The following is a 137,483-nucleotide window of genomic DNA, read 5'->3' as shown; positions in this document are numbered from 1 at the left end:
AAAACAATGGGGCAAATAGGGTAATCAGTTATTGATATTAAATGAGTTGAAAAAGGTAATATTAAGATATTCAATGCATTGAATTCTCTTTCATTAAATCCAACATTTAAGTTATTAACTTGCATTTACCTTCATTGAATCATATATTTAAGACATTTTTGTTTCTTTTCGTCATTAAATTCTATTAATTAATATTATACATAAATAAATTAATAATTTCAATAACATAAAAACTTATACTTTTAAAATATACTTAAAAAATAGTGTTTTCATCTAAGTGGTGGTAAGAAATTAAACCATTTAGAGTTAAATGGGCCAATCCATGTTTCTACAATTAAATAATAAAATTCAAAAATAGATAAAATGTAGAAATTAAAAAAAATGGGAACACTTTTATCATAATATATTCAACATTTTAAACAATAATAAGTATGATAAATAAGAAATGTTTTAATTAATGATGGAAATAGAATATAAAATTTAAAACCAATTGAAAATAAAACTATTTTTTGTATTCTCTCTCATTAAATCTCATATTTAAGGTATATCCTCTCATTAAATCATATATTTAAGATTTCATCATTAAATTTTATTAATTAAACCCGCAATATTAATTTTAATAGTATAAAAATAAATATTTTGAAAAGTAATTTGACCATTTTCTTCCCTCTTGGCAGGGGATAAGCAATTTAACCATTTGGGTCAATGGGTTAACTAATAATGTCATAATTAAATAATAAATTAAAAATAAATAAAATATCAAAATACAAAAAAAGAAAAAAAGAATTGGGTATATCTCTAATATTATATATTCATTATACTAAACAAAAATAATTATTATATATAAGAAGTAATTTTATTAATGATGAAAATGGAATGTCAAATCTAAAATCAACACAGAAGAAATGATGCCATAATCAAATAAGAAAATATTTTTAAAAAATACAAAGAAACACAAAAAATAAATAAAAAATTAGAAAAAATGGGGCACTTTTTTGTTGTTATATATTTATAAAAAATAAAAATATTGGATATATTTCTAATATTATACATTCATTATATTGACAAAAAATAAGTATTATACATAAGAAATAATTTTATCAATGATGGAAATGTAATACAAAATTTAATGTTGACCAAGAAATCAAACTATTTTTCTTTTTAGGTGGTAGGTTAGTGGTTTGGGTCAAATGGATTAATCAATGATATAATAGTTAAATAATAAATCTTTAAAAATAAAAAAAGGTGCAAGTAATCAAAAGAATTAATTATTGTCATACAAAAATTAAGTGAGATAAGTAAAAATTAGTTATCTTTGGATGTTAAGTTAAACTTTGACAGCAGTTTTATAGGTAATCCAAGCACCTCTGGAATTGGGGGTGTTTTTAGAAATGGGGGAGGAAATGTCCTGGCCCTTTATTCTGGCCCAATAGGACTAGGGGACTCTCTTAGAGCAGAAGTTTTGGCACTCCTACAAGGGCTCAAGTTGGCTAAATAGTTGTGTTTTCAGCAGTTGGAAGTGGAGGGAGATTCGAAATTGGTAATAGGTTAGATGCAAACAAGCAACTTAGGCGCCTGATCCCTTAGACAACTTGTAAGGGAGATTATGCAACTAACAAGGGAGCTTGAAGTCAGGTTTAAATGGAGTAGGAGATTAGCTAGTGCAATGGTTGATACTTTAGCAAAGCAATGAGTTAGTAGGTAGAACCTTTTTTGGGCCTGTTTGTAATATGTGGAGGGGTCACCTTGTTTTCTGAAAGTGACAATTGTACTAAGTTTCTTAAAGAATTAAAGAAAGTTACTGTTTCCAATAAAAAAAAATGTAGATGAAATATATAATTTACAATTGATTTGAAAGCAAAGCTATTTTCTTATTTAGATGGTGGGTCAATGATTCAACTTTTCAAAAATACTCATGATGCCATAGTTGAATAAAAAATGTTTAAAAAAAGATAAAACATAAAGAATGAAAAAGTATAGAATTTTGTTAAAAACTTTTGAGAACATTGCTAATGTTCTATATTCATCATATTAAATAAAAATATTTGTTAAAATAAAAATTCATGTTGCCACAATGAATTAATAAAATTCAAAAATAGATAAAATGAAAAGAATATAAAAATTAAAGAAAAAATTGACAACATTTTTAACATCATATATTTGACATATTAAACAATAATAAGTATTATAAATAAGAAATGTTTTTATTAATATTGGAAATGGAATGTAAAATTTAAAACCAATTGGAAATAAAACTATTTTCCTATATATTTCCTCATTAAATCTTATATTTAAGATATATTTTTTTATCATTAAATTCTACTAATTAAATCCACAACATTAATTTTAATAGTATAAAAATAAATATTTTGAAAAATAATTTAAAAAAAATCTTCCCTCCTAGTAGTGGGTAAGCAATTCAACCATTTGGGGTCAAATGGGTTAATAAATAATGACATAATTAAATAATAAAAAATTAAAATAAATAAAATATTTAATACAAAAAATAATAAGAATTGGACATATCTCTAATATTGTATATTCATTATACTAAACAAAAACAATTATGAAAACGTAAGAAGTATTTTTATTAATGATAAAAATGGAATGCCAAATTTACAATCAACCAAGAGATGAAATGATATCATAATCAAATAATAAAATTTTTAAAAATAGAAAATACAAAGAAATCACAAAATATAGAGAAAATTTTGGGCACAAATCTTTTGTTATATTTTTATAAAAAATAAAATATTGGATGCATCTCTAATATTATGCATTCAGTATACTAAACAAAAATAAGTAGTTTTTGGTAAAATAACAAAAATAAGTATTAAACATAAGAAATAATTTTATCAATAATGGAAATGTTACAAAATTTAATATAATCCTAGAAATCAAACCTTTTCTTTTTTGGGTGGTGGATTAGTGGTCTGGGTCAAATGAATCAATCGATGATATGATAGTTAAATAATAGATCTTTAAAAATATAAAAAAGTACAAGTAATCAAAAGAATATATAAAAAATTATATATTAATTATATCAAACACAAATTAAGTGTGATAAGTAAAAATTATTTATATAATGTAGATGAAATATATAATTTATAATTGATCCGAAAGCAATGCCATTTTCTTATTTAGATGGTGGATCAATGATCCAACTTTTTAAGGAAAATCATGATGTTATAATTGAATAATAAATATTTAAAAAAAGATAGAACACAAAAAATGAAAAAGTACAAAAGTTTGTCAAAACATTTGAGACTATTTCTAATGTTATATATTCATCATATTAAATAAAATAATTGTTAAGATAAAAATTATTTGTATTTATGACAACTGGAATACAATATTTAATAATAATATTGTTTGTATTATTTGTATTTATGACAACTGGAATACAATATTCATCATATTAAATAAAATCCATGTGCAATGCATGCACACATTACTACAAGGATTTAAATTTATTTTTAATTATATTGTTACTTTTACTAATTTTCAATTTTTATTTGTAAAATTCAAATAATTAATATGAAGAAAAATATCTCATATGCAATACACGTGTTTAATTACTAGTAACATAAGATGTAGGAATGCATGTTATTTGTCACCTAAAACCTGTTAGAATTGACTAATTCAGACTTCACAGTAGTTTTGAGTTGTAGCCCATAAAAATGCAGTTTCAACTTTCAACAATTGAAACTCTTTCGGGTGTTGCAAGGATAGAGGTGATAATGGGCCGATATAAAATTCAAGTTATACAAATGATCACCCCTATGCAAAGATATGAATATAATAGATCTGGACATCAGCAACATGTTGCTGGTGCAATTTGCCAATAGACTAAATGCAACCATGAATAAGCAGTGTCAAGAGGTTCCAATCAGTGGGTCCACTTCCGCATCTTAATGAGTCCCACTGTTTTCAGCAAATTGCAGGTGCAAGAGCTTGCAACCCATGAAAAAGCAATTTGATGAGGTTCCCATCAGTGGGTCCACTACCTCATCTTAATGGGTCCCACTTTTTCAGCAGTTTGAAGGTGCAACATCTTGCCTGCTGAATTTCTTCATTGTCATTAAAATGTAATACTGTATCATTTTAGAAATCGAAAGTTAAGCTTGGATGAATCGCTACGGAAAAGAAAATTCTTTTCGTTTTGCTTTGAAGGCAGTTTATTTTCATCATTTTCTTAGCTACAACTACTGTGTAAAAATTACATCAATTGGATGAAAAAAAAAAAAAAAAACTCCATGTTCCAACAATTTGCTTACGCCTTAATCATTCATGCTCTCATGGGACCAAAAGTACAAGGTCAGCTAATAGTTTGCCACCCGCCCAGGGGTGGCAAATGGATTGGGTTGGGTTATGTAAGGGTTAAATAATACTAATCCGTTTATATTTAATTCATCAATCATTGTTAAAGGGTCATAACTCACCTCAACCCTGATTCACCTATATTGATTCACTCGGTTCATTCATATTGACCCTTAACCTCTTAGGTGCGCAAATGGATTATATCATGACCCGATCTAATTCGAGATCCGATCCTATTTGGTCGAATTCGGATCACCCCTGGTCGGATCTTTAGATCGAATCATATTATGTAATAGAAATCAGATCGAATTCAGATCACCCTATCCGATTCGAAAGATCTGATACGATATATATTATATATTTATAAATATAAATATATAATACATACATATGTTATTTATTTATAAATATATTTTTTATATTATGTTTTTATAAATTTGTTATATTATTTATTTTTTATCAAAACATGTATATATATGATGAAAATAATTAAAAAATACTTGTATTTTTTGTTTTTACTTTATTTAAAATAGTATATTTTAATTTCTTTTAATAATTTATTAATTTTTAAAGAAAACAAGTCAGGTCGGATCAGATCCGAATATCCGACTTATTGATAGAATTCGAATTCAAATTGAGTCCTATCAGATCCAATCGGATCCAAAATGAACAGTGTTGGATCAGATATGAATATACCCTAATTCGAATCCGATATGATTCGTTTACATCCCTAACCACCCTCACCCATACTGACCCACCTACCCTCACCTATAAATACAAAAATGGGTTGGGATGGCCCGTATATCCGAAATAATAATTTTTACGAGAAACATCTCTCTCAAGGTTGTCACATGGCATAAACAAGTCCAGTCGACCCATATACCCGAAAATAACAAATTTTTGAGAGGAACATCTCTCAAGACTGCCATGTGGTAGAAATGGGTAGGGGCAACCTATATACCCAAAAATAACAATTTTTGAGAGAATAATCTCTCTTAAGGATGCCATGTGAAAGAACAAGGGCAGGTCGACCCATATACTCAGAAAAAAAAAAAAAAAACATTTCTGAGAAAATCATCCCTCTTAAGACTACCATGTGACAAAAACGGGTTGGGTTGACCCGTATATCCGAAAAACAGTGTTGAGAGAATCATCTCTCTCAAGACTACCATGTGACAAAAATGGGTCAGGTCAACCCATATACTCGAAAATGCAAAAATTGTAGATAAATGTAGAAAATAGAAAAAAATTTACAGAAATTCAGAAAAATACAGAAATTTACGAAGAATACAAAAAATACCAAAAAATTATAGAAAATACGGAACTTTTGCAATAAAATGCAAAAAATACCAGAAAATTGCATGAAATGCATGAAAACACTAGAAAAAATGCATAATTTATGCAGAAAAGCACCAAAAATTATAGAAAATGTAGAAAAATACCAGAAATTTTTAGAAAATGTAGAAAATACCAAAAAATGCAGAAAAATACCAAAAATTTACAGAAAATGTAGAAAACAACAGAAAAATTATAGAATATGCACAATATTTATAAAAGTGCTTTCATAAAAGTACTTATGTAAAAATGCTTTTATGCTTTCATAAAGTACTTTTATAAAATTTTTTTTTTGTAAAAGTGCTTTCGTAAAAGTACTTTTATAAAAGTGCTTTCGTGTAAAAGTACTTCCGTAAAAGTACTTTTATAAAAATGTTTTCGTGTAAAAGTACTTTTATAAAAGTATTTTTCATAAAATTACTTTATAAAATTGCTTTTGTAAAAGTGCTTTCGTGTAAAAATTGCATGTGAACATGAAATTTAATAAAATTTATTTTATTTCACCTTTAATCACAAAATGAAATGTGGCATGGTGGTTTCGAATTGTAATGAGATGTGGAGTGTGGACGCACTAAGAGGCCTGAATTTGAGTCACTTTAACTATTGTTTTATAGAGATTTGGTGAGTATATATAGACGTTTGATTTTGACCCAACCCATCCTGACCTTAATGGGTACCCCCAACCTAACCCACTCAACCACTCAAACCCTTTTTCATTGACTCTAATAGATGGGTTCCAAGGTGGATTGATTGGGTGAATCAAATGGATTGGATGAAGATTGTCAGCCCTAATCTTAAAATGTTACATAATTGTAGTAAATGGGTAAACGAAAAAAAAGAGGCACTCTCATCTAAGGCAATCCAACAACTAGAAGCATTAGCCATTAATTTAAACCATCCATGTACCAGTTAACTTTGGATCGTAATGGCTGCTAAGCTTTGCTTTAGCACAAATCATTCAGGAAGAGTATGATCAAATCAAAGTTATCAAACCCATTATGCTTACTTTTCTTCAATAAAAATCCACAAATAAAGAGAGTAAAGACCGCTTCAATTCATTAATTTATTAATCTCATTTGCTTATGAGAAATGCTAGCCTGCCCTGAATGCCTTAGACCAGATTTGATGTTTAAAGCATTTCATATCAAATTCTAGAAATTTTTGTATTCTAATCCTTATAACCATATTGACAATTGTAATTGTTGGGGTCATGGCTCAGCTGGCCTTGAGAGACACGTGGCCGCTCAGCCATCGCCCAGCTACATTGGCATAGCCAGGCCATGTCAACATATCTCGGCCACGTCGACATAGCTTGGCCACGACGGGTCGGCTTGGCTGAGCTATGTTATTGTCGTGGTCCCCCCCGTCTCATCCCTCCAGCCACGTCAGCTATACATCCCACGGATAAGCTCAACCGTGGATAAGGGGGTGGGAAGACAACTTCACCGAGGAGTAGGACTCTACCCAGTAACCTCGGCGGAGAGCTCCATCCCGATCTCCCCGGAACCCTAATCTAACCAGGAGACGAAACCCCGACTATAAAAAGGTGCTCCGTGCTCAAGGTAAGGGATCCCAACTTCTAGCACCCATACTGTTACTTTGCTCGGACCAGCACCCTCATTACTCGGCCCGACCATTCACCGCCCTCTCACTAACTTGAGCACCGGAGTGTCTACCCGAGGACAACTCCTCGGGCCTCTGACTTCTCTTGATCGCAGGTTACATAGCGCGGCGCCATCCTTGTAAGCTCGGCACCGCCCAATCCGCAAGGATTATTTAATTGTTCTCCTCAATTTGTACACCACCTCGGATTGAGCTGCATCAGATTGATGCCGTCTATGGGAATGCACAAGAAGCCTTCCTGAAAAAAAAAAATCCTTTACTGCGTAGCCTCAAAATTGATCAAGATGCCTAAAAACTAGTCCAAACGATCAGCAAGCCGTTCCCCGCCTCGAGAGAACCAACATCACAGCTCCTCGCATTAGGAAACCTCGCAACCTTTGGTTGTAGTGGACCCAGCGCAGTTTCGAGCTATGCAAGAGAAGGTCGACAAGATTTTCGAGTTCATGCAGGCGCTGGGGTCCGTCGTGCCGCCCAACCTGGCCGTCCCCCCTCACGCTCTGATGCGCATGAAGGATGATCATCGGACCGAGGACCCCAAAGTATGTCGCTCGGATGTGAGGGAAGCGTGGTCCGAGCGAGAGAGGCAAGACATGACCCAAAGGCCCGCCTCTATTGCCCGCTCCCACGAGCAGGATCACCACAGCCAGACACGCCAGTCAACTTGGATCCCCGCCAGAGAGAGGCTCGGCAAGAGGATGCCGCCCTTCGTGATTTCTGTTCCCGAGTCAAGCTCAGTGAAGGGCTGCCCAATGCGACCTAAGAAGGAGAAGGTCACCCACACTATGGCCCCGGACGACAGAGACACCGAGATCAAAGAGCTTTAGCAACGTTTAGAAGAACTGGAACGCATTCAAACCCATAAGAGCGTGACGCCCGCCGTGGACCAGCCAGCATGGGCTGCCGCGCATACCGTCAAAGAGCCGCCCTTCGTCCAGGACATCATGGATGAGATGCCCCCCATTGGATGGCGAGCCCCACAATTTGACAAATACGACGGGAACATCAACCCTTTTGACCTTGTCGTGGCACTCAAGCTTAGATGATGTTGCACGACGCATCGGAAGGACTGATGTGCAAAGCCCTTGTACCCACCCTGTAAGGTCTATCCTTGACGTAGTAATCTCTGCCGTCGCGCTCCATAACGTCATGGGACCTGCTGGAGACCCAGTTTTTGACGCAATTCACCGCTAGCCAGAAGCATTGGAAAACTTCGGTCAGCCTCATGCAAATCTGACAAAGAAAGGTGGAGACCTTTAGAGATTACCTGGCAAGGTTCAACAAGGAGGCACTCCAGGTTAGGGACTTAAACCAATAAGTCGTAGTTACAGCCATACAGCACGGGCTCCGCCCTTCCCCGTTCAACTTCTCCATCTCCAAAAATCCTCCTCGAATGCTAGCCGCGCTAATGAGCCACGCGCAGAAGTATATCAACGTTGAAGAGGCTCAGGTGCAGCTCAGAGACGAAGATGAGAAGCTCGACAAGAAGAGGAGAGACACCGACGAACGGAAGTCTGAGAGGTCGAACAAAGATCACAAGAGACAGGATCGCTGACCAGACCATAGACCTCAGACCCCTCCACCGACCTACCAGAATTTCATGCTGCTCAATATTCTGCGATCTAAAATTCTATTGCAAATCCGTAACCACAACTACATTAGGTGGCCCGAGAAGATGAAGACGCAAAGTAACAAGAGGAACCGAGACAAATACTGCGAGTTCCACAAGAACCACAACCATGACACGGAGAACTGTTTCAACTTGCGCAACCATATTGAAGATCTGATCAAGCGTGGTTACCTCAGTGGCTTCATCGACAGAAGTGAGAAGCCAATCCAAGAAGAGCGGAGAACGGATGAAGATCGACAACCGCCGCCCGAGGCCCCCTAGCCGGCGTTATCCATGTCATATCAGGAGGAACCGCCACCAGAGGGGAGAGCAGCTTGGGTTTGAAGAAATATGCTCGGTTGTGCGAGATCGACAACCGGGGTTACAGGAAGAAGTGCGGCCTATCTATCACCTTCACCGACGACGACCTCCGAGTGGTCCAGGCACCGCACGACAACGCCTTGGTCATCATGGCCGAGGTGGCTAACTTCGAGTTGCGGCGGATCCTAGTTGACACAGGGACCTCTGTCGACGTGTTGTTCTAAGATGCATTTGAAAAGCTCGGCATCAACAGAGAGCAGCTCACGCCGGTCAACACTCCCTTAGTGGGATTCTCGGGAGAGCCCCTCCTGCCCACTGGGAGAATAACTCTTCCCCTCTTGATCAGAGATGGCAACGTCACTACGACGACCATGGTAGACTTCATCGTGGTGCATTGCCCCTCCTCTTACAACGTGATCCTTGGCAAGCCGATCCTCAATGCCCTGTATGCCGCAGTCTCAACATACCACCTCGCCATGAAATTTCCAACCAAGTACGGCATAGGTGTGGCACGCGGAGACCAGAGAACAACGCGACACTCCTATCAGCTCTCCTGCCAAGGACCACGTCCAACCTCCAAGACACTGATGGCGGAGGCCTATGAATTACACGACGAGGTAAAGGCACAACACGGCCAACCCGTAGAAGACCTCATCCAGGTCCCCATCTCCGAAGAAGGTCCCGAAAAGACAGTCCAAGTTGGCTCCCTACTAGATGACCACCTCCGAGAAGAACTTGTGCAACTACTGAGGAACAACGCCGACTCATTCGCTTGGTCAACAACGAACATGCATGGAATTGACCCTGAATTTATCACACATCGGCTAAACGTCTACCCACGCTACCGACTTGTGAAGCAGAAAAAGAGAAGCTTCGCCACAGAGCGGTGGCAAGTGATCGCCAACAAAGTATGAAACTGCTCGACGCCGGCTTTATTCGGGAAGTCAAGTACCATGACTAGCTGGCCAACGTATTAATGGTGAAGAAGGCCAACGGGAAGTGGAGGATCTGCATCGACTTCACCGACCTAAATAAGGCCTGCCCCAAAGACAGCTTCCCCCTACCAAAGATCGACCAATTCGTCAACGCAATGGTGGGGAGCTACTGAGCTTCATGGATGCCTTCTCAGGTTACAACCAAATCCGGATGCACCCGGATGACTATGAGCGAACAGCTTTTATCACCGACCGCGACCTGTACTGATACAGAGTAATGCCCTTCAGCCTCAAGAACGTCGATGCCACTTATCAGCGGCTAGTGAACGAGGTATTCAAAGAACAACTCGGCCGAAATGTAGAAGTGTATGTCGATGATATACTCGTAAAGAGCAAGAAAGTCAAGCATCACTTGGTTGACCTTCGCGAAGTCTTCGACACCCTCAGAAAAATACAAGATGAAGCTAAACCCAACCAAGTGTGCTTTTGGGGTCAAATCTGACAAGTTCCTAGGGTTCATGGTGACACAAAGAGGGAACGAAGCGAACCTAAAGAAGATAAAGGCCATCCTTTACATGCCATCTCCCCGGACCCATAAAGAGGTGCAACGACTCACCGGAAGAATAGCCACCCTCAGCAGATTTATGTCCAAATCCACGGACCAGTGTCTCCCTTTCTTCAAAGCCCTTAAGTGGCCAAAAGATTTCTGCTGGACCAAAGAATGTGAGTAGTCTTTCTAGGTGTTGAAGCAGTACCTAAGCTTGCTGCCCCTCCTGACCAAGCCAAACCCAGGGGACGAGCTATTGCTCTACCTCTCAACTGGAGATGAAATAGTCAGCTCGGTGCTGATTAAGGAAGAAGACCGGGTACAGAGGTCGATCTACTACACCAGCAAAGTCCTCAGCGGCACAGAAACCCGGTACTCCAATCTAGAGAAGTTTGCCTTAGCTCTCGTCACAGCCGCTAGAAAGCTCCGACCATAGGAACTGATTTCTTACCGGCCAACCCCTTAAGTAGATACTACAAAGGCCGGAAGTATCAAGCCGCCTAGTCAAGTGGAGCGTGGAACTAAGTGAAGCAGGACGGGAGGGCTACTTTTGGCCGACGATGAAGCAGGACGCCACCCAATTAGTTTGAAAGTGCAATAGTTGTCAAAAGAACTCCAATCTCCATCAATAGCCTACGGCCCCTTGAAGCCAATCACCAGCCCGTGGTCGTTCGCCCAGTGGGGAATGGACATCCTCGGCCCCTTTCCCACCGCGGTTACATAGAAGAATTTCCATCTTGTAGCAGTAGGCTACTTCATGAAGTGGGAGGAAGTCGAAGCCTTTGCACGCATCACCGCCCATAATGCCCAGAACTTCTTATGGCAGGGTATTGCCTACCGCTTCGGCATCCCTCACATGCTCATCACAAACAATGGGACACAGTTCACCAACAAGAAGTTTAAAGCCCTTTGTGCCAACCTAAGGATCGATCATCGGACCACCGCAGTACACTGACCCCAAAGTAACAGGCAAACCGAGGTAACCAACTGAACCCTACTACATGGCCTGAAAAGCCACCTACATCAAGCCAAGGGAAGGTGGGTTGAAGAGCTGTCGAGCATACTCTAGGCATATAGAACGACCCCGCGGACTGCCACCGGAGAGACCCCTTTTACCTTGACTTACGGGGCCAAGGCCATAGTCTCCGTGAAGATAGGTTCCCTAACTATCCGGACCAAGCTATTCAATAAGGGGTAGAATGACGAAGATCTACGCACGGAGTTGGACCTAATAGAAGAAACCTATGACCGGGCACATGTAAGAATTGTCACACAACAACAAAGGATGGGAACGCACTACAACTCCAAAGTCAGAAGACGCGAATTCAAGACAGGCAACTTCGTCCTAAGCAGAGTCATAGTCCCCACACCCGGAGAAGGAAAGCTCTAACCAAATTGGGAAGGGCCATACAGAATCACCAGGGTCCTCAGACCGAGTACTTATAGACTCGAAGGCCGACCGATACCGAGGAGTTGGAACTCGGAAAATATCGGGATGTACTACTAAGATCTACAAGCAATAAAAGTTTCCTTTCGTTTAAGCTACATCTCCGACCTCCAGGCACATACACGCTCACTGCACACACTACACATGCATAGGCCAAGCTGCACTACCAACCAAGTTGGCTCTGCTAATCCTAGAACGGCCGAGCCCATAACGCCCAGCTCGGCAGCGTATCGCTGACCACGACTGAGCCTAAACGTGGAGAAAGAACGCCCCTGCCCACCGAGGCCTGAGGGCGGTCATGGAACTCCACACAACCATCGGCTTAACGGCTGGGCTAGCTGGGAAACGGCTAGCCCTAGAAGGGCCCCAAAGGCTCCCGAGACCAGAAACTAAGCATCCCATGGCTTTGAGCTCACGAACCGAAAGATCTCGATCGACAGAAGGTCGAGGACGCCGAGGCATAGCCCAACTCGGCACGCGATAGCCTAGCTGGCCATGCCTCAGCCAGCAAAAGAAATGCACAAGTATAAAGAACGCGCAACAACAGCGAGACACACATACATGGTCAGCAAAAATAACTTATATTCAAATTTGAAGTGGTCTGCTACATCGTTTAAGGCTCAGCATACCGAACCGATACAAAAAAAAAGAAGGGAGTGAACCCAACACAAAGAAAAAGCACAACTTGGAAGAGACAGCCGCTCAATCCTTGGAGACAGAGCCAACAGCCCCTTCAACAGCGTCAACCTCGTCCCCGACCCCTTCGTCAGCATCCTCGGCGGAACTTGGGGCAGTGTCTGGATCACAAGCCCTCCAGCCCTGCGACAGCTCGATCATCTCTGGGTAGTGGCAAAGGACCCTTCGGCGGAAAAACCTCGAAGGAGGCCTCGACAGCCTCTTGCCTCAGCCCCTCTCGCTCTGCCTTAAGTTTGGCGATCTCTTGCTTCAACCCTCGGACAATGCTGGCTTACTCAGCCAGCTGCGCCTTCAGCTCAACCACCTTCCTCTCTAGTGTGGCCGACCGCTCCCCGGTAGCCTGAAGCTCAGCCAGCTGGGCCTTTTGTCGCAAATACTTGGAGTGTTCTCGCTCGCACATTGATCGAAGGTCCCAAAGGCGATCGACCAACGTAATTTCCGCACAAGCATTTTGCAGAAGAGAATGATGAGTATACGCCCAAAAAAAAGAAAAAATAAAACACAAGGGATAAGAAAGAAAGGAACTCACCTGGGCAGAAAACCGCAGAAGCGCGCACTCTAAGGCTCCGCTGCCGACCCCGACCTACGCCTAAGCCATCAACATAGTCATAATCCCTCGCAGCAACTGCTCGGGAACCCCAGGCGTCTCCAAGTCATCGTCAACACGAACCAACCACCACGGCATGTGCAGGCTCGAGCTGTTGCCGCCCATTTCTGTCCCCGATGCACCCGTAGGACGACGAACCCCTTCAAGGTCAACCACGACAACATCGTCCTCCTCGGCCTCCTGTTGTCGAACTCTCTTTTTTCGACGAGCCACCTTATCCGCAGATCATGGCTAGCCCGTTGCCTCGGGCCGAGCCTCCGGTTGTGTACTAGCTCGCCCCTACCTCTACCGAAGTGCCCTCATCCGACGAACAATCTCTTCTTCGCTGGTCATCCTTATACCTGCAACACAGAATGCCCGAAATAAGTAGAAAGCAAACAAGGGAACAGTGACTCAGCAAACAAACAGTAAAAGAAACAGACCGGCCACCCTCTCCATCAACCCGGCGAGCATCAGCATCTCCGAACAAGTGTACGCGATAACATCTATCTCATGGATCAGGCTCAATGCCGACCTCTCCTCCCAAGTAAGCGCCTTTCACTCGGGTTGTGGCACAGTTGTCCTCGGCTCCCATAGTTCGGTCGAAAAAGGGAGACCCCAGGGAATGCGCACGAAAAAAAATGATTCCTTCTAGTGCTTCACAGAAGAAGGAGCCATGACCAACGACCGGACATTCCGCATACTGGAGATATAGTAGTAGCCCTGTTGATGGTATTTCAGCTGAAGCATAAAGCTCACCATCCGCAGGGTTAGCTCAATATCACGGACTGCACAGTAGGACATGAGGCCGAGTAAAAACCTAAAGGAGATTGGCATCAACTGCACCGACAACACCCTATACCAGTCCAATACCTCGGCGACCCCCTCGTTCAATGGGACCCTCAGCCCAGCCTCCAAGCTATGCTCGTACACACATATCTCGTCGGGCTAAGCATCAGTGGCCATTTCACCGAGCTACGAACACATCATTTGGAACTCCGCGGGGATGACGTACATAGCTCAGATCCGAGCCATATCCCCGGGCTCCAAGATGCAAGGTGTGGTGCCAAACCAACGACCTGCCCAATTCCGCCTCCATCCCAGAAGGGCCAGCCTCAACCTCCTTGACTTCGGTGGCCACAAAATCCCCCAGCTCTAGCTCATAGTTGGAGCCATGGAAAGAGTTGGAACCGGAACCACTACTAGAGGACCTAGACGAGGAAGAGGATCAACGGGATAAGGAAGACATACCGAGCCGAGGAAGGGAAAACCGCCGAACAATTACTGCCAAGCAATGCAAGCTACCTTCCTCGCAAATGACACAGAGGGCCCCCCTTTTTCTTTTATAGCCACCAGGAGCACGGACTGAGGAGAGATCAACGGTACAGATGAAGCACCTCTGATAACGCCTTGGAAGACCAATCGACACGACCAATAACGCACGCGTGAAGCATTGGAAACCAAAGCGACTGCCCTGACATGCAACGGTTACGACCATTAAATGTGCCAGCTCGACCCTCAGTGCTGGTCCAACCACCACCGCGGATCCTCGATGGGGCCACCCAAGAACGCCGACCCATCCAGTATGCCTAACACCGACCAGAACCGAGCGCCGACGCCAGACAAGGCTACACGGCAGCACAACAGTCCGGCCGAGCATTCCCTCTCCTCGATAGCAAAACCAGGGGAGTGGTTCAGGAACCGAAATTTTGGTTCTTACTTAAGTTCTACAACTGACGATCGGAGGATTCCTCGGCAAAGACCAACACTGCTCGAACGGCGAAAGAACTAGATTACAACTCGGAAGTTCCTCAACCGAGCAACGAACCAGGAAAACCTCATCCCTCGACTTTAGAATTGGGGGAATGGTGTTGGGGTCATGGCTAAGCTGGCCCTGAGAGACACGTGACCACCCAGTCATCGCCCAGCCACATCGGCCTAGCCCGGCCATGTCAGCATAGCTCGGCCACGACGAGTCGGCTGGGCCAAGCTATGTTATTACCGTGCCCCCCGGTCTCATCCCTCCAGCCACGTCAGCTACACGCCCCACGGATAAGGGGTGGGAAGACAATTCCGCCGAGGAGTAGGACTCTACCCCGGTAACCTCGGCAGAGAGCTCCATCCCGATCTCCCCAAAAGCCTAATCTGACCAGGAGACGAAACCCCGACTATAAAAATGTGCTCCATGCTCAAGGTAAGGGATCCCAACTTCTAGCACCCATACCGTTATTTTGCTCGGGCCAGCACCCTCATTGCTCGGCCCGACCATTCACCGCCTTCTCACTAACTTGACACCGCCCAATCAGCAAGAATTATCTGGTTGTTCTTCTCAGTTCGTGCACCACCTCGGATTGAACTGCATCAGTAATGATTTTGTTTTTTTAGAATATAAAAAGAAAAAAAGACGATCATTTTCTTATAAGCCAGTTGTTTTTGGACTTTTTGTTTTGAAAAATAGAACCATTCATATTGCCAAACACCCCTAAATTAGTTTACTGTTCTCATACATCTAGATAATCAATTAAACATTCTCTGGTTATGGATGCCTAACTATTCTGTTGATACCTCTAACCATTACATCGCTAACTTAGATATCATCGCTAATCTCTAGTGTTGTGTAAAACGTCAGTTGGGACTGAGATTGATGGAGCGTAGCGACAAATGACGGTGGTTAACAACCATCCTTTTTCTTTCTTTGAAGAAGCAAAAGGAAATCCCAGACAAGGTCTAATGTGGAAAAAAACGGCAGTGTTTTGAGTGCTTATGCTTTTTGGGTAAGTGCTTATTAATAACTTAAGCAATTTATCAGTGTTTGGTGAAAATGAGCTTCTTTCAAATGGGGTAAGTATAGGTGTTCTGATAAATGATAATTAGGTGGTGGGCCAAAACAGGCCGAAAATGCAATAATGATTTTTTTAATAAGCAAATATAAAAAAATCGTTCAGTGGTTTTTGACCATTTTTTATTTTCTTTTTAATTTTTTTATCATAACGGACCATTCATTTGGTTCAAACAATCAGACCATTTGATCCAAAAATCAGACTTTTGAACGGTTTATTGTCCAATTCAGTTTTAAAAACTTTGCTTTTACCAAACACCCATAACCATTAGTGTTTTTTGGGTGCTTTTGAAATCTTTTAAGCACTTCTCACAATAAATGCTTAGAGAAAGCACTCCCAGACAAGGGAAAAGTCTTCTTTTGACTTTTGACCTAAATTAAAGTTCCCTTCTATTTTCCTCTTCATTTCTCCCCCACCCCTTTTTCTTTTACTAAACAAAAAATTTGCAAATGATGGTCGATGCCGGGGTTTGGTCGATGTGCAAATATTGACATGTGCCATCGGTCGGATGCATCCCGGTCATCCTATGGACCCTGACACATGGCGTCGGCTAGACGCATTTTGACCACCCATCACCAACCACTGCCAACTGCCGTCACCTGCTCCCAACTATTCCTCCTCTCAGACAACTCCGACTATAAAAAGGGACTACCACATCAATCTCTAAGTCTCCTCTTGCTTGATCCGACCCCTCAAAGCCCTTTGCTAACTTGACCATTAGAGCCTTTGGCCCTGGATAACTCCCTAGACCTTTGACATCTTCTTTCTCTTAGTAGATTGGACCCATTGGCCTCGAACACTAGAAATTATATTGTTGCCCTTCACTCCATATTCGGCAGCAACAATTGGCCCTTAAAAAAAATAATAATAATAATTAAATCAACTAGTGTTCCTAAAATGGCTAACAAGCAAGACCCCATCCCTAACGTCTGGAACTTAGTTACGATTGAGCAGTTCGAGCTGATCCTGAACAAGCTGGACAACCTGGCCCAATGATTGAACAACATAGGGCGTCCAATAGGAAGCCACCCATAGGGTGGCCGCCCCGTCGGAAGCCATAGACAACACAGTGGATGATCCACTCGTACCCCGCTAAACCAACGCTTGAGCGGCTCGGAGAGAGTCGATCCCTCAGAGTTAGATAGTAGTAGCCAACAAGCTGGCAAACCCCGTTCCAAGGTCTCTCATCTCCCCAACTGAGTGGCCGACCCCGTGGAGTCCCACGTCGAACACATGAACCTCGGTAGTCAACACCATCGCGCGACGACCAATCAGGATGACGGTAGGCGCTCGGGCCACTACAATCTCCTTTCCAAGGGAGGGAGGTCGACACCACACCTCTCCCCACTGCCATCTGTCGCCACCTGCTCCCAACTATTCCTTCTCTCCGGCAATTCCGATTATAAAAAAGGGACTCTTACAATTCAAGTTCTAAATCTCCTCTCTTACTTGGTCCAATCCCTCATACTCTCTATAGCTCTCTATCAGCTTAAGTGTCGGAGCACCCCTGGGCTAACTCTATGGCCTCTGACATCCCCTGTGCTAACTCTGTGGCCTCTGGCATTTCTTTCTGTATATTGGCCTCTGCGTCACAGTTGCTTTCTGACATTAAACATCACGCTATTGGGCATTGAGCTGTCGGTGGACGTAGTCTTAGAGAGGGCAAAACAGCCCCATCACCCCATCACTCTTTTCTTCAAAATTTCTATTTCTTTGTGCTTTGCTTCTTTATTTTGTCGCTAACCAAAACTTCGTAAGTTCGTTTGCTGCTCCAGTGCCCCTCTTCCACAGAAACAATTAAACAAACACATGCAAAGTTGTGTTTGGAGCATAGGTGAAGGTAAATTGAGACGGACTCAGTTATTGGACTCTGCAATTTGCAACTTGCAACTTGCAACCCCGTGTTCTGAGCGCCACAAAATTAGAGTTTCAATTCACTCACGAGCTTTTATTGGTGTCACGAGTCAGGAGGACAAATGAGCTCATCTGCATAAGGACAACCTCATTTTTGTCCTTGCAAGGAGGATGCTACCAGGAACCTTCTTTCATCAAATGATTTCAATTTCAAACGAAAACGACGCAAATAAAGTCGAACAAGTTCGGTCCTGAGAAGTGAGGCCGACTGGCCGAGGCCCATTCACATCACAATTATCCATATCCACCACCCACAAGTCCTTTTATTGGGCCTTCTACGCTATGCGTGTCTTGATAGCTTTGCTTACAGCTAAAGGTGAGCCATCTGCTCACGGCTCACCCATTTCGAATTCTTCTATTTCCTTGAATTGAAATTTCGAATTAACAAATAAGAAGCTTCTGAGTTCTGAATTTTATTAATAAAAGAATATCATCAGGTACTGATGATATTAAAATATATATTTTATTAAAAATATTCAGAATTCTGCATCGTGTGAATCCGTACTTGTCCGTATATATTACATATTTTCCACGGTTACAATTATAAAATTGGAACGTGCATTAATGGCTAGGCAGCTAGATCCTTCACTTTGGTAAAAGCCATTATTTTATTACATTGTTTTCAATTTTTTATCCAGGCTTATTCAACTGAAACTATGTCCCTATTCTGCGGTAACTGTACCGAAATGTCCAATTGTCCATCTTGTACATAGGGCGAGATGCTCCGATATAAAATCGTATCGTCAGTATCGAGATAATTTCGTTAATAAACACGAGAAAATGAAATGTTCGAATCATTCAATTTGATGGGAACGCACTGAAAGCCCATTTTCGATCTTCCATCCAAATCATGCCACGTCATATAAACTTGTATACCGGTTTTGTCCTTTTTTTTTATCAAAAAATAAAAAATATTGAAAACCGGGTTTTGTAATACCGGTTTTCTTTTCTAACCCGATTTCTCTCTATGAAATCTTATGCCTTTCCTCTTCCTCAAATCTCTCAGCCGAGCAATCTATTCCCACATTTCACCGCCATCTCTCTCTCTTATCCATCGTTTTGACAGTCGGTATTCAAATCCTCAGTCAAAGTAGGGTTTCACTTTTTTCTTGCTCTCTCAGGTGTCAACTCTCAAGCCCGCTTCTCTCTCTGATACATTGATCAGTTTGTTTCCGTCTTCAAGTCCAACACGATAATGGCAGATGTCTTGACTGAGTTGCAGATTACCGAGTTCTTAAAAGCCTTTTGTCTGTAGATGGAGACGGTGTGTTCTACAAATATAATACCCTAACCCTGCTGATAAACGAGAGAGAGAGAGAGAAAGGAACAGGTCATTCAAGATTTTCACATCAAAAGTTTTATTTATTTTATTTTATTTTAGAATTATCTCAAAACATTCTTCCGGTAATTAATTTCCAACTTTTTCCTCTTCTGACGTCAATACATTGTTCCAATCGACGTGACAACTGACAAGTTGTGAATGGGAGGGCCGAAAATGGCCCTCTTTTCAGTGGGAGTCCGTATTGAATTTTAACGCTTTCCACTGGGTTTCTCTTTAAACGCTCTGAAACAGAGCATTTATGGTGGATAACGCCATTCGAGGAAAGATCTAAGGGAGTTCCTTGGTTAGAGACTTTTAGAGTGCGATAGCGAGAAGAGGAGATGGCAGAGAAGAATGCGGGAAAGAGGAAGAAGCAGCTTCAGTTGTTGAGATGTTCGGTTCAGAATTACGATTGGGGGAGAATTGGAGAAGAATCCAAGGTTGCAGAGTTGTTTCTGCTGAATTCCGGGATGGAAATCCAAAACGATAAGCCATATGCGGAATTATGGATGGGAACTCACAATTCTGGACCTTCATTTTTGATTCTAGGCAACCGAGATGGAGGTTCCGGGTTGGAGCCGTTAAGCCTGAAGTCGTGGATTTCGGAAAACCCTCATGTACTTGGCGAGAAGGTTGTTGAGAAGTGGGGTGCTGATCTTCCTTTCTTGTTCAAGGTATAGGGCCGTAGGCTTTAAGCAGAATTCAAGTTTTTTGATTCTTTCGTTCTGGATCTTCATTTCTGTATCTCGCTCTCTTGAATTTCAGAAGAATTCTTCTACTTTAATTATAATTTGAATTTCTTCCCCAGTCTAATTGGCTCTCCACTTGTACTAAAGTTCTGATTTTTCTTCTTCAATTCTCTGCTGTTGTCAGGTACTTTCAATTGCAAAAGCCTTGTCAATACAGGCTCATCCAGACAAGGCATTAGCAGAGACTTTACATGCAACACAGCCGACTGTGTATAAGGATGATAATCACAAACCTGAAATGGCTTTGGCACTCACAGAGTTTGAGGCATTGTGTGGATTTGTCAGCCTTGAGGTAACGTACCGAAGTTTTTATCCAAGTAGACTACGTGTTTTTAGTTGAATAATGCAACTTACCATATTCGCGTATGTATTCTGATGGATTCTGAGTGGCCTAAACCTGATAAGTTATCTAATAACTGGCAGAGGGTGGATCTTGAGCATGATGAGGCTGATAAATCATCAAATAACCAACAAGCATTTATTATCCTTTTTCCTATCAGTTTGATCTCTCTCTCTCTCTAGATGCAGAATAGATGGGCTGTCGTTAATTTGTAGTTTAACGTGCAAGGATTCCGATGACTACTGGTAAAATTCATCTAACATTCTATCAGTTTGGCCTCTCTGTCTTTAGGATTGTTTAGTTGGTAGTAGGAAAGCTTGGAACATTTCCACTAATCTCGTGCGACATGCAATTTTCGGTACAATTCCCAATACATAGAATTTTTGGAAGATATTCTAGCTTTTAGGAGTTTCACACCATGAGTGGCACATGGGGAACCTACAACCATTTGGTTTTTTGACATGCTTTTCTTGTTACCATTTGATAGAGTTTAGATGGTTTAGTGCAAATATTAATCATTACATCTGGATCCATCATTCTTTTTCTCCTTTCAATAATGGAAGTTAAATACTGATATGGTTGAATTGCTGTCAAGGTTAAATAGTTAGGTCAGCCTTGTCAAAAAAAATTGATTTTACTTTTATCACGTGGTTGTGCTGGAGTTGTTTAGAGATTCCTTTCTTTGTGAAGGAAACAAGATGAAGAATCACTCTATCTAAATGGCAGTCATATTTGTTTCATTAGCTTTGCTGTATTACATTTAGCAGTTGCTTGCATGAATTCAGGAGACTGCTTCTCAAAGGGGCTACGTGGGATGATAAAATCTAATAGTTCATGTGCATGTATGCATATGCAAAATTGGAAATGCAACAAAACTTCTCTAGTTCTATCAATGATTACTCATGTATCAGAATACAACTGGCCCATCCAATAACTGTTACAAGACAATTTCTGTTTCATTGCATTGACAGACTTGCACCGCCCCTTGTTTTCATTTGCCCCTTTAATCTTCTGATGGAGTGATTTAGTTCTTTCATGTATTTTGTAGTTCCCCCTTCCCCTGGTACTGGGGGTACAGGTGCATCCTTTACACAATGATTATGTTGATTATTTCACTTGTAGGCCATATGAGAGGATATAACCTAAGACAAAATATGATAAGACTAAGATACCTACTTAAATGACGCATCATGTTATTTGTTCACCTTTATTGCACCTGAATCCCAGAATGACTTATTTGTAGGAATTTCAACATTTATGCAGGAACTTAAGAATGTGCTTCTTTCTGTCCCTGAGATCATAGAACTGGTTGGTAGTAAAAGTGCAGGTGAAATTTTACATGCCAATAAGCAAGATGGGGAGGAGAAAATAAAAGCCATGCTACAGTCAATCTTCACCCAACTTATGTCAACAAGTGAAGATGAAATTTCAGGAGCAGTATCCAAATTGAAAACCCGTCTGAACATGGAAAACAAGGTAAATATGGAATTCTTTCTTTTCGTTGTTTCCTTTTCTGCATAATTCATTTATTAATGTTTTTATTGGCATTATTTAATACACATGAGTATAACCTCAGATGCCAAGTTTATTGTAAAATAGAAACACAATGCTTTCTTAGGTGCACTGATCAATATCTTGTATATCAGAAACTTCTTTATTACCTCTTTCTAAGGTATTGAATCTCTTTAAGTTTCTAAATTCTGCCTCACTAACTTCAATATGACGTTTGAATAGTTATATATGTGTTAGTCTTTGATCTAGGGATGTATTGGTGTGGAATCCTCATGCCCCCTTTTTGGGGATGTCAATGGGGGATTAAGTGGTAAACGCACATTGACCAGACCTGTTGGGTTAGGGTCAGATCAGCCTTAAGTTGGTCTGGGGGTGGATTCAGGTTGGATCTGTCTCCTACCAGGCCCAACTCGTTAACATTATAGTATTGAAACATTTAACCTGTTGGGTTAGGGTCAGATCAGCCTTAAGTTGGTCTGGGGGTGGATTCAGGTTGGATCTGTCTCCTACCAGGCCCAACTCGTTAACATATATTGAAACATTTATAAATATATCCTTAGTTCACTATAGGTATACTATGTGTGTAATGAGGTGGAGTAGGTTTGGTATCTTACGTCATTTGGTGGGGTTGGGTCGGATTTTAATGTGCTTTCATATCAGGTTCAGTTTGAACAAAAGCCCATTACCAAACCCAACCCTTTGACATCTCTACACCTGTTGCTTGTTTGAAGAATCTGGAATATCACAAATAAAATTATGGCTAAACTAAATGTTAGTTTAATCAGACCACCTTTAACCATATGATTTAATTATGATCCATCTAATAGTGGGTTTTGATACTCAAGAATGGGATGGATGGAAAATTCTGGGGCATTGTCCATTTAAATCCAGATTCTAGCATCCTCCAGATTTAGCTTTTAAAGGAATTTGGATAGTATACTAGAATCTGAGTTGTGGTCAAATTGTGTTGTGGTTCAGTTTTTATGGCCTTAATTATAGAAACCAAGCTAAGGAATGTCTTGATCTTAGAAATTAGAAAATCCTTTCCTTGGGTGTTATCTTCAGTTTACTGAATCCAGAAACTTGTAGATTCCTGGAGTTACCATTGTTAATCTCATTTCCTTCAGTTTACTAAATGTCAGTTTCTTCCTTCTTGTGTGAGGTTTCTGTGAGAAGAAAGAAACTGCTGCGATTGCTAATCTCATTTCCCTAGATTCTTGTTTAGATGTATATTTTGATATATGTAAAACAGGCATTCTAGCAGACCTCTTCTTGGCTTCTTGCTTCTTATTCTCCAGTACGTTTAGGGGCTTGACCCCTTTTCTCCTTTGATTTGTAAAACAGGAGTTCTGCCCTTCATCATCATCATCTTCATCTTATTATTAACATTTTATGACAAAAAAGGGGTCCTACCCATTGTTTTGTTCTTTTATATATTTTCCATTGCTCCAACCATATATTTGATATTTCTACAGTTACATGTGTGTAATTTTCATCTGGAAAAGGACAGAACCCATGCATATAACGCCAGAAATCAAAGAGAAGTAATGAAGGTCTAAAAACACAAGAAACGATTAACTTCTTTTTCTTTATTTATTTTATTTTATTTTTTTTTTTTTGAGGGGTGGGGGGAGGTGAGGGGGTGCTTAGGGGAAAAAATATCCTTGTAGATGGCTGAGAGAGAGAAAGAGATAGAAATGTTTGAATTGTCGAGAAATGGTTCTGAAGCAGAAGCACAATAGATAGGCACTTTTGTACTAAGTCGAGATCCTCCTATTTGTATGGTTTTGTTCAAGCCTTGGATGAATGTTTATGCCAGTAAGATAATCTCTACTGCAGAAATCTTTTTAAGGCTTCTTTAACAAAGCTTGGGGATGAAATTAAAACAACATGGGGAGGTTGCAACTTGCAAAGGCTGTATTGCACAAAATGGTTATATGGAAAGCCTGCAATCTAAAGGTGATGAAGGTGTAGGAACTGGACCCAACTGGCTTGATTTAAACTGCCAACTAATAGAGATCACAACAGTTGTTGCGAAATCATAGCCAATTCAATGGCTTATGAAGAATCTGAGAAGATTCAATTCTTACACTGGTTTAACAGTGTGACATTGGTTTACACTAGGACAATAGTTGGGTGTGCATATAGACAAAGAAACATTAGTGGTGATACATCAACACCATTACCATTACAGCTATGTTCAGTTGCTCAGCAGTGGCAGAAAGTATGAAGTATCATTAAAGCTTTGTACTTGGATTCAGAAGTAAAGTTGCAGAATGTAACTACAGAACGTAACTACAAATAGTGGTCTAACCAATATTATAAAACTTCTGCAGAAGCCAAAGAGGACTGACACCATGGGAATTCAAAGCAATGATTACAAATATAATGGAGTTGCATTGTAAATTTGAGTTAACTTCTTTCCATTAGGTCCCAAGAGTATTGAATGCTATTGCTCATGCTGTAGCAAAAGAACTAAGGGCCCGTTCGGTTCGCAGGAATAGGGGTCTGGAATCAGAATCGGAATGGGCCATTCCGATTTCCGATTCCAACTGTTTGGTTGGGCGGAATTGGAATCCCATACCCATTCCTGATGGAATGGCATTCCCCCATTTGAGGGAATGATCATTCCCTCCCCCTCCCTTGGGAATGAAATCCCATTCCAGCTGATTCCAATTCCTATCTGAACCAAACAGACTACGGGAATAGACCATTCTGATTCCAATTCCGAAGGATTTCAATTCTGATTCTGATTCTGACTGAACCAAATGGACCCTAAATGGTTTGAATTGGCATTCCACCCGCATGTATTGCTAACATTGTTGTGGTCCTCAGTCCTCTTCCCAAACTGATTATGAGTCCTATAAAACAAAAGAGGTGAAGACAATTGGTATGTTTGAAAAAATAAAGCTTTAGTAATTAGTAAATAGACTAATAACATACAATCATAATTATACTTCTGACATGCGATGTATGCAGATATATAGTCTTCTATTCCGAACTAGAATTTGGCGGTAGAATCTAGTAGAATCTGGATTCTAAAATGAATATTCAGACAGGTATCCAAACTAGATCCAAGATTCTAGAATCAAATTTCCAAGATGTGATTTTGAAAACATTTTTAGAATCAAGAACCTTATTCTGAACTGCTATCCAAAAAGGCAGTTTATCATATGGAAGGGCATAGTTCTAGTTCTGCGAGAATCCACAAAAGAAAAGGAAAAGAAATCTTCCCTTCCTCCATTATGAATTGGGTTTAAAGAGTAAATACTTGTTTGAATATAATGTTACATATTCATTTGCTCGAAAGAACAAATGTCATGCAAATAACAAGCATAAGAATGTGTGTAATTCATTGTTCCTGTGCCTACTTACTGTTTTCTGTTCTTTAAAGTGATACAGGATAGATTAGAACAGGAATTGCATCTTCCCTAGTTGTTTACTTGCCTATGGCTGTATAGCATAAATAAGATGGTGACTTTCCAAAATACCATGCATATTATCAAGGGCTTTTCTGTTTTTTGATCAATACAATACCTTTGCTTTAAAAAAAAAAAAAAACGTCGTCATATAATGTTTTTATTTGTTTTTATGCAGAATTCTTGTTAAGTTTTCAACTGAACTCCATTTATTTGTTTGAGATTCTTATTAGATGAGGCAATTGACGGAGAAGGAGCAGTTGATTTTGCGTCTAGAGAAACAATATCCAGGTGATATTGGTGTTATATCAGCTTTCTTTCTCAACTATGTGAAGCTTAATCCCGGCGAAGCATTGTATCTGGGAGCAAATGAACCTCATGCATACATCTTTGGCGAATGTATAGAATGTATGGCAACTTCAGACAATGTTGTTCGTGCAGGCCTCACCCCCAAATATCGGGATGTCCACACTCTTTGTTCCATGCTGACATACAGACAGGTAAGACCTTAGCAGTAGCCAGTTAAGTAACCATATTTGAACCCCCCCCCCCTCCAACCACCACCAAAAAAATAAAAAGGAAAAGAAAAAGAAACTCTACTGTGTTACCATTCGGTCACACTGGCTACACCTAATTCATTGGTTCCTGCAGGGCTTTCCTGAAATTCTGCAGGGGGTTCCCCTAAATCCATACACAACAAGATATCTTCCACCCTTTGAAGAATTTGAGGTTGATCGATGTGTTCTTCCCAAGGGGGCATCAGTAAAATTTCCTGCAGTTCCAGGACCGTCCCTGTTTGTAGTCACAACAGGAAGGGGGACAATACAAACAGAGTCATCCAGTGCTGATGCAATTGTGGAGGGTTGTGTTCTTTTTGTGCCAGCAGATACAGAACTTGGTGTAACTGCCATGGATGGTTTACAACTATACAGGGCTGGAGTTAATAGCAAATTTTTTGAGCACTAAAATCAGAACACAGAAGGTAGCAGCATGCTTTGTCGTGCTGCCCCCTGGTCTATGTATGTATTATAGGAGTTAGCAACAATACAATAGTGAAAGGAAAGTTACACGAATAACAGAGGGTATTTATTACATGATGAGTGATGATCCACCCTGGTATGCTATTGTTGTGTGCTCACAGTACACATTGTATGCTTGTTTTGTGGCTTTTCCATGATTATCCCATCTTTTGTCTGGGGACACAGGGGATATTTCCCTTTTTCTCTTGTGATTTTAGGACAATGTAAAGGGAAAAGGTGAGGGTTGACATGATGCAGACCATTGATACAATGAGAAACATTTGAATTACTGTACCCAGGTTTCTGTTTTCATGTATTCAATGCTTCACTGTTGTATTGCATTTTCGTCTGTAAATTGATGACTTTCTCTTCTTCTTTTTTTGAGAAAGGTAATGCATTATAAAAGGCAAAAACAAGACATAAAGCCCTGGTCAAAAAGAAATAGAACCAGGGGAAGGAAACTAAAGAGCTGATCACACTTCTGATCTAGATACAAAAAGATTTCTATGATCAAAAAAAGAACTGAAAGATAAATCCTTTAGCTGTCTATACACTGCAGTCCATGAGTAAATTCTTCCCCATAAGATTTTTAAAATTGTATCATCTGTTTGTATTTGTTTTCAAAAATTCTCCTATTTCTCTCAGTAGAGATAGTTGATAGACTATTAGTGTGTGTGTGGTTCCAACCCCACACTTTATTTTTACTGTTTATTTCTTTATATTACAGTTATGATAGTTGGGCCGATTGGGCCATATTTGTTTTCTTTTGTTTTTTAAGTAGGGGTATTAGAGTAACTCTACTTCTTGTAAAGTTATAAATATAAATAAGATTCAGTGGAGTGGCAAGAATAATTTAACCGCACCCTTTCTCTTCGAAACTAGGTTAACTTTTCTTCCTCTTTCTAAATTACATAAAAAAACATATCGTTTTTCTTATTCTTTTATTCAAGTTGGTATCAGAGCAAGGCGAAGAAAGATTAGGGTTCTCATGTGAGTCTAATCTGGTCGGTTACATGAAAACTCTTTAGAACTGGATTTTCTGCGGTAGTGCCTGGTTCTTGGAGGTTGTTGGAGTATTGGAGACTCCCCAAGGAGTTGAAAGATTCTTGGAGATTGCCCGGTGACCAAGAAGAATCAAAGAAATCATATTTGACCAAGATTAGGGTTTCAATTTGAGGTGGCGACCAGTTTTCTTCTAAGAAAGGTACAATCTTTAGCAAAGTCGATCTTGGTTTGAAGTAGTTTAATCCTCTCTATAAGCAGTGGCTAATAAACCCTAGTATTATTCCCTGTTGTTTTCTCCTTTTTAAACCCTACGATACGATGAGTTTCTTGGGGACTCAAAGACTGATTTTTTTTATTGTTGATGAACTAGGGAGTTGATTATTGACTATGGATGCTTTCTTGGAAAGTGATTATCGACTGAGACTGAATTTTTTTATGGTTGTTCCTAACTGTTAATAAATTATAGGTTAGTTTGTCTTTCAATTTCTTAGGGTTTCAGCATAAAAGAAGTTCCTTTTTGGGTTATTTTCATGAAGGTTTGACTGGTTAGTGTTCTACATAAGAACGCTGGAAATGAGTTAAAAACTCAAGGGGAAGGATTTTTATGGACCGGTAATATGACTAAAAAACTCTTTTCGGGTTACCACTGTTAGGTTTGACGGAACCAATTATTTGGAATGGGCCCAATCTACAATGGTGGCCATTGGAGGTAGACGTAAATTAGGTTATGTGACTAGAGATACAAAGAAATCAGCCAAGGATGACATTACATCCCAAATGGGTTCAAGAGAACTATTTGGTGGTGACTTGGCTAAACAACTCTATGCAGCCTCACATCAGCTGAAACTACTTATAGGCAAAATAGCCAAGGAGATTTGGGATACCATGAATGAAACATACTCCCAACCTCTTAATATTGCCAGAGCTTATGAGCTGAAGTGTGAAGTGAATAATCTCAAGCAAGGGGAGAAGCCAGTCTCAATGTACTTTGCTACTGTAAAATCCCTATGTCATGAAATTGATCACTTGAAAACTATTGAGTGGGAAAGTCAGAGGGATGTAGCAACATATAGAAAGTTGGTTGAAACAAATAGTGTTTAAGTTCTTAACTAGTTTGAACTCAGATTTTGACATCGTAAGATAACAATTTCTTACTAGGGAGAGTGACATTATCTCAAGCCTACTCATTGGTTCACAGTGAGAGAGTAGGAGAAATGTTATGTTATCATATCAGCCTATAGAATCAGCCTTAGTAGCAACAAAACCTAAGGTTGGAGGGGAGAAGGAAAGGGAAATAAAAAAGGCAGATAAAAGAGACATTTTTTGTGATCATTGCAAGAAACCAAAACATATCAGGGACACTTATTGGAAGTTGCATCCCCACCTAATGCTAGTAAGACTCATAAACAAGAAGGGAAGTGCTAATGTGGCAGTTATTATAGGCAATGCATCCACTTTCAGCACAAGGACCACATCCTTAGATGCTTTAGTTGTTGTCTGGGCTGCCTTGACACAATTAGAGAGTGAAGCTGGTATTTTTGGGTCATCATCTCAGCCTTTAGCTACTACTTCTTCTAATCCTACTTTAGCCTTTGCTCACTCAGGTACAAGAGCTACAGCATATCATACTTCAGCCCCAGGTAACAACACTAAACCCTTCTAGGTAATAGATTAAGGTATTTCTGACCATATGACTAGTTTACCACCTATTGTTTATCCTCTGACAGAGACAAAGTGTCTATTGTTGATGGCGCCCTTGTACCTATTTTCGACAATGGAGACATTAGATTGTCTGATGCCATTTCCCTATCCTCAATTTTGCATGTCCATAAGCTTAGTGCTAACTTGCTTTTAGTTAGTAGTATTAATAAGAATCAAAACTGTTTAATGACCTTTTTCCCTAACCGTTGTGTTTTTCAGGATATGGAAACAAGGAAGGTGATTGGGATTGGACGTGAGATGAATGGAGTTTACTTGCTTGAGCATCCACAGAGAAAGGAGAGTGAAGTTGGGAGATTGTTTGTTTCTCAGTCTTTGGGATAGATTATGCTTTGACATAACTGATTAGGTCATTTGTCTTTTGGGTCTTTGAGGAGTTTATTTCCAAATTTGTTTGAGTCAATCCAAGTGTCTAGTTTGAGGTGTGAAAGTTGTGAGCTTGCAAAACATTGTACATCAACTTATTCTTTGAGCAATAAAAGAAGCAATCTTCCTTTTAAAATTGTGCATACAAATGTTTGGGGGCCATATCATATTCCTACTATGGGGGCGTACAAATACTTCTTGTTATTTGTTGATGATTATACATGTTTCTCGTAGGTTTATCTTATGCATTCTCAAGATGAGGTCCCCTCTCTGACCCAGGCTTTCCATCAAATGGTACTAACCCAATTTGAAATCAAGATCAAAACTCTCGAATATGATAATGCCAATGAGTACTTTGCAAAACCCTTGGCATCATATCTCCTAGATTATAGAGTCATTCATCAGAGCACTTGTCCCCGTACACCTCAACAGAATGGAATTGCTGAGAGAAAAAAATAGACATATCTTGGAGGTAGCCAGAAGCATCGTGCTCAACTCTAATGTTCCCATACACTTCTAGGGGGATGCAATCTGTACAGTTGTTTACCTTATTAACAGAATTCCTTCACAGGTTCTAGACATGAAAACAGCTTTCAACATTCTATATCCAGACAAGGACATGTTCACTATTCCCCTTTAAACTTTTGGGTGTATTTATTTTGTTCAAATCTTTGGACCTAATCGCTCCAAATTTGATCCAAAAGTTGTTAAATGTATTTTCCTTGGGTATGCACAAAATCAAAAGGGGTATTACTATTATGATCCTATTTTGGAGAGATGTTTTATGTCCATGGATATCACCTTTTTTGAGGATATGCCCTACTATCATAAGGCTTCTCCTCAAGGGGAGAGTAATGAGGAAGGGATTCCAGCCCCAAAAGTTTCATTACCGATTCCAGTTACTGAGGGGGAGTGTCCTGAAGTGGGTTGTTAGAAATGCATGGAGTTGAGAATGTATCATAGATAGTGGTGAAGGCAGGTTGATTCCCGTCCTCAAAAATCAAGGCCAATCCCAACATGTTCTACAACTTCAAATCTAGACACTACTCCCACTGTTGCAGACACTTAGACTAACACTATTGAGCCTCAGCCTCTTCCTTTAGATGACCTTGATCTCCCAATTACAATTTGTAAAGGGAAGCATCGTTATACTTCACTACTGCTCATTGTCTCACATTTCCTTTCTTAAAATTGTCTCTCAGAATCCTATAGATCTTTCTTGGCATCTATTGCTACTATTCCTATACCCAGAACAGTGCAAGAAGCTCTATTGATACCTGAGTGGAAGGAAGCGGTGAAAGTAGAAATTGATGCTCTTGTTTAAGAACAATACATGGAAACTAGTTGACCAGCCTAAGAAGAAGAAACCTGTTGGATGGTTCTATAGAGAGATATAAGGCCAGATTAGTTGCAAAGGGATTCACACAAACTTATAGCATAGATTATATGGAAACATTTGCACCAGTTGCCAAAATGAACACTATCAGAGTTCTGCTATCTATTGCTACAACTTCCCATGGCGACTGTTTCAGATGGATGTCAAGAATGCATTTCTCAATGAAGATTTACAAAATGAGGTGCATATGGAGTTACCCCCTTGTTTTTACAGTACAGAAGCAGGAAAGAAAGTTTGTCGACTGAAGAAGGCTTTATATGAGCCGAAGCAATCTCCAAGAGCTTGGTTTGATTGGTTTAGACTAGCTTTGAAAAAGTTTGGTTACATGCAAGCTCAGTCAAATCATACTCGCTTCCTTAAGAAGACAAACTCCTTGACTTTACTTGTTGTCTATGTGGACGACATTGTGGTGGCGGGAAGTGATATTAGTGAGATTGAATCCCTTAAGCAGCATCTTCACAAAGAATTTGAAGTGAATGACTTGGGGGAATTGTGATATTTCCTAAGAATTGAGGTAGCTCAATCTAAGCATGGCATTTTTATCTCTCAAAGAAAGTATGTCCTTGACTTTTGGAAGAAACTAGAAAGTTATGACTAAAGTCTGCTAACACACCCATTGAATTGAACCATAAAATAAGTGCAGAAGGTGGAGAACTTCTTGAGGATTGGGCTATATATCAGAGGTTGGTTGGGAAACTTCTTTATCTTTGCCTAACACAACCAGATATTTCATATGCTGCCAGTGTTGTTAGTGAGTACATGCATTCTCCTAGGACCACTCACCTTCTTGCGGTGGAAATGATACTTGCTTACTTAAAGAGATGCCCAATGAGAGGCATACTCTTCAAAAATAGTGGTCACATGAAGATAGAGGTATATACAGATGTTGATTGGGCTAGATGCATTGATGACAAAAGACCTACCTCTGGGTATTGTGCATTTATAAAGGGAAACATTGTTTCCTAGAGAAGCAAGAAACAAAATGTTGTTGCTCGCTCCAATGCTGAAGCTAAATTCAGGTCCATGGCTAATGGTGTTGTAGAAGTATTATGGCTGAAATCTTTGCTTGATGAGCTGGGAATTGACTATGAGAAACATCTGATGTTGTATTGTGATAATTAAACTACAATTTACATTGCCCACAACCCAATACAGCATGATAGGACTAAACATATCGAGGTGGACAAACATTTTATCCGAGAGCAAGTTGCATCTCAAGGAGTGTGTCTTCCTTATATTGCCTCAGACATGTAGCTAGCTAATCTCTTTACTAAAGCAGTCACAAAAATCAAGTTGGAGACAAATTTACACAAGTTGGGAATGATGAATATCTATTCCCAACTTGAGGGGGAGTGTAGAGATAGTTGATAGACTATTAGTGTGTGTGTGTGTGTGTGTGTGTTTGGTTCTAGCCCCACACTTTATTTTTATTGTTTATTTCTTTATATTACAAGACTGATAACAGTCTTGAACAACTACATGGTATCAGAGCCAAGTTAGGGTTTCTCATGTGAGTCTAATACCAGCCGACCACATGAGAATCTCCTAGGACTGAAAGCTGAAAAGGTGGAGTTCGCAGACTGATTCTTGGAGATCACCAGAAGTGCTAGCAGCTGTTAGAAGCTTATTATGGTTGCAGAGTGTTGGTGGTCAGGAAGGATCATAGAAGACTAGGGTTTGGGTAACCTTAGAAGGCAGCGAACAATTTTTCCTTGTAAGTTATTTATTTTCTAAGACAAGTTCTATTAGAGAAGATAGGTTGGACCTATCTGGAGAAGGAGGCCGAACTATTCTAGTGTTTTCTCCCTTCGATTCTCTAGGGTTTTACAGCAAACCCTACTGTTGGGCCAAACTGTCTCAGCCTTGTTTCTCTCTGCTCTAGGGTTTGAAAGTGATCTTGCGGCAAGCCCTAGTGTTAGACTAAACCTTACGATCTACCTAGAGTTGTCCTCAAGTATATTGTTAGCATTGATCAGATTCTAGGGTTTCATATTAACCCTACTACAAGTCTATCTATACGGTACTGATTGGATTCACAGAACTGTTCACTCTAAGGACTGATTAAGACCCTAATTCTGCCAAGCATATCAGACTTACTTCTAAGCTGTTTTCAGAATCTTTTGGGGTTTTCGACCTCTCTTAAGGGGTGAGAACCCTACGGACAGCTGTTATTGTGTTTGCTAGTTGGTTTCAGATCAGAGTTTTCTCAGTTTTGTGCACATACACTGTGAATACAGATCAGTTCTACACTGTTGTTGATTGTGATTGGTAGTCCAAGTGCTGTTTTTTGAGACTTGACAGAGATGGAGTTTAAAAATCAGACAGAAGGCAGCTTTGGGAACATCAGTTATGGTGGTGTTTCTAAGACGGGTGGTCAGATTACTACCGTGAAATTTGATGGATCAAACTATATGGAATGGGCCCAATCAGCCATGATGGCTATTGGGGGAAGAGGTAAATTAGGATATCTCTTGGGAGATGTGAAAGAACCCCCCAAGGGAGACCCTACGTATACCAAGTGGATCCAAGAAAACTACTTGGTTATGACATGGCTGTGTAATTCTATGCAGCCTCATATTAACCGCAATTACTTGTGGGCAAAGACAGCTAAAGAGATATGGGAGGTGATGAAGGAAACTTATTCCCCCCCTTAATGTTGCTAGAGCATATGAATTGAAATGTGAAGTGAAAAATCTTAAACAAGGAGAGAAACCGGTTTCAGAATATTTCTCTACCTTGCAGTCCCTGTGGCGTGAAATTGATCACTTAAAGACTCTTGAGTGGGAGTCCCAAAGATGCACAGATATATAGAAAGCAGGTCAAGACAAACCGGGTGTTTGAGTTTCTGGCGGGCCTAAATTCAGAGTATGATATTGTGCGGCAACAGATTTTGACTAGAGACAGTGTGACTCTCTTTCAGGCATACTCATTCGTACACAGTGAAGAAACCAGAAGGAAAGTTATGATGCAGCCTCAGCCCCTCACACCAGCCTTTGTAACGGTCACACCCAAATCAGGAGGTGATTCAGAGAAGGACAGGAGGAAGGAAGACAAGAAGGATGTGGTATGTGAACATTTTAAGAAACCCAAACATACAAAAGAAACATGTTGGAAACTGCATCCTCACTTGGTTCCTGCGAAGTTGAGAAGCAAGAAGGGCACTGCTCATGTGGTCGTGAACACTGATTCAGCATCCTCCTCTGGCACAAGAGGAACATCTTTAGAGACCTTGGCTGCAGTTCGGGCTGCCCTAATATAATTAGAAAAGGAAGTTGGAAATTCAGCTCAGCCACCGCAGTCATCATCAACTCCTGCCACATCTGCCTTCGCACATTCAGGTACTCGAGCTTCAACCTACCATGCCTCAGCTCCAGGTACTACTAAACATTGTTGGGTAATAGATTCAGGTGCATCCAACCACATGACTAACTTGCCTTCACTGTTCACCACTTACCATTTGTCTTCCGGTAGGGATAAAGTGTTTATTGCTGATGGCTCCCTGGTTCCTATTTCTGGGAAGGGTGACATCAAGTTATCAGATACTATCTCCCTCTCATCTGTTTTGCATGTTCCTAAGCTTGACATTAACCTTGTTTCAGTCAGTAGTATTACCAAGCATATGAACTGCTCAGTAACATTCTTCCCTGACCAATGTGTTTTTCAGGACTTGGAGACAAAGAAGGTGATTGGGACTGGCCGTGAGACGAATGGGATCTATCTGCTCGGGGAGAGGTTCCGTCAGGAAGGGTCGGTAGAGAAGGTGTCTTTTGTTTCTCAGAGTGTGAGTCCGGTTATGCTTTGGCATAACCGATTAGGTCATTTGTCTTTTCGATCTCTAAAGAGTCTATTTCCAGCTTTATTTGAGTCGATTGAATTGTCTCAGTTGCAGTGTGAAAGTTGTGAGTTTGCTAAGCATTGTAGAAAGCCTTATTTATTGAGCAATAAAAGGAGTAATATTTTTTTTGATATTGTGCATACTGATGTTTGGGGGCCTTATCACATCCCTTCCATGGGTGGGTACAAATATTTCTTGTTATTTGTTGATGACCATACCTGTTTTTTTTTTGTTTATCTCATCCGTTCACGAGATGAGGTACCTGCCCTGACCGAAAACTTTCACCAAATGATCCTAACCCAATTTGATGCCAAGATTAAAGTTTTCAGATCTGATAACGCAAAGGAATACTTTGCTAAACCATTGACATCTTACCTTCTCAATCATGGGGTTATCCACCAGAGCTCTTGCCCTCATACACCTCAACAGAATGGAGTTGCAGAAAGGAAGAATAGGCACATCTTGGAAGTGGCTAGAAGTCTCATGTTTACTTCCAATGTTCCTATTCGCTTCTGGGGTGATGCTATCCTCACGGCGGTATATCTTATTAACCAGGTCCCTTCCCGGGTCCTTGATATGAGATCTCCTTTTTCCCTTCTATACCCAAGTGAGGAGTTGTTTTCTATTCCTCTTAAAACATTCGGTTGTACCTGCTTTGTTCAGCTTCTCGGACCCCATCACTCCAAGTTCGAATCCAAGGCCTCCAAATGCATTTTCCTTGGTTATGCACAAACTCAAAAGGGTTATTGCTACTATGATCCTGTCTCAGGGAGGAACTTTGTCTCCATGGATGTCACTTAGAGACTCAGGTTTCCCCTCAGGGGCAGAGCAGTGAGAGTGGGGGTTTGAGTCCTTGCCTTCAGGGGGAGAGCAGTGAGAGTGGGGCAGTTCCTTTATCTATTCCATTGGGTGATGAGAGCTGCAATGGTGAGGGCGGTTAGAGGGATCAGGAGTTGAAGGAGAACTGCAATGGTGAGGGTGGTCAGAGGGATCAAGAGTTGAGGGAGAACTGCAATGGTGAGGATGGTCAGAGGGATCAAGAGTTGAGGGTCTATCATAGGCGGTGCAGGCAGGTTGATCACAATCATCAGCAGTCCAAGCCAGCTCCAATCTCATCTGTAGCTCCAAGTCTAGGTATTACAATCCTGGGGCTCACAGAGACCTCCTCTATTATTACCATTTCACCTCCTACAGATGACCTTGACCTTTTGATTGTCGTTCGTAAAGGGAAACGACATTGTACCACATCTACAGCCCACTGTATTTCCCAGTTCTTATCCTATGATCGCCTATCTCCTACCTACAGGTCCTACCTTAGTTCCATTTCCAATGTCCCTACTCCGAGAACAGTGCAAGAAGCCCTATCCGTCCCGGAATGGAAAGATGCAATGCAGGTTGAGATGGATGCCCTGTTGAGAAATAACACTTGGGAGGTAGTTGATCTGCCCAAAGGAAAGAAACTACTTGGATGCAGATGGGTATTTATGGTGAAGCATAATGCAGATGGCTCATTGAGAGGTATAAGGCTCGGTTAGTTGCAAAAGGGTTCACACAGACTTATGGCATAGATTACTTGGAGACCTTTGCCCCGGTAGCCAAGATGACTACTATTCGGGTCCTATTATCCCTTGCAGCGAGTCACACTTGGTCTTTATACCAAATGGACGTGAAAAATGCTTTTTTGAATGGAGACCTGCAGGAAGAGGTTTACATGTGTTTGCCTCCTGGATTCTATGATGCAGAAATAGGTAAGAAGGTCTGCCAACTCAACAAGGCTTTGTATGGTTTGAAGCAATCACCTAGGGCTTGGTTCGATAGATTCAAACTAGCCCTTGTGAAGTTTGGTTTCGTACAGGCTCAGCCAGATCATACTCTGTTCTTCAAGAGGGTAGAGTCCTCCTTGACACTATTGGCAGTATATGTTGATGATATTGTGGTGACAGGGAATGATAGCCATGAGATTGAGTCCCTTAAACAGCTCCTTCATCAAGAATTTGAGGTGAAAGAACTTGGTATACTCCGGTATTTTTTGGGTATTGAGGTTGCTAGATCCAAACAGGGGATCTTTGTCTCTCAGAGGAAATATGTCCTAGACCTGTTGGCAGAAACTGGAAAGTTAGGTGTCAAGCCTACAGATACACCCATTGAACAGAACCATAGGATTAGTGTAGAGAGTGGAAAGCTTCTTGAAGACAAAGTTATGTTCCAGCGATTGGTAAGAAAGCTCCTATATCTCTGCCTCACTCGGCTAGATATTACTTATGTTGTTAGTGTTGTCAGCCAGTACATGCATTCTCCTAGAATCACACATCTTCTTGCGGCATAAAGAATTTTAGCTTACTTGAATAGGGGTATACTGTTCAAGAACAATAACCACATGAAGGTGGAGGTCTATACAGATGCCGATTGGGCTGGGAGTATTGATGACAAAAGGTCTACCTCAAGATATTGTGCCCTTGTGGGAGGTAACATTGTCTCCTGGAGAAGTAAAAAACAAAGTGTTGTCTCCCGGTCTAGTACTGAAGCAGAATACAGGTCTATGGCTAACGTAGTGGCTGAAATCCTATGGTTAAGATCTCTACTTGAGGAGTTGGGTATTGAGTATGAGAAGCCCCTGATGCTATATTGTGATAATCAAGCAGCTATTAACATAGCACATAATCCAGTGCAGCATGACAGAACCAAACACATTGAAGTTGACCGACATTTTGTACGAGAGAGGGTCTCATCTCAAGAAGTATGCCTCCCTTACATCACATCCAGTATGCAACTAGCAGATATCCTCACTAAAGCTGTGTCAAGAAAGAAGCTAGAGGCAGATCTATCTAAGTTGGGAATGATAAACATTTACTCCCAACTTGAGGGGGAGTGTAGAGAACACTGATGTGGGCCCCATAGCTGTGGGGCCACTCTGTCCGTAGGGCAGAATGTTCCTAGTCATCCTAGGGTTAGCTATTGTTATTCTAGTTGTTATTTGTTTTTCAGTTTTATATTATTGTGTGTTATGTAAATACCAAGGGCAGATGTGTCCTTTCATGTAACTACCATAACCTATAAATATTAATAGAAGTGGCGGCGGTAGAATTATTCAGATTTTGTCATTCCTTTCAAAGTTTGTGTTTTACTGCTCTCTCTCTCTACTCTTTCTCCTCTTTCCTCTTCACTTTCTCTTCTTTTCGAACCTAAAATTTCTTAGTGTTCAAGACTGATAGCAGTCTTGAACAACTACACTCTCTTTAGGTGGCCCACCCTAAGGATTACTCATACAAAAATAGCCAGGGGATTAACCGTTGAGAATGGTTAGACATGGGTGTTTTTTGTCTTTTTCTCCTTTCTTATACTCTCTCAGTATTTGGGCACCCAAATAGGGACCTTCCTGTAATTATTATTTTTTAAATTATAAAGTAAACTTTTGAGGGTGTGAACAGTTAACAACACACACACCTCTCAACACATTGCTTTCTTCTTCCTCTTCTTCTTCTCCTCTTCTTTCTTTCTCTCTCTCTTGAAACCCTAGTTTCTGCAACTTGGTATTAGAGCGAGTAGAAGCATCTGGGAGTTAGTTCTCTACTGATCTCCTACCCAGAGGTGAACTGTTGATGTGAAATAGCTGTCGGATGATGTCAGCAGTCCGTACAGGTATCGACAACAGTCTATGAAACCAGCACAGTTTGATTCGCCCTGATTTTAGAAAAAAAAATTTGTATGACTCTTGTCGTTGTATGAAGCTTCTATGATTTTTGGTGGATTTTTCAAGGAAAAAATTACAGAAATTCCATATCTGATGTCGAGCCATGTACAATAGGTTTAATAATTTTTTTGTTGTAAAATCTAGACCATTTAGGTCGATTTTTAATTTGGGATTGACGGGAAGTGGTCCCGTAATTTTCTAAGCACTATGTGATTTTTGGGAGATTTTTTTCTCCCTCTATTTTGTCGTCAACCTAGTTTTTTAGGTCTTACTTTGGTTCTTAACTATGGGGTAACCTTGTTTTGGGGTCAGGAACCTTAGTTAAAGTGTTGGGGTTCCTTTTTGGTTGGTAAAAAGGTGTCTTGTTAGAATATGGAATCACCTAAGGAATTTAAGATGGTTCCCGGTGTGCTCCCAGAAACTACAGATATTTCTAGTGGTATGGTAACTACTGTTAAACTGGATGGAACTAATTTTTTAGAGTGGTCTTGGTCTGCTAAACTTACCATTAGTAGGAGGGATAAACTGGGATTCATCATAGAAAGGGAAGTGAAGCCGAGTCCTGAAGACCCGAAATTGGCAAGGTGGGAACAAGACAACTCCCTTGTTATGTCATGATTGATTTTCTCAATGCAACCTCACATTACCCGAAATTACATGTTTCTTCCATCTACCAAGGATATCTAGGATGGGGTAGTTGCTACTTACTCCCAAGTTAATAATACTACTAGAGTGTATCAACTTCAGAGGGAAGCTTGTAGTATGCGTCAGGGGGAGAGATCTGTTGCTATGTATTTCTCTTCTCTACAATCTATCTGGGAAGAAATTGATCACTTGAAAGCTCTAGTTTGGAAGGACCCTGAAGACGGTAAGCAATATCGGAAGTACGTAGAGGAGAAGATAGTCTTTGATTTTTTGGCTAGCTTAAACCCAGAGCTTGATTTCACCAGGCAACACATTCTTAGTGCAGACATTGTTTCTCTTGCTACTACTTACTCTCTTGTACAAGGGGAAGAAAGCCAAAGAACCGCCATGATGCAATCCTTTGTGAGTGATCATTCTGCCCTTATGTCATCTCGACTCAAGCAAAATACTAGCAAATATCCGATTGCAGAGAAGGTCGAGGATATTATTTGTGAGTACTACAAGAAGCCAAGATTGGAAGCTCAATCCTCATCTAAAACCAGAAAAGTACAAAACCGGGAAGAAGGGCAATGTTCACTTGGCTACAGTGGTAATGATGCTCAACCTTCAGATGTGCTTAACTCCTCTTATGTAATAAACAAACTCAGGAATATATTGTTGCAGCTATAGAAGGGTGGTGCATCCTCCTCATCTGATTCTAAACTTAGTAATCTATCTAATCCATATGCCAAGACATTGGTTATTCCACCTCCTTTAACCCACTTGGTTATTCCACCTCCTTTAACCCACCATGAATTATAGACTTTGGGGCCAACGCCCATATGAAAGGCCTATTGACTATAGATGCTACGTGGAAGGACTAGGAGAGCCTTCAGTCCCTATTTTCCGGGGCTCGCCTTGAGGACAAGGCCTTAATCAACGGGGGAGGGATGATTGATACAGCTTCCCTATGGAACAGCGGCCCAGCCCATCTTTGAACCAAGAGCAGAACCAGACCCATGCATGGGCATGCACGTGGATGCTGCACCTGGGAATTCCTCCGCGTACTCTAAGACTGAGAGTAACGGCTTCACAGCTCAGCCCACCTGAGGAGAATATACTCTGATTATGTCGTTATGAATTGTCAGGTCGTTACAATGGCCTGAATAAAATAATTATTGACCGGCTTTCTCTAATCACCTCCGCCGCCGGGAGGAGGTCCATAACACATTCAGACATCTTTACTTGTTTTCATGCTACAAATCTTTATTACTATGTAATTTATATTTCATTTTCATGATACAGACATCTCTCTCTCTCGATTTCACGTACGACATCTTTGAATCTGATAGAACTAGCGCCCTCATTGGTTCTGATAAAATCTCAGGTTCTCTCTCTTTGTGTGCCTGTATTGGTGGAGGGGAAAAGAAGTTTCTGATAAAATCTTGGGTTTAGAGAATCGTTTTTCCAGTAGTGCATTAATATCTTCTATTTCATTTATTCTAATTATTCATTTTTTGATAATTTGTGTTTCTCTTGATGTTGAGGCTGTGAGGCATATCTTAGATGACAATATGGGATACGGGAGACCTTGATCTGGTATTACTGTTCTCCTGCCTCTTGAATATATCCTTCGGAATTGCATTATTTCCTTCCAAATAATTATTACATAAATTTTGAAAAGAGTTTAAGTTAGTTGAACCAAGACAAAAAGGAAATGATAACAAGTCATTTACCTTTGCAAATAAATACGGTGAATTTAGGTTATGTTTGATTTGAAGGAAAAAATAGGAAAAGGAAAGGAAGGGAAACCTTCACAAATTTTGTATAGGTTTCCCTTCTTTTTCCTACTCTTTCCTTCAAACCAAACATAGCGTTAAAACAATTCAGCAACTACAGAGTAACTCTGCCCAAAGAATTCCAATTGGGGAATCAGGTAAAATATATTCATCTTCTTTGGAAGAAAGAATTAAAATTAGTCTACCAAAAGCCTTTGCCTGTCTATTGTGCACTGTAAGCTTTAATTGGTTCCCACAAATTCTTTTATGAACCAGATAAGAGTCATTTCTTCCGTAGATATTTATTTTCTAATTCAAGTTTCAGACATTGGGGTTCAGACTTCAGACCACAAGTCACCCAAATGGCTTTCTTGTACGCATGTGATATGTTGACACACTACTTTTTTTTTTCCGATTTGTGAACTTAGCAACGTAACCATACAGAGACTCATTCTACAATTTCCATTCGGCATCACATCGCAAGAAGCAAATTTTTATTTTTAAGTTCTTACATCATCACCGTCGTCAATGCCTTATCCTAAGTATACGGGGTCTGCTATACGAATCAATGCCTTATCCTAAGTATATGGGGTCTATATGAATCCTATTTTGTCAATCCAGTGTAATTGCCTGTTTCAAGCCGAGAGGGTCGAGTCAAATTGGCAGGCACTAAAATTTTTAATTTTATCTGGATAAATTACAGATAGGTGCCCTGTACTTTGGGGGAGTGACAGATAGGTACCTGAGCTTTCAATTACAATAATTGAGTACCCTTTAACTCTCAAAAATAACACTTGGGTCCATTTCGGTTAATTCACGTTTCCCTGTATGATAAAATTACTGAAATGCCCATGTAATTTTTTAATTATTAAAATCAAAAAATTTAAAACGACCAAAACAACAACAATTAAAATCACTTGACTGGTGAGGGTAATAAATAGCCGGCAAAGTAAAATCGTCACCAGAACTACCCTGTACCATGCAAGGTCTTGGAGCGCATGGGCTTCCACTAACTTCACGCCTGAGAGCTCTTCCATCGGTCCAATCCAGTGAGAAAGCCACCCGAATGCTATATCCACCATTCCAACTGTGTCTCCAACAAAGAACTTCTCTGCAAAACCACGCTCTTCAATGGTTTTCAACACTTCTGAGGCCTCTTTGAGTGCCTTCTGTTGTTCCCTAACAAACCAAGACACTGCAAAGAAGGTTGCTACATCACCAAAACACCTGGTGGTCTACGTGTGTCTGTACAAAAAGAAATTAAGAAATAATTTACCTTGTCTTCTAGATATTTAATCCAGAACCGAGCTTGGGCTCTCTCGCAATGATCTTGTGGCAGCAGCGGAGGATTATTCAGCCATGTCTCCTCGACGTATTCAAGGATAACAATGGACTCTGCAATTGGAACTCCACCATGAACAAGAACAGAAACCTTCTTATGAACTGGGTTATACTCCCAAGAGCAAAGCACTCTTGTTGGAGGAATCCTCGTCAATGTACTCGTATTGTACACCCTTGAGTTCAAAATCTGGCTGTTGTTTTGGGTCCAAAAGATCTGGCCATCTTTCTTGGACTGCAAGTTTATCGTTTGAACGTTAAACTCTTCTTAGAATTTAGAGAGCCACTTTTCCTTCTGGGATTTGGTTGGCTAAGGATGACGGTCTGAGAGGATTAAAGTGTTCTTTATTTTCATCGAAGAAATGACCCGGTGGTCGCGTATCTACCGAGTGTTCCTCGACATGGAACAATTCACCCTAGGGTTAGTAGTAATATTATGAGAAGGGTAGTTATGGCATTATATAATACTTAACCGATGATGAAATACTAGCAGAAGGTTTCAAGTGTCCATTTTTAAGAATTCAAATTACCAAGTGTTGTAATTGAAAGTTCAAGATATCCATCTCACTCCCCCCCCTCACAGTACAGGATACCTATCTGTAATTTACCCATAAAACAATCATTTTGTCTTCCCTTTTTTTTTCACAATTTATCTTTAATAATTAATATCGGCAATGAGAATTTATGAGACAAATCCTCGACCTTCAATGCATAAATTTTGCATCCACAAAATATGCATACATAGTTTACATACACAATCCACATTCCACACTATTCCTCTTTGCTATTGGGTGTTGATCAGCCTTTTCTATATCAAATTTCATGTTTCAATTAAATATGTTTTATTAGAAGAAAATAACAGCGGCAATAAATCAGTAAACAGACTGATGCCAAAAAAGAGACGGAAAAAAAAAATTGCTAAATATCACGCGGAAAGCTTCACCCCAGGTCCTTGAAATCGCATGATAAGCAACATGGACAAGAAAAAGGACGCCACCGGCCAGCACGAAGACAATGCCAGCTTGCCAGGTCTTTTTTTGTTCTTTGATAGAAAGCATATTAAACTGATACACTACCACGGCACGTAAGTGAAATGCCCGCATGTCAGATAAATTCACGAAATTAAAAAGATTCAATAAATCTGGAATCTGGAGTCCTACAACCAAACCATTCAACTTTGCACCTCCAAATAGAACCTCAGCAAATGCTACCCAAGTAGTCAAAATTTAAATAGTACCCAACATCAAAATTATGAAAAAAACTCAATGGAAACATAGTAACATCTCTACGCCTCTGTTATGGGATACTCGAACACGACATCCTTTCCTGAAAGCTTCCTGTAAACTGCTGTAAAAGTCTCAAGCTTGTATTCTGTGTTGTTCCGTTCCTTGGGGTCAAGCAAAATCTACAACATAAAAAACATGTATAGGCCATGAAAACAAAAACAAATGATAAATAGTCAGAAGGGGAAGTTTGGGTGCAAGGTCTTGTTTTACCTTCATAATTTTGGAACCATCAATGCGGTATCTAATCCGCTTCCCCACAATCTCAGCAGGATACACGATATCCTCCAACATGGCATCATGCACAGCGGTGAGTGTGCGGCTACGAGGCCGTTGCACAGCAGAGCCTTTCTTCGGTGGCCTCAATATCCTTCTGGTTGCAATGAGGATTACGTCCTACCAGTACCAGACAAGTATGGCCTTGAGTAAGAAATTAACACAATATCTACATTTATATTAAGCACTATAAAATCAATGGAAGGTGTAAATGATGATTGCAGTTTAAGATCTTTAATTTAAAAAAATGAAAGTAACACGAAGGCAAGATTATGTCTGAGGTAGTAAAATCACTAAAATGGACCGCATTTCTAAGCAACCCACGGGGGTTTTCACCAATGATTCTGTTTTTCGAAAAAAAACTGCCACATCAGCAAAGAGCATTGTCTTTTATATTACATTATTCCATGGCAGTTTTTGTTTTGAAAAACAGAAGATACAAGCTTCGCAAATGAGAGGAGAAGCAGCTGAATGCCTAAACATATTTTCAAAACTAGTTTCCTACGATCTACCAGCACAAAACTTTGTTAATAAATTTAGTGAAGTTCTATTTCAAAAAGCAAAATAAAAAGTTTAGAGCACCTTTCCACTGAATTTCTTCTCCAGTTCCCTTACAAGTCTAACATGAATTTTGCGGAAAGCTTTTCTCAGTCGGTAGGGAACATGGACAACAACAGCTTTCCGGTTGCCAGAAACATCAATTTGGCTGCATGAGTGGACAATGAACAAGGTCATGGTCCATGGCGAGCAAAACTAAAAGTGTAATAAATAAAAGTGGTACAATGCCCTTACACTGCAGAATTGATGTAAAGATCCTTGAGATCACTTTTAAGCTCCTGGTTGGTATTCTCCAAATCAAACAGTGACTGCATAGATAATAGAATCAGAACTCCAACCTTATGCTAAAAGGTTGTTAAAAGGATAAACAACAATGAAGTTTAGCATTAACCTGTGCAACTGACTCCTCAAACTCAGAAGGTTCAGCCTCCTTGTCCTTCTGGATCTTCCTCCTTGCTGTATACATCTTGACTGATCTCACTGCATGAACCAAGGATAAAATAGAATCATTTTCAGCACACCTTTTCATCTATGAAGCACGATAACGAACTTACAAAACAAGGAATGCAGTTTTTGTAGAATTCCACTTTACATTGTAACATTAATGATATGTACTTTTTTTATCAACAACAACAGCTTCATTAATTAAAAGAAAAGAAGGATTATGGATACAAGAGGGGAGTTAAAATATCTTAGCTCCCCAAAAACTGAAAACAAAGAGAATACAAAGAAAAAATTAAAGACTAGCCCAAAAAACAGACTCCCTATTCACCCCTTGCTTGGCCAGCCCATTAGCAAATGAGTTGGCACTCCTCTTCACCCAACTGTATTGTATCTCAATGTCCCTACATAACCATAAGAACTGCTTCTTTTCATTGTTATAATTCCACAATCCACTGCCCTCTTTCTTCAGCCAGCTAACCACCACCTTTGAATCACCTTCCAAGATCAAATGGCTGATATTTAATTCATTTGCTCTACGAACCCCTTAAAGCGCAGCAAGGATCTCAGCCCTAAGAGAGTCAACTTCTTCGATAGGGCCAGAGAACAAAGCAATAACAATCCCTTCCTCGTTCCTGAAGACTCCTCCAATCCCTGATGGCCCTGGATTCCCTACACTTCCATCAAAATTCAACTTTATAACACCCAATGGGGGGGGAGGGACCAAGGGGGACAAAGAGTCTTCTTGCACCTAGCAGTGGAAGCAATTAGAGAAACGCTTTTTCCAGGCAAATGAGGCCCCCAAACTCCACAGCCCCTCTCTAATCTTGGTGAAGGTTGGAACTCCAAGACTCTGATACAACCTTCCAGAAACCTTGCCAACCAAGCACATGGCACTTCCAAATGAAAAATCAGGTAATGATATCCTGACTGATGATCATATATGCCTAGACCAAAAAAAAATTGTATGTTTTTTGGTTGGTAACTTCTAATTTTATTTTATCAATTTGAAAAAAGACCATAAAGAATAATATGGACCTAAATTTGATATGATAATACTCGGATATTCAATACTATAAATAAATTAAATTAAAAATAACTTCTAAAAGACCTGAACCTACAAAAGTACAAATAACATTGAAACCAACTTTACTAATAGATGCATATTAATCTCATGTAGACATTAACATAAATATTGGAATACCATTAGATTGGAATAGGGTGTATCCTTATTCAATCCATTTACAAATGGGTTAAATGGGGTGATTTTTTTTAATGAATAGGTTAAATGGGGTGAATTCAGAACAACTTAATCAGACTGGATTGAATTCCAACAAAAAGGATAATATTTAAGGCCTATATCAACTAAAGTTTATGTCAATAATTGAAGAGTAGAATATGTGAAGAGTCAGATCAATAGGGATAGCATTCAGTCCACTAACATGGATTGGCCACCATCAGCCAGACATCTAATGAGACAAATTAAGTGCACACTTGAGAGAGATCCTAGATAAACCACGCATATGGGGGTTATTGCAGGATATAAATATCCATTATGGTGCACATATAGTTTTTTTACAAGTAGTATTTTATGTTACGAGTTACAATATCATGCCAAGCTCATTAAGCAGGTTGACAACATATGCTAAAAGCGCTACTTCGTCTGCTTCAAGACTGAAGTACAAAACAGATTGATGGTCATAGACAGAGAAACGACACAGAGTACAGTCTTCTAAAGCAACTCAATTATAATGAATACAAATAAATATTAGTTTTTTCTTACGACACAGAATTCCGCAAGGAGAGCCTATATACAAGGAGATCTTAATTCCAAGCGCTATGTTTGCTTCCTTTATGTCCAAGAAGAACCACCCTGAGATTCTAGGTTCCCAAATGGATAACTTGCAGACATCATTTCTAAGACTTCTATTATCGAGATGGAAGTAAACAAGCAGGCCCCAGATTTATCTGATTTTAAAGCGTCAAAAATAAAGTTTCAAGAGATTTAGCTTAACATTTACTTTAAGAATTTTGGCTCACTTACATGTACGATTCCATTCCACCAAAAACTAAAATAACGATAATCGTCTCTGAAATGAATCCAATATTAACAAAACAAGTATCATGCATGCCAATTATAGGAACAATCATCCTTCAGCATTCTTGACTTGTTTGATAATAACTTCATAACGAGCGAGGAATAAAAATCAAACGACGAAATAGAAATTATTCAACTCAAAAAACTAGTGTTTACCAATTAATACTGGGAACCATAGAATGCTAATAATATATACGAAATTTCTTCCTACTTCGATACCAAAGATAACCATTAATTAAACCAATCAATTGGTATAAATCGAAACTATAACATGTTTTCCAATCATTTGGAGAGAAAAAACTCCGAATAAAAATTAAAGAGAAGAACGAGAAACCAATCCAATCAAACACGGACAACCTAAAACCCTAATTGGTTCAACACAGATAAAGACCTCGAATGGGAAAGCAGGATTTCCCAACAAAACCCAAATGTGAGTTACAGGTCTAAAGATATTGACATATGAATAAAGTGAACATAAACTCGCATATGAAAACCATTGATTTGCAGTCATACCTCACTGCCGCTGGAGGCTCGATCTGAGAAAAGCCTTCACTTCTATCTCGCAGGTCAGAGAAACCCTAATTTTAGCGGAACGAAGGGTTTTAAAAATACGAGAAGGGACGATAAAGATGCTTGCCCTAGAATCTGGACGGCCCAGATTAAGTGAGTGATTGAGGATGTATAAAATCTGATCCGTCAAGATCACAGATTGTAGCATTTTATCGGATACGAGTAGAGATGATGTGGCGAAGTCTACGAGACGAGTCTTTTACTCCAGTTGAATTCGCATGGGCGCCCCACAGCCCATCCAGCCCTGTATTGGGAATCCAATACACACCGTAGGGCGCCAATATGAAATCATTCGTTTTAGAGATGGTAATTTCGCGGGAATTTTTGGATATTCAATCAGATCTGATTTAATAGAACCTGTTTATCAAAATCCTATAGGGTTTGAAACAGATTTGAGATTTTAGATTAAAACCCTATAGGGTTTGGGATAGGTTTGGGTTTTGATAAATAAGATATCTAATACTCGATACTCGGTTTGTTTTATGTAGATACCCATTCTCGATACCTGATTACAAACCCGACTATAATATATTTATAAAAAATATTTATATATATATGAAATAAAATACATGGCATGGTATAATATATGTTATAAAATAATATATAATATATTTAAGAGAAATTAATTAAGTAGAAGCCAACTAGCTAGGAGGAGCCCTATGGGCCATGGCCTATCAGCCCTATGACATTCTTATAATGGTTAATTAGTAAGTTTGAGACACTTTCAAACTTGCTTGTTTATGAAATTTAATTTGTTAATTGTTAATTTTAAAATTTCAATGACATAATTATTATTAAATCCAATCCAATCAATATTTCTAGGTGAAATATTTGTCTATGAATTTTAATTTTTTATCAATTAATTTTAAAAACTTATTGATGTAATTATTTTTAAGTCCAATTCGAACATTGTTTTTGGTTGATCAAATTTGACTCTTACATGGGACAGGGTTGGGGTTTATGACCTTATGGGTAATGGGGAAATAAAAAATGAACATAGGCTACCCTCATCCCTAAGCCCTTAAGCCCTAACATGATGCTTATGATGTTAAATTTTTTTTTTTAAGAAGAAGAAGAAAATAAGTGCTTTAGAATTTGGTAGAGGTGTTCATAGTTTAATTAATTGATGGCTTCACTTCTTTATATAAATATATATATTATAGGTTTTCACCAGGAATAAATGACATATATCAAAATATATATATATATATATATATATATATTATAGGTTTCCACCACACCGTGCATCCGTGCCATGTGTGGTTGTTGCTCTTCCAAGTTTCGATTTTCAAGCAAAAAAACGTAAAGAAAACCCAGAAGAAGAAAACCGTCTGTGACTATTGGTTCTATAATTTTGCTACTTCAACTTGCATACAAAACTCGTACGAAAATAAACTATTGCTAGACACACATTGGTTTTGCACCATTGCCATCCATCGTTTTTGGCCATCTAACATAGGTAAGTATTTTTCTTTTATTTTCTTTTTTTTTGCTACAAACATATACTGATATATAAATATGTTTTGCTTCTTATAAGAAGTTACTCTACTATATTGTATATCTTTTGGTTTTGGTATTTTGTTGCTTGCATATAAAACAGAATAAAAGAACCGTTGTTGGATTGGACACTAGTTTTGTTTTTTCCAAAATGAAACATCTGGTTCATTGTCTTTTTCATAATCTATAAATTATTTGAATTAATAATGCTTATTATTATCAAGGAAAATGACAATGTTTTCATTTTAGTATAATGAACCAAAATTGTTTTCCTTGATAACTGTAATGGGCTTGTCAAAAGCATAACTATTTATCAACTGAATTATTCATGAGAACAAGCATATTTATATATAAAGTGAAAGCTTGTAGTTGAAAATGATTCACAAGTACAGATGAAGGCCTAAGGGGTTTTTTAACTTTTTATGATGGATCTTTTATGAAATTTCCTTTGCAATAGAGATGAAAAACCTGAATGAAATTATTATTGAGCACTTGTATAGTTGTTGATTGTTATAGAAAGTCATTGCCTCAATGCCTCTTTTGTTCTTTTATACAGAATAATTTTATTAATGTTGGTTCTTATTGAATGTTGGTTGATAATGAACATTTGAGATTTTTTTTATATACTTAATATCGAAATTGAAGAAAAGTCTAACTTGATCATATGATAATCGAGTGGGACTGGTCAAGACGGGTTTGGGAAATTGAGAGAAAAAAAGCTAAACGGGTTTGGAACGGGTTTGTGATCAAGAGTACGTAGGTGGGTTCGGGAACAAGTAGGGCAATTTGCACGGGTACCTTACCCGTTGCCATTCCTAATTCTAATGGGCTCCCCATGAAGTGCCTTATAGGAACCCAGATTTAATCATCACAAAATAGTGTTCATATTGTCCTTATAGTCACTTGCAACCGTATATTAAGAATATATGTGGGGAGATTTTTCCCAATACATATATGTCAATGGTTGTGAGTACAGTCTAAGAGCATCTCCAGTACTTATTATGAAAAGATATTCTCAATTCATCGATAGAGATATGCTCTTCACACAATGCACCCCACACTGACCTCACAAACACATATAAGTATGTGAAATGTTCTTGATACATGGTGAGATGTACTTGGGAGGTGCAGATCCAAACTCCCAATTCATAGGGTGATGGGTTATGGGGTGCATGTGGGGTGTCTATGAATGGATGAACCCAATATCCGACCTAACTTCATATTTGGGAGAATGATGGTCCAACCCAGGGTCAGAATTTTTAGGCCCAAAGTATAGTTGGGGTAGGTGCCAACTCATAATTGATGCCAATTCACGGGCCGGCATTTGTGTGTAGAGCAGGGGTATTTGAATCAAATAAGTAACTCCATATACACCTCCTCTTGCAAATCACCATTAAGGAAGGCATTTTTGACATACATCTAAAACAATGGCCATGAGAAATTTGCTGCAAATGATAGTAAAACTCTAATAGTATTCATTTTGGCTATTGGTGCAAAAGTATCCAAATAGTATATGCATCAACATTATGTTTCACTGTAAACACCCATCTACACTCTTTCTCTCCTTTAAGTTGACCAATTAACTCCCATGTATTGTTCTTTAGAAGGGCATTCATCTCTACTTGCATTGCATCCTTCCACTCAAGTACTTACTAAGCTTAATGCACTGTTATGGGAATGGAAATAGCAACAATAGAGGTCAAAAAAAGACTTATAGGATGGAGACAAGTGATCATAAAACAAAAATTGGGAAATACAATGGACTGTAGATGAGGTACAATGGCGCTTCCCTTTACGGACTGCAATTGGAAGATCAATATCATCCAACGGAGGAGGAAAAGTCTCAACAATGGGAGGTATGGGATGTATCTCATACTGAGATGGACTCCACTTGTGCTCTTCAGGATCTCACGGAAAGCATCCCATTGCTAACCCTTGAGGACGTTGTAGCTGAGGTCGAACCAAACATTCGAACAGCTTGGCCAATGATCAGCCTTAGACTATTTAGGGTACCGAACCAGGGATTCATGACCCGCATGAACCTCTCGCTCCCTTCAGGCACCACCCTCATTACCCCTTCTTCAATGTAGACCAGTTGCAGATTTCCTGTTTTCTAAACCGACCACCATTGCACTCCTAGCTTCTCCAACCATGCTTCCCAATTTCATCCACCTTCCACTGCCCACGTCATGGTGAGTTATGGTGTTATAACCTAGACAAATCAAGGAAAGGTTGAAGCTGATGTCAGTCTTTGCAACCGCCATCTCTCTAATGTCGGGTTCCAGAAACCAACACCATATTATCTTCTGAATCCAATTGGGTTTGAAGGGAGAGTTTCAGAGCATAATGAGCATAAAACCTTTCACTTTTACACCGTAACAACCAAATGATATGAGATAAAAATTCCAAAACACCCCGGTTCCATTTTCCATCAATAACTAAACCAAGGTCACATTTTTCATCATGTAAAACTAAATTTACACTTAAACACAACCTTTATCAAAAATGTGATTCTCGCCCGACCCAGTTTTTGCCACGTTAATTCGGTTTAATGAACGCTTGTGACGAAATTGAGGGTACTTTAGTAATTCCCAATATTCTTAAAACACCCACTTGAAACCCTACCCCATTCCCTTATTTCTTCTTCCCCTTATTCAACTATTCCAACCTCAATGGCTTTGTAACAGTCCTTTGGCGTCAGTCAAAATCTCATGTAAAACCTAGGTTCTTTCTCACATTTTCTTCCTTGTATTTCTTCTTCCCCTTCCTTCAATTATTCCTTCTTGTTTTCTAATGCTTGCTTTCTTCTTCCCATTCCTTTTTTTACAAAGTTGAATATCATGACTCATCATTCAACGCCAACCTTCCGCTCATTACAGGTATGGACATCCCTACTTATTGTGCCCATCTATGCTTGTTGTATGGGTTCCAATCCCAGATGTTGGGATTTTTTTTTACCAAGAAGACTGACTACAATCTTGTTCTTATACTCATTGCCTTCTCCTTAAGTTCTTCAAGTATAGAGTTCCCTTCTCAATATGTGTTTCCATACTTAATTTTGTTTATGAGAAAAAGGCGGACCAAATGTTCACACATATATTCTTAGAATCAAGAAAATCCATAATCCATTCTTTTATGGATGGATTCTAAGAATGAGAAATATTTTAATTGATGCAAACAGAGCCTTAATAACTAATAGAGAATATCCCTCAAAGATGGCATAAGTGATACCTAAATATAGTGCAAACTTAATACCTCCCAACACAGTTTTAGTTTCCATTTCCAAAGGATGCTTATACGCTAGAGAGCCTAAGTCCCTTGCCACAAACAAAACATCCTCCATTATCCCAAGATATTGTATCATAAGGCAAAAGCAAAGTGAGTGGAACACATGGCTTCGCCCACATTAACCTTTTTAACATTGCCAATAGATGAAATCAATCTTGTAGGTCTTGGTACATCCTCAACTCTATCAATAACATTCAGTTCAAGGTCGACGCTAGTGACTAAACATGAGACTTCATGTATATGAGTTTGGGTAGAGATAAACCACTTGGTTTGGGGTTGCTTCCTTTCCATACATCACCACTTTAGATTTAAAATTTCAAGCCAATCATGCAATAAAATAATGGCAACCTTTAGAAGGAAGTTAAAGTCATCTTTTTTTATGAGAAGCTGCAATTGATAACCACTCTTCTATCTAATTAATGCTTCTCAATGTTGAGATGAATTCAATGTCATGTGGCACGATCTAAGAGACCAATGTGAACTGGTTCAAATCATGCTCTTTACCTGAGACAATTTATGCAAGAGCTTTGAGCTTATGGACCTAGGGAATGGAGAATAAACGGAGAGACAGGTGGCAGGGGAGAGGTTAGAGGCAAAGACTTATTTCCTTGTCCCTAATTGGGTGATTTTCTCCTATTGTCCTTTGAATGTGGGTAGTTGGGGTATTTATTTATAGCCCCTTTGTAGGTGGCCCCCACTATCCATTAGACATTTCTCCACCCCAAATCATATCACCAAGGATCTTTGACACCATTATAGGAGTTGTCACCATGGAGCATCATCATTTCAAGCAGTTCCACGTGGAATTTCTTGAATGGTTAACTACTCCCTGACTTGATGCGCTTGTGTCGTATTAAATGTCCATTAATTAATGTGGTCCACCTCCATTTAAGCTCATTAAATTATCTGACTATGGGGTGGCCACGTGGCGCATTTCGACATACCAACGAAGTTAGTAAAGTATCAATCTTAGTGATCGTTCTTGGAATCTAGCTTGTATTTGTAAGTCTAGTTTATGGGGTCGCGCTACCCCCCGTCTTGTGTAGCCCCTCTTGGTTTCTATAAAAAAAAGTCATAACTCAAATTACGTACTCTAGCATTCCTTGTATCTTGTAGATGTAAAAAGAAAGAAACAAAATAAAATGCATGTCTTCAAGATTTAAAGGCTTCAACTATTACAATGTTAAGTAAGTTGGCACAAATAAAATGAATTGTAAACTTGAAGAGGAAAATAAACAAAAACAAGGCATACAAGTTTTTTTTAGAGGTTTGGCTATGTCATTTACCCTAAACTGCCACTAAGGATTTTCTATTAATTGACTAAACTTCCCAAGCAATAGTCAATCATTTACAACCAATAAGACTTCATAGATATTTACAATACATTTCCAATTAGACTTACATAGTTACACTGGGCGTTAATAAGGCCCAAACTTGCAGGGCTTATGGGTGCCTAGAAGACCTTATAATTGGTCTTAATGAAAGTGCCAACACGACCTTAATGGTATCAACAGGTTAAACACCTATTTGTTCAAAGATATTTCACTAATAAGCATAGAAGTAGGTTTATAATACAAGGGTGGCCTCTCCATAAGCAGACAAAAACAATTACAACTCAAACTAATCAGTTGCTAGAGTATACACATATGCTTAGCTTAGGGAGGAGGGTCCCAACAATAGGTGAGAAACAAGCTTAAAGGTTTTTCACAAGTTTGATAAAGCTCAATGTTCTCCTCCAAAAATACTATAGGTTTTTGCTTGCTTTATCTACAAAACAACTATATACGACATGTACAAGTGAAAGCACATGTTGTTTTTCACAAGTTTGATTCAAAACTTGCTCTTGCTTTTATTGTTTTTTAATCAAGTTGAAAAACTCTACTTACAAAGGATTTGGGAACAAGTGACCATATTATAATTGTTAAGGGGATTTTACCTCTTTAGAAAATAATTCAATTTTCCCATAACTCCTTCAAATATTTCCAAGTTTAATATTAGTCGTTGTAACCTTAAAAAATGGTCAAATTTTTTCACGGTAGACGATTGCATTGTTATGATAGTCGACTACAACATGAACAGGGGAATCTTTTTCCCCATTCAATTTACTAGTTCTTCCATAATTATCATACAAATGGTAAGCTTGTGAACAGAATTAGTCTGAATAATCGAGACATCTTCTCAGATTAGGCATTCCACATGTCTCAACTGTCACAATTAGTCAATACATGATTTTGAAGTAGTTAACTACTTCTCACAATCATGTTTAATTTGCTTGATAGACAATCCAAACACTTAGAAACCTTGATACTTTTTGCCTAGAGGTTTAGAAACTTTTTCCTTTGGCTATCAAATTTCTTGGCTTTTATAACATGGTTAAGCTCATAAAAGAAAATAAACTAAACCCAAAAGGATTATGGTTTCTAAGGATGACTAAGTTCGGTTTTATTGAGCATCTATGAGATGCATAACCCAAAAGGATTATGATTCCTAAGGATGACTAAGTTTGGTTTCATATCAACCAATAAAAGGTAAAGTTGCAACTTTAAATTCTCATATTTTCAGGGTAAATTACAAAGACCCCCTTCCGTTAGCTTTCCGTCCAAAAAGGCCATTATAATATTTTTTAATCCCCATACTACCCTTATAATAACTAGACAAAAAAAACATTGTTCATACACTGTTCATCTTCCCCAACCTTTCAATACTATCCTTTCGTTCTTTCACATTTTTCTCTCTCCCTTAATCTCTCTTCTTGCCCTTCCCCTTAACAGCGTTAGGATTGAACCCATTTAATTCAATTCCGATATCTCTTTCTCCATTACTGCTTTCTTCATTAAAAAAAAACAACTACCATTACTATATTCTCGACAAATATTGACTTCAACTATGCGATCCCCTGGTTCAGAAACTTTAATAAGGGCCCAATTAATCAAGTCCCGACCATATCTATCTTCGAATGCCTACCAAAACGTTTTTCTTGTCTTCATCCTTGTTCTCTGTTACACCCTCCACGGTGGCCATCATTATTTATTCCCTTGTCAAACTTATGATTTCAAAATGTCTTTGGATTTTTCTACTCCTTGAAATTGTAGAGTTTCTGTAAGTTTGTCATCATTAATACCAGGCTTGCTCCTTAAGATGATTTTTCCAATATCTGCAACAAAAGGTGATCATGATCATATCCCTTTGTATATTTACAAGCGTCAAATTAGAAAAATATAAGAAATTAAATATATGACTCCACAATGCAAGACACTGAACGCTCTCCTTTCACTCTTTGTTGACTTAAATAATACTTATTAACAAAATATACAATTAACAGAAGAAGGGGCTCATTATCTATGCAAATTTATCATAAGAAAAACATCTCATTCTCTTAATGAATAAATAGAAAACAAAACTCCACATATCATCTCAAGGACAAAACAGAAAACCCGTATATTGAAAAGAGTACCAAGTAAGGAAAAGTTGAAGATGACAAACAATGCTTAACAACATAAATCTACCACCTAAAGAACTCCACATATCATCTCAATGATGAAACGCAAAACTAGTATAATGAAAAGAGTAAGGAAAAGTTGAAAAATGATAAACAATGCCTAACAACTTAAATCTACCTAAAGAGTGTGTGCTTTTGTCCTTCAAGCCCCACATCCTTTTAAAAGAAATTGCCACCAAAGATCATCAGCCTATCTACTGCGACTAATATCAACACTTCAAAAAGGATTAAAAGACAAAGAGGTAGGAGTCTTAATGATGACTGAGATCCATTAAACAAATGGGGTTATCAAAATAAAATTAGAATAAAAATAAAAAAAGAAGGATAGATAAGGTAATGAGAAAGAAAATCGAGAAAGGTAATGGAACCATTGGTTGGAGAGAACAAAAAAAAATCCCGTGAAGCATGGACGAATGAAAGAGAAAGAAAATTTGTATGCATTTTGCATTATGGGTAAGGCTACATACATTTGTCCCTTTCCATTGAACAAACCTTGTGCATTGGGCTGCCTTACCTATTCAAACTACCAAAAAAGGGTTAAATCTCAATAATATAATGTACAAGGAGGATTTTGGAGGGGTCAAAGTTCAGGATGAGATTGAAGATGGAGAAGAGAAGAAAGGGAAGATGAGAAATGGGTTGTTTATGCCATTTCATTTCGGAGAGTTGAGAGAGAGAAAGAATGAGAGATGATGATGGTAAGGGAGGAGAAAATAAGAGAAGAAAGGAAAAACAATAGGTTAAATAAGTTAAAAAGAAAACAAAAAAATAAAATAGAAAAGGTTTAATAAGGTCTTTTGATAATTTAATGCATTTGATCGTCTTACTTAACGGTAAGGGAGGTGTTTGTCTCATGGTCATAGTACAGGGGTTTTTGTCGCAAAATAAAGTATAAGGGGTTTTTATCATAAACCCCATAATACGAGGGGGTTTATATAATTTACCCTATTTTTTGTTGTTTTTTATAAAGTTTGTATTGTTTTTATAAAGCAGCTTAAATATAATCGAGCAAGTAGGTTGTCTTCAACCTCTCGCACCATCACCGAACTGCAGTGGCAGAAGCCCGTGGCAACCTCAGATTGAGGAGAGGCGAATCTGTTCTTTTTATCAATCACGCCTCGGATAGGTATGGCCTTCTCACCCCTCTATTGTTGTCTTTCTCTACCTCAAGTTTCTCATCCTTGAATTTCTTCTTCTCTGCTTCTTCTCTTCTCACTCGCCCTCTCTCCTCCTCTGCTGCCGGTGAGCAGGTTAACCACCGAACGTGTTTGACAGCCACCTTTCTCCTCCTTCTTCCTCTTATCTCTCTCCCGTTTCAGTTCGTTTTTTTTTTCTTCCTCTCATCCCCTTTATAACGCTGCAACTAAACCAGAAACAGAGCCGCCGTCCCTTGTGTAAGACGCTTCATCCAGGTAGCTCGACCTCTGAAAAATTTGGAGGTATTTTCGGAGTTCGGAGGACACTCTCAGAGGTGCAACCGAACGACCACTGTTGCTTTTTCAGCGTTCGGAGGTCTGTTCAGCGTTACCGAATGCCACCTTTCTCCTCGAACGAGGGGAGCATGACGTTTTGCTCAAGAACCGTAGGGCTAGCCTTAGGGCCAAAGGAAAAAGATTTCTATGGTCTTACTGGTACAAGTAGTACTGAGAGCGCGTAGTAGTCTAGGTCCTGTTTTTCGTCTCTGCTTCCCCTTCCGGGGTTAGTCGCCACCTTTCCTCCTCCTCCATCAATTGGTGAATCTAGGGCTTATTCCCCGTTTTGATTATTTATCTTGTTTGACGAAATTTCTTATGTTTTTTCTGTGTGTGTGTGTTTTTCCCCGATCTGTGTTTATGCAGATTCTAAAGCTTGACCGGAAGAAAGAATGGTGGCTAAAGACGAGAGCAGTGAGAAATCATTGGAGTTGTTTTTGAAGATCGGTTTGGATGAGCGGACTGCTCGGAACACCATTGCCAATAACAAGGTTACCGCCAACTTAACTGCAGTTATTCACGAGGTATGAGAATCTTTAGTGTCAACTATGCATTTTGTCATTCATGTTACTTGAATTTACTATCAGGGTTTTGATTCTTTTCTTGTAAACAGTACCCTGTGTCTTCTGTTATATAAGTCTCTGTTTAATTTTGTCCTATAGAATGATTTATTTATTTTTTATATTGGAAAATAGACGTTTTAACATAGTTATTCCACGTTGTTCTCTTGTGAAAATTCTACATTGCATGTGACTATGGTGTGAAGTTCATCCATTCAACTTTATTATAACAGAGAGACTGCACAATTGAATGCATGCATTGGTTTGTAATAATGCATATATGTTTTGGAGCTGTCTGATAAAAAGTTATGTCTTTGGACTTACATCGTTTCCTAGGGTTGGAGTTTAGATGTTCGATTTACACTCTATTTTCTCTCTCTCAGGCTGGTGTTACTAATGGGTGTAGCAGGGCTATTGGGAATCTTTTATACACGGTAAAGTTATTTGTTATTCATTACCATGATTCTGCATATATGGAAGCCTTGCATATTGATTAGTTTTTTTTTTTTTGGTGCCTTGTGCAAGTCAGGTTGCTACCAAATTCCCAGCTAATGCACTTGTACATCGGCCCACGTTGTGCTTGAATACGTGGTCTCATTGAAGGTTAGAGACAAGATTTCAATTTCTAACATTATAATGTGTAATGTATTGTTTGCTGGGATAATTCTAGATGATTTTCTTTTATCTACATGCAAAGTTGGGGCAATGTGTATTTACTCACTTCTTAGGACGGGTATATAAGTTATGCTGTCAATTTTGCGTGACCTTCTTTTGTTGTAGTAGAAAGTTTGAGATATACTTTTTTTGTTTGATGATCATTATTTTTGCAGATAAAAGCCCCAGCTCAGCTAGAGGCAGCTTTCTCATTTTTTACAAGCATTGGTCCAGAGAAATTTCAATTGAATGATTTTGAAGAAAGTTGTGGTGTAGGTATGGTTTCACAAGAAAATGGTTTAATATCATGATTTGTTTCATTGCCGTAACATTATTTTGATCAATAACAGAATCAATATCATTCATTAAGAAGAAAAATAGGGAAGAGAAAGAAGGGGGAAGGGATAAACTCTCTTAATCTCTCCCCAAGTGAAAAAATTTACAACACAGCCCAAAATAAGCTATTCCTTCCCAACCCTTGTTTAGCAAGTGTATCAGCGAAGGCATTTGCATCTCTTCTGACCCAATTACAATTTACAAGTCACCTCTATCCCTTTTAACAGTTTAATGGCTTTCCTCTTCTCATATATATAGCACCACCATCCAGCCTCCTCTTTTTTTTGGAGCCAGCTTATAACAAGCTTCGAATCACCTTCAATTAACAATTTCCTAATGTTCAGCTCTTTAGCCTTTTGAATCCCTTCCATAACCGCCATAGTTTCAGCCCTTTGAGAGTCTCCAACTCTGATTGGACCTGAGAAGAATGCAATGACAATTCCCTCCTCATTCCTGAGCACTCCTTCAATGCTAGATGGACCTGGGTTGCCTTCGCTACTACCACCAAAATTGAGCTTAACAACACCTCTAGGAGGTGGGGACCACACAGGTCTCACCACCGCCCTAAAGGGGGAAGAATTGACTACCTCTCCAATTTCTCAACATCTCACCCCCAGAAACATCCTTGAAGAGCTCCGACTACTTCACCCAATGGATCACCTTGATGATAATAGCCTCAGTAATAGATTCTTTGCTTTGTTCTTTACTAAGAAATATTTGTTGGTTCATCTCATCCCAAATTGGCTAGTACACCGCTGCCCTTTTTTTGATAAATAGTACACCTCTGCCCTACTTTCGTAAGTTGGTCAAAAAGAAAAAGATTGCTTTGGAGGTGACCGCTGCCCTTCTGCACCTCCGAAGCAATCTTCTTCTCTTTTTTGACCAACTTACGAAAGTTGGAGCAAACAAGCTTTGTACATTAGGTGGAGGGTTCACTTGCACATGAACAAAGAAAACGACCATTTCCAAATTGGAGAAGAATAAGGGTAGGGGATTAATAAGTGATAGCAATTCTCACCATTAGCTTTGCATAGAGAGCATTGGTGGAGGGAGAGGCACCAATTAGGTCTTTTTCTTTGCAGTAGCTCACAAGTATTAATTCTTTCCAGATACATTTCCTAGTACAAACCACCCATCCTAGGAGGTAGGGGTGAGCATGGGTTGGTTTGGTTCCATGGCAGAACCTGGAACCTACACTGTAGTGGTTGGTTCTAGGTTTTTGGAACCAGAACCTACCTTGTGGAGGTCGGTTTGAGGGTTGGTTTTAGCCTTGGTGGTTCCAAGGTTTACTTGTGGAACTTGTTCTTTCTTTACTCCCCCCTTCAAAAAAAAGAAAAAGAAATATGTTCTTTAAAAACTTGATCTTTAATAAACATAATATATAGTTTAAAACTTATATTATCTTTATTGATTAAATTGAGTAACTTGTGTAGATTATCATTATATGGTTCAAAATTTATAATTTGAATTTGAATTTGAATTTTGTAGACATTCAAATATTAAAATGAAAACAAATGATCAAATTACTTAAGTAACTCAAAGGTCAGGATGCCAAGTAACCATGAGTGCTTGGGTGCATCTTTTTTTCGGGATCAAAGTAATGAAGGTTGAATTTAGACCTGGATTAATTGCACCCCTTTCAAAAAATTCTTCAAACACCTTCAATAAGTCATCTTTTAATATCTCCCAACAATCTTGGTAAAATGACATAGCAAAACCATCAAGGCCGGGTGCTTTAGCCCTATTCATAGAAAAAATTACATCCATGAACTCTTCACTATCAAAGCTTCTCTCCAGCCATCTCTGGGACTCCTCTGAAAGCTTAGGCCACTCCAACCCATCAATCCAAATCTGGTCATTTAGGGGCTTCCTAAAGATTGATTTGAAGTGCTCTACAAAGACTTGAGCAATCTCACTTGTTGGCAAACATTGACTCCATTCACCTCCAACTTTGAGACAAAATTCTTCTTTCTCCACCCATTTTCCAATGCATGAAAAAGTTTTGTTGTTCCTATCTCCCTTGATCCACTTGCTCCTTGATTTTTGCCTCCAATTTATTTCCTTTTTCAACAAAAGATCTTCCAACTCCTTCCACTACCTTTCATTCCTCTCACCTTCCTCCAATGTGCCAAATACTTCCTTTCCATCCTTTCATACCGTTTTAAGTTCCATTCCTTGATCTTGCCTTTGAGCTCTTTCAACTTCCAATGGAACCTCATTCTTTCCCACTTCACACATGGATTGCTCTCCTCCCACCAAACTTTAACTCTTTAAATCCACTAGCATATAAACACATATTCTCAAATCTGAAAGGAGGTGGACCTTTACCACCCAAGCTTTCCTCGAAAATGGAAATTGGACAATGATCTGAAGTCACTCTTGGCAAGTCTCTAGAACTAGACCCCTCTAGTGATCCATCCTCCTAGTCAACTGTGAATAAAAATCTAATCTAGTTTGGAGCAAATTGGGTTGTCTTGTGGATTGGACCAAGTAAAATTATTATAATAGAGAGGTAGTTCCTTTAGCCCAAAAGCATCAATGACGTGATTAAGTATCCTCATGCTCAAATTTATTCTCCTCAGATTGTTAGTTTCTTTTAAAAATCTTGTCACATTAAAATCCCCTTCTATACACCATGGCCCATCCCCCAATTCCTTAATATCTTCCAATTCTTCCCAAAGCTTATTTCTTTCCTGTATTCATTGGGTCCATAATCATTTGACAACACTCACACAAATCCATCTGAAACATGTTTTAACTTAACTAAGACCGAAAGTTTTCCCACCAGCTCCTCCATTCCAATTACAATCTCATTCTTCCACATTGTCACAATACCAGCCGCCCTGCGAAGGGCACACAACCAAACTCCAACCCCTGGCTTTCCAAATACTCCTAGCCCATTTTCTATTAAATTCCATCACCTTAGATTCTTGAATTAAAATGATATCCAACTTCTCCTTTCTCACATCTCTTTAATAGTGGATCTTTTCCTTGCCCTCTCTAATCCTTTAACATTCCAACTTACAATTTTCATTCCTCTTCTCAAGAAGTTACCCCTTTCCAAGGTTCTCCTACTTGTTACCCCTCACCCTTCCCTTTCTTCCACTAAACTCCATATCTCCCTCTACATCCTTTTTTTAGTCTTTCCACTTCACTCAACTTCCTTTTTATAATCTTACCTCAGTGATTTAAAAGGTGCGCCATTTTGGGGTATGCGCCTTGCCTCGGTCCCAGGTGCACCTCTTTCAAAAGGCGCGCGCCTGGTGCGCTTTTTAAAATTTTGCGCTTTTTGCTCATTTTTGAGTCTAACGGCTGGGTTGGGGGCTTCGCCGGCCTATGTTGTTCGGTTCACTTGCTCATTTTTGAGTCTAACAGCCCGGTTCGCTCGCTCATTTTTGAGTCTAACAGCTCACCTCTTTCAAAACACTCGCTTTGCTCGCTCACTGAAGCTTCGAGAACCCCCTATTTGCTTATGTTGTTCATTCATTCATTGCAATAAAATAGCTTCTTAAAAGGCAATGAAAGTTGTAAAATCATTATTTTTTATGTGAGAAATAAGAATTTCAGACCCTAACATAGACTTGTTCGGGCTTGACTCGAGGGGCGTGCTACAAAGGCGACTCATAAAATCAAGAATGCAATATTCTTTTACATCACATTAACTACTTGAAGCAATGCAATTAAGGAAAAAAAGAGATTTTGGGTTTTACATGCTTGAAAATGCTTTATATGTTTGCTTTTATTTTTAAATTTTCATTTGAATACACTTTACATGTTATATTTATGTATTTTAATTTTAGATAATAGGTTTTTTAAATCATTTATTTTAAAATTTAAGTTTATATTTTTATTAACATTATGTTTTAATATTTTTAAAATTTTTTGGCATTTTTTTGGAGTATTCTGACTTTTTTTAATTTTTAGCATTTTTTTTGTAATTTTGCGCGCCTAGCCTTGCACCTTACGCCTCAGGCGCAAATTGGCCCTTGCGCTTTTAAAACACTGGCTTACCTCCCTCCTTGTTCTTTCTCAAATACACTTTGTTGTCATTTGGCTCTTGTAATTTATACCCTAACTTCTCCACAAATTCAGCCATTTGATTTGTATGCCCCATCCCATCATCTCTTGTCCCCATCCCCCATGTCACATTCACCTTCAAAAGTTGTAGGATGTTCATTAGGCTCACTCCTTTTTTCTCTCCCCTCAAAATATTTTCCTTCCTTTCTCCACTTCCTTTCTTTCTAACTGTATTGACACAAGTACCTGGACCTTGGAGAATGGAAGACGTAGTCACATCCAATGGCTTGTTTGTCTTTCTTTAGACATCAGATTGGTGTTCGCCAACTTCCTTGGTTGGGGTATGGGCTAGAAAATCTTTTGTTGAGAAAACACTTCTCTGTTTACTGCAAATACTCTGCGTTTTTTTTTTTTTATAAATGATAATAAATTTATTAATTCAGAAGCAGATTTAGAGTGAGTTCATACAACATTCCAGGGAGAGGCGCGAGCTGCAGCCCCTCCTTGAATCTTACAAGTAAACTAGGAAAGAAAAGCAAGAATCACAACTGAGCATTGACCAACATATTCCTTGTGAACCAACTAAATTTCTTCATTTCATTCTTGTAACGCCACATAGCCTCTTCAGGATTTTTCAACCAACCCACCACTTTGGAGTCCCCCTCGATCGTTAGGTGTTGTACCCTCAGCTGGTTTGCAAATTGCACCCCTTGTACAACAGCTAAAAGTTCTGCCCTGATGGAGTCCCCAATTCCCAAGGGACCTGAGTAGAGCAACAAAATCTCTCCCTTCTCATTTCTCAAAGCACCCCCTATTCCGGATAATCCTAGATTACCCAAGCTACTTCCATCAAAGTTCAACTTCAGTGAGCCTTCGGATGGAGGAGACCAGCTTGTAATTGATTTGTCCTTTAGGGATGAGCACCTCGCTACTACTGACCAATTTTTCCAAAGGTCATTAAAGGAGAATTGATGAAAGATTTCCAAGGTCTTCAGCCAAGGTATTGCCCTATTTAACACACAGTCTTTCAATTCCTGACTGCTCCTTTCCTTTTCTTGAAAAATTCAAGCATTACTCTCTTCCCAAAGAGTCCAAATCAAGGCAGCACGAGCACATCTCCACATAATTCTCCCTATTTTTGTAGGCCAATAAAAGGTAGAATGGTTGAAGAGCATGTGAACTTTTGCTGGTAGACTCCAACTGCTCCCAAACAACCAAAGTAGCCAAGCCCAAAGGTCTGTAGAAAAGGGACAAGATATTAATAGGTGGTAACAATCCTCATCGTGACCTCTACAGAGGATACACCAATTAAGAGAAATACAGAGGAAAGGTCTTCTCTTTTGTAGGTTATCTAGAGTGTTTACTTTCCCATGGAATACTTCCCAACAAAACGCCATAATTTTTTGGGGAACTGGCCTACACCAAATTTCTTTTGACGGAAAGGGTTGGTGAGTAGAAAGTTGAGAGATGGATTTGAGGAAAGAAGCACAAGTGAAGGTTCCATTGGGTCTAGGAGTCCATACCCTCTTATCTGGCTTGGAGGGATCCAAACAAACCTGATTAAGACAACCAAGCAAGACAAAAAGAGATTCAATTTCATCATCCCTAAGTCCTCTACGAAACCCAAAATCCCAAGTAGAATCTAAGGGTGTTCCCAAAGGTGAGACAAATTTTGAGACCACCTCTTTTTTTGTACAAAGAAATAGAAAATAGCGAAGGGAATAGATCCTTTAAAGGTGTGTCTCCTACCCAAATATCCTCCAAAAAATGAACAGTGTTACCAGAACAAACTTCATACCTGATAAAATTGAGGAATTGAGGAAGGGTATTGTGAATGGCCTTCCAAGGTGCTGCTAGGTTAGCTTGCCTTGATACAGCAGCATCGCATCCATTCTCTGACCTCCCATGAATGCTTCCCACCACCTCATGCCACAATCTCTCTCTTTCCAATGGCCATCGCCACAACCATTTCCCTAACAGAGCTTGATTTTTTCTAATCACCCTCCCAAGTCCCAAACCCCCATCTTCTTTACTTCTGCACACAATTTCCCAATTAACCAAGTGATCCTTTTTTTCTTGTCCCGGCTCCCATAAGAAATCTCTCATCAACTTCTCCAGTTTCCTAGCTTCCTTAAGCGGTATCCTAAATACAAACAAAAAATAGGTAGGTAAGTTAGCCAAGGTAGCTCTTACTAGGGTAATTCTCCTTCCTAAAGAGACATAATTCTTCTTCCATGAGGCTAATCTCTTCTCAAACTTTTCTTTCACTAGGGTCCAAAATCTACTCTCCCTTGGATTTGCCCCTAAAGGAAGCCCTAAGTATGACATAGGCCAAGTAGAGGTGGAACACTCAAGACACTCCGCAATAGCCTCGACCTCCCCTACCTCCAAATTTATACCCGCTATGCAGCTCTTTTCCAAATTAATTCTCTAATTAGAAACACTTTCAAATCCTTTGATTAGCTCCTTTAGGTTTGCTACTTTTTCGCTAAAACCTTATTCACAAAAGATCATTAGGTCATCTGCAAACTGAAGGTGGGTGATGGGGACTTGGTGTCTCCCTATTTTCCAACCCCTAATGGCATTTTCACTGTCAGCCTTAGTAATGATCCTACTAATCACATCAGCTACTAAGGTAAAAAGGAAGGGTGAGAGTGGATCCCCTTGCTTGACACTCCTGCGAGCTGGAAAAAAGTCCCTCACCATACCATTTACCAGAATAGAGTAGTGACAAGTACTGATACACCCAAAAATCCAACTACACCACTTGTCCCCAAATCCACAGTTTTGCATAACCTCTAATAGAAACTCCCAGTCCACCAAATCATAGGCCTTTTCAAGACCCAATTTACAAATGAAACCTCTCTTCCTAGACCTTTTCATTTCCTCCACACACTCATTTGCAATTAAGATCTGATCTGTTATTTGTCGCCCTTGAATGAAAGCCCCTTGGGTTTCACTAATGATAGAAGGGAGGACTGTTTTGATCCTCAACGAGAGCACTTTAGCTAGAATTTTATAGATGCTTGTCACCAGACTAATAGGCCTATAATCTTTTGGGTGGTTGGCATCATTCTTCTTAGGTATCAAGGCCAAAAAGGTGGCATTGATTCCAGGGCTTATAATGTGATTGTCTGCAAATTCCTTAAAGACTTCAACTAAATCCTCTTTCAACACCTCCCAACAGTCTTGATAAAAATCCATTGTAAAGCATCTGGACCTGGAGCCTTGGATCTATCCATTAGAAAGACGGTTTTCTTAATCTCTTCTTCCTCGAAATCCCTTTCTAGCCACCTTACCACTCTGTCATCAATTCTTGGCCATTCCACCCCTTCCACGACTGCTCTCTCACTCAAAGGTCTTCTATAAATCGATTTGAAGTGGTCCATAAATTTTCTGGCTATGTCATCTTGGTTGGTAATCACCTCCTCTCCTATCTCTAGCTTGGTCACAAGATTCTTTCTTCGTCTCCCATTTGCTAAATCATGGAAAAATCTAGTGTTCCCATCACCTTCCTTAATCCACTTGTGTCTAGATTTTTGTCTCCAACTGATTTCTTTCCTCAGTAACACCTCTTCTAAATCCTTTTTCAATTGTCTCCTTAACACTCTGTCCTCCTCGGTCAACCCATTTTGAGATTCCTTTAAATCCAAGTTTTCTATTCGAGAGATTAGGCACAATTTTTGCTCCTCAATTCTACCAAAATGATCTCTATTCCACTCTTTTATTTTGGCTCTCAACCTTTTTAATTTCTTATGAAACTTGATCCCCTTCCATCTTACCCCCCCTCTCCTCCTCACCCCACCATTCCTTCACTTTTTTTTACAAAAATTGGATGGGTAAGCCACATATTTTCGAATCTAAAGGGTTTGGGTCCTATAGGAAAAAACTTAGTACCTATCTGGATAGGACAGTGATCGGAGGTGACCCTGGGTAACGCCCTAGCAACCAAGTTTTCCAAACTATTCTCCCAGGCAAAGTTAAATAAGAATATGTCCAATTTCGAACACAAAGGGGTTTCTTGAAGGATGGACCAAGTGTAACTGGCATGCAACAAAGGTATTTCCTTCAATTCACATTCTTCAATAAAACCATTAAATTTCCTCATGCTTGTTGTAATTACCTGTTGGGGATTACTGGTTTCATCAGAGAATCTAATGATATTAAAATCCCCGCCTAGGCACCAAGGGCCATCCCATAGCCCCTTGATTGCTTATGGTTCCTCCCACATCTCATTTCTTTCTCTATAGGAATTAGGGCCATAAACATTGGTTAAGACCCATACACACTCATCCTCTACATTCTTACACTTAATGGAAACTGAGAATCTGCCTATCAATTCTTCCACTACTTCCACCACATCCTCCCTCCACAGTGTTACGATCCCCCCTGAGGCTCCCCAAGAAGGAGACGAGCTCCAACCTAAACCTCTAGACCTCCAAAAACTCCTCACCCATCTCCCATCTAATTCCATCATTTTGGATTCTTGTAACAACACAATATCGGGTTTTTCCCTTCGGAGTAGGTCTTTGATCACCCTTCTCTTTCTTGCACTCCCTAACCCTCTTACATTCCAGCTAATAATTTTCATCGAGACAAAATAGCAAAAACACCCATGAAAAGGCCATAATCTCCTCATTTTAGGTCGTTCCTAATCTCCCTCAATGTCTGAAATTAGCCTTTCCACTTCAGATCTTTTTTTCTTATTTGTTCTTCCCCCCTCCCCCTTCCTAATACAACAATCATCCTCTTTCTTTTCTCCATCCTTTCCAGCCAATGTCTAAGGAAGAATTTTACCCTGCTCACACTTATTTTGGCTACAACATCTCTCTAAGAATCCTTCATTTTTTTTAGTTCCTCCATCATTGTACAGATAACTCCCAAATTCTGTCCACCTCCCCCTTACTACTTCCTTCCATCACCCTCTCTCCTCCTTCCACTATCACCCTCTCTCTTGCATCAAAACCTCCTGGATGGGAAGCTGGAATATCTGTTACAGGCATAGCACACAAGTCAGTACCTAAAAAAGAATTGACACCCATACCTGGTAGGATGGGGGTAGGACTAGAATCACTGGAATTGAGTTGCTGACAGGTGACAAATGGTTTTAAAGCCTTTCCCCTTTTTGGACAAAGTTGTGAAGTAGACATAGTGAAAGAATCACTTCCTAACGACCTACCCACTTGGAAATCCTTTCTTTGTGTTTCCGACACTGGAATACCCACATCCATCCTCACGGCCAATTCTTGTCCCTCTCCACCAACATCCTGTAATTCATTTGATTCAGGGTCATCTCCCTTGACGAAGGGAAGAGGAGTTTTCACAGCTTTAGGACCATTTTCTTTACCATTTCTAGTCTTCCCCCCACCTGCCTCTTCAATCTCTTCCTCTAAAAACAACCACTCTGTATGCAAACTTTCTATTTCAAGTAAATCATTGTTGCTTTTCGGAGACAGACTTCCCAAACTTACAGTTTCGTCTCTATCAGAATCGTCACTGCTGTTTTGTTCACTCAACCAATCTTCAAACCTGTTTTGTTCAAATCACTAGGCTTTAGGTATCTTGGGTTGTGCCTATCTGGTGAGAGACGGTTCGCCAGGTTGGATGGGACCAACTGTAGAGAGCCTCGAGACTGAGAGTCTTGAGATTTTGCGCCTGAACTGTTCGATCGAAAGGAGGGATTCGAGGTAGAAGAAGATAAACGCTTAATCTCGTCTATCAGCTCATCCCTCCTCCCAATCACGTGCTTACTTAAAGGGTCTCTTGGCCCATCTGTCTTGTAATGGGCCTTGGGCTCAAAACTTGTAATAGAAGAACCCAGCTTTGAAATCTTTACTTGAGTTGCCTTCTCCGGCCCACCAGAAAAGGTATCCACTCGACTGGGCCCATTTTCTAAGTCTTTTCCTCCCACGTGACCTCTTAACAAGTCACACCCCCCTGTTTTAATGGTCGAACCAGCAACCAACCCTGTTTGAGGTTGCTGGTTCAGCCCTCTCCCTTTAGACACTGGTATATTTTTGTCTATTTCTCCTGACACCACCTGCGCAAAAGATCTGCCATTTGTCATAGCCTTTTCTTGCTTTCTACAGGTTTGACCTTCCATCTGCTCCAAGGCTTTTTGGCTTCCCAGAATTTGTTGGCCCTTTTTAGTGAAACATTCCTTCCCATTTGAATTAACCAATCTCACAAGTCCACGTAATGCTTCTTCTTCCTCCTTCTCCCCTCCTACCATACAAGCCTCCTTCCACAACCCTGCTTCAATGGAGGATGCTAGCGACACAAAGACAAAACTCCCCTCTGTTCGTACCTCTACCTTTCGTGGAATGTCTTCTGGCTTCACACCACTTAACAGGACTGCTACTGAATAAAGATCACCCCAGAAAGCTCCTTTCAAGATTCCTCCACACAATACTGCTGTAGACTCTGCTACTTCTTGTTTCCACAGATGAAATGGCAAGCCTATTACACGCACCACCACACCATCTTCAACAAATAAATCCTTGGAGTTGGATGTTGGATTCCATTTAAAGACTGTGAATGATCCGAAATCAGCCTGAATATTGATAGTTGATATTTCCAATTCATTCTCTACTGGATCTAGGAGGGCTTTACAGTTATCGAAGGGGGTTACTATGAAGACATTCCTCAGCTTCAACCTGGTTGCCAGTAAATCAGCTACCCTCCTCCAATCATTAACCTTTTCTTTGGCTTGTATCACAAACTTACTATCCCACTCTTCTCTCTCTAGACCTCCCACCATTTTGCATTAGCCTTTTGTTTTTGCCATGACCACTGGCCCTTGTTATACCCTGCTATTGCTGAGATATGCCTTCTCCTCCCTTATGGAGGCTTTTTTATCATTTGCTATTCTTTGAGCAACCAGTCAACTTCCCCCCATCCTTGGCTCTGTTTTCCTGCAGGTAGACACACCAGTTGCCTTCATCCCTTACCAAAAACTTCAGACAAAGCTATGAATAAGCCTTTTCTATTCCTCTTACATTCAACAACATATCTTCTCCCTTCTAATGTACTAAAAACCTGCCAGTTTATCTGCTTACCTTTTGAACAGGCTTCAGCTATGAACTCTCTTAGCCACTTGATCACTTCTAATCCTTCCAGCAATATTGTACCCTTTTTCGCTTCCCTTACCTTCAGGCTTACCTTCCCCTTGATTCTCATCTCTTCGAACAGGACATTTTTTGCTTCTATCTTCAAGGATCTTCTCCACTAACCTGCCTGCACGAACTCCATTCCCTTACCTTCAGGCTTACCTGCCTCACGAACTAGTACCTTTCCACAACAACAGTAAACTGTGGGAATATCTCTTTCCCGCTTCAAGTCTTTTGTTGGTTTTTCCTTTGCTCCATTCCCTTACCTGCAAATACTCTGTTGCCTTTCCTTTTCTGGGCTTTTCTTGCCAAGTCTCTGATGATCCTCATCTAATTCCTTATGGGCACCTTTCATTACATATAAATTTGCTTCGTATTCCTTCTTTGTCGGGCTTGGATTTCCCACCTCATTCCCGTTGCACTCCACCACATTGCCCCTACCCTTATTGTGGGCACCTCCAATTTAAGATTTTCTGAAATTAAATTTTGATGGGACCACTCAAGGCAACCCAGGTCCCTCTGGAATCGGAGGGGCCATAAGAAATAAGCAAGGGAACATGGTAGAACTCTATTCAAAACCGATGGGGAATGGAGACTCGTTAAAAGCTGAATTGTACACAGTCTTACAAGGTGTTCAGATTGCAAAAGAGATGAGTTTAGAGAACCTGGTGATAGAAGGGGATTCCAAGGTGGTGGTGGGCTGGCTAAAAGATTCAAATTCAGTGATATGATGCTATAGAGGTGAAATGAAGAAATTCAAATGGCTAAAAGATTTGAATTTAGTGATAAGGAGGCCCAAAGAGTATGTAATGAGGAGGAAAGATCAGAAAGATGGTGCCTAAAGGTGGAATTAGAGGAGATTTTGAGAAAGGAGGAAATTTCTTGGAGACAAAAATCGAGATGTAAGTGGCTATTAGAGGGTGATGGCAACACAATTTTTTCACTCAGTGGCAAATGGGGAATGAAAAATCTAATCTCTAGTGTTGAGATTGAAGGTCGGGTAATAACTTCAGAGGAAGAAGTTGTAAAAACAGTTGTGGATCATTTTAAGTGAATGTTTGCCACTATAGGTGAAAGGATCTTGGAGGTGGATGATCTGAATTGGACTAGAGAAGCGAAAGTAGCCCTCCTAGAAAAGCACTTCAGTGTGGAAGAGGTTCATGAGGCAATATTTTCAATGGAAAGATCTAAAGCCCCTGGACTTGATTGCTATAGTGCCCAAGAAGAAAGAGGCCAAATCTCCAAGGGATTATAGATCAATAAGTTTGGTGGGCAGCTTGTATAAAATCATTGCCAAAGTCTTTGAATGAAGATTTAAGAGTATCTTGCCCTTGATAATCTCCCAAAATCAAGGAGCCTTTGTGGAAGGGAGACAAATAATTGATCAGATTCTTGTGGCAAATGAATGTTTGGTAGAAAAGAAAAGACAAGGAAGGAAAGGCTTAGTTTGTAAATTAGACCTAGAAAAAGCCTATGATATAGTGGATTGGTCCTTTCTTTTGAGTTTATTGCAAAAAGATGGGTTGGGTGGAAGGTGGAGAAAGTGGATCTAGGGTTGTATCAGTTAGGCTCATTTCTCAATATTGATCAATGGTGTAGCTAAAGATTTTTTCCCAGCAAAAGAGGGCTAAGGCAAGGAGATCCCATCTCCCCCTTCCTTTTTACCCTTGTTGTCGAGGTGTTGAGTAGGTTGACTGTAAAGGCTAACCAAGAAAACTAGATTAGAGGTTGGAGGGTAGGAAGATATCAGGTTGTGGTGACCATTTACATATTGCAGATGACAATTATATTTTGTGAGGACTGCTTGGAATTCAGATTAAGAAATTTGAAGGCCCTAGTTGATCATTTTCATAGAGTCTTAAGTTTAAAAGTCGATTGGGAAAAGAGTTGTAAACTTGGGAGAGGAAGAGATTTGTTTGTTGGCCAAAATACTAGGTTGTGAGGTAAAGAGTTGGTCCCTAGATTATCTTGGCGTGCCCTTGAGGACTGCTTGGAATTCAGATTAAGAAATTTGAAGGCCCTAGTTGATCATTTTCATAGAGTCTTAAGTTTAAAAGTCGGTTGGGAAAAGAGTTGTAAACTTGGGAGAGGAAGAGATTTGTTTGTTGGCCAAAATACTAGGTTGTGAGGTAAAGAGTTGGCCCCTAGATTATCTTGGCGTGCCTTTGGGGGGTGGTATGATCCGGAGGGTGTCGTTAACCACTTCGGAACACCAGTTTAAACATATATAAAATTTTTCCGATTCTCAAACAATTACAAACGCAGTAAATGGTGAGAACGGGTCGTATCCACAGGGAAGCAAGGGAAAAACCGTTACATACTTAGATCTGGGAAAGAGAACACAAGTGGGAGTTGCAGAAATACAGAAATTAATTAATTAATCTGGAAAAATAGAATTCGAACATTGCTGAAAGTTAAAAGTGCAGAAAGATAAATAAATATAAGAAACTAATTAAAATGTCTGTAATCCGATCAGAGGTAACTGTCTCCGGATCTCTCCTTTGACCCTCGAACTTCTCGAGCTAGGCCTTCCGTCTTACCTGGCCGAATTCCAGATCTGCAGAAAAGAAAATGAAATTTAAATGAAATGAAAATAAATTGCAGAAAAGAGAAACGGAACTGGAAATAAAAGAACAAAAATTAAATCTATGACTAATGGTTGGGGTCCGAATCCAGAGGTGGCAGTAGTGGTGTTGGCGAACTGCAAGTAGGAACCCCTCCTCTTGCCTGGGCGTCTTCCTCTTCCTCTACCCTTGAACTTCTCAAGATCAGCCTTCCGTCTTACCTGGGGGCAGAATCCAACCCTTTCTCAGGAGCTCTTGGGTCATTTTTATGAAGAAAGGTAGATACAATTGGGATTAGAGAGAAAGAGGGGGGCGACAACTGGGTTTTAGCAAAGATAGGTGCCCTAGGGTTTCTAATGGAGGGTTAGGATGGTTCTGGGGTGATCCTAGGGCTGAGAAGAAAAGGAGAGGGCACCCAATATTATTTAGGGCTGAGATTTGGGCGCCCAGAAATGAATGGAGGAGATTGAGACGCCTAGGGTTGAAAGGTGGAGATTAAAAGAGGTGGGTGGCGCCCTAGAGTGGATGACTGAGATAGAAGATGGAATGGAGGGCTGAGATCTTGTGGTTAGGATTAGCAGTTAGGTGGCGCCCTAGGGGTTAAAAACTACAAAGAGAGTGCCCTAGAATGGATAGTGGAGATTAGGAGAGGTGGAGGGTGGAGATTAAACAGTTAGGGGCGGCTAGGCTTTGCTAAAGATGAAAAGAATAGGTTAAAAGGCGCCCTAGGGTTTGCTAAGGAGAGGGGAGCATGCTAATACAGTAGGAGGGGCGCCATTCTAGGTTTAGTAGATAGGAGGCGCCCTCCTGTTCTCAGTTTTTCACAAAAACACCCCCTCTCTCAGCTAGGCTTTACACTAGCTTCCCAAAAACTGTAATTCAGCCATAAAACCTTCCTAGTTTTGCACAGAATTTGCACAGAGACTCTCAGAGGTCACAACATTGAATTTAGCTGGGAAAAGGGCATACTTTGACTATTCTAAGGCCGAAAATACCCTTGAAATGATGCCCTTAAGGCATCAAAATACAGAGTTATCACATCCCCAACTTAACCATTGCTAGTCCCTTAGCAATGCAACCTTAAAATTACATTGGGCATAGAGATCCTTCCCATCTCAAGATCATCCCTTACAGAATTAGTCAAGCATCCTGATTCCAGAATTCTCAAACCCTGTAGAGATCGATATTGGGCTTAAGGGGTAAAACTGGCTTACTTTGAATATTATAGAAACTCGTGGCTTAAAAATCTTATTTACCCATCCATTTGCAGACTATCTTGATAAGCTGAGATTGATTTTTAAAATCAGATATGTATTCTTATCATTTTTGACAGTGGATTTCTACCCCTGAACTTGATTTGTACACTTATTTCTATTGTTACCTTCTACTGTTTGACACGAATATCGACACTTGCCTTAGGTGAAGAGACCCAGTTACAAAGTGTTAGGTGATTGTCTTTGGCATTCCTTTTTTCGTTTGACACGAATCTCGACACTTGACTTAGGTGAAGAGACCTGATTACTAAGTCTAGGGTATCCATTGTCCTTTTATTCTTTTTTTTTTTTTTTGCAGAACTGTTCAGGATAGTCCACTATCTTTTAACAATTTGAAGATTTTTTGTCTAATTTCTCTATCTTTCTCTTATCTTGGCAGGGGCAAACTTGAGAGTATATTCCAATTTCTAAATGGTTTTGACAATATTCAAATAAGATCAATTTTGACTCCTATCACTTGCTACCAATTTCTACAAAATTCAATATTCTTTTATCAGTTTCCTCAACTTTTTCTGTTTGGGAAAAATTTTAGTGAAATTTTAATTCTATATAATTAAAGGCTTAGCTTCACAATTTTTTTCATTTTTTCTCTCTCTCTTTCCTCACCCCCAACTTAAATGCCATTGTCCCTAATGGCATAACTAGAATAATGTAGAAAGGACTTGGGCCAAGGGGAACCATCAATAGGGTTTTCCTGAGGGGTTCAAGGTCTGCCACCTGGTCTCGAATCAGGAAAAGAAAAACTCTAATCCTAAAAGTAACTGAAAATTACGTTGGCTTGCCTCCCAACCAACGCTAAGTTTAACGTCTTCAGCCGGACACACTCACGCACTTTCTTCATCTAAACTCTCCGACTCACTTTCATCTTCCGACAGACAGGGTTCAAATTGGGCTAACCAAGGGGTAGGCATGGCATCTAAAAGATCGTCCACAATACCCACCTTGCACTCATCCTCCCCTAGGTTTGGATATTTAGAGGCACTAAAAATGTTTAACCGGACTTTCTGTTCCCCTAATGAAATGTCCATTTCTCCCGATTTACAGTTTGTATTAGCCGTTGCTAGAAACGAACATCTTAAGATTATCGGGATATGGTTCAGTTCTCGGTTGGGGTCATGTCTAGGACGATAAAATCCACTGGGAAGTGACAACCCTCTATCCTGACAATGACGTCCTCAATAACACTTCGAGGAGTCTTGATTGACCAATCAACGAGTTGCAGAATTACCGGGGTAGGTTTTAACTCGCCGATCTTGAATCTGTCATAAATGGATGGAAGTAGATTTATATTGGCCCCAAGATCCAATAAGGCCTGATCGAAGGTGATTCCAGAGATGACACAACTTATGAAAGGAGCACCAGGGTCTTTCATTTTTCAGGGAAGTTGGTTTAGGAGAGCTGCATTAACATCTGCCAGGAGCATCATTTTTTGTGGGGCCGGTCGTGGCTCCATCATTTGAGTACACAACTCTTTCAAGAACTTGGCATAAGCCGAGATATGTTGGATTGCGTCGAGGAGAGGGAAGTTAATATGGACTTCCCAGCTCTCCTCGTTGCAAGTTTCTTTGTTCTTTCGCACCTGCTCGACTGTGAGTGCAGTTGGAAAGGGAACTGCGGGGTGGTTCACTATAGGCTCTTCTTCTAAAGTTTCTTTTCATTCTTCTTCTCCCTCCAACTTAGGGTCTTCTTGCTCATTTTCACTAACTCTCTCACACGGGTCCTCTAAAATCCTCCCACTCTTTAATGTTGTAATAGCCTAGGTATTTTCAGGCTGAGGGTTCTTAGGAGGTGGTTGAATTTGTTGTGGAGGAAACCCGATGGCTGATTTGTAATAGCCTTGGTATTTTCAGGCTGAGGGTTCTTAGGAGGTGGTTGAATTTGTTGTGGAGGAAACCCGGTGGCTGATTTCTAGGATTCACAACCGGTTGACTTGGTAGTTGTCCTATTTCTCTCCTTTTCTTGGCTTTGGCTAGCTGTCCTATTCGGCTCTCTAATCTATCGATGGACTGCTGCTGATTTAGGATCAACTGAAGAAGCTGCATGAATTGGTCGTCTACTATACGGGTCTGAGGAGGTTGTGGGTAAGCCTGATAAGCTTGGGCCGGTTGGTTCCTAGGATACATCTTCTAGAATTGGCTCTGCCCTTGTGGTTTCTGAAATTTCTGAGCCATGGAGTTAGATGGATGGTACTGCTGGGACTGTGTATAGGTTTGACATGGTTGAGCCGGTTGAGTCCCAGGATAATCATTGTACTCCCAGTGAGTCTGAGCTTCAGACCATTGAGAGTGCACATCTGACAGGGGGGTTTCTTGGGCTTGGGCCCTATAAGTGAAGTTGGGCTGATTTTCCCACCCAAGGTTATATGGATTAAAGAATGGGTTAGCATTGGGTTGGAAAAATCTGTTGGCCGCATATACTTGGTTTGGACTGATTGGTTGACATAGGCCTGTCGCAAGGCACTGGTTAACATGATGGGCCGGGCTTGCACTGATGAAACATGATGGATAGTGACAAGGTTGGGTATGGGGCACTTTGTTGACGATATGCAAGGACTTGGTCAATTCTGTGGGCCATCCCATTAATCTTGTCCAGTTGTCGAGACACATGGTTCCAATCTATTTGTGGCTCAGGTTGGAAGTAGTTTTTCATTCCACAAACTCCGGCCATTGAATTCATTTTTTCTTATTTTGTTTTGACCCCCCTTTTTCTTCTCTTTGAAATTTGAATTTGAATTTCAAATTTGGATTTTGAAATTTAAACTCAAATTTGAATGTTTCTCTTTTTTTGTGTTTTTATTTTTTGATTTTCTCTTTTTTTTTTAATTCGAAATTTAAATTTTTGAAATTTAAATTCAAATTCAGATTTTGAAATTTAAATTCAAAATTGAATTTTTAAAATTAAAAAAAAATGCAAGCAAATCAACCACACAATCTAGGACCTAGGGTTTCTTAAACTAGTGGTTCAACCAATGTGAATCCTCTCAGGTTCATTTGGAATTACACCACTTCCTTGGATTAGCCAGGTAAGAGGTGGGGATGTGGGAGGCTCCCCTTGCTCTCGCAAGAACCTAATTAAGTAACTACAAAACCCGCTTAGGCGTAGCCATTTAACTTCTTTCCTTAGACACCAACCGCTGGTTATGGAATTTATTCACAAGTTTCCCTAAAATTAAGCACACACTTTTGAATCAAGTGTGATGCCTCCCAAAAGGATCTTGCTATCCAAATTTTAAATTAGGGTTTAGGGTAAACCACACGTGAAGGGTGGTGATTTTTGGGCCAAGGAAAGGTGATGAAATTCCCACCTTATCTTATTTAAATTGGATGCCTTTAAGTGGATTAACGGAAAAACAAAATAAACAACGCAAATGCAACTAACTACAATGCATGAACAATTATTTCTAAAATGCAATTCAGCAATATAACATAAAGTAATAAAACAAACTAAGCAAAAGAAGCAATTAAAATAAAAGAATAATCTAACACATTCACAACTAACAAAATAATTTCAGCAATTAAATAAACCTATATGATGCATGTTCTAGAATATCAAAGCCTAAATGTTGAAATGCAAATGCAAAACTTTTAAAATATTAATTACTTTTCTTTTATATATTTTTTTGATTTTGATTTTTTTAATTCATTTTTTTTGAAATTTGAAAATTTAAATTTAAATTTCGAAATTTGGAATTCAAATTCAAATTCAAATTCAAATTCAGATTCGAATTTAAATTTAAATTTAAATTTAAATTCAAATTCGAAATTTAAACTCAAATTCGAAATTTAAACTCGAATTCGAAAATTTAAACTGTTTCCTATTTAACGATTAATTATTCATTTAAATAACAAAAAAAAAGAATTAAATAAGGCAACAAATAATTATAACAAACAGAAAATTAAAGAATTAATTATGCTAAAAAGATTAACAACTACCAAAATAAATTCTAACAAGAAAATTGCTATTCTAAGAATTAAACCGAAAAGAAAATAAAAAAAAAGAAAATTATGCGGTAATAAATAACATGAATTAAAATAAATGATTTTTTTTTTGTTTTTTTTTAAATAAAAGAAAAACACAAACCTAATAAGACAAAAATTCGAACAAGAAATTAAAATAAGGAAAGAAAAATAGATCTAGAAACAAAACGGAAGAGAAATAATGCTAAAAAAAATCGGATAAAAAAAATTAATAAAAAAATAAAAAAATACTATTCTACTAAAAAAAGAGTTCGAAAATAAAAATAAAAAATAAAAAATAAAAAATAAAAAATAAAAAATAAAATGTTACGACTACAGCTTAGCTTATTCATCTCTTATTTTCTACGGCAAAACAAAAAAAAAGGCAAAATGCTTATGGAAGCAACAAGGGCGGCTATAGTTTGGACCACTTAGGAAGATAAAAATTAAAGGATTTTCAATGAGAAGAGCAGATTTAGAGAGGAAGTAATTGGAACAATAAAAATCTTATCTGCTTATTGGGTAAAAACTGTTGATATTTTCAAAGACATCTCAACAAATGATATAGTAAGGAAATGGAAAGTGAAGGAAGGGTTAGGATCCATCATATGAATGGCTGAACCATGTTGGATGGCTAGGTGAAATTTCGAAAATTTTGTTATCCTTCCGGGAATACAATTCCCTATGTTTCGAAAAACTGCATTTTTCTTGGATCTGTCTTGCACTGAACCAGACCAAATTTAAAACCAAACAAAAGGGAGATGTATACCTGATACTGGTACCACAAATGCAGATCCCAAGGTGGAAGTTCACTCTCAAATTAGTCCTAAAACCAACCTCTACCGAAGATGGCGTAGTGTACTCTTGAAGCTGGTTCAACAATGCAGTTTTCAACAAATTTGCAATCCAACTACTTGGATTGAACTGTGGAGGTGAGCACGAAATTTCTCTGAATTTTTCTTGCAAAAATTAGAGAGAAAATTGATCTCTATCAGTCCCAAAAGCTGGAGTCGAACTAGGGTTTCTTGGAAGACAAAAGAAGAAGAGAGAGAGAGAGAGAGAGCAGAATTGAGGTGTCCTAGTCTAGTTCGCCCTCTTCTTCTTTTATTTCTTTATGGAGCACTTCTCCTAATCAAATTAAGAGATTATGCAAATCTAATTTGGATCTGAACTCTATTAAGAGATAAGCCTTATCCTCTTGAGAGGATATGTGCTCCATACCCATTTCCAAACCCAGATTTGCCCCATCAGCTATAAGGCTCATGACCCAAGGATGTTGCATGGCCAATTTAGGCCTGATTTGTATGGTGTGGGACCCCACAATGACCTCACATAAGTCCACATGGGTTTGGCCCAGCCTCTGTGAAAAGGCCTGGCTGAATTCACTGCTAAATGCAGTGAACCCCTAAGCACATCACTATGGGCTCAAAATGGGCCCAACAATTACACTTAAATGATCATTGAATTCAGCCATCGTATGAAAACGGGCCCAACAATTACACTTAAGATAAAGCCCATTAAGTAGGATAAAGCCCATTAAGTAGTTAGCCCTGTAATGGTCTCTTACACTTCTCTAGGCCCATAATGATCAAACATTGCCCGACAGGGAAGGACCTCTCCCCTGGATGCAAGGTGTAGTGTCACACTCTTTGCTCAGATGGATCCCGGGAATTATATATATATATTATATCATATAAATATATTTTGCAAAACCAAATCTCAAATACAGTTGAAATCCACTACTAGCAGTTTATGTTTCCGTCAGAGAAGTGTAAGCCCTATCATTCACTTTGTCCGACAAAGGGGCCGATCCTATCACTATGATCACCCACTTAAGTGAATTCTCAAACTGCCCCAACATACCCAGGTTTTGACCCTCAATGGATCTCACTGATTGGCATATCAAAGATAACCCAATCCATCACCTAGTGCAGTATCATAACAAAGTCTAGGGGTTTTGTAACTTTCCAGTTTTGCCCATCAATCTCCAAGGTCCAGGGCATAATTGGAAAATGGTCCGGGTTCAATGTTTTAACCAAACACACATTGCATGTGCTTTGGGTCTAAACCTAGCAGCTGAGACAAGCTGCCCCAACTTCTTTGGCAGCACATCAGTGTCAGCCTTGGCAGGATGAACTCCCCAAGTCTATCCAACGGCTAAGAACATTCTAAACTAACACGAGTCTCATAAGTGTCTAGTTTAAGGGATAATTTCATAGAAACATACCAATATCAACATGAAACAAAAATGTACTTTTATTCATTTACAATAAATGTACCTGCACATCAATCTGATTGGAGCTAAGGGCATATGTTGTCTTACAGAAGGAAGTTGCACAAATGGAAACACATAAAGAAATTATCAAGATGGAATGGGAACCAACAGAGCCAAATAAATTGAAGCTGAATTTTGATGGTAGCTCCCTAGAAAACCCTGGGAGGGCAGGAATAGGGGGAATTTTTAGAAATCATCATGGAGATCTTGTAGTTTTATTCTCATGACCAATTGGGTATGGAGACTCGGTTCAAGTAGAGACAATGGCACTCTTACAGGGCCTGAAATTAGTAGAACAATTAGAAGCAAGAGAATTGGAAGTGGAAGGGGACTCACTTTTGGTTATTTCTTGGGCTAAGCAAGCAACTCGGGGAGATTGACCTTCTTGCTAAGAGTTTTAATTCTGCAGTTGGATGGGTTAAAAGGACAGCGAATGGAATGGCAGATACTCTAACATAACAGGGTGCTGATAGGCCTACTCTATTTTGGGCAAAACCGTAATTGGCTGTATTAAAATAGAGGGTTGCTGATCTATGTAATATGGGATTTTTTGTATGTTGATTTACTTTGGAAGCAGAGTAGCAAAAGTAATTGTAATCTGTTATTTAAATTAATAAATAATTTCTACTTTCATGATAAAAAAACAGAACATATGAATCTGGTTATGCAATAGGTGGGGAGGGATTGGCTGATCATCTTGCTAAACAGGGGTCTACTAGGGACCATTTATTCTGGTCTGCATTGTAATTTTATTTCTTATCTCTTGTAATGTTTAAGGGAGGCTGCATCTCATGCCTCTCCAAGGGATTCTTGTAAAATCTTATTTCTCTTGTTTAATGAAGTCATTTTCAATTATAAAAAAAAGGGTGGGGAGGGAAGCTATTACTTTGGCTGATTCTTTAGTTTAAGTAAGGGGACTTGTCTTGTAGAGATTGTATAATCAGTCCTACTCTAGATGAGAATTCAATAAGAAAAGTTCAGAGAATAGGGGGGAGAGAGAGAGAGAGAGAGAGGAGATTTTAGAAAAGAGTGTGTGGGTCAATAATAATTGCCTCCCCACTCAGCTATTTATATTAATAACTCAAAACATAGTAAATTTACAATATTGCCCTTACTGTTAACACAAATAAACAACAGCTGAAAATAACTGAGATAACTAACTTACTGACACTACTAATTTGCTAACGACAACATAAATAATATGCTAACAATAATACAAATAACTTGCTAACTAACTCTACACTCCCCCTCAAGTTTGGAGTAGATATCAATCATTCCCAACTTGCGTAAATCTATCTCCAACTTGGTCTTTGGGACTGACTTAGTGAAGAAATCAACAAGCTGCATATCAGAGGTAATATATGGAAGATACACTTCTTGAGAGACAATTCTATCTCTAATAAAGTGTCGATCCACTTCAATATGCTTAGTTCTGTCATGTTGAACTAGATTATGGGCAATGTTAATAGCGGCCTGATTATCACAATGCAACATCAAGGGCTTCTTATAAGAAATGCTCGGTTCCTCAAATAGGGATCTCAACCATGATACTTCAGCCACACCGTTTGCCATAGATCTTTATTCAGCTTCAACATTGGAACGAGCAACAACATTTTGTTTCTTGCTTCTCCAAGAGACAAGATTTTCTCCTACAAAAGTACAATACCCAGAGGTGGATCTCCTATCATCAGCACACCCAACCCAATCAACATCTATATAGGTTTCTATTTTCATGTGACCATTATATTTGAAGAGTATGCCTTTGCCTGGACATCTCTTCAGATAAGCAAGAATCCTTTCAACTGTAAGGTGAGTGGTTCTGGGGGAATGCATATACTAGCTAACAAGGTTCAAAATATCGATACGCCCGATACGTCGGTATGGGTGTATCGGGCGAATCGATATAGTGCTTTAGGCCTTTTTTTTTTATTTTTTTTGCAACTGGTTCAGGGGGGCCGATTTAGGTCTCCTCTACCCCTTGAACCGGTCAGACCTCCGATGGGTGTATCGGAGGGGTTCCGCAACGATAGTAACCTTGTCTTGAAGGGGCTCTCCACCTTCTACACTTATCTTATGATTTTGTTCAATAGGTGTGTCAGTAGGTTTAATACATAGCTTCCCAGTTTCTTCCAAAAGGTCGAGAACATAATTCATTTGGGAAACAAAAACCCTATGTTTAGGCCATACTACCTCAATGCCCAAGAAACACCGTAGTTCTCCCAAATCTTTGACTTCAAATTCTTGGTGAAGCAATTGCTTAAGAGAGTCAATCTCACGAGTATCAATCCCTGTCACCACAATATCATCCACATATACAGTAAGTAGAGTCAAGGAGGAATCCTTTTTCTTAATGAAAAGAGTGTGATCTGATTAAGCTTGAACATAGCCGAATTTTTCAAAGGCCTGTTTAAATCTGTCAAACCATGCTCTTGGAGACTATTTTAGTCCATATAAAGTTTTTTTCAATCGGCAGACCTTCTTCCCTGCTTCTGTACTATAAAATCAAAGAGGTAACTCCATATATACCTCATCTTGTAAATCACCATTAAGAAAGGCGTTTTTGACATCCATCTAAAACAATGGCCATGAGAAATTTGCTGCAAGGGATAGTAAAACTTTGATAGTATTCATTTTGGCCATTAGTGCAAAAGTTTCCAAATAGTATATGCCATATGTCTGTGTAAACCCCTTTGCAACTAATCTGGCCTTATATCTTTTTAATAGAGGCATCAGCATTATGTTTCACTATAAACACCCATCTGCACCCAATTGGTTTCTTTCCTTTAGGTTGATCAATTAACTTCCATGTATTATTCTTTAGAAGAGCATTCATCTCTACTTGCATTGCATCCTTCCACTCAGGTACTGACAAGGCTTCTTGCATTGTTATGGGAATGGAAATAGCAACAATAGAGGCCAAAAAGACTTGTAGGATGGAGACAGATGATCATAAGACAGAAACTGGGAAATACAATGGGCTGTAGATGAGGTACAATGGTGCTTCCCCTTACGGACTGCAATTGGAAGATCAAGATCATCCAACGGAGGAGGAGAAGGCTCAACAATGGGAGGTATGGGATGTATCTCATCTGTAATGGAAGATAAAAGAACTGCATGTTAGACAGTGTATGCCCTTAGCTCCAATCAACATGATGTACATTTTGACATTTATTGTAAATGAATAAAGTACATATTTGATTATGTTATTGTGGTGTGTTTCTGTGTAATACCCTTAAACTGGACACATATGAGACGTGTTAGTTTAGAATCTTCACAGCCGTTGGATAGATATGGGGAGATTTATCCTGTCAAGGTTGACATTGATGTGCCGCCAAGTTGGTTGGGGTGGCTTGTCTCAGCTGCTAGGGTGAGACCTGAGGTACATCTAGTGTGAGTTTTCTTGAAACCCTGAACCGGACCAAAATTCCAGTATTGTCTGGACCTTGGAGATAGATGGGCAAAACTAGAATGTTACACTTGACCCCTAGACTTGATTATGATACTGCACTAGGTGTCGGATTGGGCTGTCTTTGATGTGCCAATCAATGAGATCCTTAGAGGGGGTCAAAACCCGGGTATGTTGGAACAATCCGAGAATTCATCTGAGTGGGTTATCATAGTGACGGGATCAACCCCTTTGTCGGACAAAGTGAATGATCGGAAAAATGCACTCTCTCTGATGGAAACCTAAACTGTTAGCAGTGGATTTCAAATGTGTTTGAAATTTGGTTTTGCAAAATATATTTATATAGAGATATACTTATATATATTATGGTTTCAAAATGTTTGTAAAAGGTTTTAATTCTCGGGATCCATGTGAGTAAAGAGTGCAGCACTGTACCTTGCAGCCGAGGGAGAGGTCCTCTCTTGTCGGACAGTGTTTGATCATTAAGGGCTGAGAGGTTAAGTGTAAGACCATTGAGGGTTATACTTGATGGGCTAATTTTGCATCTGCCTATAGTCCTTGGGCCTTTATAAGATGGCTGGATTAAAGGACCATTTATTGTAAATGTTGGGCCCATTAAGAGCCTATGGTGATGGACTCAGGGGTTCACTGTATTCAGCAGTGACTTCGGCCAAGCCTTGTAACAGAGACTAGGCTGAATCCATGTGGCTGATGTGTAGATCAATGTTAGCGTCCCACACCATACAAAGAGAGCCAAGCTAGACAACATTAAAAGGAAGTGAGCCTGAAAGCTTAATGGGCCTAAAAGCCCATTTCGAACTGGGTTAATTGGATTAATTAAATAGGGTCAGATCTGGGTTTGGATCAGCAGATAAGGATAAGAGGATAACTCTTATCCACTTAAAGAGTCCAGATCCAAATAAAGATTTGGATCAGGAAACTCTTAATTTGATTAGGAATAAGTTGATCCTGAACTGTAGATAAGATAAGGGATTATCCTTATCACTTAAAGAGTCCAGATCCAAATAAAGATTTGGATCAGGAAACTCCTAATCAGATTAAGAGATTGTCTCTTTAAGGCTGTAAATAGAGAGCATGGCGGACCTGAAAAAGACACACAACACAGAGAGAAGACAACTCAGTTAGACTGATCTTGCCTTCAGTTCTTTTTCTTCCTGCTCTTGCCGCCCTACCCTGTTCGATCTCCAGTTCTTGGATCTGATCAAGATTTGATCTTGATATTGTTTCTTGCTAGAAGAAACAATTTTGAAGCTATGCTCACTACCCCATTCGATTCTTGCTGAAGAATCACAAGTTCTTAGTGAAGAACTACCTGCTGATCCTACCTCAACCTAAGCTGTGTCATCTTCAGTGGAGGGAGGATTTGGTACACTTTTTGGGTGTGAACATCTACGTTGGGAGGTGCTTTTTGCGAGGATTTCGTATCAGGTATATCCCTCCCTAAACTTGGTTTCAGATTTGGTCTGGTTTGGTTACAAGAACGAACATTGAAAATGCAGTTCTCTAAATTGGGAATAGGATTCCCGGATGGGAGTAAAGAAATTTTTGGAATTTCGCCCAACCTTCCTGCAGGGTTCGGCCATCCATATGATGGATCTCCCATCCCTTCACTGCAATACTTGGCTCTGGAGCCGTAGAGGAAATTGGAGTTGGTCTGGACTGTTGATGATCGAAATCAACCTGCCTTCACCTCTTGTGGTACACCCTTAAATCCTGACATTTTTGACAACCCTCCTCACTACACTCCCCTTCAGTGATTGGGACAGGTAATGGAATTTCTGATAAATGAGACCCCATTTCACTACTCTCCCCTTGAGAAGAAACTCTATGGTAATAGGGTACATCCTCAAGGAATGTGACATCTGTAGAAACAAATTGTTTCCCAGAAATAGGTTCATAGCAGAAATATCCCTTTTGATTTTATGCATACCCAAGAAAAATACATTTTGAAGCTTTAGGATCAAATTTGGAGCGATGAGGCCCAAGAATCTGAACATAGCAAGTACTTTCAAAGATCTTAAGGGGAAGAGTAAACAACTCTTGATTGGGATATAATAGGTTAAATGGAACTTTCATGTCTAGGACCCGTGAAGGAACTCGATTGATGAGGTACACAACAGTGTGGATAGCATCCCCTCAGAAACGTGTGGGAACATTGGAGTTTAGCATAATGCTTCTGGCCACCTCCAATATATGCCTATTTTTTCTCTCAACAACCCCATTTTTCTGAGGTGTATGCGGAAATGTGCTTTGATGGATAACCCCATGGCCAAGGAAATATGAGGCCAATGGTTTTGCAAAATATTCTTTAGCATTATCGAATCTGAAAATTTTGATTTTGACCCCAAATTGGGTCAAAACCATATGATGGAAAATTCGAGTTAGGGTAGGGACCTCATCTCGAGAGCACATAAGATAAACCCATGAGAAACGAGCGTAGTCATCAACAAACAACATAAAATATTTGTTTCCCCCATAGCATTGATGTGATATGGTGGTCCCAAAACATCAGTATGCACAACTTCAAAAGGATTGCTACTTCTTTTATTGCTCAAAGAGTAGGTTGTTCTACAATGCTTTGCAAGTTCACAACTTTCACATTTTAAACTAGACATTTGAACTGATTTAAACAAACTGGGAAATAAACTCTTCAAAGACCTAAATGACAAATGACCTAATCGATTATGCCAAAGCATAACCTAGCTCACAAATTGAGAAACCAATGACCTCCCCACTTCTTTATCTTCCCCATGTGAATGCCCTCCAAGCAGGTAGATTCCATTTGTCTCATGGCCAATCCCAATCACTTTTCTTGTCTCCAGATCCTGAAAAATACACCGATTTGGAAGGAAAGTCACTGGACAGTTTTGATTTTTAGTGATGCTACTTACTAAAAGTAGGTTAGTACTAAGTTTAGGAACATGCAAAACTGAGGACAAGGAGATGGCATTAGATAGTCTAATGTCTCCCTTGCCAGAAATGGGAACAAAGGGAGCCATCAGCAATAGACACTTTGTCTCTGCCAGAGTATAAGCAATAAGTAGTAAACAATGAGGATAAGCCAATCATATGGTTAGATGCGTCTGAATCTATAACCCAATAAGGTTCATTGTTACCTGGGGCTGAAGCTCTTGTACCTGAATGAGCAAATGTTGAAGTGGGAGTAGTTGATGTTGTAGCAGGTAGCTGAGATGAAGGGGATGAAGTGCCAACTTCACTTTCCAACTGAGTTAGAGCAGCTCGGGCAACAACTAAAGTGTCTAGAGATGTGTCTCTTGTTCTCGAGGATGATACACCATCAGTAGTAATTGCTACATTGGCATTCCTCTTTTTATTTATGAGCTTTGCTGGAATTAGATATGGATACAACTTCTAACAAGTGTCTCTGGTGTGCTTCGGTTTCTTGCAATGATCACAAACTACATCCCTCTTGTCTTCTTTCTTCATATCCTTTTCCTTGTCACCCCAAACTTTGGTTTCATTGCTATTAGGGCTGATTCCATAGGTTGATATTGTAGCATAACTTTTCTCCTACTTTCTTCATTGTGCACTAAGGAATAGGCCTGAGACAAGGTCACACTCTCTTTGGTCAGGAATTGTGGCCTCACAATATCATATTCTGGATTCAGACCAGCTAGGAATTCAAAGACTCTATTGGTTTCAACTTGTTTTCTGTATGTTTGTGCATCCTTCTGACTTTCCCACTCAATTGTCTCTAGGTGATCAATTTTATGCCACATAGACTTCAAAGTGGAGAAATAAACTGAGGATTTCTCAAAGGTTCAATGCTACGAGTGTAAAGGGTTCAACCACATTGCTTCTCATTGTAAGAAGAAAAATGTGTGTACTTTTTGAAAGCAACATGGTCACATTATTCCAAATTGCCCTATTCGACCAGCTAAGGCTGTTCAAAAGAAGAGTCAGCCTCTTGCATATCAGGTAATTGAGGGTTAGACTTCTAACACCACTTCCACCATGCCTGGTTTTTCTGTTAAAGGTGAATCATTTGAACCTATGGCTGAAGAGAAAATTTGGCAACTAGTATCCTCTGCTAGCTCTTCTGCTTTCTTTGCTATTGGCTTATCCAACGAGTCTACCAGTTATTGTTCTTCCTCTTCTCCTATTTGTATTATTGATTCTATAGCTACTAATCATATGGGTGGAGCCTATGCTGAACCCTCAAGTAATTATATTGCAACCTATCATAAACTCATTTTTAATGCCAATGGTGAAAAATTAAGCATCATTGGTAGTAATGATTTGTCCCTAAAGCTTTCACCCTCCATTTCCTTGTCCCTTATCAAGACCTTCTTTGTCCCTAATCTCACTACAAACCCTATTTTAGTAAGTCAACTTATCAATGAGGTCACATTCTTACATTTTCTTATAATGGTTGTTTGATCCAAGACAAGTGCATTGGGAAGGTGAAAGGGAAGGGTAATAGGTCGGGCCGCCTGTTTATATTGGAGTTCAAGAAGTCTCACTCAACCGAATCATCAACTTACTTCAGTTCTTCCTCATATAGTTCTCTTTTTGGATCTAAGAAATAATGCTTGGGATTTATGGCATAAACGTTTTAGTCATCCTTATTTTGAAAAATTAAAGTTTTTGTTTGACCTTAGCTTTATAAAAAATAAAGTTCTCTCTTTGTTTGAAATTAGACATATTGATGTTTGGACTTCATCTATTACTTCCCGATTGGGATACAAATATTTTGTACCATTCATTGATGATTGCACCAGGTGCACATGGATTTATTTTCTTCGGCACAAATCAAAAGTCTTCCCAATATTGCAGTTGTATCATGCCACAATACGAGTTTGGTTTCAGTCTTGTGTACGGATCCTTTGCTAGATTTAGGGGGAGTACATTGACGGGGAATTTTTGCCTTACTTGGAAGACAAATGGGATATGAGTTCAACAAAGCTGTTCGGGTACTCCTCAGCAGAATGGTGTAGCCAAGCGCAAGAATGGACATGTTCTTAGTGTTGTGAGGACTTTGTTATAGGAGTTGCATGCACCATCTTCTTTTTGGTGGAGGTAGCTAGTACGAATGCATTCTTGATCAATTACATTCCTTCTTTTGTTCTTGCTAATGTATCTCCTTTTCAAAATCTGTTTGGTTGTCCACTGGACTTATCTACTCTTCTTGTGTTTGGTTATTTATGTTTCGTGCATCTTCTGATTTGTGAATGCTATAAATTGTCTACTCAGTCTATTATGTGTGCCTTTGTGGGCTATAGTCCTAACCACAAGGGATTTTTATGTTATGATCCATCTGTTCGTTGCATCTGTATTGCTTGTAATGTTGTTTTTCTTGAGAATATATCCTTCTTTGCAGGGGTTGCTAGATTACCTACTTCATTAGTTTCTGACTTGTATGACTTCGATTCATAGGATACCTCCTCTTAAGTGGCTGTGAAGGATCTTATCGCCTCTCTTGCAAGCTACTGTATACTCCAGTTCCTGTGCTTGCGTCCTTCGTCCTGGTTCAGATTAGCCCACAACTCCTATAAGTGATGTCCTTCTTGTTTTAGTATCTCTCTTGCTTTTGCTCCTCTTCGTCATTCTACTCGCATTTTTAAACTTACTGACCACTATGCTTTCCCTTCCAACCATTGCTCTTTGTTTGCTTTCTTATCTTCCATAAATATTCCTCTTACCTACCAACAAGCCCGTAGCATTCCTCATTGGAAAGAAGTTATGGATGTAGAGATTCACGCTTTGCATGAGAATGACACTTGGGATCTTGTGCTTGCACCATCAAATGCCTTTATTGTTGGGAGTAGATAGGTCTACACTATCAAATTGAAATCTAATGGCTTCGTAGACCGGTACAGGGCTCGTGTTGTTACCTAGGGGCATACAAAAGAGTCGTTTGCCCCAGTTGCCAAGATTACTATATTTCATGTTCTTTTGGCTATTCCAATTGTACACTTTTGGTCAATTTATTAGCTGGATGTGAAGAATGCTTTCCTTCATGGCCAAAGGTGACAATGTATATGAAACCTCCTTGTGGGTAGTATAGTGATCCTTCTCTTGCCTACAGACTGAAGAAGTCTCTATATGGTTTGGAATAGGCTCCCCGAGCTTGGTTTGAGAAATTCTGTTATGTCATTGTTGTTGCCAGCTATATCTTCTTCTGATTATTCTCTCTTTGTTCGTGGAAGACCTCAAGGTATCACAATCTTTTTTCTGTTGTTGACTAGGGATGATGAAGAGGAAATTAGAGAACTTAAATCTAAATCCCTTCTTCATAGTTATATGAAGGACCTGGGTTCTCTCACCGACTTTCTGGGACTTGAGATCCAAAGAAGTAATCGGGGATACTTTTTCTGTCAACACAAGTATGCTTTTGATCTTGTCAAGTTGGCTGGTCTTACTGATGATAAGCAGGTTGATACTCCTTTAGAGTTGAATGTCAAGTTAGCAAAACCAGAAGGTTCACTACTTCCTGATGCCAAACTCTACAACAACTTGTGGGCTCTCTCATTTACCCTTCTATGATTCATCCTAACATCTCCCATGTGGTTTAGGTTGTTAGTCACTTTGACTTTTTGCCCTCATCAACCTCACTTAATTGTTATTCTTCAGATTATTTGATATGTTCGTGGGACATTATCATATTGACTGTTCTTTTTCTCCTCTCTTGTTTTATTAAGGGTGTATATTGATGCTGATTGGGCAGGTTGCCTTGACATCGGATGTTCTACTACGAGGTGGTGTATCTTCATGGGTGATTCCCTCCTTTCCTAGAAATGCAAGAAACAACAAACGATTTCCAAATCATCTACAGATGTAGAGTATAGAGCTATGCCATTGTTTGGCTATAATCTCTCTTTGAGGATCTTGGTGTTCATCTTCCTACCCGTATTCCTCTTTATGTTGACTAGTGCTATCAAGGTTGCATCTAGTCTAGTTTTTCATAAGAGGACTAAACATATTGAAGTGCAATGTCAGTTTATTAGAGACCTGTTTCTTGCTGGTTCTATTTCACTTCCTCATGTGGACTCAGATGTGCAGATTGTTGATATTTTTACTATGGCTATGATGAGATCTAGACATCTCTTTCTTGTGGGCAAACTAATGGTTATGACTTCACCTCAGTTTGAGGGGGAGTGTGGAGAGTTTTGATGTGCCCTATTATAATAATCCCTAATGTATTGCCTATATATAGAAAGGTGCTTTGAGGGTGGGGGTTGACTGATTCATGGACACCTCTGAATTCTTGTGTTCCCTTTTTTGTTCGAACTGATAAAATTATATCTTCACCATTTTGAGCTTGCCAGGTTTTCTGTGGAGATTGGCCATGCAAAGGGAAATGCTCCACCCTAGGAGTCAAATCCTATTTTTTGCATATATAGACTCAAAATGCTCAAAGCCTTTGTCACCTCAGTGACCTTTGAATCATGATTTTCATTTCTCACTTAGGGACATATTGATGAATGCACTTCCAACGGCATTAGATTTCAAGCAAGTCCTTATCCATTGAGCACGAGTTTGTATGCCACACTATAAAGCAGAACAGAGGCACATGCACTAATATCCGCTGCAAGCCTGCAACAGTGAAATCATCAGCTGTCTGTCCTGTTGTTTCATAAGCCAAACCAAATACATGGCCTTTGGCAAGAGCCCATCATGGATCTATCGAGCAATTGAGTTCCAAGAAACTTCATCCCTCCTCTGACACTAGTAAAATTTTTCTTAGTCATCCATTTTTCAAATCCCAAAGTTTCCTATAGCCATAGAGGAATGCTTTCTCAATAGAGCTTTCATTTACAAGACAATATTTAGTACTAAGTCATGAACTTGGTGGTCCAACTCATGAATTGAAAGTGCTATTATTGCTGCATGAACATATTTGTGAAAGGCACTCTTTTTGGTCTCCAATCAACTCTGCATGATATCCTAGAATACTCTGCTTGGGAATAGAAGCCTCCCTATGAACTAATGCCCCAATGATGGGATTCCATGGAATTCAATCATAAAAGAGAAAACCTTTTGGAATTCCAAGACATACTCAGCATGATATCCATGCAGACGCCTAGGATGTCTAAGCAACCACTAGGTTGATTAGTCATCAACCACATTCATTTTACAGCTTTATTTGTTTGTCTGTATCTCTAATTATTTGAAATAATATAGAATATGTTTATGTTTTGTTATATTCATGCTGTTTCCTTGAATATTTGTGGTGGACATTATTGGATGATGGCATGTAAAATAGAAAAAAAAATTATAAAATGAAAGATGGCAGTGAAGGTGTTCTTTTTAAGTTTTCTTCCAATCGGTGGTATGCTGTTATAGAGTTGCCACAACCCGCAACCAAAGAGCACATCTAATAGTCAAGGTCGCATGCTTTCTTGGGAAAAAAGGCTATGATTCCTAATCCTAGCCTATTCAGCCCAACTTTTTCTTTGTTTGTAAAATGAAGAGTGTAAAGTAAATGTTCAATATCATTATTTTTTTGCACAATTATAGTCTGTACTAACTTGTTAATGAGATTGCATCAATATCTTAAATTTAAACATATCTTTTTTTTAATTGACTAAGTCAGCACCTAGGCACTGACTAATCGTTGTATTGATTAAGAGGCCCAAAGCGACTAGTGCTCACTTCACTACATCGATTATACTTCCTGCGAAGCTAATCAATGCCTCATTGAAACAATGTTTTTTGTCAAGACCAGAGATTATGGGGTTTCATCACTTCATGGTACCAAATCTTTAACACTCAATTAGGTAAAAAAAAGCAGAAAGAAAGTAATCACCAATTTCTGAAAATTTAGCATGTAATTTAACCATCTCATTTTCAGTGGCAACATTAATGTGATTCAGCCCTGTTCTGAGTACAGATATATGCACATCTGTCCCCTTTATTCTCCCTTCTTCCGAGACTGTGAACCCTGACTTGGCATAAACACTAAGAGCTTAATAATAATTTCAGGTCATACTCACCAAATCCTTTGTCATACTGAAAATGTGCTGCTACATCTCACTTTTTTTTTGTATATCACTACCTACCATCAGACCATTATTATAGACCATCTCTCTCTCTCTCCCTCTCTTTCTCTCTCTTTCTCCCCCTCATACACATATTTGTTCAAAAGTAATTTTAGCATAACCAAGGATACCAAATATTTCAATTCCAGTAACCAATCATACAAATTAGCCGAGTATCAATATTTCACAACATTTTTTTTTATTTTTTATTTTTATGTTGGTGATATGCCCATATCTCTCATGGGGCCTGTTGAGTAGCAGAGCACCCAACCCATACTCCCTCAAATTTGGTGGCATTGGGATTCGATCCCAAGTCTCCACTGGGATTATGCAGCAACCGTACCAACCGAGCCACCCATCAGTTGGTTCCAGATTTTACAACTTGAGTAAACATCTGATCAATTAAATGCAAACTGGAAACATTGGAATTGGAATAAATGATTGCTATTAGGTTTCAAAAGAGTTAGGTTTGAATCTAATTTCCCAGTGCCAAGTCCTCCAATTGCATTCCTGAGAAAGCCCAAATGAGAAAGAGTATCCCTCTTGTGAGAAGAAACAGAAATAATATTGATAGTGTTGAATATCGACGCTGTCTTTAACCACAGAGAAGGTGTGTGGATTCCATGAATCATAGTATGGTTATTAGAGGTTTTATTTATGATTTCCATGCTCTTTTTATTGGTTTCTGCCATGAACTCTCTTTTTTTTTCAAATATGAATGATTTTATTTCTTTTAATCAAGTGGCTATCCCAGGTGGATTTAGGACTGATATAGAAGCCTGGTATGTGTGTGGCAGCTCAGCTGGCAGTCTAAAGGAGTCACTATGTTTGCTAAATATCATTCTATCTTGATGGGGCATGCTTCAACCAAACAGCCTGTGGAAAGCAAGGAACCAATTTTTTCAGGGCTTATTTTGTGAAAACACCAAATACATGGTTTGTATCCACTTACAAATAAAAATTGCAAAGAACCAATTTTTAATGAATTTCATTTTTTATTTTACTTACAAAAAACAGCCAAACACATGGTGTTGGGGGGGTACTCACTGATATGGACTATCAGAGCATGACCAACCTGTGGTTCATCTCATGGCCTGGGTGGCCACTTTAGTCCTTTTATGGGTCTCGGTGTGTCTTCACGATTTTTGGATAAATACTTCCTTTCTAGCCACAGGGAAGGATTATATATCAATCCCAGCAGAACTCCTAGCTCGAATTCTTTCTTGGTTTTAAATGATCTAGTGATACAGTGATGGGTGATGTTAGAATTTTTTTGGTTTTAAATGATATAGTGATGGATGATGTTAGAATGAAGTTTTTTTTTGTCATTTTTCTTTGAGTTATTAAATTGGAAACAGACGGGGTACTGTTTCTGATGTTTGGAATGCCTTTGTGCTGCCAATTCAGTTGTTACAAGTAGGAGATATTCATCCTCCATATTAGCCTGCTGGAGGACCATTCAGAAAATGCATTCACCCTTTATGCCTTGGCGTGTTTTTAACATGAAATTGTCTTTAGTATTAATTTACTGATGGGGTGCATAGAAAACAATTCTTATGAGACCTTTCTTTGCAGCTATGTACTCTTGAATTTGAGACTCGCCATGCTTCATACTACTGGTTATTAGATGCATTGAGCCTTTACCAACCCTATGTGTGGGAGTATTCACGATTAAATGTCACCAACACGGTGATGTCAAAGCGGAAGGTGTGGCTGCTTGTTAAAATCTATGGAAAGTTTAAAAGTATTTTTTTGGTCATTTTTAGCTTTTTTTTTCCCACTCATAAAGCCTGCGATTTTCTCTTGCAGTTGAACCGCCTTGTCACAGAGAAGTGGGTTAATGGTTGGGATGACCCCCGCTTAATGACACTGGCTGGTTTACGACGTCGAGGAGTGACTGCAACTGCCATCAATGCATTTATTCGAGGAATTGGAATTACTAGAAGGTTGAACTTCTTTTTTCCTGCTTGGTCTTGTCAGTGGATGCTATTATTTTGTTTTATAACTTCTCATAATAGTTGGAAATGGTACTCTTTCTATAGTGATAATAGTATGATACGTTTGGATCGCCTTGAATACCACATAAGAGAAGAGCTTAACAGAACAGCAGCTTGTACAATGGTTGTGCTGCATCCTCTCAAGGTATGCATCTTGTCAACTTTTGATTGGGTACCATTTGTGGTAGCAATTGATTGATAAACTCTCTGTCTACAGGTTGTTATCACAAATCTAGAATCAGTGATCGATCTTGATGCCAAGAAATGGCCTGATGCTCAGACAGATGATGCATCTTCTTTTTACAAGGTGAATACATGATTCTATAGTGCTAATTGGTTAAAGGAGTGCTTTGTTAGATAATTTGACAAATAATTATGTTAGCCATTAAAAAACTTAATAGTATATTGTGTGTATGCTCTTAAGGTTGTCAAGTTGCTGAGGCAGGCCTAAGGGATAGTCCAGGCCAATAGCTGAACTCTTTGCTTAGGAACACAAGCGTGTAGATATACAAAATTTTGGTGTGCATTATTTTACATGCAAAGGTGTATTACATAAATAATTGCTTGAGTTACTGCACTTGCTTTACACTGCTTTGCTATTTATCTACCATCTTTGGAGAGCATTTGCAGCCACCTATTGGTACACTTTGTGTGATTGGGATGGGTAGCATTGACCTTCCCATTTGGGTTGGTTGTGGGTGAGGATGGATTCAAGCCTCCAACACCAGGGTTCATAGACACACCGTCTAATCCTTTCTTAGGCCTTGCTCTGACTTAATTGGATCTTTTCCTAGGGGCATCCTTAAAATGGAACCTTTCTTAGCTATTTTGGGTTGAGAAGATATAAAAATATGTTTCCCTCTATAAGATAGGTCTGTTCTAATGTTGGAAGTTGAAAGAGATGCCATTATTGGGATTTTGAGCAAGACCACCTTTTTTATTTTTTTCTTAGCAATGGTCAAGCTTATTAATATGACAGGATGTTTAAGGGAAAAACCTTCAGTAGTCAAGGGCATGAGAGAGGACAAAACTTATCTGAATTAATTTAACACTTTCTCTTATACCAAATTGATGTAGGGCTGATAGCTGTGATACCCAATTTGATGCATGATTAGAATAATGCAAGGGTGGATCCAGTTAGGAATTTATTAGCTAGAATAGGGTTATGGGTGATTTTGGGACTAAAGCCAGCAGTTAGTTAGGTTAAGAAAGGTCTAAGGCTTGATTGCAACAATTTTAGATTTGCCCCGAAATTGTGAAAAGTTTAAAATAGGGGAAAACAGGTATAGGATTGGAATTCTGAAATGATGTTTTGTACTAGATTTGTTCTAAACAGATGTAGGAGATGGATCAATACAAAAGAATGAAAATTGATGAAACAAGTTTTGGGTTGTGAAGACGGGATCAATACAAAAGGACGGAAATTGCCAAAACGAGACAATTTTGGGATTAACAAAGCTTAAAGAAAACATACCTGGATCAGTCCCAATCCTTAAGAGATGTTAAATGAACTTTTTTTGGGTGAACATTTTTAAATTTTACATGACTTTAAACACTTGTAGTTTTTTCTTTTTGATAAGTAATTGGAAATTTCTCGGTGTCGTTAAAGTTTAGGGTGGTGGAGGATGGATTCACTTGGGTACTAACTAATGTGTATGGACCAAGCAATTACAGAGAGAGGAATGTATTCTTGAAAGAATTATATGGGATTCAAGGGTTATGGGAAGGTCCTTGGTGTTTTGGTGGGGGGGGAGGATTTTGATGTAATTCGTTTTACTAATGAATCAAACAATCCCCAACAGACTATTACAACCAGCATAAGGAAGTTCAATGAATTCATTAATAGCTATGAGTTGAAGGAACTCCCTCTGCTGCAAGCTCACTATACTTGAGTCCAACTTTCAGGAAATCCCAACTTGCTCAAAGTTAGACAAATTCCTTTTTAGCGAAAGTTGGGAAAACCATTGAAGGGATTTGATACTAGAGCTCTACCTAGAGTAACTTTTGACCATTGTCCCATTGAGCTAGGATGGGAACCATTTAGGTGAGGACCTCGACCTTTAGGTTTGAAACATGTGGCTGACACACCCAGACTTGGTGAAGAAGATTTAGGTAGAATGGTGGAGTATAAGGGGGGTGAAGTGGAAAGGGGTAAGATTTCACAAAAAAATGAAAAGTTGAGGTCAAAATTGAAAGAATGGAACAAGGATCAATTCAGGAGAATAGAAGAACTGAAATCTTCTTTTATTGTCCAAATAGAGGAATTGTTTGTGAAGGAATATCAAAGAATCATGAATACACATGAAAGAGAATTTATTTGGAAGTTGAAGAGGGATTTAGAAGAGTTGCAAGAAGAAATCTCTTGGAGTAAAAAATCTAGATGTAAATGGATCGAGGAAGGTGATGGAAACACTAAATTCTTTCATGAACTAGCCAATGGAAGGAGAAGGAAAACTCTGGTGACTAAACTGGAAGTGGATGGGCTAGTTCATACATCCCAAGAGGAGATAGCCAATTGTTTTGCTGCTCATTTCAAATCTATTCTGGGGAGGGTCCTAGGTAATAGAGTGGAACTAGAAGATGTGACTTGGTAGAGACTTTTTAAAGAAAGCGAAGGTTTTTTGGAAAGGAACATTGAGGAGGAAATTAGGCAAGGTGTTTTCTTAATGGACAGATCCAAGGCACTAGGGCTGAATGGGTTTACTATGGCTTTCTTTCAAGAGTGCTGGAACATTATCAAAGGAGACTTGTTTGAGGTTTTCAGAGAATTTGAGGATAATTCTGTTATAAGTTAAAGAGTGAATGCTACTTTCGTATCCCTGATTCCAAAGAAGAAAAATGCCAAATATCCAAAAGATTTTAGACCTATTAGTCTAGTGACTAGCGTGTATAAGATTTTGGCTAAGGTCTTATATTTGAGGATCAAAAAGGTGCTCCCCTCCCTCATTGGTCAAACTCAAGGTGCAAAAGGAAGATAAGGGTTTCTGGATTTACAGGAATGAGAAAAATAGATTTAAATGGCTGACTAAAGATATGGAAGTGCATTTCAGCTGGGTTAAAAGGATTGTGAATGCTTTTGCTGATGTTTTAGCTAAACAAAGGGTGTGAAGGAATCATTTGTTTTGGGCTCTAATGTAATTGTGTAGTTGTTGTGGAGAGTTAAGACAATTTACATCTCCCAATCCTGTAATTTTTTTTTATAAATCTAATGAAATTCGGTTATTGATAAAAAAAGTGTGGGGGAGATGAGAAGATCGGATGATCAAGGTTTTGTTTGTAAACTAGATCTTGAAAAGGCCTATGATCTAGTGGATTGGAGCTTTTTGTTAGAGGTGCTAAGGAAGTGTGGTTTTGGGGATAGATGGTTGTTGAAGGATATTTTTTTTTTCTAAATCCAAATGAATATTTAAATAATTTATAACCCAAATAAGTGGGTTGGTTAGTCACCTAGGGGGATGGGGTAGTTGCATAACTACCCCACTCCTTATTTGAACTCTTTAAGGGGAAACTAGAGCGGTCTCTCCTCTTCAGAGAAAATTGTGTCTCAGAGCATACCACTCTTTGAGATTTCTTAAGAAAAGCCAAGAGAAAGAGAGAAGCAAAGAGAAGTTCTTAGAGGAAGATGGGGATGAGATAAAGAAACCTCACTAATACAGGTAGGTAAAGGAAAGTCCTCTCTATGAATACTTCCTATATATGTCTTCTTCCTCTCTCTTTTGTTTTTAACTTTTAAGAAGGGAAATAGAGGGAAAGAAGCCATTTACGGTCAGGTGCTTTTATTTGGTTGATTATGGTCCCTCTATCAAGACAAGTTGGGGATTAAACCATCTATAGTCTAATTCCCAAGGGCTGATTATGGTTCCCTTCAAATGAAAATGAAGAACAGAGGGATAAAAACCGTTTACAATCAAATAATCAATTTGATTGACTATGGTTCCCTTCTTGTATACAAAATCCAGAGGATTAAGACTATCTACAGTCTGAAGTTCATCTGATTGACTACAACTAATTGTGAAGAAAGGAGTGAGAAGGAAGTCTTCTTTGTATCAAAAAGAAAAGAAAGAGAGAAATGTATTGTTGTGGAGTTTCTCAATTGTATTGTTTTTTTTTTTCTTCTCATTCTTGTACACTTGATGTAAAAGAAATGCAAATGAAAAGTTCGTTTTAAGAAGTACTCTATTATTCTTTTCTTTTGTTCTATGCATTCATCTCTCTAAGTTAGAATCAAAAGGTGTTCTCTACTTTCTTGTGGAGATGTAATTAAGGGGAACAATCCATATGATTCCCTGAATGGGCCTTACCCAAAATAATAAAAACTCAATCACTCGATTGAGTGAATTATGTTGTATGTTAATTTCTTAAAATTTTCACACCAACAATGGTGTAAATGGATAAATGGTTGCCTTACTTCCTGCCATAACTCTATTAGTCAACGGGGTAGTCAATTGTTAATTCCCAGCCTGTAGGGGCCCAAGACAAGCTGATCCTCTGTCCCTTTGTTATTCACACTGGTTGCTGATGCTTTTAGTAGTCTTATCAGAAGCGGACAGCACTAGGTCAATAAGATGGTGGAGAATAGGTTGAGACAAAGTTCCAATTACTCATCTTCAGTTTGCAGATGACATTATAATTTTTTGTAAGGATTGTGATTTGATGAAGGTGAGAAATCTGAAGAATCTAATAATTCTCTTCGAGAGGGTCTCAAATCTGAAAACCAATTTTGAGAAGAGTTGTGTGGTGGGGATAAATCTGGGTAGAGGAGAGATGGAGTCTATTGCAGCTTGTTTAGATTGTACTTGTTCGGAGTGGCTTTTAATCCATCTAGGACTTCCCCTAGGTGCTTACCCAGAGGAAAGTTGGTTTTGGAACCCTGTAGTGGAAAAGATTTCAATGGGGTAAGTCTGAATGATCTATTAAGAGGTCGGAACATTATTGTAGATTTTAACAACAGGGTACAACAAAGGGTGGTGGAATGGAGCCCACCTGGAGAAGGAAGCTACAAATTAAACTTTGATGGGTGCTGTCTTGGTAATCCTGGGATTTCTGGAGTGGGAGGAGTGGTGAGAGACTTTGGTGGTAATGTAATTCTCAGTTACACAGGACCAGCGGGCTCCGGATCTCATTGAGGGCAGAATTTTTAGCATTAGTTCAAGGCATTAAACTGGTAGCCCAGCAGGGGTCTTTGACTATAATAGTTGAAGGGGAACACCAAACTGTCATTAGTTGGATGAATGCTCAGGATCAAGTACCTTGGCTATTTAGAATGCTGGTGAGATTGGCTCATCCTTGGGTACCAGCTTGAACATCTCATTAATCTGATATCCACTACCCAGGAGAGCAAATATGTTAGAGCTGATTCTTTGACAAGGTTGGTGGTCAGAAAGGATTGTTTGTATTGGGGTTGCACAGGTCTGGGCGTTTCTTATTTTTTTCTTTGTTTTTTCTCTGTAGAAATCTTTTTTTGGTCTATTGTAGAGGGGTATGTTGTTTTTTGCCCACCTGCTATGATTATGAGTTGGGTGACTGCTTCTCTCTTTTAATGAAATTTGTTCCTGATGCTTATAACACACACACACACACACACACACAATAACTCCTAAACAACTTGACTAATGACTGAAATTTTAAAGACAACTGAACTATAATAGAGGAATCAAACTATTAGGTCGGATCCTATAGAGGCATAGACATATAAAGTGACCAAAATACTGATGCTGTCTAATGGTACAAAAATGTAAAAATGTTTAGAAAGTTTCAATTTGACTTTTTGGCTCCTACATTACCTTGTCTGTATTCTCAGGGTTTCAGGCTTTTTTTGGGAACCTTTTCTACATCCCTGATTTTCTGGTCCTTCAGGCAGAGGGGAAGTGGAATCCTCTTATCTTTTCTCTCAATCCTTTTGTGCTGTATAAACCTTGTTTTTATATACAGTTTCATGTTCATGTCTATGATGGGCATCACCTCTTTGACTTTTCACATTTTCCATAATTTTGCCTATATATATATATACATATATATATATATAGACTTGTACAGACAGATGATTTCTTGTCAGATCACATCTTTCAATTACTTGAATTTTCTCAAAAGTTATCTGGCTTTATTTTTGAGTGATTTCTTCTCCCTTCTCACCAATAGGTTCCCTTCACAAATGTTGTGTATATTGAACGCTCTGATTTTCGGGTTAAGGATTCAAAGGATTATTATGGGCTTGCTCCTGGTAAATCTGTCCTGCTTAGGTATGTATCTGAATTCTCATTTTGGCTCTATACATGTTGAATGCCTGCTGAACTACAAAATCTCCTTCATGCTTGCAGGTATGCCTTTCCCATAAAATGCAAAGAAGTAATCTATGGTGAAGATAATGAGAGTGTTGTTGAGATTCGGGCAGAGTATGATCCTTCCAAAAAGACAAAGCCCAAGGTTTTAGCTAACCAATTTATATAGCATATTACTGAGTACTTAATGGCTTTCTTATTATGGCATTAGAATCCTGCTTAACTTGATGATTAGCTTGCGGATCTGAATCCACATTCCAAAGAGGTAATTCCAGAGGCTCTTTCTGTAGCCTCTCTTAGCAGTGCTGCGGTTGGAGACAGGTTCCAGTTCGAAAGACTAGGTAACTCCAGTACCTGTTTTTCAGCTGTTTATACTGGACATTTGAATGCATAATGTTCATGTTCCTTCTGAATGACAAGTAAATATTACTTCATTCCATATGCACTGTGATTATCTAATTTTTTGACCACATGATAAAACGGCAATGCCTTACAATATGCCACTTAGACAGAACGTACAGGAGGCTTGGAAATTGTTTCAGAATCATTCATAGGTCTTACTAATCAGCAAGTATATTTTAATACATCAAAGCTTTAAGCTTTCACACTGGTGCCTTTTGGGCTTCTTGTTAGACCTCGCTGCTTGATAGTAATTTGTTTCCACTGTGCACATGAAATGTTGACAATCTTATTTGTGTGCACACTTGGGCTGCATTTGGGAACAATGCAAATAAGTGTGAATGCAAATATGTGGAGTATAAAACGGTGCATATAAATTGCAAAATTGGGTTAGTTTTGCATTGACAAATTTACCTTCTTACCAAACAGACTTTTAGCTGTAATGGCATGCAACCAAGGTTCAGGGGGTGGAGGAGCCCTTAACCGGCCCCCCTGAACCAGTTTCAGAAAAAAAAAAAGCAAAAAAATAGTATCGATTTGCCCATGCCCCTACCGGCATATCGAGCGTATCGATAATTTGAACCTTGGATGCAACCATGAATTCCAATAAAGCATATGCTTTTTTTTTTTTATCAAAAGCCCACTTGAATGCAAATTTACTTCTTTTTTATTGATGTACTTTTACATCTTATTATCAATGTAAATATGCATTGGTCTGTCATTTGTTAATGCATAAATGTAATGTTGTCAAACACAGGCAAAAGTGAACCAGAGTGCAAATTTACCCTGAATCAGGATTTACACTTCAATTGCATTGTTTCCAAACGCAGCCTTAGTTCCTTTCGGTGTCAACCTGTTAGATGCATTGCCAAGAATGGCATTGTTTTCAAGTGGTTGTATATCATGTTTTAATTAATTTGTTCTTTCTGGTTGTTTCAGGGTATTTTGTGGTTGATCCAGATTCTACCCCGGAAAAACTTGTGTTCAACTGAACAGTTACTCTACGTGATTCATACGCAAAGGGAGGAAGCAAGTAAATCTGGTATTACAAGTTGACTGTGGAAGAGGAGAGGGGAGACAAAAAATGGCTTACATACGTACTAGTTTAGGTCAACATATAAAAATTGCTACGATTACTGTTTGCATGAATTTAATTCGTTCTGTTCCTTTTACCTAAGATCTGTATAAATCTTTGTTTTGTAGTTATATGTATACTTGTCATTTTATTCATGACAATGGCATCATAAATATAGCTGTAACAAGTTCCAACAGGGTTCAAGGAAAGGCAAGGTTATGTAGATTAGGTTGTGGTTATAGTTATATAATATACACTAGCGCTTCGATAATTTCACTGGGCTGTAATTTGTACTTAAATACCAACTAATTTCATCGAGGGAAGTTTTGCAAAGTGATCTGTATAACTACATGTTGTGCAAAAAATGGTACACGTCAAGGTTTTAAAAACCGACCTGGAAATGGAACTGCTCTAGCTATCGGTTTCTGGGTCAGTGGTTCAACTGTCCGGGTCAAATGGTTTGCATTATTAGGGAAAATATTTCTCATATAAAAGTTTTACATGAGAAAGGAGAAGAGACTGTGGTTGTTGGTTGAGAAAGAAGAAAAGAAAGAAGAAAAGAAGGAAAAAAAAGAAAGGAAGGAGAGAAAGGAGAGAAAAAAAAAAAAGAAAAGGAGAGAGGAAAGGAAGGAGGGAAGGAGAGGAGGATTCAATGCTCACCGGCGATGGCAAGGTGGTGGCAACAAACATAGATCTCAAATTTGAAGAGTTCTCACAGATCGATTTCTCTCCAACCTCTGTAATCTTCTTTTTTTTCTTCTTTTCTCTTTCTTTTCGATCTCAGATTTGAGTTCATGTTTCAGTTTCTCTTCTCTATCCTCTGCAACTTTCTTAAACTGTGAACTGCTATCCGAGTCAACAGTTCGATCACCTGGGCCAGCAGTTCTTTGACCAAATCAATAGTTTTTGACCCAAGAACGAGTTAAGGGTGAAATGGAATTGGTTGCCTAGATGGTTTCTGAGTTGAACGATCCGACTGTCTGGGTCAATGATGGTTTAAAAACATTGGTACACTGTACACCTTGAAGCTGATTTGACAGGTGGAGCACTTGTAAATCTTCCTTTTCAGAAACTAGAAGAATGATCGCCTGGTCTGGATATATATATATATATATTATCCTACATTATTTGAAACGAGTTTTTTTTTTAATTTTTATTGTAGGTAACTATTACCAATCTTTTTAAAAAAGAACATGGGTTTCTTGGTCAATGAGAATCAAAATCCCATTGACTAACTTTCTCCCATCTTGAAATCCAAAAAGAAAAAAAAATATGCTCCCCAAGATTTATTCTTATCTTCTCCTTGCTGAATATTTTTTGTGGTATTTGAGCGAGGAGATCCTCTCCCGTTGTCATCAAGATGACTCTTTTTTGTGATCAAAATTTCTTTTTTCCATCTGCATTCGCTAATGTTCAAGTGAAATTACTGGCGATCAAGCTAGAGTAGAGACGATGACATATCCAGACTAGCCTTATTTTTTGCATCCTTCCGATAATCTTAGGTTCTTGTGTCATCTCCACTCAACATTGATAACTACGCAACATGGCGAATAGCAATGCTGAAGAGCTTATGGGATGATTTGGCCATCTACCTTCTTGTATCTGTGGACTCTGTACTTGTGATTCCTCTAAAGATTTTCTTCTTGAACAAGAGTGAACAAAAAAAAAATAAAAAAAAAACTCTCCATGAGTGTATGCAGTAAGTCAGACTGTTGTGGTGTTTGTTTCAAAGCTAACCAAACATGAACACCTTTTCCACTGAGTTGTATACACACTCCCTCACCAATTGAATTGCTTTCACTATGATATATGGGGTGGGTATAGAATATCTATCATAGGTACCCATTATTTCTTGACAATTATGGATGACTTCACCAGATCTACTTGGGTTCACTTGTTAAAATGCAAGTTTGATGATAGTTCATTTTTCATTATGTTTTGCAATATGGTAAGTACCCAATTTGATTTTCAAGTGAAAGGGATCATGTTTGATAATGGCAGTGATTTCATTTATGGGCCTTTAACAAAACCTATTGGGTCATGGCATTAATTACCAATGATCATGTATCGACACACCTCAACAAAATGGTGTTGTTGAACGTAAACATCACTACCTATAGCTTAAGGTTCCATGCAAGCCTTCCCATTAAATTCTGGGGTAAATGTGTGCTTATTGTTGCCCATATCATAAATTATTTACCTACTCCCATACTATCTGGCTGAAGTTCATATGAAGTTCTCTTTGGAAAAAGCCCATCTTATAGTCATTTAGAGTGTTTGGATGCCTCAATTACTCCCATACTGTTTGACGAATTTGTGACAAATTTGTAGCACATTCTAATCGTTGTATATTCATTTGCTATCCCCATGGAGAGAAGGGTATCATCTCTACAACTAGAAACTTGTGATATCATTGTTTCTGGAGATGTGTTTTTTGAGAACAGGCTCCCTTACCTTAAGGATTCAACATCCGCTCAAGACACAAACCAATTATCCCTCTCCTAATGGATGATACTCATGATCATTTGAGCCCATGGGGATGTCCATTACTTGTGAAACAAATTATCAGTCACAACGCGGTTCAAAACATGTTATTCAACCCATTACTGATGGGGCCATTGGTCCCAACACCACTTTTGAACCTCCCCTGAATGATATACATGATTCATCGCATAACAATTTGCCACCAGGCCCAGTTCGATCCACTAGGACACACAAACCCCAAACCCACTTGTCTACTTATGATCGTCCCACCATGGCTCACCCATGCTTATTCCACCACCTCCACTCCACTTGAACCCACTTCCTTTATTCAAGCAAACAAACACCAATATTATGGCCAAGCTATGGAACAAAACTTTCTGCTCTTGAGACCACTAATACATGGACCCCACCAACCTATCCTTGAAAAAAGGCCCATAAGATGCAAATGGGTCTAAAAACAAATTAAATCTAGATTGGACCATTGAGAGGTTCAAGGCTTGATTGGTTGCCAAAGGCTATATACAATTGGAAATGTGTTGCCTACACTGAAACATATGCTCTTGTTGTAAAGCTTGTTACAGTCAGATGCGACCTTCTAATGTAGCCTACAATTAGGAATTATATCAAATGGATGTTAACAATACTTTCTTACATGAAGCTTTGCATGGGGAGGTATATATACTCCCTCCCTAGGGCTTCTAGCTCAAGGTGTCAATAGAGTGTGTTTATTAAATAAATCCATTGTGGGCTAAACAAATCCATTTATCTTCTTCTGACTTAATCTCACACACACACACACACATATATATATATATATATATATATATATATATATATATATATATATATATATATATATATATTTTCCGTTCAGTAACTGAAACAAATTCATTGCATGATGTAAATAAACAAACTCATTGAATTAAAGAAAAAATTTCAATGCAGCGCAGAACAGATGACTTTTACTTTACTTCCCGGAGTTAATTACCTTTTTGGCAACAACTACCTAAAAGCTAAAAGAAAAAGAAGCTTGTAGTGGATAAAATATTTAAATAATATGTCTTAGTAAGTTGTTTTTTAGTAGATGGAGAATTTAAATAATGAAAACATTTGAGGGCATAGGAATCAAATTAACCCAGCTTCAGCTTCAGCCATTAGCCCACAACCTCCTTAAAAACTAAATAAGTCATTTAATTCTCCCTGCTCCAAACTTCCAAAAGACAAAAAAATTTGTTTACAAGAATACCAAACTCTTCATACGAGATTTCAAAATCATTGTGCTAAGATGGACCTCCTAGTCCTCCTCCCTCCCTCCGTCTTGGTGATATGGAAGTAGAAGGACGACACCACAATTCAAACCGTGACTCTGACAAGTACCCTTAATTGAATTGACTATGATGCGTGTACGTGTGGCTTCTCCCATGTCATCAATGTCAGTACCAGCTCTTAATTTAATTGAAAAAAAATATCAGAAAAATACGCATTTAGTAGGTAAGGGGGGGCCAATGACTGAAGCTAATAAACCCATAAGCCTGCCCCAGTTAAACTGATTATTTTCAGGTTGAGTTTGCAGCTTCATGTCACGGGTCAGATACCGGTAACGGGCAGGCAAAATAAGACCGGACAATAATTGGGATGGTTTGATAAGACGGGGTCTGTTTCTTATTAGTCCAAAATGCAGTAGGTGTTTACTTCTGGTTTTGTAAATAAACAAACAAATCAGTTGACTGGGTTGGGTTTCAATCCGACATATTTTCAGGGTTATAAGCCAAAAGGCTGTGTAGGGTTTGATTATTGGGTTGACAAATCCAATTACCACCCCGAATTAATGTTATTGTGGTTTTGGGTGGGCTCTGGGCTGAACTGTGATTACTCTTACTCTCAGAAAAAAAACAAACAATCCTTCTGTGAGTAATCTAAGGATTATAATTCCCATAATGTTGTCCTTAATTTCCATCTCAAAAAAACATCTCCATTGTCCATTGAACCTAGAAAATGCATGTCCTTTATTACTGACTACTGAAACCTGACTCTGAGAAGTAGGAAGAAAGGAGCATCAAGTGCACCGGCATATCCAACTTTGTAAGAACTAAGAAGCTTATTCATTCTACAAGAGAATTGTCGTTTCCAGATGGATAAAGCACGTTTTATTCGACAATTTGTTTTTATTTTCTTTTTGTTGTTGCAGGTGACACTATAAAGATTATTAGCTTCATTAGGTTTGTGACGTACTTCAGGATAATCTCTACTCTAACAGAGTTGGTTCAGACACTTTCTTTGGTGCAGTAAAAGTGACAACGTTTTCCTCTTCTGCGCTTCAGTTCTGACTTCTGGATCCCAACAATCTATTTTACTACTTAAGCGGCATTAATGGGCATTGCTTAATTCAAGCTTTCATAAGTTATCGTAAGAGACAAAACAAAAACAATAACTACTGTAGTAGTTTTTCTTAATGAATATGTTTATTTACTGTTTGAATTGAAATACAAATCTGGTCTTTTGCAAAGTTTTTAAGTTGATGTAATTAATTAATTTTCTCTCCTCAAACTCAAACAGATCAACGTCACAGTAACGGGTTTTGGTCCAATCTGAATGAACATGCCAAGTATCGATCTATCATATTGTGGTGTGCAACTGTGCAAGCCAACCCATCTCCAGCAGAGTTTAATTTCTTCCTTAAAGCATGCCTTGATTTATTCATTGAAAACAATCAGAGATAAATATCTCAAAATGCAAGTACAAATTGTTATTGGAATTTGAATTCACAAGGCATAAAAAGTGATATATATTTGACCAAGCAACTCCACCTTAGTCTTGACTCTTGAAAAAGAAAACATCAACTGTGCACAAACAGTTTGAGTGGGGCACTAGAGATTCCAATGGCGATGCATGTTATCTTTGATTTTGCTTGTTACTTTGGACTCTGCGCAAGCCTGATCGAACGCAGAAGTTGGAGATTACTTGGAGGCGATTAATATGGTAATTATAAAGATGTGGAGTCGGACGAATCTCTGTGGAATTATTGCTATTCTGCCATTCTTTTTCTTGGTAAATATCACGAAGAAAACGATGATCCACCATTATGGGTTCTCTCCGTCTCCGGTATTGGTTGGTGAATACCGGATAGGTGAGCTGATTGAATGTATGAATTTTGAAGTGGACCATTGTCACGGTCTGATACAGGCTTAGTCTTACCTATGCTTAGTGGGCTTACGTTAAGGGACACCGTCATTATTTTTGTCTGTAAGATTTTTGAGAGAATTGGTGTTATATTCAGGCAGACCTCCAAAAACTTAACGTACTCTTTGAGGAGGGGTGGTCTACCTCTTTGAATGCCTAACCTTGGCACTCTTAGACCAATTTCCCTTGCGGGACGGCTCTGGTTAGTGGCTAGCATGGTTACCAGGGTTCCTCATGGGCATACATATGCTCATGGGGACAGTGCATGGACCAGCACTACGCCACTGACATTCAAGGAAGGCTTGACATGTGGGCTTGGCCTAAGCATGACCCTTCATCATGCCGGCCCCTTGCCTAAACTGAATGAGCTATCCCGTTGGCCATAGCGTACGGGTGTGTTTTGGCCCAACGGTTGCCTATCATCATTGGCACAACAGGTGCCTAGCATCATTGGCATATAGGAGCCCCTTTCGTCGGCACCCAGTCGCCTCTCATCATGGTCGTCCCCCTTTAGCACGTAAGAGGCACCTCCCATGGACCGGCCAGAGCCAGTAGAGTGTCCTGGCCATGCGAACTTAGGTCATAATCTAGTACTATTAAACTTGGTGGAACCGTTTAATCAGGCAACTCCTAGCCTTAAAACACACATAAAGGCTTATCCTAGCCTACCTTAGCTTAGACGCCACACGGATTTTTCTCACTACAGATCTACCCCTGTGACACCATCGCAGCAGGGTTGACGGGCTAATTAGCAAGGGTGGGTTATGACGATAAAGAGATAATGAATATTTACATACTTTCTGGGTATGGCAAAATAGAGGCGTTGGCTACCAAACGCTGTGAACAATTATTGGTGAAGATGCAGTTGGAACTCCCCAACTTCAGACCAGTCTGATGTGATTTAAGTGCTTTCCATTGCTTTGAAATGTAAAAAGAATTCAAGGGGTACCTGGGGTAAGTTTTATGTCCCCTCCATCGATCGCTTTCCTTCTTTATTGGTTGGGAACAGGCAAGTGGTCAAGGGTTTGATGTATCTGCCTATATATCTGGCCGTCAGGTCAGGTGTAGGCCAGGTGATCCATATCCCTCCTTATAGGCTATAGCTAGGTGTGTAACCTATTTTCTAACTTTTATAATTTAAAGTGGGATTCTCTCTGATGTATTAGAATTTGGATTTAAAACAAGTGCATAAATTAATGGTTTAGATAGATTGTTTTTAAGTTGATTTTATCTTAAAGATGAAGCTTCAAAGATGGAAAAAAAGGAGTGAAACCCTAACATCAGCTGTGAGAAATTAAACTAGTGAATCTTGTGCCTTCAATTCTGCATTTTTTTGTTCAGATTTCAGAACTCCGAAGAGAAATTGTCTTTTCAATTCCATGCGTTCTGTTTAAGCTCCCACGATTCTTTTATAGAATATTAATTAATAGAAGTTACCGATATCAGAATTCATAAAATAAGAACCAGTAATATTAATTTGGAAGGGAAAAAAAAAGATTTGAACATTTTGTTGTTGTTCTTACTAGTGACAACTTGGTCTAAAGGCACTGACTCCGAAGTGGGAGGGTGGTGTCATATGCATCTCTGGCTCAGGTAGGCAGATTGTAGGGCCGAGTGGCCGACCTTAACAATTTCCCACTTTAATGGTTAATTGTTGGCCCTACAGTGACAGTGAGCCCCCTACTGAGCGCTGTGGCACGCTTGCCTCCTGGGCAGCTGGTGAGTTGAACTTGGGTGCCTTGTCAAGCCCCTAAGTGGAGCTAAAAGGGAAAATAATGGGGTTTGTTAGAGCCAAGATCCTCTTTTTACTTGGACCTGACTTCTCTGGTTGTTAGCAATATATCCAGTTAACTAACACACACCCATTATTTGAGCGTTATGATGAAGTATCCTTTGTGTACTATTTGGATATACTTCCTCTTTAGATAAGAGACAAGAGGACTAAAGATTTTATTTAAAAGATAAAGAGAACTTGGACTACTTGGGGGGTCCTATTGACTATTTGTATATATACCATTTTAATAACTCCAAGTTGTGTGTTTCTCCCTGTCATGTCACCATCTTAATTTTGATGTGTGTCAAATTCCAGCCAAATTCATAAATAATAATTTTTCAATATTTTAAAGTAATTAAAAGCTATATATTATCCCTTTGAGAGAAGTGGAATTTCTTAGTGTAAACAATAGGAATGATGTGAACAGAGTCTCTTGAGACATGCATGGCTAATCCCATAACTTTCTTATTAAATGGATGGTCTAAATATGCCATTCCAGCCCTCCACATGTTAGCAAATTTCCCTAGTTGTTTTAATTTTCAAGGTCTAGGTCTGGTGTGAATGGTGAAAAAGTCATAGAACATAATGTCGTTTGTCTATTATCATGAATTAACAATCCTTGAACATTCAAAGTAGAAGAACATTGAAATTAATTAAAAATAAAATAAAATGCTTAAATTTGACATTTCTTTTTAAGTTATTCGGGTGCTTGGCCTCAGAGCTCTTAAATCACAAAAGGGCAGGACAAGATTCAAATTCACTTGATTATTCCAACAAATTAAAGAGGTGTATATTCATAAAAACCCGTTTAGCATTGCTCTAAAGGAATTTAAGTTCACATTTTACTTCCATAAGCTAAAAGAGTTTATACCCAAAATATAGAATATAATAAACGCTTCCAAAATTCCTATAGTAGCTTAATTGGCTGAACTGAATGATTTATTTCTGTCTTTTAATGAATAAGTTATTTAGTTGGTAGTGACTAGTGGCATGGGATTTGACTAAGCTATAAGAACTAAAATCAATTATTATAAGAAAGTCTGGCCAGTTCAACAACTTCCATCAATGCATTGGGCCCCGCCGGGTGTTTTATTGGTGAAAAAAAAAAGAAAACATACCTTGGTCGATCAAATGATCATCATAAACGTTCAGTTTGTTTTATTCATTCAGCTAAAATTCAAACAAGCTGTGGTCTTGTTTTCTAATGTGATTTTCCATATATAAATGATTATCTCCATCACCCACCCATGGGCGTTTTTTGTACTATTCAGATCGATAAAGCAAATTGCTTACTTTAGCGTATCATTCAATTCTGAAGATGGGAACAAAAGTCAGGAGCCGAAAAAATGACTGTTTAAGCAAAAAATGGGGATCAGAAAGGAGGCAACTACGAGGGCTGAACAAGGGAGTGAATGAAGAGGTTGAATGAAGAGAAGGGAGTAGGGAGTAGGGAGTAGGGAGTAGGGAGTAGGGTGTAGGGTGTAGGGACCCCTCCACAAAGAGAAAAGGCAGGTTTTTTCATGCAACGTGGGGACTCCGGGGTGGCTTTGAATTTGATGGCTTTAAATTGACCAATAAGAGAGGCCGAGGACTCTTTTGGAGGAAAAGCACTTAAGCACAGCTTCATCTCCATTGCGCGAGAGTTCTGTCCCTTCACGGGTCTATGTGACATTGAAAGATCGATTTCGATTCGACTGAAAGGGAAAGGGGGAGAGTTTCAACTTTTGAGCTCTCATCGATGAATGCCTTTGCCGTTAGTCCTCACTCCTCACCTCGTCATGGAGTCACATGGCGTTACCAAAAATTTTTCAAGGACATGGCCACTTGACGTGACAACTTTTCATCCAGTTGCATGCCCAAGCAGCCCAACCTTAGATATTGATAAAATATACAAATAACCGAAACATTTTAGAATGTATATATATATGGTCATTATCTGATTTGATTAATTAAGCAGCTCAGCTCCTGATAAAAACAGAAATCCTTTCCTTTATTATTAGTTGATCAAACAAACATGGCTCCACTCCATAGTCCTTCCCAGTTCAATTTCATCACTAAAATGGTATTACCAGGTTTGAATATTGCAATTCTAGTAATTAATAGTGTTTGTGATCAATTCTAATAAAGGGTTTGTGAATTGTGGCTAGGTTAATAGGTTCGAATTTCTTAAGAGTGATGGTTAGGTTAGGGCACATCTCTATTATATCTCTAGTGAATAGGCTTGAAACTAATAATTAAAGGTGCTTCTTTGGAAAGACACAAACATCTCATCTACTATAATTTTAATTTTAGTCTTTTCACAAAGTATGTCAAAAGTAGCGGGAGGTGCCCTCATCATTCCCCTATAATTTTACTAATGCATCTTATCGACTTGTAAGATCAAGAGTCGTTTCTTTTATACTTTATTTTTATTAACAAATAATATTTTAGCATTTTTTTTTTCTTTTTTTGTCTAATCCATTAGTAATATACAATGTCCATCTAGAGCTTTAAATAACGATAATAGGATCTAGAGAGCGGGGTATAATTAATCATATTTGAGTCCAAATTTGGGTAGAGAGACATCACACCGGATCGGGTTGGATCCTCTGTGATTATCCAAATATCAGAGCAAAACCGATGAGGTCAAGCCACTCCATTTCATGCTCTGATCAGATGGGAAAACCAACCCAAATGGGTATATCAGGGCAATGGCTCAATTTGGATTGATATTCTGGTGGGGTTAACAAAGTGGATTGATGTTCGGGTTAAAAACACCCAGAAAGATTTGAAGCATGCAGACAAGTAGTTAATTAATTAGATGGTCAGTCAATTCCCCAAATGAAGATAGTATGTAAAGGGAGCTCTTGCGGTCAATAAACGCATGGAAAGAGAGCACAGCCTCGGAAGGTGATAGACAAAAACACAGAAGTAATTTGATTTGAATAAGCAAGCCAAACAGTTTAGATTCTTTCCATAACTAGCTACCTCTACAGTTGTGGCCCTTCTACGGTGGATAGGGGGTGATTTATCTTATGGATTAATTACCAGTCAACTTCTCCGCAAGTTTAGTTACAGTTAAGCTTGTTTGTTGTTTTAGGTCACAGTTCCTTGTAATCTTTTCCAACTTCTTGTGCTTTAATTTCCACTTTGGAATTCTAGATTCCCTAATTAGTGGTTTCCTCATCTTCGGCCGGCCTCAAATGACCATGATTTCTATCTACCAGGCAATTAAAAGTAGATCAACTAGATTCCCTGTTGATTGTGACAAAACTGAACAAACGACGTTAGATTTCCATTAATCAAATGGAGCTTTTGACCAAGATTAATTATTATGTGTGTAGAGCTTCAGTACTGACAGCTCTCAGTGAAGAAACTCATGTCATGCACACGCACCGACCACCAGGAATTTTTTACAAGCACATAAATTCAACTGTGATCGATGTATGAGAGAGGCCACGAATTCCCCAGTTAATTTCCAAATGTGGGATGTGACCTACCCCCATTCTCAACATTTTCATCTTGATCAATCGGGTATCCAATATTTTGTTCCATATCGTCTCAAGTCTCAACACAGGCGCGGTATTGGCAGTTTTGGATTGTAGGAGTCTAAATATGAAATGGGTAATGGGTTGGGTTGGTGAATCTTGAAATAACTTTATGTTGTACTCTCAAATGCTTGGCACAATTCCCATGGCAATTTGCTATCCAAATTGCATTGTACATTCACTGAATTCTGCAAATGGGGCCAATCCCTTCATGGTAATTTTAAGACAATCATTGCTGACTTGGAAAAACAGCTGCTAATTGTTCAATCTTCTCACCCAGATGCTGCACTGATAGCTCGAGAAAAACAGCTACGAACTGAACTTGAACAATGGCTTTCTCGTGAAGAACTTTACTGGAAACAACGAGCACAAATTGAATGGTCCACCCAAGGTGATCGTTGTACTCGATTTTTCCATATTGCAGCTAGCAACCGCCATCGAAGAAATCACATTGCTTGTCTGCGAAAACCAAATGGTTCTTGGACAACCCGTGCAGGTGAAATCTCATCATTACTAAGCTCTTACTATCAAGATTCATTTCAGTCATCTACACCTGATCTCTGTAATTTTCATTTGCCTCAAATGGCTTACACTATCTCTGATTTCACAAACACCATCCCTGAGGAAACTGAGGTCCATGATGTTCTATTTAGTATGGGCCATGGAAAGCCCCGGGTCCGGATGGTATGCATGCTGTATTTTTACAACAGGGTTGGTTGTTATTCAGAGCAGAAGTTACAGCTTGGGTACAACACATTTTTCAATATCCCTAACTTATGTCCGATACCAAAGGTGGACAATGTAGAAACTGCTAAAGATTTCCGGCCCATTGAATTATGCAATGTGTTATATAAATTAATAGCAAAATTAACCACTCGAAGGCTGCAAACTAGTCTCCCTAAATTAATATCCCCATGTCAGAGTGCTTTCACACCGGGTCACAATATTACAGATAACTAACTCGATCATCACTCAGGAAGTGCTTCACTCCATGCAAAAACAAAGGGGACGATATGGCTCATTTTTGTTGAAATTAGATCTTTCCAAGGCTTACCACAGAATTGAATGGCCTTTCTTAATATCAGTCCTTCATCATCTAGGTTTTTCCTCTACTTTTTGTGATCTTATCTATTGCTGTATTTCCACCAGTCAGATCTCAGTGTTAGTCAATGGACAATCAACTTCTCTTTTAGGCCTTCTCGGGGTTTACGACAGGGTTGCCCACTCTCCCCATATTTATTCATACTGTGTACGGAGGTCCTTTCTAGATTAATTGAGCAAAACATCCAACAGGGCACACTGCACGGTTTCCGCTTTGGAAATTCTCGAGTTCGTCTATCTCACCTTTTATTTGTTGATCATCTGTTATTGTTCGGTCGTGAAATTACGACTATTCTTCATCTTTTAAATGACTTTTGCAAATGGTCTGGTCAAGAAGTTAATTTTTCAAAATCAGCAATTTTTTTAGTCCTAATACTCATCGACGAATGCGAATTCAATTGGCCAATCGTTTTGCTGTGAATATTATGAATCATACAGAGAAATATCTTGGAGGCCCACTATTCTTGGGTAGATCAAAAACTACTGAATGGAATTATTTGGTTGATAGATTGAAGTCCAAACTTAGTTCTTGGAAGAAACACACTTTGAGCCATGTGGGTCGCACTACTTTAATCAAATCCACTCTACAAGCTATACCTCAGTACATCAAGCAATCTTATCCCTTACCTAAAGCTATTTGTACTGATCTTAATAATATTTGTAGAAATTTTTGGTGGACTGATTCAGATAAGCATAGTCTTCATATGCATTCTTGGGATACATTCTTGAGATCAAAAGATGAGGGACGACTTAGACTCCGTGATGCATCAGCTCTTAATGAAGCCCTGATTCTCAAACTTGGTTGGCGTTTTCTTTCCAACCCATCAGTACTTTGGGTGAAGGAGTTAAGGGCAAAATATATCAGGACTAAAAAATTCTGGTTTGTACCACTATTACCCTCCAGATCATACATTTGGCGAGGCATTTTAAAGCTAAGAGATTTCTTGCGCCAAGGTTGCCATTGGTTTATTGGGGATGGGTGGACTATTGATGCATTGCACAACCCTTGGCTACCAAATGGGGTTCTTCCCTCTACCATGGCTCCCACACCAAGCCACAATATCAAAGTTGCAGAGTTTATTGAGCACTCCTCTACGACTTGGTGCAATAATCAGTCTCTTATGATTCACTTACTACTCAATCTATTGTCTCCATTCGACTTTCTTTACAGACTGACACAATGCCAGACAAACTAGTTTGGAAGCTGACACCTCATGGATGCTATACTACAGCATCAGGTTACAAACTTCTAACCTCTATGCTTCCCACTTCTTCAAGACAGCAATTTCTGTCTTCTAACATTACTTGGCGTCAATTCTGGAGCCTCAAGAATGTCAGTCCTAAAATACTCCTCTTCACTTGGAGGTTGCTCCAAACTGCTCTGCCCACTAGAAGTAAACTCCACAAAATTCTTCATTTCTGTAGCGACATATGTCCTTTTTGTGAGTTAGCTACAGAGACAATGGACCACTTATTTCTGCATTGCCAATTTTCTAGATTGGTTTGGTTTGGTTCCTCTATGAGCTTTAGGCCTGATTCATACCCATCAAGAAGCTTATCAGAATGGATTTATCTTGATTTGAGTAACGGTCAATCTTATGGTTTGATTTGTGGTCAATACTTCAATATCCTTTGGCACATTTGGCTTGCTCGGAATACCCTCATATTCAATCATCAACACCAATACCCAGAATTCATTATAGAAGAGGCTCGAGTGGATTGGCAGTTGCATTCTGATGTTATTCATCACTCTTTAGTGGTACCTAATGAGAATGTTTCTTTGGCCCCAACTACAGCAATCCATTGGCTTCCACCACCAAGAGGTAGTGTCAAAATCAATTTCGATGATGCCACTGCTACTAATAAATCTAGCATTGGTATTATTATTCGAGATGATAACGGATCATTTCTTTTTGCACGTGTTATTCCGATAGCACCTCAGCCTGCACTCTTCAGTGAAGCCTTAGCTCTTTTGGAAAGCTTCCGGTTTGCTTCTTCTCTTAGTATTTCTTCTGCTGTAATTGAAGGTGATGCACAACTCTTGATTAATCTCTCGTTGAAGGATACCTTTACACCTCCATGGAGTATCTACACTCTACTTATGGATTGCAAGAGATTCCTATCCCACCTTCAAGACTATTTAGTTACTTTTGCTCCACGGATTTGTAATCAATTGCCCATAAACTCGCTAAACATGCATTATCTTGTGTTTCAGCGCACACTTGGTCTGTGGCACCCACTTTCTTGATTCTTTCTTTGAAATCTGATGTAACTGAGTAATTATTAATTGGATCAGCCTTCGGGCATTTAAAAAAGAAATCTTGAAATAACTGACATAGCTCTTGTTTGGAATTGTGTTAAAGCTTAATTAAATTCTTTTGTGTTTTTATTAAAAAAAGTTGTATTCTTTTGTGTTAAAGCTTAATTAAATTCTTTTGTGTTTTTATTAAAAAAAGTTGTATTCCAATCAGAGAACATGACAATTCGGAAAAGTGGGTTTGCTTTTACATTTTCCAATGGGCCAAATCAGTGCGTTGTTGCAAATAATAATATTATTTTAGTTTTTACATCAAACCTTAAATCCTAAACTCTAATTTTCAAATTTAACTGTAATGTTCTCCGATCGGGTGGGAATCGAAGTATTTAGGCATACGCTGATATGACTAATAACACCACAATGCCCATACGCTCCTAAGTCACACCAATATGATTAACATTTCACTGTTGATTTTGCGTCGAGAATAGAAATATTAGTCTGAACTTTGAAAGCATCCACAAACCTCCAATTTTATCAGATATATGCAATTAATTATACGTCTAAAGGCTCACTACATTTTATAGGTGGGCTCCTTTCCCTAAAGAGGAAGTCTAAAATCAAAATCATGATGTGAGGAAAGCTAATTAGTCAATTAGAAAACAAAGAAAAGAAAAAGGAAAGAAGAGATTGCTTCCTTGAAGTGGTTCAATAGGCTTGGTTGCTAGGAATTTAGCTCTCGTGGTTTTGAATGTCAATAGCATTCTTCCAAAGGGGAAACAAATATTAAAGAATATATATCAAAGATTCAATTAAAACTCACTTAGTCCATCTCCGATCTCTCTCTCTCCTGTGTCTGTGTATATGATAGATGAATTGACCACACAGGCACATATATATAATATTGATGCTCATAGTTGGGGTTGAGTCTTTTAGTCAAGAGGCAAATAATGTCATCGCCGGCGCCTTCTTCACCCCCCCACTACTTGAAATTAGTGAAGCCAAAAAATAAAAAAAATAAAGAAAACGATAATGAAGAGATAAATACATCAAACAGTTCCCAACTTTAATCAGCTTTGGAACAGAACTAGAAAAATTCCTTTCCCACCAATAAACCTGAACTTGCTACAGAAGACCTATCTATATCACAGACTGGATCAACAATGGATTATCAGATGATGACAAACACTAAATGCCCCTGTCTTGTAACTTTCTGAACTGCCATAACTCATCTATGCTCCATATGCTTTCGGCCACGTCGTTGCCAACCCAATTACTTTCAGCCATGTGGCAATCAGAGGCCTCATATCCTCCCTGTAGTGACATAACAGACGTGTTGAAGTCGTCCATGTCATAGCTGCTGTTGTCGACATATGGGTTGTAGACAATGTTACCAAAGTCATGGAGAAGAAGACTTGAAGTTGTTGGGTATTCTGAAAATTCAGGGAATTTGGAGATGTTCATGGAGTCTGAAGAAGATATGCTTGGACTGGTGCAATTCTTCTCTTGAAGATTGATACTGTCAGTCGGTTCACTGACGCTAAGAGACACCTCTGGAGGTGGTGGGAGAGGTGATGGCTGAGGGATCTGCAGGTTGAGTGGTATAGGACTCGATGATGAGTTTTGATTTATCATGGCTAAAGAAGAGTCTTCTATCTTCTGAAGCAATCTAGGCATCCAAAAGCATCTGATCGCATCACGAAACCTGGCGCTATTGGCGTCAATCTTGAGATGCCGCGCTTGTTTCTGCACCCTTGTTCTCCAGTAATTCTTGATCTCATTGTCTGTTCTTCCTGGTAGATGTTGTGCAATCTTAGACCATCTAAATTCACCAAATTTAGAAAATCGTCAATATAACAAGGGGAGATATTGATGAATCGAAATCAAAACATGGTGCTGGATATATATCTAATTAGAACAGTCTAATTAATAGAAAACCAGAGCTCTAAAACTTCACCATGCATGATTGAATAACCACCTGTTTCCCCATCTCGAATGAAGTTCAAGAATCAAGAGCTGTTCTTCAGGAGTAAGGTTTCCTCGTTTGACATCTGGTTTCAAATAATTCAACCATCTCAATCTGCAACTCTTGCCAGTCCTCTTCAATCCTAAAATCAGAAAATTTTCAAAGCTAAAAGAGAATCAATGGTGGTGAACAGACAATGATCGATATGATCTATCATGTGAGGAATGATCAGTATGTTACATTAATTAAATGGGCTAAGAGTATATGGGTTGTTACCTGAAGACTTGGCTAACAGATTCCAACGACCTTCACCATGACAAGCAATGTAATGGATGAGAAGAGTGTCTTCTTCAAGAGTCCATGGTCCTCTTCTTAGTTCAACATCTTCTTCACCATACGAGTATAAACTCTTTGGAGTAGACATAGCTACTCTCGTGGAGCGAGAGACCCACAAAACTAGAAGATAGCTGACAAAAGCAAACAAAGAGGTCGGGAGAATTGCAGCTAGCTAAAGCAGTGAAACTCCGCCCAACCCAGCTTTATAGAGTCCAATAAGGTCGAGGCTTTTACTTGGAAAACTACAAGATAAGGACCCCCCAACCCCCAAGTGTTTAAAACCAGCACGAGAGTCGTCTATTATCTTCCACAACATGATTTCAGTTCCCTATATAAAACAAATCAAAATGGGCTTTGATTAAAGAAATGGCTTGGCCGCTAATGCGCATTTAGTAACTTAATTAGCTAGATGATGACAGTCTGTCTAATGTCAGTGACTATCTAGCCATCATCCAATGCTCCACGTGTCATATTATCGTGTCAGTACAATCAATTATTAACATCACACGTGGCATGTTGTCATGTCAATGTACAACCCACAATTAGATGGTTCCCGCCTAGGTAATCTGCTCAGTCAAGACTCAAGATTAAGACTCCATCAAGGAGAAGTTGGTCCCCAAGTCCCAACCACTTGACCAGTCACCATAACTAGCTAGCTAGCTAGCTAGCCCTGGACCATGCATCAAAAAATTAAGAGATAGATGAGATGATGATAGTGGTGATAATATGCGGAGCTCTCCACAGGGTCGATTACTCAGTCTACTCTGTCCTGTCCTGTTTCCATTTATGGCCCAGAAGATCAAATCTAGACCCTTAACTCTAAATGGCCAGAAGAAGAAGAAGAAGAAAGTGGGTCATGGGTGGTGTCCTTAAAAACTAAATCCTAGTCCTTATACGGTGAATGGACCAATTTGATATAACTTTCTTGGGTTTCTAGATCCATTGGTGTGTGAAACGTGTTTGACTGGACAAGATTTATAAAACAAAGCAAAAGCACCTAAACGTGCGTTTATTGGGCTGGGGTAATAAGTCGGCCTTTAGGCAATTGAGCTTTATTAGGAATTTTAAGACATGCTCCTCGTTTGGATGTCAAAGGATCAATGTCCGCTCGGCTCAATGCAAAACCAATACGTTTCCCTATGTAGTTCCTGTAAACCCTTCTTCTCCAAATTATCAAATAACTAAAGAGACAACCATACTCGAGAGCTCATGGAGAAGAAAAGTCTACCAAATTTGTCTGTGCAGCTAAATTTGACCCCAAGCGTACTGTACCTTTCTATATCGTACTGTGAAAATAAAAACGTATGAGAAAGGTAAGCGGGTGGATGGTGATTGTTTTGGCTTTTGTTGTACTAGTTTTCTAGCTAGATTTAGCTAATTAACTAAAATTAGACAGAAGGGTAGCAGAACAGTGATCATTCTGGTCTGGGTGCTTCCTTGGAAGATTGAAGTAAGGGTTTGGGTGAGGATTTAAATAAGAAAATTATTATTAATGGGAAGTGGACATATTCATATTCCGTCGTTGTACTTGGAATAATAAGTGGTTGGGGCCTTGTGGGATGTTTTAATTGGATAAAAGAGGGAGCCCATTTTTGGTTAGAAGTTCTGAGTGAGGGGAACGGGGGGAGATGCCTTTGTCCATATCTGGTTTTGAAGATAAAAGATAAACTTAAATAGATTTAGGTTGAGGCCTGGGAGGAGATTAAGAAGAGATAAAACAGATTACGGTGATGGTACATTCCTACAATAATTGGAGATGATGTCAACATGAACATGATGAAGGAATGTAGGAATACTGTGATTGGGTGGAAGATAACCATGGGTTACTGAACTCATCATGTAGAGGCCATTAGATAACTGCTGAATCGGCTGAATTGAATTGTTTATTGGGTTGTCTTATAAGGGAGAGAATGGTTATGTAGTGAATATTTAAAGGTAAAGTAGTTGTCATAGCATGAATTGATGAAATTCCTCTCATTGATTATTCACTAGGTCTCTGTTTTGTTTGCAGCACACTGTATCTTTTGTTTTGAGGAGGGTTTTGTAAATTGTAGATCTTGTCCGACTCCCTAAACCTCATCAAATTTCCTAAATTGTAGGTCTTCTCTAAAACCCGCAGTGGGTTGGGGCGGGTTGGAATTAGAACCCTCATCAAATTTCCTGTTATATAAATAATAAATCAACAAAAGAAAATGGACAAACATCAAAATTTTCAATTATTTGATTGAAGCACGTGGAAACATATTTGACAGTGAAAAGTGAGGGTTAATTGGTGAGGAAGGAATAGGGTTTTCAATTAAAATGTGTATATATATATATATATATATATATTTGTAATTTAATTATAATCACTAGGATTTAAATACTATATGCTACCTGTATCAAACTAAAAATTTTGCTATTCGGTTTTCTCAGTTTTTAGTTAATTCGGTTCGGTTAATTTGGTTTTTGAAATTTCAGTTTTCAGAATTAGAAATCTGATTAATCAAAAAACCGGAATTAACCGAAATTCACTATATGATATTTAATATATAATATATAATATGCTATATATTTATATATTAATATTATATCTATCTATCTATCTATCTATCTATCTATCTATCTATCTATCTATATATCTATATCTATATATATATATATATATATATATATATATATATATATATTATACGTTATAGTATACAATATTTTATGTATGTTAATGAAATTTGGTTTGAACTAAAATAGCTGAAAATCGAACCAAAAATTTTGATTTTCTTATAATTAGGTTTCAGTTTGGTTTTTATTTTTTTTATTTTGGTTTTTAAAATACGATTTATTCGATTCAATTTTTAATCAAATAAACTGAATACTCACCCCTACATATTGTAGAATCGGGTTTAAACTAATAATACAACCTACTTGTACCAGTATAGGCTACAAAATCGCAAAATCCATTCCTGCCCCAACATCTGCTTTTGTAAAAAAGACAAAAAAAAAAAAAAAAAACTGATGGAGTGGGGTACCCATTAGTAGGGTGAAAATTGCCAATTCCTAAATGGTATTTTCTCCGCTCTATAAGAAAGAGAATAGACACCGGCTAAAGGTTCTTGTTTGAGAGGAAGTGGGGAGCAAATCGATATGGTCCCCATTTTATAAATTTGATATTGAAGAGAATTAAGGTAGAAGGAAAATAGTGCAAAATTTGCTTCAGTTTTTTATATGTAAAAATTTTACTACCAATTGTTGCAAATGGGACAAAAGGTACAAATTTTGCTTTACCTAAGAGAGAAAATTATAGTTACAGACAAATAAATGCAAAATAGTTTAAATTTGCATTGCAAACAAACGAAACCTAAAAAAAAAACAAATAAACAATTAAGCTGAACCAATTCAGCTGTTACTAAAAAGGGCCCCTTACATACAGGTGAAATGGGAATCAAAATCAGACATTTGAATTCGTCCTTGACCAGACTACAGTAACTTTAGGTTTACGGCCACATCTAAGCAGTGAACAACCTACAAAGGTTGAAGAAACTTTATGCAAGAATTGATGATTTATGATGATGATGAAAATGATAACCATGATTGGGCCGTGACTCGTGGGACTAGACGACAACGAAACCCATCACAATCCTGGGCAAAGTTAAGTTAGATGCTTAGATGCGTGTGCGCTATGCTCACTCTAAATCCAGGGCGTCCCTACACACATCAGGCGTAGTCTGTGCAAAGCCACTTACGTGTCCTTGCTGTGTGTGCACACCCACTAAAAAGAAAAGCGTGTGACCCAATAGTGCCCAGACAATAACTGGGCTTTTGGGATCAATGGGCTGTCATTGTTTTATTGGATTAGCCATTGCTGTGCTGCAGTTTCTAATTTAAATTAAAGGTAGCTAGCCTTTAACCTGGAATTTTGAGGTTGAGGTGTATTCTATTCCTAAGATCCCATCTCTTACTTTTTCTCCAATCTTTTGATTAGGGTTGTTTTGGGCTTTGATTGATTGTTGGAGAAGATCTCATCAACTTTTCTTTGATATAGATTGCAAAGAATATGTGTATCAATCATGGTAGCTTTCAATAAAAGAATTCTATTCTTTTTCTTGGGTTTCTTACTCTTCTTTTATGGTTTTATTGGGCTAGGATAGCCCATTCCCATCCCCTTAATTCCCCAACCCAGGTGGCAGTGGATTTGATCCCATGTAGAAATAGAATTACCTGAATCATGGTTTTAAATCCCAAAACCATCCGACCTGAGATTGGACCATTTAACTCAGGAATTTCCGGTTTAATTTTCAAAACCATGATTAAATGCAATAACTACTTAATAGACCGTGGAACCAACACTGGTCATAAAATACACAGCGCCTCACTGTAGGCCCCATATATATCTTATGACTGCCATGGGGTGTATGATTGGTTCCACAGCCCGCTATACAATCATCGCATTCAATTAATACTTACTAATCCGAATTATCCCAAATACTTTGCTACAATTAGTCAGACATCAGCTACTGGCCCACCACCTGTTGGTGGTTTCTTGCTCTTCTTATCTTCAAATGGTTTCATCTTTCGAATCAGTATATATATCCAAATGACTTTATGCATGAACTTGGAAGTAAAAAAGAAAGGGCGGGGCAGGATTTAGGACACTCTCATCATAACAACACTGGGTACTCTCCTACGTCTTATCTGTAAAATGGGCCATCAATGCTGGCTCCACTACGTGTATCCTGGGTATGGGCCTCTTGGGAGGAGTGGGCTGGATATGGACATAACCTTGAGAATTTCTTCACGTGAAATGACTGCTACTCTACACTTGCCTTCAACCTGAAATTTTACCATTGCACCAAACAGTCACCCCTTAATTAAAATAAGATCAGAATCCTGAATCTATCATAGATGAATGGGTGAAAAATGCTTACACACCAAGATCAAATAATCCAAATTATAGGAATTTGAGTAGAAAGTCTGATTCATCAAATGGGTTCTGAATTTTTGGAGGTAAGGCCTCTTAGATAGTGGGCCCAGATTCTTTATGTATAAGACGTACGCATGGAAGTAAGGATTAAAGTATTGGTATCGAGTATCGTATCGGATAACTTATTGGATACGGATATATATATATATATATATATATATATATATATATATATATATATATGGATGCATTTTGGAAACACATGGATATGGATGAAAAATATAAAAAACATGGATACACTAGGAAAATACATGCAAATTTTATAAATACATTAATAACACTAAATTTATGGTCAAACAGCCATAAATAATGTATAAATATATAAGAAATATATATTTAATGATGTACATAAAAATGTATTATAATTAATAGCAGAATGCACAAATATCATACAATACATTAATTAAGAGTCCAAGATGGACATATTATATTTATCCTAATTATTATATCAATTATTTTCTATTTTATTATTTTTTACATTTTAACATTAACAAAAAAAGTTAACCAAATATTAAATTTTCAAATACAAATTAAATTATCATTTAATAATTTATAAAAATATAATTTTAACTCTTAATATATCAAATTGGTTAAAATTTCTAAGATATATATCATATGCAAATTCATAATTTTTTATTATTAAAATTTTTATTTGTACAATTTTTTGAAATTAAAAATCAATTTTTCATATAAATGTAAATTAGTGGATTTGATAAATTCAATTTAATATTATATTCTTGAATATTTTGCAAACAAATTTTATATGTTGTCATTTAATGTAAATTAAAATATTAATTAATAATTATAAAAATATATAAAATTTATAAGATATATATCATATGCAAATTTATAAATTTTAAGTAGTAAGGTAATTATTCTACTATTAATATTTTATTTGTATACATTTCTTGACATTAAATTCATCTTTTGATGTAAATATATTTTTTTGGTAATCCTTTTGATGTAAATATAGAATTGATAGATTATTTATTCTATTTGTTTATAAAATACTAATTTTAAATATTATTTATTTTAATTTTTAATTGGGATTATTAAACATAAATATTGATTATTTATTTGGATAGACATTAATAAAAATTGTATTATTTCATTAAATGTCACAACACATGGCATGGCCAAATTGTTTGACGGAGAGTTTAAGGCTTTCAGCGCCATGCGCGGTGTTCTAGGTTCAAATTACACTATTAACAGTGATTGCATTTTGATACGTTTCTATTCTAACGTATCCTATATCACTCTAATCCGATATCAATAAGATATGACTCGTATCAGATGTATCGATATTTAAATCCTTGCATGGAAGTCATCTATTGATATTAATGATAAATAACCGAATACACGTCCATCGTTGTAGCATGTTTCAAATAAAAACCATCAAAAAATTCAAGAATATTTTACATGCATTTAGGGGAAAACATTTGGTGCATTTATCTAATTTATTTGAAAACAATAAATAAAAGTCTACTCAAATAATAGCTCTTTCATCTAATTTTAAATTGTGTTTGGTTTTAAAGAAAAGGTAGAAAAGAAGGGAAAGGTTCCCCTACCTCGTATCTTGTATAACTTTCCTTATACCTAAGGCTGTTAACGGTCGGGGTCTGATTTGAGATAAGTTAGAATCGTTCGGAATCAATTGTTAAATCAATAGACCCAAAACCAAATCAAACCCTAACGTACGGTTCTATCAAATTAGAACCAGTAACGATCCCACCAATTATCGGGACAATCTGGTCTGGCCCAATAAGAACCGATTAAATTTAAAAACTATTAAAATCTGTTGTTTTTTTTAAACAAAGAACATTTTATTCAATGGCATGTAAACAAAGAATATTTTAAAACTGTTAAAATCTGTAGTTTGATGTAAATACTAATACAATTATAGACATTACCATAATACAAATTTCAAGAATGCCATGAAAGCTAAGCTATGAGATACCAAAAGGTACTTGTCTTATTATTGAATATTCAACCGGTTCAGGACACACAATAAAGAACCAGAACCTACCCAACAGGATAGAATTTTGAACCAGAACCGACATAATTGGTTCGGTTCTATTGGGTAGACCTGACCCATTGACAGTCCTATCCTTACCTTTCCTTTCCTTTTTTTTTTCTACCTTTTCTTTCAAACCAAACACAGCCTTAATGTTTGGTGGATGCATACTTGACACATTCCTCTTCTATCTAGCTTGAGATGGGCAATGCAAGACAAAGATTTAGATGTTGTTTGACAAGTCTTTTTTAAAAGATCTTCTGAAAATTCTGACAACCAAAATACGTAGTGGGCTTTTACATAAAGATCTTGGCAGACCATAGACCATTTGATTGGAGGCATGTCTTTCCATGTGAAGATGAGACAAAAAATGCCAAAAAGCTTCAATTGGAGCTTCCTGAATTTATCCCCAAATGGGTTTCTCGCATCTTTTCGAGCTACGATCTTTTGACAGCTAGATTTTCTCCTAACCAAACAGGAAAAGACAAAAATGCAAACTGTCAGGCTTCTAAATAGATGACAGCCCATGTGAAAAAACGCACCAAATGAAACCTTAAGGGGGCGTTCTTTTTTTTGAATTTTGAGAGGGGGAAAGTTGGTCAATGGGATTTTGGTTCCCACTAACCAAGAATACCATATTCGTTTTTTCAGATTAATGTGGGGGCCGGGAAAAGTTTATTTTCCTAGGTATCACTTACTACCCATCTCCTAAGTAGTAAATAACTTTCCCACCTAGGAGCAAAGTTGCTAACACTTGAATGGGACAAAAATGCCCTTTTTAATAATAGATTTTTATGACCAAAACGGTCATTACCTTATTTTCCTGAGAAATAAAAGAACATGGGTAAATGTACTTCCTAGAAAAAAATTACCTAGATAATTGCATTTACCCAGATAAATAACTTACCGAAAAATGAACGAGGCCTAATAGTTAGCACTGGTGGAGTTATATATGAGAGGGAAAAAAATAACGAAAATGAACATCTCTGAATGGTGGTTTATCAGATATTTTTGGTGTAATGCCTCATCAATAAAACCTTGTTTCAGAAAAAGACATCAGTCTCTTACAGAATACCAAGATAATCAGTATATAATGTGAACATGTAAATTAATAAAGTCGGTTCAATTATCATATTTAGATCAAATGCTCATAATTTCCAGTCGCATGTGAGTTAATTTTAATTCGGTTGTTCATTAGGGCTTTTTACAGAAAACAAAAAAAACAAACAAAGTTTAGTTGATTTGTAAAATCAAATCAGTTTAGACACAATTTGCAAAAATAGCAAAAAAGACGAAAAAAATTCAACATTTTGACCAAAATTACCCTTCTTTTGAACCACATAGATGGCAGACCAAACTCTTTGTTTCCTTCACGGTCTAGCTTTCCTGCTTCCCATTCTTTTCCTCTTTCTTTCCATTAACAAACACCAACATCGGCTCGGTGTCTGGTTTTTCATGCTAGAGATGAAACTCGAAGCCAAGTCTTTTAGGGACCCATATCTTTCGATAGCTATGGTACACTTTTAAAATCTCCACGAAAAGGCAGGCTTCCACATGCAACTTCACCTCCCCAAATGTTTCATACTCTTCCATTCATGTCTATCTAAAGCAACCCGGCCGGTTTTTATATATAAGAAAGAGAACCCAAAAGTAGAAAAATCCAGTTCTATTTTCTAAACAGTTGCACCGTGAAATTAACTTTGTCAATTGGGCTGTGTTTGGTTTGAAGGAAAGAATAGGGAAAGGAAGGGAAAGTTAAGAAAACCTTTACGTATTAGTTTCCTTACCTTTTTCTTTCTTTTCTCTACCTTTTCCTTCAAACCAAACATAGCCTTAATAAAACTGATTGGGATTTTGTTATTTGGGAGGCAAAGTTGCAGTAGAGGGCTTTCCTTATTTAGGTAAGTCGACAGTGGGCCATATCCTTTCTTCTTAAACAACCAAATGGACAAACCCCTCATCCAAGACCTCAGACCAAGGTTTAAAAACCGATCCAGTTCGAATAGATGGTCCATTCCAATATAAAAAATTAAAATTTAACAAAATAATTAAAATAAAGAAAGTGACTAAAATCATTGAACGGATCAAACAGATTGATGGTTCGATCGCCCGGGTATACCAATTTAACGGTTTTTGGCCAAAGACCAGATTTAGGATAAAATAGAATCAGTTGTCTGAATGGTTCCTGGGCCAAACAGTCTGGCCATAACCTTCTCCATTTCGCTATTTCTATCTTTTTAAAACCAGAAGAAATTGGAGAAACTGAGAAAGAACAAAAGAAGAGAATAGTGAGAAAAATGAGGTGTTTTCTTTCTTTATTGCAGGGTAAAGTGGTCCATAAAAATTGTATTTCTTTCCCACTCACTGCTTTGATCATATTTTTCTAAACGTATCCAGTTTAGTCAATCAACAAAACTTAATTAAATTTTTTTTTTTTGTAAAAAGCCCTTACTCATAGTAGCTATCAGAAAAGAAAATAATTTATTTATAATATATAGTATCAAAGTAATTTCCTGGTTCATTTTATTAAATGAATATAATATTATCACCACATTTCAGTTTAATTTGTTAATGGCATGCATAGAATATCTGAATCTAATATGGTCTAATCAATTTGAATTCAAACATTAGAATTGGGTTCAAATCTAGGTAGTTCTGATTTGAATGTGACCTGTTTACTTCGCTAATGGATGCCTCTTCCCCCCACAAAGCAAGCAGAAAAGAAAGGTTCACCCCCTAGTAAGCAATATTTGGTCTGGTCTTCGGTCTTTCAATCTATCATGTTTAGCCCTTTCATGAACAAAAAGCCAACAACAAACGAAGTTGTTACTTTTAGAAATTGGAAAGACGGCAATACGCTTTTCGGGTTTAATTCTTTGCATTATTTGTTTAGAAATTGCAAAGACGGCAACTGGTCCCAGTACCATAACCATATATTGAAGTTATCCTTGTCGACCCAGATAGATTTCCAGCGGATCACGTAACTCTCCATGATATTTCTTTGTCAAGTATATTGGTTAAATATCACTAGAAACAAAAGCAGCCAAACGCACCCTCAATAAAAAGAAGCTGAAAGGGGAAAGGCAATAAGCATAAGGAAGGCCTTTCTGAATCCAATATAATGGAAAATTTGACTGTGTGGTGTTCTAAGAGTAATTCCTAATCAGAAATTTCGAATGCTACCCAGTACTTCTGGTTCTGGTTTTCTTTCTTGACAGTTTGTGTCGGTGTTTTCAAACATCATTGAACCGGATTGTTGGACCATTTGGCCCAGAAACAGTTCAGTCAATTGGTTCTGTTTCACTTCTAACCTGTTTTTTGGCCAAAAAACGTTCATTTGATCAGTGATCCATTGATCCAAGCGGTTGGACCATTGATCCATTCGATTCAGACAATGGTTTTGGCCATTTTTATTTTAATTATTTTAATTTTTAATTTTTAATTTTTTAAATTTGGAATGAACCGTTCATTCAAACTGGATGGTTGAAACAATGATCCAGAAATCAGTGGGCAAAGCACTTCCAGTTCCAGTTCCAGGTTTGTTTTTAAAACATTGATTTGTACAACCCACGCTTTCAGCTTGCCTTTTTTTTTGTTCTCCCTCTCCTTCTCTAAGTCTGTATTTTGGGCTATTGAAGTTCAATTGTCAAATTTTCAAAATATTTGAAAAGTTATTAACCTAGTTATGAATTCTAACCATGCATATTCTAAAGGCTCGGTTTGGAAGGAATACAAATATAAATACACACAAAATACAAGGTTTTGCACTCGACTAAAAATTTATATTTACTCTTTTCAAACTAGGCCAAAATTTCAAATTCAGGGACTTTGAAAAGAGTGCAAATACAAATGTGTACAGTCCAAACTGAAAGTGTTTACCATGAGAATCAAATTTTCCATCAACCTACATTCCAGAATAATAATCTTATCATTGGACCAGAATTCTGACAAATTGGAGAAAGGAACGTTATCTTAGTGAATATAATGCCAGTCCCTTGAAGAGTACTACTTGCAAGGAGCCAAGGAGGGCAATAATACTTAGATATTCCTAACCTATATTCCATTAAACGTGCCAAAGGGGCACCTTTAATGGATTCCTTGTTTGACATCCTATTCCCCTAAAGGCCCAATAGTACTTAGATATTCCTGCAGAATTTCTTTCCAGCCAAACACGTCAATGGATGACTTATATGCGAGTTTATTATCCTGGTCAAATCTACCTCAAACCTTTATTCCACATTTGTTTAGCCCAAAATGAACTCGTTTTTCATTTATAAAGCACATCTCAAACATCAAAAGATGATCATATTTAGAACAGGAGACTGTTGTTGGGTTTCATCTTCAAGATTCATATTTTGACCATGTTATCAAAGATTAAGCAGGAAAAAGAAAATCTGTAAGTATTATCAGATCCCCAAAAGGAATCACAGAGGATTTTTCTTACCCAAACTATTTAACCATGACAGCATAACATGGGCTCCTTTTTCCCATGAATAACCACCTATCATCATGTCATGGGCAACCCGTTCTAGTCAACTGGTGGGATACTGTTAGAGTTTGTGTTTTGCTGAGCCCTTGAGGATCTTACAACCACAGTAATTTTAACCATATATAAGACCTACACCAGATAAGAATATAGAAAGTGCATATATATAACTTTTACAAAAAATAGTAAGGACTAAACCAGATAATAAACACAGTTGAACAAGCTGTTAAGGACCAAGGATATACGAAAAAGAAGGAAAGAATACATAACCTATGGTTGTAACATTAGAAGCGGACAACACGTGTAAAGTTTAAGAAGCTATTTTTTATTAGGGTTCGATTATGAAATGAAAAATATATGATATCTGAAAAACTTCTAACCAATCAACTGGAATCATAAATATGGTAGCCAATTAGGTATTATTTATTAAAATTCATGATAGGTTTTAATTGATCAAAACTCTTCTCATACCATATCTTTTTCACATCATAGATTTTCTCTTTTTTATTATTTTTTTGAGTTATTTCACTGTCAAATTGCCAAGAAAATTAATCCACAACGTGGTTCTAATTTCATAGTCATTTCCCTAAAGTTTTAAGAGGATCAAGAGGATAAAGGGGTTTCATCAAAGTAGTCTTCAGTCTGGTCAAAAGTCAAGTTTTGACTTTTGACTAAAGAGTTTTAAATAAATTTTGGAGAAGTCTTGAGGCCTAGGGGGTCAGGGGTCTGTTAGAGGCCAGTTGATTTTCAAAATGTATTTCCATTTTTTGATTCTTAGTGTGTGTCCTCCCATAATAGCTGGCTGCTTTGGTATAGTTCATTAATTTCAATTTTATTAGCTGCTTAATATTTTGTTTCTTCTTTCATCTGGTCCTAAATCCTAATAAATAAGTATAGTTTGGTTTGAGTATGGAAGGAAAAGGGTGTTGAGTTCTAAGAAAGTTATATAAAAGACAGAAAATGGTACTGATATGAATTTCATGCATAGTTTTTTTTTTTTTTTCCTTCTTTCAAACAGATCCCTTTTGTCCACATGCCTAATGATATATATATATTTTTTAAAGTAAGTGCGCTAATCAAAGTTATCCATTAAGAAGGTGACAATTAGAATATTATAAAGGCTGCATTTGGCATTCCTTATTTTAAGGATTTATCTACTTTTTGCTGTTAAAAACTCAGTGTTCATAGAAGTATTTTAACTACAAAAAAGAGATATATCCTTAAAATATGGAATGCCAAATGCAGCCTAAGTAAGATAGTAAAGAAGATTATTGTACTAATTGCTTAGAGATAGGGGTGGCAACAAGCCGAGTTTTTCACAAGCTGCTCGAGCTCGACTCGGCTCGGTTTCAGTCGAGCTCGAACCCAATTCAGTGGCTCGATTAATAAACGAGCCGAACTCAAGCCTACTAGAGCTCGGCTCGTGAGGCTCGCAAGTCGACTCAAATATAATATATATACTAAAATTATAGAAAATAATATTATATAAATAATAAAAATATTATAATTATTAATTATTATAATTCTTAATTTTTAAATATAAAATAATTTTTATTTTTATAAAATATATAATAAATATTTTTATAAAATATAAAACGAGTCAAGTCGAGCCAAGCTCGAGCTTATGAACTTTTGACTCGAGTCGATCTCAAGCTCAAGGTTCTGGCTCGAACCGAGCTCGAGCTCGAACTCGAGCCTTGTAGAATAGTCTCAAGCCGAGCTCGAACCTGGTACTATTCGGCTCGGCTCAGCTCGAATCCACCCTTACTTAGAGGGTAGCTATTTAGGTTCCCAAAATAATTACTTATATAGGTTGTCAAATTGTAGTGCAAAATTTAGTAGAATCAGTTATAATACTATCAAATGGAGCAAACAAAATTGTCCTCAAGGAGCAAGATAAAACTAACTGCCTCATCCCACTTTTTGTCCTAGTCATTCTGGTATTGAAGTTTGCTTCTCATACCAATATGGTTTAGCTTGTTTGATTCTATCTCTACTTCTATTTCTGTTCTGATTTGTCTGAATTGCTAACAAAGATTTGTGGTTCTGTGATTGCTTTAGATTTAATATAACCTTTAGAAAAAAAAAAGGTCATTACCCAATGTTGGTCCTAGCCATCCAGAGTCCTAAGACTCTAGGAGGGATGGATTGGATACAGAATCAACCTTTGGCAGTATGAAGTCATTACTCACTGGCACTCATAACAAGGATCTGAAGAAATGATAGTTGGTAATCAAGGAACAGGCAGTGATTCATTAAGCTTCCTGAGATCAGTGTCAAATTTGGGCTTTCTTTCAATTAGTCCCTGATAATTGTAACAAAACATGACAGTCAACTCCAAGAGGACCATAACTAGAAGAAGATTTTGGGCAGGTGGAAAATAAAATTGCAAACAAAATATTTGATGCTTTTGGCCTAATCATTTCAGCAGAGGATTGATTACAGTGGAGGTTGCTTAACCTGCATTTTCATAAAAACTCAAAATACACATTTCCTCAAGCATGACAAAGCATCGATTCAGAAAAATTAATAGCTTTAATAAGTAAAACATGACAAACAAAACTGCAAGTAGGGGTGTCAATTGGACTGGATTTGGTCCAATCCAGTCCAATGTGAGTCCATTACAAATGGACTTGGTCCAATCCAGTCCAATGAATATTTTGAGCCGGTCCAGAGACTGTCCAATCTGTTTAAATTCCTGTTAATTTAGATAGGTCCATTGACACCTATGTTCTTATCTTCTATCAATGGACCAGATATTGGCTCAATCCAATATAAATTCCTTATGGACAGACCAGGTCCAATCCAATATGTCATATTGGTCCGTCCAGTCCGTCCAAATTCAATATGTCTTATTGGTCCATCCAATCCGTCCAAATAGATTTTGATTTGGATGAAGTCCAACCTAAAATCGGTCCATTAACACCCCTAATTGCAAGTTATGGCATATGGATACCTTCCTATTATGCATGCCTAGTGTACCATGTCAAAGTCAGACACTGTAAGTACCCAATTCTACACCACATACTTCAAAAACACTTACAGAGTATTTCAGGACATAGAGATTCAAATCCCTCTCTCCTGTATCCATCTCACTATCAGATCTAGGCATCATCGGTTGTAGACATCTTCATGATATCCAAAAGAATTCTTCACTAACCATTTGTTGCTTAACATTATAAACACATAATCCGACTGGTCGTACCGAACCAAATGACTGACAACATGATATTTGCCCATGATGGCAACGAGTCACACAAGTGGATCCATATGATGTAACAACAATAGCCATTCTTGAAGGGATGAGAGATCCATCATATGGATGGCCGAACCCTGCAGGTAGGTTGGGCAGATTTTCAAAAATTTCTCTCTCTCCCATGTGAGAATCACATTCCCTATTTTAGAAAACTACATTTTCAATGATCAATCTTGAACCCTAAAACATACTAGATTTGAAACCAAAAGGTAGGAGAGGGATATACCTGATACAAAGTAGTAGTAACTCCCAATGAAGGTGTTCACGCCCAAGGAGATCACCAAAGACTGCTCCCACTGAAAATGACACAGCGTAGGGTGGAGCAGAATCAACAGGGTGGTTCTTCAACAAGAACCTAATTCTTCACCAAGAATTTGATGGAGGGCGAGTGAGCACGACTTTAGATCAATTTTTCTTCCAAAAACTGATATCAAGAACCTTTCTTGATCGCTCCTATAGGTGGAGATCGAACTGGCTGTGGCGGCAACAGTAGAAGGCAAGAGCAGAAGATGGCGTTAGTCCATTTGGAGTTGTCTTCTCTCTTGAATCTGTAATCTGATAGGTGAACTAGGGTTCACCCTTCTCCTCTATTTATAGCCTTAAAGAGAGGTTCTCCTAATCCCATTAGAAATTTCCTAATCCAAATCTTGTATTTGGATCTGGACTCTCTTTAAGAGATAAGGATAATCCCTTATCTTATCTACAGATAAAGATCAGCCCTCCTAATCTTATTAGGAGTTTCTTAATCCAAATTTTTATTTGGATCTGGACTCTCTGAGTGGATAGGGATAACTCCTTATCCTATCTATTGATCTAAATCCCAGAACCGCCCCCTTTTTAATTAATCATATCAAACCAGTTCGAATTGGGCTTAGCCCCATTAAGTCCATGTGCTCTCTTATCCTCCAAACTGCTGCCCAGTTGGATATCCTTGTATGGCGTGAGACCCAAACATTGATCTACACATCAGGCACATGGTTTTAGCCCAACCTCTGTTATAAGACCTGGCTGAATTCACTGTAGGAAACAGTGAACCCCTGAGTCCATCACCATGGGCTTTTAATGGGCCCAACATTTACACTAAATGGTCCCTGGGTCAAGCCACCTTATAAAAACACAAGGATTGTGGGCAGATGCAAGATTAGCCCATCAAGTATTACCCTCAATTGTCTGCCTAACTCTGAGTAAACTTGGGTACAAAAATATTAACTCCGCGATTTGAGTAACATCCAGTCTGGAACTATGTACCCAACCTAGTGTAGGCTTGATTTGTTCATTTAAATCGCTGGTTGGGCTATCCGGCTCTTTTTCCTATAGGTCTTGGTCAATTTGTCAAACCACCTCCTTCCCAGGTTCTCTTGGATTAATTAAAGAATTCCCTCCCTCATTTTCTGGTAGTGGGCTGCAATGAGGCAAACTGCTGAGACGGGCATTTCTTTAGTTTGATGCATGGTTCAGTCAGATGGCATTTATGAATCTTTAAACACTGGAATACCAGTCCTATTTGATTGGATAAGATTATGAACTTGGCAAAATCCTCCTTCGTTGTTCAGACTTGGGACCAGAGGTATGGGGCAAGCTACTGTTTTTGGAGTTTGGAGTACAGATGAGGTGAGGATGTTGAGATGGTTGATTGGCAAGATTAGAACGATAGAGTTAGAAATGAGCACATTAGAGAGGACTTAAGAATAGATCCAATTAGTGACAATTAAGATGAAGAAAAGTCAGACTGAGATGGTCCAATCATGTAAATAGATGACCAATGACTGCACCACTAAGGAGTGAATAGATGCAAGTAAAAAGCCCTGAAAAATGTTAAAGAATATCAACCTATTCAAGGACCTCACTTAACAGCTTAAGCTTTTAGGTTGAATGGTTCTTAGAGATGGTATTAGAATCATTTTGATCAAAGTGGTCTAGTGTTTGGTCCTCATTACCCCCATTATAATTAAATCAATTTCAACACAAGGTATGGATGAGCCTATATTTGTTCACGCTTAAGCTTTTAGGTGTGAAACTGAAACAGGATTCATGTAACTGATCCCTAGTAGGTGTGGAACAGCTTAAACAAGAGAGGTAGTCAAGTGTAAGAATACATAAAGATAGAATTATACTGGTGCTAGCTAGTGTCATTGACAAGTTAACATCTAAGTTTGGTTTTACATACTTAACAAAAGTGAGACACATGGATAACCAGGGCAAGACTACCAAAGGGTGAATTCAGATTGCATATAACGAGATCTAAATTCAGTTTTTATCGGCAAAAACGATCGATGTTCTTAAGAGAAAGATGTTTTAGTGTACAGCCGGAAAACTCAAAATACCATTAATAGGAGTTAATAACCATTTGCGAAGTCAGAATACGCCCCAAAAACGTCTCACAGCACATCCTAATCGTGTTTTGGAAACATCTCCTAATTTCAATGCACGCTGAGATGTGTATGTAAGATGTTTTTGGGGTGCATTCTGTGGGGGGCAGATGTGAACTCCAAGTCTCTGGGTTAAAATTGTCCCTTCTTCTGACTATTGAGTAGTGAGTGAGTGTGTGTCTAAATGCTCGTGCAAGTTTTAGAAATACAAATTGGGCCATCCGACCAGGGTTTATGACTTTATGTAGTCCGAAAGCCAATTCAAACTTGTCTCTTAGCCCAAGATCCGTTAGCCCAATAAGAGGTAAAGCCCAGGCCAAACCTTTACATAACTTTGGCCATAGCCGGGGACAAGGCTCTGGAAGGGGGGGTTAGGGATGGTCGGGTTTATATTCGAATTTGAATAGGATCTTATCCACTGGATTTATAATAGATTTGAATCGAATTCAGATTGTACTCGGATATTGAATGATAGTAATAAAAAAAAATTAAAATTGATTAAAATATTTATATTATTAATAAAATGAACTAAAATTGACTTTATATTGTATTCTTTAACAAAATGAATCGAAAATAACTTGTATGAAACTTAAACAATTTTATTGAATTCGAATTATAGGATTTAATCAAATTTGATCCAATTATAATAGGATTGAATTTGAATCACCCGCAAAGAGATTGAATTTGAATTTAAATTTAGACAATCAGATACAGTCTACACACTTACCTTTCTACCTATAGAACAAATTAGAAAACAAAACAAAAGATAAATGTCATTTGATAAAATTTGTACATAAGGCTGTCTTTGGTTGTAGTGCAATTTTATTTGCACTAGTACAAATGCAAGGAAGTGCAAATGAAAAAAAAAATGCAATTTCTTATTTAATTTTGTTTTGGGTTTTACTTTATTTTCCTTCATATCTTAATTTACTTCATTCGTATTACAACCAAACAAAATAAACTAAAACTTAAAACAAAAATAAGTAAATAAGCCAGCATTTACATTCAAATCATTAATGTTGCCATTGTTTTGCATCAGTGCAAATTTATTTGCATTGAAACCAAATGCAGCCTAGCGTACATAATTTACTGTGAGAGTGAGCTCAGGACAAACATCATATTAATATATTTACCGTGGGCATGAGCTCAGCAGAAATAGATGGTGGAAACATATATAATTAGTACTTAGGGGGTGTTTGGCAAGTCTTTTTAAGAAGATCTTCCAAAAGCTCAAGACCTTAAAAGACTGATGAATTTTTATGGGTAGATCTTCAAAGACCAAAGACCGTTTGGTTGCAATTTTTTTTCATAGATATTTTTAAAAGCAAAATGACCCAAAGACAGTTTGAAAACACATATAGCACAACAAATAAGTGCTAAGCATTTAAATGGAAATACACCTTGGAAATGTCATATGTGGGACCCACTAATGCATTCAAATGTGTATTTAGCACTTATGGGCCCCACCTATACATTGGCTTATGCAAATGTGCAGAGGTTCATTTGTTTAGGAGGCCTATGTGTTCAGATTCCATGGTGGTGTAATGTGAGAGTGAAACAAAGGTTTTTTTTTCGAATGAAGAAAGATC

The 137,483-nt window shown here is 38.4% G+C and overlaps 4 protein-coding genes across 17 annotated transcripts; 2 read left to right on the top strand and 2 right to left on the bottom strand.

The window, feature by feature from the left end:
- The first annotated feature begins 19,126 nt into the window (after positions 1-19,126).
- On the top strand, positions 19,127-26,885 carry LOC104602920 (mannose-6-phosphate isomerase 2-like). The gene is made up of 5 exons (XM_010266785.3): positions 19,127-20,165; positions 20,365-20,532; positions 21,844-22,056; positions 25,745-26,011; positions 26,163-26,885. The coding sequence occupies exons 1-5, from the start codon at positions 19,833-19,835 to the stop codon at positions 26,475-26,477; spliced, it is 1,296 nt and encodes a 431-aa protein (XP_010265087.1). The 5' UTR covers positions 19,127-19,832; the 3' UTR covers positions 26,478-26,885.
- Positions 26,886-43,386: 16,501 nt separating this feature from the next.
- Positions 43,387-47,592, bottom strand: LOC104602921 (small ribosomal subunit protein eS7-like). The gene is made up of 6 exons (XM_010266787.2): positions 47,452-47,592; positions 44,791-44,879; positions 44,634-44,707; positions 44,424-44,547; positions 43,779-43,961; positions 43,387-43,687 (listed from the first exon to the last, which is right to left on the bottom strand). Exons 2-6 carry the CDS (start codon positions 44,863-44,865, stop codon positions 43,568-43,570), a joined length of 576 nt encoding a protein of 191 aa, XP_010265089.1. The 5' UTR covers positions 44,866-44,879; positions 47,452-47,592; the 3' UTR covers positions 43,387-43,567.
- A 9,193-nt stretch (positions 47,593-56,785) lies between these two features.
- LOC104602922 (glutamine--tRNA ligase-like) lies at positions 56,786-102,381 on the top strand. Of its 14 annotated transcripts, none has more exons than XM_010266791.3 (15): positions 56,786-56,918; positions 57,631-57,788; positions 58,208-58,258; positions 58,354-58,427; positions 58,655-58,754; positions 88,234-88,476; positions 93,236-93,374; positions 94,014-94,145; positions 94,248-94,384; positions 94,481-94,580; positions 94,653-94,742; positions 100,574-100,674; positions 100,753-100,858; positions 100,949-101,054; positions 102,052-102,381. In XM_010266791.3, exons 7-15 carry the CDS (start codon positions 93,297-93,299, stop codon positions 102,102-102,104), a joined length of 903 nt encoding a protein of 300 aa, XP_010265093.1. In that variant the 5' UTR covers positions 56,786-56,918; positions 57,631-57,788; positions 58,208-58,258; positions 58,354-58,427; positions 58,655-58,754; positions 88,234-88,476; positions 93,236-93,296; the 3' UTR covers positions 102,105-102,381. The 14 variants fall into 14 exon arrangements, with proteins under 14 accessions (XP_010265093.1, XP_019054259.1, XP_010265092.1 ...); XM_019198714.2 differs by having other exon boundaries at positions 88,179-88,476; positions 93,241-93,374; XM_010266790.3 differs by having other exon boundaries at positions 88,179-88,476.
- A 14,799-nt stretch (positions 102,382-117,180) lies between these two features.
- On the bottom strand, positions 117,181-119,082 carry LOC104602925 (transcription factor MYB62-like). Its single transcript, XM_010266798.3, has 3 exons — positions 118,750-119,082; positions 118,486-118,615; positions 117,181-118,329 (listed from the first exon to the last, which is right to left on the bottom strand). Exons 1-3 carry the CDS (start codon positions 118,895-118,897, stop codon positions 117,696-117,698), a joined length of 912 nt encoding a protein of 303 aa, XP_010265100.1. The 5' UTR covers positions 118,898-119,082; the 3' UTR covers positions 117,181-117,695.
- Positions 119,083-137,483: the final 18,401 nt, after the last annotated feature.

The sequence above is a fragment of the Nelumbo nucifera genome, chromosome 4 (genome assembly GCF_055504915.1).
Source record: "Nelumbo nucifera cultivar China Antique chromosome 4, China Antique-T2T, whole genome shotgun sequence".
Classification (NCBI taxonomy): Eukaryota; Viridiplantae; Streptophyta; class Magnoliopsida; order Proteales; family Nelumbonaceae; genus Nelumbo; species Nelumbo nucifera.
The sequence above is the reverse complement of the archived record's forward strand: the minus strand, read 5'-3'. Positions and strand labels throughout refer to the sequence as shown.

Bases quoted from the DNA above. Each gene is read 5' to 3' on its own strand.
- LOC104602920 (XM_010266785.3), top strand. From the start codon at position 19,833: ATGGCAGAGAAGAATGCGGGAAAGAGGAAGAAGCAGCTTCAGTTGTTG. The intron at 20,166-20,364 runs GTATAGGGCCGT...TGCTGTTGTCAG, and splicing joins ATCTTCCTTTCTTGTTCAAG to GTACTTTCAATTGCAAAAGC. The intron at 22,057-25,744 runs GTAAATATGGAA...GATTCTTATTAG, and splicing joins GTCTGAACATGGAAAACAAG to ATGAGGCAATTGACGGAGAA.
- LOC104602921 (XM_010266787.2), bottom strand. From the start codon at position 44,865: ATGTATACAGCAAGGAGGAAGATCCAGAAGGACAAGGAGGCTGAACCT. The intron at 43,962-44,423 runs GTGCTCTAAACT...TGGTACTGGTAG, and splicing joins AGAAGAAATTCAGTGGAAAG to GACGTAATCCTCATTGCAAC. The intron at 43,688-43,778 runs GTAAAACAAGAC...TTTATGTTGTAG, and splicing joins ATGGTTCCAAAATTATGAAG to ATTTTGCTTGACCCCAAGGA.
- LOC104602922 (XM_010266788.3), top strand. From the start codon at position 82,994: ATGAGGTACAATGGTGCTTCCCCTTACGGACTGCAATTGGAAGATCAA. The intron at 83,081-94,013 runs GTATGGGATGTA...CTTTCTTTGCAG, and splicing joins AGAAGGCTCAACAATGGGAG to CTATGTACTCTTGAATTTGA. The intron at 94,743-100,573 runs GTGAATACATGA...TCTCACCAATAG, and splicing joins ATGCATCTTCTTTTTACAAG to GTTCCCTTCACAAATGTTGT.
- LOC104602925 (XM_010266798.3), bottom strand. From the start codon at position 118,897: ATGTCTACTCCAAAGAGTTTATACTCGTATGGTGAAGAAGATGTTGAA. The intron at 118,616-118,749 runs GTAACAACCCAT...TTCTGATTTTAG, and splicing joins TCTGTTAGCCAAGTCTTCAG to GATTGAAGAGGACTGGCAAG. The intron at 118,330-118,485 runs GTGGTTATTCAA...TGGTGAATTTAG, and splicing joins CATTCGAGATGGGGAAACAG to ATGGTCTAAGATTGCACAAC.